This window comes from Apodemus sylvaticus, chromosome 6 (genome assembly GCF_947179515.1).
Source record: "Apodemus sylvaticus chromosome 6, mApoSyl1.1, whole genome shotgun sequence".
NCBI classification, from domain to species: Eukaryota; Metazoa; Chordata; class Mammalia; order Rodentia; family Muridae; genus Apodemus; species Apodemus sylvaticus.
In genome coordinates this window covers 124,513,796-124,645,152 of record NC_067477.1, presented here as the reverse complement: position 1 = coordinate 124,645,152, position 131,357 = coordinate 124,513,796, and the positions used below count along the sequence as shown (strand labels likewise).

Here is a 131,357-nt window from a genome sequence, read left to right as displayed (position 1 = left end):
CAGTATCTAGCCAGGAGTGAACTTACTGGCTTAAATAATAACTCTAACTTTTTCAAAACCCGCCAAACTCTTCTAATATTTTTGTACACATGAGTGTGTGCACTTGACCCCTTCAGCTCATCTACTTATGTACATCCTTGTTTTTACCCTGGCTATTTTTTGCTGTTCTTGGTACCTCCCTGGCTTTTCAGGATAAGACACATCATGCCTTCTTTCCCACCCTCCTCCTCTCTCTGTTAGTATACACTTATCCATTTGGTAACATACTTCTAAGCTACCACTAACCAGCTCTTTGCTGTCATTGGAGCTATACAAGAAAATCTTGTTAAAGAATTATAGATGCCGTCCAGGTAGCGGTAGTGCACACCTTTAATCCCAGCATTTAGGAGGCAGAGGCGGGTGGATCTCTGGGTTCTAGGCCAGCCTGGGCTACTTGGGAAAAAAAGGGTATGGGGGTGGGAAGATGGTCAGTAAAGGGCCTTCCACCCACACAAGTGTGGGAACAGGGTAGCATAGAGTGTAGTATTTAGTTTGATAAGCAGATTTTACATGCATTGAAATGATAGTGTATACCTATATCAAGTACAATGTAGTATAGAGGTTTAATTATGACAGATTTTCACTGTCAAGAGCTGCTGGGCTTCAGAGATAGCTCAGATGATAAAGTACTTGTCTATAATATTGAGAACGTGAATTCAGATCCAATTAAAAAGTCAGGCATGACAGTGTACACCTGTGATCCCAGCCTAGGGAGTAGAGGCAGGATGACACATGTATTTGCACCCGCACACTGGTGTACACACATGAGCACTTATACCACATGCAGAGTTGTTTTAAATTTAAAAAGCTGACATTTTTGTTGTGTGTACTAGCCTCTCTAGATCCGTCCAAATAATAATAAAGAATGATGAGTATAATTAGCCCACATTTCAAAAACATGCTTAATTACAACTTTCCTACTCTCCACATTTTCTTCATTCTTAATTAGGATTCTTAGGTCTGAAACACCAAATCTTTAGGGTTCAGATTCCATCCTAGAGAACCTGACCTAAGGTTGAACTTGAGCTAACTTAACAAACTGGCATCCAGCACTAGTCTCCAGGTTACTCCCCTACAAATCTACACCTCCAGATTACAAGCCTGCCCCTGGCACGTCACTTCCTGACAACTACCAGTCAGGAGGAAGGCAGGAATTAAGTTTATGGTTTGTGTTCCAGCACCAGCCACGTATGTTAAAGGCCGTAGTGGCCCGCAGTCAGACGTGTGCCAGGCTGGATACCCTCTCCTTGCCTCTAAATGCTTGCCTAAAACTGGGCTTGGGGCCCCCTCCCGTTCTCCTGCATCAGAGATGGTAGTGTGGCCAAGCTCCAGATTAAATAAAGAGACTCTCATGTGATAACCTCGGAATTGGCTCCTTGGTGGTCTTTTGGGGGTTCATGAATGTTTCCTGGCACAACAGGTGGATGTCAGAAATGGTTGGAGACCAGCTATAAATTAATTTCTTGTTCAATACTTTCCACCAAGTGAACTATTTTTAAAACCCTACTTAATCATTACCTACTGTCATAACTTATCTGGTTCCCTCATATCTAAAAATATTTTAAAATTATTATTTATGGACTTATGGTATAAAAAGAATTTCATATCAGCCATAATTTAGAGAAACTATCCTGAGCTGGTGATAAAGAGTGTGATGCTTGTGTGTACAAGTGATCAATACCTCTCATAACACCCATACCTGTGTGCACAGTTTTCCTTCATATATATATATATATATATATATATATATATATATATATGCATGTATACATAATATAAAAGTATCTTTTATTCACCTGATGTAATTGTTGTCTCAGAGGTTTACAGCCTCTGCTAATTTAAGCCTAGTCCTGGAAGCTTCTAGCTTCTGTACAATCTTATCTAGACCTAGAATATTTTCAGCCTCTGAGACTTAAACTGCCAAATAAATTCACCGTTTCTAGCTTTTTCTGAATGGTGGCTGGTCGGTCCTCTCAGCTGTCCTGGCTAGAAACTCCTCTCCAAGCTGACTGAGTCAAACTGGCTTCTTTCAGCTTTGACTGAATTGCCCTGCTCATTCTCTGACTTATTCTGTCTTCACCTGTGTTTAGCTTGTTCTCTCCCTGCAACCTGTCTGCACAATTGTTCTGATGACACTGTACTGCTTTCTCTTAAGTACCCGCTCTCCTTTCCTAGGTGCTTTCTTCTACAGATTAACTTCACCTTCTTTGTTTGGAATTAAAGGTGTTTGTTAAGGGTGTATCTGTATTCTAGCCAGAGGCCTTTAAGGTGTATGCTAAGGGCTGAGCCACACCACTACTAGAAATAGGTTTTTCCAGTAAACAGCACAGAGTGTGTGTGTGTGGGGGGGGGGGGGTGTCACAGTGTGATCAAATATTCTGCAACAACATAATACAGATACATACATAATTATGCATATTTATGGAGAGCCATAAATCGGTTGAACACATTCAAGCTCTCAACCACTAATCTCTCTAGTTTAACATCTACCACTTCATGTTTTCTCTCCTGTTTCCTTTTCTTTTTTTAACTTAAAAGAGGGAGCTTACTAGATGGCCCAGAGGTTAAGAGCACTGGCTGCTCTTCCAGAGGTCCTGAGTTCAATTCCCAGCAATGATGGGAATTCTCCAAACTACATGGTAGCACACAACCATCCATAATGGGATCTGATTCCCTCTTCTGTTGTTCGTGAAGTCATAGCATTCATACATAAAATATATTCAAAAAGCCTCCTTTCTAATTCATTTCTAATTACACAGGGAAATGCTTCTCTTATCTCATTTGCAAAACCAAAAAATGGCTTTATTTTTGTCTAGCGAGTGTAAAGTAATGTCAGTAAAAAAGAAAGTTGAGTTTTTGTCTTATTGTAAAATAATCAATTATAATGAACTTTGCATTCATTAACATTTTGGGAAAAATTCTTCTAACCCACTACCCAGAAAAAAACTATGTTGATATTTGAATGTAATTCCCCCATATTATAATAACTATATGGCAGCTGTTTTAGCTTGTTTTCCTCTATTTTATAAGCATTCTCCTGTGACATTAGTAAGATGGGAAAGATTTAGTGATTCATTTTTTTTCTTTAACTCTGGGATTCGCACATACTAGGCAAGCTGTCTGCCACAGAGCTATAACTCCAGCAGTTTCCCTTTGCACACGCATGTTGTGCGGGTGTCTGTTTACACATGTGAGTACATGTGATACATGCCTGTGGAGACCCCAGCTTGCTGTGGAGTGTCCTCACTTACTCTACACCCGATGCAGAGTCTCTGAAGCTGGAGCTTGCTTTAAAGGCCGAATCTTGCTAGTCTGGCTAGCTCCAGAGACTCCTGTCTGATCTGGAACTGGATTACAGCAGCCACCAGGCCCAGCTGGCTTCTTAATGTAGCTTCTGGGAATTTGAACTTCCTTCCCATTGCACACACCTTACCTGCTGAGCCCTGCCCTCAGCTCCCCAGGGATTGGTGCCTCGTTATACTTAATGTACCATTACTTGCAGCTATTATTCTATAAATAGGCACTTCATTTCCAGTTTTTAAACCTTAAGGAATAGTGTTACCTTTGACTTTGTAGAATCCTTGGGGTAAATTTCCCAGGATTTTTTTTTTTTAAATCAACCTATATTTTGCTACAGATTGCTGAATTTTAGAGTACGCAAAGGGTTTTGTTCAGTTGCTTTTTCTGCATGTTTGTTTGTTTGTTTTTATTTATTTGTTTTAATTTTATGCATTTGGGTGTTTTCCTACTTGTGTATCTAAGTACCACAAGCATGCCTGATACCCGTGGAGGCCAGAAGAAGACATCCGGAGCCCCTAGAACTGGAGTTACAGACAGTTGTGAGCCACCACGTGGGTGCTGGGAATAGAACCTGGGTCCTCGGGAAGAAAACCGGGTGCTCTTAATGGCTGAGCCATCTTTTTAGCCCTATTGTTTGTTTGTTTTTAACCTTGCTAGTTTTATTAAAGTTAAAAAGAGGAAGCCAGGTGGTGGTGGTGGTGGTACTCATTTTTAATCCCAACACTAAGGAGACAGACGCTAGAGGATCTCTGACTTTCCAGCGGTACATAGATAAATTGACTTGAAAAACAAACAAACAAAAAGTTAAAATGAACACTCTCTTGGGCAGGCAAACTGTGAATGGAGGAGAGAAAGAGAAAACTAAACAAACAAAAAAATTAAAAAGAAAAATAAAGCGATTCATGGCCGAGATGAGTGATGGTGGTGTGCCCCCTGCATCCGGCTGCAGTCCTGGGACTTCTTTTATGTTTTAAATCTTTAAATCTTTAAATCTGGCTACATTCTTATACAAACATTGCGGCATTAATTTGGTCAATGTCTTCTACTAAGAACTATATTTAAATTACCTTTCCCCCCCATGAGGTGAGTTGTTCTGAATACAAATGAAGTTTGAACACTCTCTGCGCTTGGTCATGTTTCTTGTTATAAGGTCATGTAAAAATATGAGCAGGTTCAAACTGCTTAGGTCCTCCTGTGCTTGGTGCTTCATGTCATGCTGCTGAGGGGTAGATCATGGCAGAACTTCCCATTACAGAGACCATCAGCAAGTAAGTAACACACAGTGAGCAGTGTGTCTATGAGAGCTTCAGTGTGTAAGGGATGATCTCGCACATGCAGGGTAGGTTCAATCCTCCTCTGCCTCTTCTTCTCCCTTCCCCTCCCTTCCCTTTCCTCCCTCCTCTTCCTCCCTCCCCTCCCCCATCCCCCTCATCCATCTTTGTCCTTGTCTTTTCTTTTTCTGTTTTTGGTTTTGGTTTTGGTTTTTTGGATTTGGTTTTTTCAAGACAGGGTTTCTCTGTGTAGCCCTGGCTGTCCTGGAACTCACTCTGTAGACCAGGCTGGCTTTGAACTTAGAAATCCGCCTGCCTCTGCCTCCTGCCCAGCTTTTTCTTTCTTTTTCTTTTTTCTTTTTCTTTTTCTTTTCTTTTTTTTTTTTTGTTTTTTTGCTGTTAAACCCTGTTTCTTTTTTCCCCCTCTCTCTCTTGTATATTTATACAAAGTAATGTACAAAAGAAAACTGTGCTATATTTGCATTATTTTGAGGACTGACTTACTGTCTGAGGACCACCAGGTAAGGGAAGACTCAGTATTTTCTGCTGAGAGTAGCTGTATCTGCTGGAAAAGAGTGCATCTCAGTTGTACAGCTGGCAGGATCAGCCAGCTTACAAAAATGTTCTTATATACATGCACACACACACACACACACACACACACACACACACACACACATATACATTGAGAAGTTTCATTCATTGGCAGTTTGTCTTTTTTTTTTTAAAAAAAAAGAGAAGATGTATGGGCAGAGGCTGGAGTTGAAGAAGGAAAGGGAAATTATGGTGAGGGGCTAGAGAGATGACTCCATGTTCATTCACTTTTGCAGAAGCTCTTGGTTTGCTTCCTAGCACCCACATGATGGCTCACAATCATCTGTAACTCCAGTTCTGAGGGGGTCTAATACTTTCTTCTGGCCTCTACTGACACACATATGGTACATGCAGGCAAAACATTCACACAAAAGATAAAAATAAACTTAAAAATACATAATCAAGACCTAATTTGTTTGCTTTGGTAAATTCTGAAGTTGATCACCACTGATATTCTAAGAAAAGTCTTGCTACAGCTTCAGAACTGAGTAATCCTTTTAGGCTGTCTATGTTTGATGCTTAGGTTGATTTAGGTAATCTTACTATAGCCTTGAAGTATTTACTTACATACTTATCAGCCATCACAAAATCAAAATTAATTATAATTTAATGATAAAATTTTTAAATGGAGATGAAATTTTATCCTTATAAGAGATCTTTTTCCGGCCAGGCAGTGGTGGCACACGCCTTTAATCCCAGAGCTTGGGAGGCAGACAGGTGGATCTTGGTGAGTTTGAGGCTAGTTTGGTCTACAGAGCAAATCCAGGATAGTCAGGTCTATACAGAGAAACCCTTTGTATAGCAACAATAACAGCAACAGGAGAGTTCTTATCATGAAGTATTAAAAAGTGACCAGTAAAATTAAATAATGTGTTTGCTTTGTCTTCCAAGATTCAAAATGAACGAAATTGTAACAGGGTTTTAGATTATCTGAAAAAGTTACAAATGAAATTTTAAAGTTAAACTTATTAAATAAAATATGCATGTGAGTGCAGGTGTTAAATCCCCCTGGACCTGGAGTTACAGGTGGTTGTGAGATTCCTGCCATGCCTGCTGGGACTTGAACTGGAGTCCACTGGAAGACTAGGAAGTGTTCTTCATTGCTAAGCTCCAGCCCCGAATGATCATTTTAAAGCTAAAATAAGTCAACCTCCGAGCTTCGAATTTCTCCCCAAATAATGGTAACTGCAGTAATAACTAAGGCTAAGTCCCTATTCTATCACAGACTAAAGATGCAGATTTAATTGTTGGACTCCAGGGGAGTTTTCATATGATAGGATTCCTTCATTCTCAATGGGCACGATATGTTTCCACAATGCAGCCATTACCAGACATCTCTGGCACTGCACTTAGGAGTCTGAGGGAAGCTGGATGCGGGGTGGGGGTGGGGGCTGCCTGATGGAGGACAGGCAGGAAGGAAAGGGGTCAGAGATGAGACAGGACAAACATGAATAAACAGTGGGTTATTGCAAATTCCTGTCCCCAAAGCACATTTTGTCCCTTTGGAGGCTTCTTTCTACCCAAGTGATTTCCTTTTTCTGCTCAAAACTCTGAAAGAGCTATCAAGTTGATTTGAAGCCTTTCTCTGAAACTCAAATAACCAGTTATTTTGCACAGCTCAGGTAAAAGAGCCACTCAATTTATTTATTTATGTATTTATTTATTTATTTATTTATTTATTTTTCAAGACAAGGTTTCTCTGTGTAGCCCTGGCTGTCCTGGAACTCACTCTGTAGACAAGGCTGGCCTCGAACTCAGAAATTCACCTGCCTCTGCCTCCCAGAGTGCTGGGGTTACAGGCGTGCGCCACCACCGCCCAGTTTAGCCACTCATTTTTTAATGAAAAAATATCACATGAGTTGTCGTTTTATAGGAATGTAATCCTAGTCCTACAAAGCAGACAGGGCTAAGTGGGGTGTGGCACAGGCTGTCATCTAAGTACCTGTTGGCAGAGCCCCTTCTCACATTAAGCTGCTCACACTGACCGAGAAGCCACCACCACAAAGGTTGGTTGCTCTGTGTGCTCAGAAAAGAAACTATTTTCCCTGTCACTTGGGCTTTATGGTATAACGAAAATATTGGAACATCAACAACACCATGAGTTTTTTTCTGAGACTTAGAGGTTAGCTTAAGTATTAGTCTTGTTGTTTTTAGGATTATTTTAACTTTTACTGAAGTCCTGTTGTGGGAATGAAGAAGGCAAAATGGAAATTAATTATGGTATTTACCATAGTCCTGTGTGTGTGTGTATAAAAATTTCAGTTTTGAGAACTATATTATAAAAAGTGTTATGATTACTTAATATATATCATATGGTAGGTACTATGGTAAACATTTAAATTCATTTTCCTATATGATCTCATAGTTATTTTGTAAGACAAGCATTATACTTTAATAAAACCTGAGAGAACTGGTCCAGAGAGAAGGCTGAGTGGGTAGAGGCACTAGTTGATATCCTGAGTTCCATCCCCAGGGACCCACACCTGAAGAGAGAGAACTTATTCCATAAGTTATTCCATAGCTTATTCCATAAGCTATGATCACACATGAGCAGCACACACACACACACACACACACACACACACACACACACACGAGTTTTAGAATCTAAATCATATAGCAGGAAAATATGGGATACAGGGGCCTTTTAAAGCAAAAGAACCTTAAAAATGGACTGATTTTTGCTAAACTACCAGCATATTACCACATGTGGATCTTTAAAAGTAAGTTTAATAATCCCATTTTACTATAACTTAATATTTTGACTTATTGAATGTTATTTCCATGATATGAACCTTTAATACTATTTTGATTGTGAAGATGTACTCAAAAGCAAATTATTTGATAGTAATTTTTGATTGAATATATTCATTTACATTTCAAATGTTATACCTTCCTGTTCCCCCTCTCCAAAAATCCCCAACCCATCCTCCCACCCTCTGCCTCCAAGAATATGCTCCTCCACCCAGCCCACTCCTATGACGCCCACTCGATTTCCCCACACTGGGGCCTCTATTGAGCCTTCACAGGACCAAGGACCTCTTTTCCCACTGACAAGGCATTCCTCTGCCAATCTTTTGGCTGGAACCATGTGTACCCCTTGGTTGATGGCTTGGTCCCTGGGAGCCCTGGGGCATTTGGTTGGCTGACATTGTCATTCTTCCCATGGGGCTGTAAACCACCCCCACCCAGCTCCTCCAGTCCTCTCTCCAACTCCTCCATTGTGAATCCCGCACTCAGTCCAAGTTGGCTGAGTATTCGCCTCTGTATCTATAAGGCTCTGGCAGGGCCCTTCCAGAGATAACCGTAACAGTCTCCTTTTGGTATGCACTTCTCGTCATCCATAATAGTGTCGGGGCTTGGTGACTGTTTATAGGATGAATCCCCAGGTAGGACAGTCTCTGGGTGGCCTTTCCTTCAGTCTGCCCCACACTTTGTCTCCATAGTTGTTCCTGTGAGTATTTTGTTCCCTTTCTCAGAGAAACCAAAGCACCCCCACTTTGATCTTCCTTCTTCTTGAGCTTCCTGTGGTCTGTGAATTGTAACTTGTTTGAGCTTTTGGGCTAACATCCACTTATCAGGGAGTGCATACCCTGTGTGTTCTTTTGTGATAGGGTTACTTCACTCAGGATGACACTTTCTAGTTCTATCCATTTGCCTAAGATTTTCATGAATTCATTGTTTTTTATAGCTGAATAGTACTCCATTGTGTATATATACCACAATTTCTGTATCTATTCCTCTATTGAAGGGCATCTGGGTTCTTTCCAGCTTCCGGCTATTATAAATAAGGCAGCTATAAAGCTATGAACATAGTAGAGTATGTGTCCTTATTGCATGTTGGAGTATCTTTTGGGTATAAGCCCAGTAGTGAGTGGTATAGCTGGGTCTTCAGGTAGTACTATGTCTAATTTTCTGAGGAACCACCAAACTGATTTCCAGAGCAGTTTTACTAGCTTGCAATCCCACCAGCAATGGAGAAGTGTTCCTCTTTCTCCACATCCTCTTCAGCATCTGCTGTCCCCTGGGTTTTTCATCTTAGCCATTCTGACTGGCTAAGATGATATTTTGATTGTAAAGATGTACTCAAAAGCAAAGAAATTATTTGATAGTAAAATTTGAATATGAATGAAAATAAATCTCTAGTATGTATCCATAGTAGTCCAGCATGTTTGTACTTTTGCGAAGTATGTGAGTGTAGTGTGTGTATGTGTGTGTGTGTGCATGTGTGAAATCCACAAGTAGTCCGTGATTATTCCCCAGCTTTATTTTAGTTTTGTTTGTTTGCTTGCTTTTAAATAGCCTCAGGAGTCTCTCACTGAACCTAGAGTGTGCCTGTCTGGCCAGACTGGCTAGTCGCTTCTCTCGCCTGTCTCTACATCCTTTCAGCTCCCATTACCAAATCACAGACCACTCCCTGCTTCTGGCTTTTATGTGCCTGCTGTGGATCCAAACTCAGTTCCTCATGTTTAGAGGGCAAGCACCTTAGTGACTGAACCATCTACCCTGCCTTATTAGCTATACACTTAATTATATTTTATAATCTTTTGTGAATCAATTTAAAGTCGATGTTTTGTCTGATATGTCTTCTGTTAGAGGAAAAAACAGATTTTTTTAACATCGAAGCTTATAAAATTACTTAAATCCCTCAGATGAAAATATTCCATTCTTAGCCAGGTGGTGGCACACACTTCTTCAATACTAGCACTTGGGAGACAGAGGCAGGTGGATCTCTAAGTTGAAGGCCAACCTGGGCTACAAAGCAAGTTCCAGGACAGCCAGGGCTACACAGAGAAACCCCATCTCAAAAAATCCAAGAAACAAAAACTAAGAAAATGATAGGAAAAAAAAAAAAGAAAGGAAAAAATTCTACTCATGTTTTCTTGGTTCTGAGTAGTCATCCTGTTTTTAATTGATTAATTAAAATTAAATCAGATGGATAGAGAAATATAATCTATCTATGTATGTATCTAAATATCTTATCTATCTATCTATCTATCTATCTATCTATCTATCTATCTATCATTTGGAAAACTCTGGCCTAGTAGTGGCACACGCCTTTAATCCCACCCAGCACTTGGGAGGCAGAGGCAGGCAGATTTTTGAGTTCTAGGCCAGCCTGGTCTACAGAGTACAGCATGGCTATACAGAGAAATCCTGTCAGGAAAAACCAAACTAAAAAAAAAAAAAAAAAAAAAAAAAAAGAAAGAAAGAAAAAAGAAAGAAAGAAAGAAAAGAAAAGAAAGCAAGTCCTGGCTGTCCTAGCACTCACTCACTCTGTAAACCAGACTGGTCTCTAATTCAGAAATCTTCCCTCTGCCTCTCTCTGCCTCTCTCTGCCTCTGAGGTGTGCGACCATGTCTAGCTTCATTTTTTTAAGGTTACTGAGCTAACAGGCAGGTGATCTGGGTGCTAGTTTTGGCAGTCACTCTTCATTCAAGGTCTCATTGAGGACAGTCTCAGTTTCTTGAACTGTGAATGAATCAGGCTGGATCTCAAAGGACATTTAGAGCCAAACTAATTTATGACACAAGGAATTTGGCCAGGCCTGGATCAACTTTTTATGATAATAAAGAATGAATTCACAAAGCAGAAACATTCAGTAGCTGAGCGAAGAGGGCTTTGCCATAGTTATTTGCAACCAGAGCAGATACAATGTGTTTCCTGTCCTTTTCACAAGTTGCCATGGGAAGACCCGGGAGCAAAGAGGACTGGGACAGGATGCCCTTCCCTTGCAAGTCACTCACCAGCTTATGTCTTGACTTTTTTTAAATGTCCATCAGATCAAAACAAAATTACATTTTTTTGATGGCGTGACAGCTAAATACTTAATTTTGTTTTCATAAATGTTAATTCAGGTAACTTCCTTTCTCCGGTTGGTGTAGTGTAAATTTATAGTGATAATAGTTATCAGGGAGCTCAGAGAGAGAAAATACTGGCAAGTCACTTAGAAGGAAAGGATTTTGGAGTGCCTTTGGTGTAAAGATCAATTGTCCAAGAAATCTGGAAAGGGGCACGTGGGAAGGGAAGGTTTCTGGGTTCAGGAGTGCAGTAGAGCAGAAAGGGACATTCTTCCTTTAGCCCTTAGGGCTCTGTGACTCTATGTATGTCAATCTTCTTTTGATGACAAGAACGGTGACATCTATCTTTATATTCCTGGAATGTAATATTAGTGACAGTAAAATACTTGTTCAAGCGAACTGAGTGAAAACTGCCGCAAAGATGGGAAAAAATGAGATTGAACAGGCAAGAGTTATTACTGGAGATCTAAAATGTTTGCAGAATTTACCGGCAGGATTACTACAGAGAAAGGGACTTTTATATCAATATTTTAGACGAAGTGTTAAACTACAGATTAGAAGCCCTCATGGCAAATGTCAGAGTTTAGCATAAAGAGAGAGGACCAGAGTGACTCCTCCTAAGGGAAAACTGGTCTGTTAACAAGTGCTAAGTCTCTCTGAGGATGAAAGGTAGCCTGGATGGCAACCTGTGGTTCATGGGTGTCTAGGCTTTGATGAACCCCCGAATGGCGACAAGCCAGTAGATGACCGGATGGCTTGCTCAGAGCCTATCTTTTTTTTCCCCGAGACAGGATTTCTCTGTGTAGCCCTGGCTGTCCTGGAACTCATTCTGTAGACCAGGCTGGCCTCAAACTCAAGAAAGCCGCCTGCCTCTGCCTCCCAAGTGCTGGGATTAAAGGCGTGCACCACCACTGCCCGGCCTGAGCCTATTTCTTACCAAAACGACCAGGAAGCCTTAAACTAAGTGGAGCTGGGGCTGGTACTCCGCAAGATAACTTCCGCGTGAGTATGCAATAGGGAGCGCCGCTCGCGAACTTCCGCATGAAGGGAGCCTGAGGCGGCATGACCCGAGAGAGGCAGCAACTGGCGGAGAAGCCCAAGAGGAAACTCGCGCAGCCCTCAGGGGAGGGCGTGGCGAGGGAAAGGCGTGGCTTCGGTCCCGCCTCTCGGAGGCGCAGGCCTACAGGCGAGCTGGGTTTGCCACGCCCTGGGACTACATTTCCCGGCAAGCCCCGCGGGCCGCAGTTGACCCACTTCCCGGCCCGTCATGGGCTCGCCCGGCCCCCGCGCCCGGGCGGCTGCTCCCTGCTGACTGGGGTGTGGGCGGGGAGCGGCGGAGGGAGGAGGCAGAGCCGGCCGCTGCAGTTTGCCGCCGCTGCTCGGCGCCTAGGCAGAGCTCCCCGGGGTTCGTGCGGCCGCCATGGACGAGCAGGCGGGGCCCGGCGTCTTCTTCAACAACCACCCGGGAGCTGGCGGTGCTAAGGGGCTCGGGCCTCTGGCGGAGGCTGCAGCGGCCGGAGACGGGGCGGCTGCGGCGGGGGCGGCCCGAGCTCAGTACAGCCTCCCAGGGATCTTGCACTTCCTGCAGCACGAATGGGCCCGCTTCGAGGTGGAGAGAGCCCAGTGGGAGGTGGAGCGGGCGGAGCTGCAGGTAAAGACCCTCCCGGCCTGGCGGTCTTCATCCCGCCTCTTCTCTCTCTTCTGCCCCGCCCCGGACCCTTCGCCCCCTCCCCCAGCCCTCTAGCGTCCCCTCCCCCTTGCCTCGCGCCCATCACTTCCAGAATCTCATCCCCTTTCCTCCAGTCACCTTTGACTTTTGCTGACCCCACTTCCTTGAGCCTGTTTTCCCACTCCTTCTGATCCATTTACCCTCCTGGCGCCTTTTAGTCGGCTATTTTCCACTCTCAACACCCGTGCTTATTCCCACTGTTTGCCATGCCACATCTTGGGTTGTTTGTCCATTTCGGTTTACTGATTGGGTTGACAGTAGTTTTGAGAGACTAAGAGCAAATTATCCTGGCTCAACCTGACGCACCCTAGGTCTAGAGACATTGCCCGCAAAAGGTTTTGGCAGTTGACTACCGCTCACTCTGCAAGGAAGGTGACCAAGTTGTTGTATCAGTGAGGCCTTGGCTTTCAGTGAGAAACTGACTTAGGGCTAGAGTGTTACTAGCAGTATCAGCTCCAGTTTTATGTCTGAAGATGTTTCCCTTTCTGCCCTTTCACCCCATCCCACATTGTCATTTGATTTAGATTCATAGGTTTCAGTGAAGGACCTGACTGGTGGGAGTCAGAAAATGGGCAGAGGCAGGACACCTTCTCACAGAATCTAAAACTTCCTAAGAGTTGATTTTTTTATGTTCAGTGCTTAAAAGGAACTAAAGGGGCTTCAGTACTATGCCACCCCCTTGCATAACCTGCGAGATAAAGCATGCCTATCTGAGAGGATCAGTTGTGGGCCAGAGAGGCATGAAAGGTTGATACTTCACTGGTCATTCTGAGTTGGTAAGTAGGTTTACTGTGACTGTTTATACAACTTCCAACACATACACTAATTTCCAGAGGAGCTCAAAGAGTTGTGAATTGTGCCTCTCTGTTTTATGGGCTAAGCCTGTATGCTTATGAAATTTGAGTACAGTTTTAGTTTGTTTGTGAAGCACTTAAGTGTGTTCCTTTTTTGGTTCTTTTGGGGGGGGGGCGCACAAAAAATAAGAGAAACATGAAGAGTCTCCTTTGCAGAAGCATACTGCTTTGGTGAGATTCATGAGGCCACAGAAGAGGCAAATGGGCAAGGATACAGTATATACGTCTACCATAAAGCTGTGCCTACGTCCCGCTCTGCGACCTTGAGGAAATTCTGTGACCTCTCTGGGCGCCAGTTTCATCCTTTCCTTATTCAGCACATGCTCAGGGCTATTTGAATGCCTGCCTGTGTATCCAGACTCCAACTGGCTGCTGCTCCCTCGTGGAGCTTCTGTTCTGATCAGAAGGCGAACAGTCAGGGATATAGCCGTGTGAAATAGCCTATAGTTGTCTCTCTGAGGAAAGATGAGAATCCAGGAGTGTAGTAAACCTTTGGGAGGTGGGTACGGGCAGTTGAATGAAGTAGGGTAGTGGCCTATGTGGTTCTTCATGTAGCTGTCTCTGCAGTTACAGGGTTTGTGTTCCTTGTTAACTTTTCCATACAGTATAAGTCTGTTTGGTATTTGTAAGTCTTTTTGTGATGACTGATCTTGTACCCAGCCAAGTGACTTGAAAGTACACACAAAGTCTGATGCTTAGACATTCACCTTTCTTTACTTCAGCGCATTCCGTAAATCAGCTGACTGAGTTCAGATCTAAGGAACTATTGAATAAGAGCTAACCCTCATGCACGGTTGCTGGGAATGATTTCTGTTCGTTTCCATTTAAATTTTAGCATATTTTATAGTTTATGGAATGTAAAACAAATGACACTAATCTGGTAAAAACAAGCAATAAAACAAGTTTGCCTTCCTATGTGTAGGCGTATGGGGATTTACAGACTAGCCTGTGTTTATTCATTCTATTCTCTGAGGCTTAAGTTTTACAATTTATGTGTAAACTTAATTAGTTTTTAATTTTTATACACACATCCAAATTAACTTCAGGTAAGTTTCACATTGTTGTTTATGTTAAGGACGCAACTTATTTTTTTTTAACAGCATCTTTTGATTTATCTTCCAGAGAAAGTTAAAAAAATCATAGAATATTTTATAAATATAATAAATATCATTATTGCAGGGTTTACAGTAATGTATGGTTTCTTTATCATTAACAGAATTAAAATTTTTAAAAATCATGTACTTTAGATGAACATTAAATTTGATTCTTCCTTTCTGTGCCATTGGGCTTTTCCTAGGGGGGAAAAAACAGTATAAAGTAAAAGAGTTAAATGAGTTGTGATGACACATGCCTGTGTCCTTTTAATTTTTAAATCTCTTCTGAAGCCATTAACACCAAAGTCAACAGAAGTGCCTTTAAGGTTCAGTCTCATTTGTCCCTGCAGGAACCTGTCAATCCTGCTCTTTCAAGTTGTCAGGGCTGGGTTGTGAAAGGCAGCCCAAGTTCTCATCGTCTGGGCAGCTGTGTCATTTCCTCCCTCCTTTAGATAATGGGAATGAGAAAGGAGTCACAGCGTATCAAAACATTTTTTTTAATTTCTTTTTTCCTCTTTTCCCATGTTAGTTAATAGATCATTCCCGGGCCCCCCCCTCCCCTCCCAACAACCATGAGAATTGGTGATTCATGAGGGAATAGAGAATATCAAGGTATTACTGAGTTTTGTGTTTGAGAAAGGATTTGAAAGAATACTAATAATATTTGAGAGTTTTTTTTCCATGTGTGAGACCCCATGGTGCTGGAGACCCCAAAGAAACTTGTGTCCTAATCAGTATGGCGGTAGGTGGGAGACTCAGACTCACTTGAGAGATTGACTGTCTTAGAACAGCATAAGAAGATTCAGCAGCAAATGTGGAGAGTTATGAAGTAATCAGAACTTGAGGCTTAGTCATTTGAAAGTTACTTACAGAAAAGCAAACATGTAAATAAAATAAAGTAGCCCTCGGTTTTGATGATGATGTGGTGTGTGGAAGTGGAAGAGGCTTTGGTTCTGTCTACCTGGGAGTGGTAGGATTATTTAGATCTATTAGTAGAGGACGTGTGCTATGCAGGCTCTGGCTGGAGTGTTTATGAATCTAGATTTTGGCACTAATGATTTGTATCTCATTTAGCAAATATTTTTCAAGTATATTCTTCATGCCAGTTCCTGTTTTAGGCATGGAGAAGGTATAAGATCTTATCTTGTGAAATTTAAATGATAGGGTCAGATAAACAGTAATGGATACCTGCTACATTTCAAAGTATTGCATGTTCTGGTAAAGTAAAGGGATGGGAAGGAAGTCATCGCAGATGGAGAGTTATTGAGTGGAAACCTTCCAGGGCTGTACCTGAGGTCCAGAAAGAGTTAAAACAGCCAGGAGAGGGGAGGATGCTTGGAATATCACCAGGACAACAATGAGGCAAGTGTGGAGGTGGAGTGGAAGAAATGATGCCAGAGGAAGATACTGGATCCTGCTTCCTGTAAAGACTGAATTTTGGCTGTCTGGTGGCACAGGCCTTTAATTTCTGCTACTTGGCAGACATAGGGAGAGAGACATCACAAGTTCAAGGCTGGTCTGGGTTACAGAGGGAATTCAAGGATACCATGGAATATTAGTGGGGCTAGCTTCAAATACAAAGTGAAAAGAGAACTGAGACCACAGGTTTACCCAGAGTGTGCATGGCTTCTAGGTTCAACCCCCAGTACCAAGAAAACAACCACCACTGGGCTTCACTCAGTGGATTGGGCAACCATTGGAATGTATTGATAAAAGGCGCATCTTTAAAATGAACCCTTGGCAGGAATTGAGAATATGCCCCAGGAGGTAGGTAGAAGAAGCAGGGAGAATGTTTAGGAGTCTGTTTTAAGTAATTGAGGCCTGAGTTGAGAATGAGAGATGGTGGTGATGTTTTTTTGCATATGTGTTTTGTTGATGTATCATCAAAATATACCAGGTTCTGAACACAGGAAGATAACTGAGGAGCCAGTGTGCCCTGGGTAGGTTGTGAGATGTGAGGAAAGGGGGCAGAAAACAGTTGAGCATATTGCACCTGAACACCTGTGAAGGATGGGTGAGATCTACTGAGCATGTAAGGAAAAAAATTTAAGAACTTTAAAAGTGATTACCTTTTGTTAATTATGGTAATTATTTCCCATATCACAAAATGCAACAATGGCATAGAACTACTAATCAATCTATACTCTAAACTTACTATTATATTTCCTGTCTATAAAACATATTTTCCAAAAATATGACCTTTCAGAGCCTTAAATTACCTTGTGAGAATTGAGATTATTTTCAAGTCTAGTAGGTGGCTGGTGTGTAAATCAAGTGCTGAATGAATAGCAGCAAATACAGGATGTCACTTGTTCTCCTGTTTATTGCCTCTGAGAAAATGCTAATCCTCAGTCATAAACTCATCTTAGAGCAGACCACAATGGCGCCTTTCTGAGACCATGCAGAGAGGGACATGCAGGGTCAGTGCAGGCACCAAAGCCTTTGGACAGGAGTGATGGTAGCAGCAGCTAAACTTCAGTGAATACAATCACTTACCTTTGCATCACATCTTCGATAACAAATTGTGGCCATTTGTAACCATTTTATAAAACGAACTGATTTATCTTTTTCTTTAAACTACTTTAAATTTGGAACAAATGAACCTTCATTAGATCGTTTTGTGAATAGGTTTTTGAATTCTATTCATATTCTTGATAATTTCATAATCTTTAATTATATTTTTGGAAAGGTTACAGGGTTTTTTTACTCTTTTAAAAACATATTCTTTTGTCATTTGAGTTCATTGTTTCTTCACCTCAATGGCAATCTTAGAATAATCTGTTCCTTGGGCCTCATCTGGACCAGTTGACTCAGAATCATAGAAATTATGCTCTAGAATTAGCAGTTTTTGAGCATTTTTTAGAATTTTTTTGTGTTTCTAATATGTAACAAAAATTGAAGGTAAATGCTTAGTTTTTTTCTATTCTGTCTCTGTCTCTCTGTCTCTCTCTCTCTGTCTCTCTCTCTCTCTCTCTCTCTCTCTCTCTCTCTCACACACACACACACACACACACACACTGTATATAAAGTTTGGCAGTTTTCAACCTGTGTTGGCATTTAGTATATGGATGGCTTTTTATAGAATGTGAGATATAATTTCTGTTAATTTCCATTGTTCTTTTTGATGATAGCTAGCATTTTATTTTTGGCAGTAGTCTATTATCATTTGAATCACCTCCTACTGACTGAAATATATAATGACAGAGTAATCTTTGAGGTGGAATGAACTTTGGAAGTAACTCCAAACTTTTTAAGTAACAAGAGAGGTTAAATGACCAAGAATGAAGTAGGTTTTGTATAAGCCCTGTCACTTCTGTCTCCAGATATTTTGACAGGCTTTTCTTTTTTTTTAAGTCTTTTCAGATTCTTTCCCTCCTCTGCCCCCTCTCCCTCCTCCTCTTTTGTCCTCTTCCTGTAGATTCAGCCTGGGGCTTGTCATATGCTGAGCACACCCTCTCCCACTAAGCTGAACTCAGCTGCAGTGTCTCTGTTAAGAATTCTTAAAACCTTCTGAAGTAATCAGTCATACTGATACTGTTTTTCTTTTTATCTAAAAACATTTTAGAGACTTTAATGTTTTTTTGTTGCTTCTGCCTTGTTGGATACATTTACATTTTCCCTCTGCCTTTCATATTTTGTCTTTCATTAATTTTTGGGAGTATGGGTCTCTGTGCACTTTGTATTTTGATATGCTCTGCATCTCATTGTCTTACAGAGTATCTGACTGTAATGTCTTTAGAGAGACCCCTGGCTGCGCTTTCTCACCCTCTTGAGTTTCCGAGTGTTTGTGCACTCTCCTCCTTCCTTCTCCTCACTTATTGTCTTTATATTTCTCCAGTTTTATTCTGGCTGATGTATTCTAATTTTTTTCTTTCAGTCCATCATTTCACTCTTCAGCGCATTTCAGTCTGTTGTGGTTATACAGCGAGTTTTCGCTTGGGTCATTTGATTCCTTTTATAGACTGGGTCTTGTTTGTTCTTTGATGGTGTCTTGTTCTTTGCATATATTTCCAGGATGTCCTTTTTAACCCCACGTGTGTCTCTGTTAGCTTGGTGTCTCCACAAGTCTTTGGTTTGAGTGGACTGTTCCTGTTGCTCCGTGCTCACAGTGACTTGTTCCTTATCTCAGTGTATGCTCACTGTCCTGGGAAAAGTATGAGATTATTCCCAGTTTTCAAAGGTTCTGTACTTTTTTATAGACCACTTGTAATTGGAGGCATTATTAGTCCAGCACTATTTTTAACAAAAGTCATTGCTTGAGGCATTCGGACCACTCGTCTGATGAGAACTGGGTTACAAATATATTTAAGAACAGATACACTCACTGTCTTTGCCTGGTGATTATAAACCTGTTAGTGTCCTATCTAAGTGTGAAGTATGTCACCGTAAGACATCCAGTCTGCATGGGCTGGGTTTTTGTTTTTTGCCATTTGGTTTCTGTCAGCCTATTCAAGCTGACACACAGATCTGTTTTTCTGGGACTGTATAAGAACACTCTTGTTTCCTGACCTCACTGGGTTCTGACAGTCTCTCTAATTTGGACCAGATAATTTTTTGCTATCCTGTCAATTTTGTGTTGTTTTAAAGAAAGTTGCAATATTTTGTCCAGAATTTTTAGCCATAGAAAAAGTTGCTGAATTCTCTGGTTTTAGTTTCACAATCTAAGAAGAATGTCTCAATATGTATCTTGGGAAAAAAAGTCATACTCAGAGCACTCCCTTGTATCAAGAGATATGTCTGTTTAATCCTAAGCTTTCTTGTTCTGTTGTCTTGGCTTTTCTTTCTATAGGATCTTGCTCTGTAGTCCGGTCTGCTTCAGAGTGCCGCCTCCATCTCCTGAGCACTGGCCTGTGCAGTATCACCTGCATTTCTCTATTCTCTTGACTTTGAATTCTAGAAGCAGGGAAGATCCAGTTTTCCTCCAAAGTAGTTGTCCTTTAGGCAGATTTTAAAACAAGAAACTCTTTGCTTTGGGGTCTTTGAGAAGTGTCTCAGAGAGCAAATAATCTGGATAGATAGATTTCCCTTTGCTACTTGATAGAGCTATGCTGTTTGATTTATGAAATCTGCTAATGGTGTTCAAGTTTCAGTTTTAGGCCATTGGGATCCTTGCCCTTGGGATCCTTGGAGATTCTTACCTGGGTTGCCTCTCCAAATGATGACCCAGCCTTTAACCGTCATAACTTGGCAGTGCAAGATGTGGGCCTTAGAGCCAGACAGCCCCTCTCACTTAAGACCTTCAGGTTTTATAGGCTTCTCTTTTATTTATAAACTGTTGGTGATGATACACGGATCAAGCTGGGTAGTTAAAAGGTTTAAGAAGTAGGAAGTATGTACTAGTGAGATGGCTTCCCTGTAAAGTATGCTTCCAAGCCTGCCAACCCGAATACGATTGCTGGAACCACATGGTGTAAAGGGAGAACCAACTGCTAGCTTCTAACTTGGACACTGAAGTATGCATCTATGCATTTTCTCCATGATAAAAATGAAGTATATAATATTGATGGTGTATATGGATGGTCTCATCAGTTAGCTCTACTTGGGTGAGATATTTCTGGACAGAATGCATTAGTTTATATTGTCTATTTAGCATGTTTTAGAAGCCAACATAAACTGTTGTCATCATCATTTAAACAATGATTCGGTTGTCATAGTAGCTGCTGTGCTGTCTTTGCCCTGTATGGTTTGAGAACTACAAATGAGGTATTGATGCTGATGAATAGGCTAGAGGAAGCAGGGGTAGGTGGCGCTAAGCTTGTATGCACTGGCCATAGAGGAAGACTGGGCAGATGAGGAAGAAGATGGAAAAGGGATAGAGAAATATGGAGTCCTGGCAGGCAGGAGGAAAACTACTCAGCTTTGTAAGTCTTAGAGGATGTTAGGATACTATTCTGCATGTTTTATTTAAGCATTTATAATTGTAGAGTTCTAGAGCATCTTTTCCAACCCTGCATTTCTACTTATTTTCTGTCCCATTCTTTTGTCCTTTAAGGAAATTTAGAATATTGGTATAGACTTAGTTTGAACTGAGTCTTAGTCCTGAATCCAGGGCCTGTTTGCTTTACCAAAGACTCTTATTTTATTGATTTCTCTGTGTAGTTGCTTCTGGTTTCAATGAACCTGATAAATCATAAGATTTATGATTATACATGTTTTGAATAGCTATTAAAATATAAATTCTCATCACTTGAAAAAGTTTTTTTCCTTCAAGTTGAAGAGTTAATGATATGCAGAATAACTTACATTGTTAGGGTCTCAAAATAAGTCTTTAAACAATTTGTATTCCCCAGAAGTATTTATATTATCTAGAGCTCACTCCACCCCATGTGGCTCAGGCTGATCTTGAAAACTCTCTGTAGTGCAGAATGACCTTTAACTTCTGATCCTCCTGTGTGCTGGGATAACAGGCATGAACTCTCATACCTGGTTATATATGCAGTGTTGGAGATGAAACTAACACTGTTGTGTGTATGTGTGTGTAGAGAATGTTGAAATCAAACTTTCGTTTTCTTTAAAAATTTTCAAATTTGGAGCCTTTGGATTTTTTCTAAGTTTAGTTAGATACATTAATTAGATTACATAACTATATGTCATTTTGTATAGTTTGAATATATCGATCTGACATTGAATTTTGTATAATGTTTTGCTTATTAGGGGTTTTTTTTTGCTAATTTTATGTGTGCTGTATGAGGACAGAATGATAAATATGTCAGCTGTGTATTTGCTGTTATGCAGAAAGTTAAGGTTTAACTTTCATTACATAACATTATCCAAACAAGATGATAGACAGAAGAAAATAGTGATGTGCTTAGAAGGACTTTTGTTGCATAGTAAACTGAAGGCCTTATGGAAAGGAGCACTTTGTTTGGAAGTGAAGTGGGAAGGAGAGCTAGGGCCTAGGTAGGAGGAGGAAGGTGACGCCTGGGAAGTGCTGAGGAGGTTTGATGGAGTAGGTATTGTGGGTGTGGCAACTTTGTTCTTGGCATAAATACACCGGAGAGATCCTTTCCAAGGAAGGGCCCCAGGGAATGTCTCACCACCGATCATGATCACACAGGCTCCATTAGCACTCATCTATCTGTATGTGATAGAAATTGGACCCAGTACAGTGTATCTTGCTTTGGAGCAGCAGACCTGACGTCAGATTCCACAAGGTGATACCAGTCTCACTGGTGGAAAAGTACAGCACTGGGTGAATTGTTTTCATTTTTTTATTTGTTTTGCTTATGCTTCCTAAATGAGAAGGTTGTACAGTGAGCAAAGGAACTTAAATTATAGGCACAACCCAAACCTGCTGCTAAGGAATGTGGATTCCTATAAGGCTAAGAGGAGGGAACAAGGAGGAGCCTGGAGATCTGGGTCAGCACAGTTAATGAACTTGAAAGAATAGGGTTAGTCAGGAGGGCATCCTCCTCTCAGTAAGTGCGCTGCTTTGCTTGCTGTCTTCACCACCCTCCATAAGCAGTAAAGGGTTATTTATTGAGTACCATGTATCAGATAAATTGCTCAGTATTTTACACTAACAATTTATTTTAATATTATAAAACTCTATGTAAAAGATATTAATCGTTCCCCAATAAACAGGTAAAAAAAAATTGAGAAAGGGTAAATGTTATTATGCCATGAGAAAAAGGTTAATGATGGTTCTGGGCATAGGAAGTAGGAGGAAATATTTTGATAATTTTCATTTTCTTTCATACTTCTTGGTTAGTGTATAGAAATGTTTTGCCTTCTAAATTCTGATCATCATCAAGATTCAGTTACATTCTCTGGAAAACCTGTTTGGCTTCTACACACAAAGAGTATTGTGCACTTTGAGAATGCATATACACCAGAAGCATTTAATATGGCCCAGACTGGTGGATAATTATGTTGCTAGAAAAGATGTCCAACACAATATCCTTAGAATTTTAAGTTCAAATATATTTGCATAGTTACTTGTCAATATAAGGCCAGGCCTACTCATCCTTCACTTCTAAAGAATACCAGCTGAAGGGGCTGGAGAGGCAGCTCCGTGCTTAAGAGCACTGGCTACTCTGCTAGAGGACATGGTGCTTACATGGTGGCTTACAACCATCTGTAACTCTAGTTACAGGAAATCTGGCCTCTAAGGGCACTGCATGCATGTGGTGCGTAGACATATTGCAGGCAAAAAAAACATACATAAAAATAGTAAATAAATAAAATGTTAAAAAAAATACCAATTACAGTTCTGTGTTGCCATTCCTGAATAAGCCACGGATTATACTGTTTATGATTTTTGGTTTTGGTTTTTCTTCAGTAAAGCACACTGAATGAAAATATCTCGGGATTTTTGTGGCCCTTTCCCTGGTGTTAACACAGTTGTTTCTCCCACATCTGTTATGATAACATTATTTTCAGTGGTTCTTCCTTTCCTGCCTTCCCAGAATCCTCTTATCCTTCTATCCACCCCTGCCTTCTTCCTTCTTCCTTCTTCCTGTCCCTTCCCCTTCCTAAATCATCCCGTTAAGCTCAGTTAAATCATAACACATAAACGTTTTTGACAGGAAAACCAGTTGACTTTTGTTGTTGTTGTTTTGTTTTTTTGAGACAGGGTTTCACTGTAGCCCTTGCTGTTCTGGAACTTGTTCTTGTTGACAGGGCTGGCCTTGAACTCAAGAGATCTGCCTGCTTCTGTCTCTAGAGTGCAGGGATTAAAGGTGTGCACCACCAGGCCCAGTCCGGTTGATAAGTGTACTGTAGAAATCAAAGTGTATGGAAGAACTGTAAGAATGGCTATTTCTGTGACTACTTAACATGCTCTAGGCTTTGGACAGTGTTTTACCAAACAAGAAAAAACTGTCGTTAATCTATAAAGTTGGTTAGCAGAGATTTGTGGAGGAATACCTATCATACTGTCTTAGCTTATACTCTGTTTAGTTGTTCCTTCACTAGACTTTGAGTTACAGAGGTTTTTATTTTTGAAGGTCTGGAAGAATGACTGGCACGTAATAGTTGCTCAACAAATTCTCTTCCTTCTCTCTTCTCCATCTTTCTTTTTTCTTTTTCTTAATCCTTTTCTTCTTTGTTTTGCTTTGAGACAGTGTTTCTCTGTAGCCCTGGCCATCTGAGAACCCACTCTGTAGACCAGGAAGACCTTGAACTCAGAAACCCATTTGCCTTTGCCCCCCAAGTGCAGATTAAAGGTGTGAGCCACCTCTACCTGACTCTAATAAGTTATTCTTAATTGGATGAATTGCATATTAGGTTACAGTAGGATTGAATATGGATCAACACAAACATTTTTATTCTGGATCCCATCAAAATTTTATTCTTAAAAGCAGGTCATGTGTCTCAGACATCTGTGATAGTTATGTTTTCCGTGATTGCAGTAAAATATACAGCATACACACTGTTATTAGGCAAATATTTTGTCTGTTCCTTTTGCTCCTGAGTAGTTCTACCTTGTGATTTTTATCAGAAGAACCGTTTGAAGCAGGCCTGCGTGCCTTCTTGTCGTGTGGAGCACGGGACCCTGCCCTGCCAGAGCAGGCTGACAGGGCTCATTCCACGATGCCTCTGACTTCATCATTGCTGCTGGATGCTGCTGCCGTGAATGGCTTCAAAAGGGTGATTTTGTTTGTCGTAGTTGTGAATAAGGATTGTTCCCCACAACTCCCTCTTATACATTGAACTCTGACTACCAGGAGACGCCTTTGGCCTCATGTCCTAAGACATCTTTATGATCTACAGAGTCCTGTAGCATGTTTCTCTTCTCTTTTGTTAAAAGGCCACACCCTCAAATTTTCCATGCTTATTCTTTCTAAATAGTTAGCTGCATATTTTGTTTCTCAGTGGTCTGATTTTAAATAAAAGTATCTAAGGCTAGTGAGGACTTTCTGGCTCTTATGACTGAGGATGTTAATAGAGGAGGGTTCATTTGTGTAAAGCTATCCTGGGCTGTGTAGTAAGATCAACTCAGCTCCCACACACTCTAGAAAACAAACATGTAGGAATCTTTACTTGATGTATACTTTTCTAATTTTGTTTCTATATTACTTACTAATAGATTGCAGTATTTAATCTTTTTTTTTTTTGTACTCTGAGCCTTTAGGTAAATACTAGAAATTTGTCAATTGTCCTAAAGTGGAATGAATCTAAGTCTGAGCCTGCTTTTTTCATTAGAAATGTGCATGCCACGCAAGTCAGTGAGACTAAATAAAGCACACAGGACTAAGGAAAAACCCAGGTTGCTGAAGCCTCACAGGGAATGAGCCACCGGGCCAGGCTTTTGTGTGTACCGTGTAGTCTAGTTACAGGGGATGCTGAGACACGAGGCTCTCTTGACTCCAGGATAACATGGTGAGACGCCTCATTCCAAAAGAGAAAAATGTGGCACTGTAGAATTTTTAAAGTTCAAAAAGTACGTTTTGTACTTTTTCTTCCTGGCCTCTTAGGTTATGCTATTTTAACTTTCCCCCATTTAAAAACCAGCCAACCCTTAACAAGGATGGAGACCCCTCTCAGCTCTGCTGTTGGTGTCAGCGTTCTGCTTGTTTGTCTAAAATTCTCCCAACAGACCACATTTACTGCCTTCAGGTATCTTCTGGTGTTCTCTTGTACCATTTCTCTCACTTCCTTTGTTCTCTTTCCCAGGCTACTGTTTCTCAGTCCTGTGCTTCTGTTTATATTTCTCTCTATGAAGCTGAACTGCTCATTGTGCACCCCCCACACTGGTTTAAGAGCTGCTACTGTAGCTGATTCCTTCTCTCAGAATATCTACACCATTGCATCTCTAGCTTCACAGATGCTTTTTTTCAGTTGAAACCTGACATGTGCAGCTTTTGCAAATGTCAGGGATGACCTGTTACTTGAAATTTGATCTTCTCTTCTGAAATCATTTTTCCAAAGCTGGCTGACTCTCATTTTCTTACCCAGCCCCTTAGTCTTGGTTCAGTTCATTCAATCTTTGGCTTTCTTCTACTCTCTCAGTCATGCCTTGGCATGTGAATACTTTGCAGGTCTTTTTGTTTGGTTGGTTTTGTTTTGCTTCTTTGCACTTTATGTTGCATTTGCATTTTGTTTATTTACAAAATCACTTATCATGACAGCCCATCTATTATATGCAGGGCTATCTTACAGGCACTGTGAATGACATGTGGTTACTGTATCTCCAGTAATTTTCACTGTGATAAAGAAATAATACAAATAATGTTAACAATCAAACAAATTCATCTGTGAATATGATGTACTTTTAGGGAAAAATTTTTCACCATTGACTTTGTATTAAGTACATTTCTGGGTAAGACTTCATTTCCAAGGTATCTATTACATTATATTCCAACATACATTTAGTGGTAATTGATCAACATAAAGCATTAAAAATATAGTAGCAATTTATAAAACTGTTTACTTATTCATGTGCATGGTATATGTTCGTTGTACGTTGTGGTAGTTAGATTTTTTTTTAGTCATTTTTTTTGGATATTTTGTTTACATTTCAAATGTTATTCCCTTTCCTGATTTCCTCCTCAAAAACCCCCTATCCCATCCCTCTTCTCCTGCCTCTATGAGGATGTGCCCCACATACCCACTCCTGCCTCCCCACCCTCCTCGAATTCCTCTACTCTGGGGCATCAGGACCAAGGGCCTCTTATCTTCTGCTACATATATGGCTGGAGCCATGGGTCTCTCCATGTGTACTCCTTGGTTGGCAGTTTAGACCCTGGGAGCTCTGGTTGGTTGATATTGTTGTTCTTTCTATGGCATTGCAAACCCCTTCAGCTCTTTCATTCCTAGCACTCCTGTCCTTAGCAATTCATGTCCTGTGGTTGAAGCAAGGGACTTCCTAAGTTTTTGTTTTTAGCTTTTCCTCTGGTGGATATGTTCTATGCTCTCCTGCCTCTTAAGCAGCAAAATACTAGTTAAAAATTGATTGATTTAAATATTCTTTATTATTTTTTGTCTAATATTTATTTCAAATCTCTCCATAATAAGTCTGTTAACATTTCCAACTTATTAGACTACTATTTTTAAGCTGGAGTACTGTGACCTTTCTTTTATATATAAGCCATGTCTACTTTAAGTACTTTGTCATTAGCGCTTAGAATGCTACCTTACCCTCTTTAATTGCTTCTTCTAACTCTGTTCAATTGATAGAGGTATCAGTATCAATTGATATTGAGCATCTGTTAATGCACGCAGGACGTAAGACTTGGAGTGTGGCAGGAAGAGCAGGGACCATTCTCGGCTCCTTAGGCTTTAGCAAGGTTTTCTTCTACCTCAAAAAATTACCTCCAGCACTTATCATAGTATATGTAATGATGACGTTACTATGCAGTGCATGTGTATATTGAATAGCACAATAGTCCATAAATACATACAGTTTAAAAAGTGGGAGTTAGCCAGGTGTAATGGTGCGCACCTGTCTTTAATCTCAGCACAGGCAGGCAGAGGCAGGCAGGTCTTTTCAAGTCTGTGTTCAGCCTGGGCTACAGAGTGAATTCTAGGTCAGCCAGGACTACAGAGTAAGAGCCTATTTTTAAAAAGCAGGGGTTGGGGGTGAGGGCAGAGATTACATAATAATATAAAAATAGTGGTATTAAAACAAAAGGGAGAGATTAGAACGATAGCTCTGCTCCTGACTAAAATACATTCTCAGTGGAGAATGCAATCATGGTTTTGGAGGATGAAGAAATTGTTAGGCATAAGGTTGTTTTTGTCATCTTTGATGCAATAAAAATTAAAACATTAGTCAAACTAATGTTTTATAAGTTCAATTGTGTTCCACCAATCGTGTAAAGGATAGGAGCAGAATACAAAGAAATAGAAATCATAAAAAAATTGACTCATTGTCCTGGAGTCAGTTCTTATCGAGCTGTCTTCCTCCTGCTGTCTTTCATAACAACATGGAGCTAAACTCCTTACTGTTTCTTTCCAGAGGAGAGAACTGGAGTTGCTCAGGGAAGTTGAACACTCTGTTTAGGCTGCATGGAAACCAGAATCAGAATCCCAGACTCCTCCAGGATTGTTTTGTTTCTCCAACAAGCACTGAACTTGGATCTGACAGTTCCAAAGTGATATTCAACACCAATTTTTGTAGGAAAAAAAATGACTTCTGTCCTTTCATAAATTGGTTTCATATATTCACTTGCTACTTGCCAGTATTATAAATAAAATGCTGTGTCTACTGCTAAGCAATGATATTATATGAAGAAGTTATAGAGGAATGTGGACAAACCATATATGATATGAATAATTAAATTGATCCATATTTGATGAGGTTTCAGTGATTTTTATTATTTTATCTTCCATGTTTCCGATTTTGGAGAATTATGCTTTAATAATCACACTTACAAAAAATTATGTACTCATTTTAAAACTTACAGGGGTTTCATTATTCCAGTGACCAGAATCTTTGTAGCTTCTGTCTAGATACTTTTGGTAGAACCTGTGAAATCGATGAGCAGATGTGTTGGTGAACTTGGGCTGCAGGCAAGAGAGCAAAGGCTTGAGCTGATCTTAGCAAGCTCAGCGGACAACTGGAGGGCGGCTTCTCCAGTGCACAGCTCTCCAGTGACCCCAACCATGTCTCGGAGAACATTCTGTCGGTGGCTTGTCATCTTTACCCTCTCCTCACAGAATCCCACCTTTGTATTCTCATTATTGCTTTGAAAGATTGATTGTGGGCTTGTGGGGTGGCTTAGTTGACAAAGTACTTTCTGGGCAAACATGAGGATATGGATTAGATAAAACTACAGAAAAGCTGGGTGTGTTGGTTCGACTTGTAATCTCGGTGCTGGGGAAGCAGAGACAAGGCTTGCTAGGCAGCTGGTCTAGCTGGGCCAGCCAGCTCCAGCTCCAGTGAGAGACCCTGCCTGAGAAAACACAGTGGAGAGGGATTGAGGAAGAGACCAAGCACAAACCTCTGAGCTCGTGCGCGTGAAAATCAAGTTGTAAAATGAGCCGGTTACAACATTGGCTTCAAGATCCAGGGCCACCTTGCTTGAATTTGAGTTTTCCAAGTTTTTATAAAGCTTTTATATATTGACTTGCTTTTAGAACATATTTAGAATAGGGAAGCTCTAACAAAATACCAAGTACTTTATGCTGAATTTTTTTTTTTCTTTTTTTGTCATTGCTGTTATTTTTGGAGGGTGACCTTCTGTTTCCTCTGTAGGAAAAAACATAATGTTGGGTTTCATGGAGTTTATATATCCTGCCACTTTGCTTAATCTGTGTATGATTATCAAAATTTTCCTGTTTCCTTGGGTATGGTACATAAATAATTATTCAATATATAAGATATTTTCCCACTTTTTCTCTTGAATAATGCACATGTATAATTGTATAAATGTTTTTCTTCCTATATTAATGAAAGTGATAACAGCTGTCTGGATCAAATATTTTCCCCAAGTGTAATTCTGAGATGTTTTAAAGTAGGTGGTCCAGTCCATATTTAAAAGGCATAATCTTGATTGCTAGAATTCTGAATGTTGGAATATGGAAAGATCAAAATTTCTAAAATTTTAAAAACTCTAAAAATGACAATCCCGAGGTTAAGGTTCTTAACGTTGTAATTCTGGAAGTTGAAATCATGAAAACCACAATTCCTAAAGGAAATGAAGAGGTTAGGTAAGAAAGAGAGCTGGGAATGTAGCTCAGAGGTGGAAAGCTTGTCTCACGACCCTATGTTTGATCGAACACTGTTTAAAAAGAACTGTAACTATGCCTCCGTAGGTAAAGTGCGGCCACCCAGCCTGAGGACCTGAGTTCCCTGGAGCCCACTTGGGGAAGGACCGAACTGGTTCTCGCAGGTTGTCTTCTGACCTCCACAAGCACACCCACACATACCCACGTTTAAAGAAAATGAACAGGGGAAGAAATCTTCCTAGTTGGGGAGGGATTAATACTTTCATGTTGTACGCTTGGATACTTGCTTGGTCAGGTGTGATAAATGTAGATATGCAGGGATTCATCGTATGTTGATTCTGGTTGAGTGTGGTAGAGTTGGATTGTTTATGGCTTTGATTTCCACAGTTTCTACATTGACTTATATTCCTACCTGTAGGAGTCTGAGTGTTTCTCCCGTTTCTCCCCAGCACAGTTTTGTTTTCTTGATGATGGTTATTCAGATGGGGGTGGGATGGGACCTCAGTAGTCTTGGTTTCCGGATCCCTAAGGGTGGTGAACATATTTTTATTGTTTGTTGGTCATTTGTGCTTCTTTAAAGAAGTGTTTGTCTGATTCATTAATTATTAATCAGATTTTTATTCCTTTTGGTATTTGAGTTTCTTGAGCTCTCTGTCCTACATATGAATCATCTGTCAGACCCCAGCTGGCACAGATTTTCACTCTTGTTTCCTTTGTTTCGCAGCATTTTAATTCCATGCAGCCCATTTGTCCGTTCTTGTTACTCTTCTCTTCATTGTTTTCAGTATCTCCTCTGCCTGTGTGTTGTTCTCTTGTGATTGCCCAGCTGCCTCGGAACTTCAGGATTTACGTAGATCCTTTAATCCATTCTGGATTGATTTTTGCACAGGAGGAGAGGAATCTAGTTCCACTCATTTACATTTGTTTTTGCCGCATGATTTGTTCAGTGAACAGGTTTGATTTTGAACATGGCTTGTTGAATGCAAATCACCTGCCTTCACCCCTCTCTTTCCGGGCCGTTGGAGTACGATTGTTTTCCTTTATTCTTTCACAATATGGTCGCCATTGGCTGTGATAAAGACTCATGTTCATGCTTTGTTTTGTATGCAGTTATGTAGCTGAAGGTAGGGCCCTTGTAGGTATTTCTTTTAATCAAAAGACTTCGCTTGTCCATTGTGATATGGCAGGTGACTGAAAGCACCAGAGTGTGTGGAACCACTCACTCACTCACTCACTCACGCACTCACGCACTCACGCACTCACGCACTCACTCACTCACGCACTCACGCACGCACTCACTCACTCACTCACTCACTCACTCACGGGGCTGGTAGTCTGTTTCTGTGTGAATACAGCTAATCTGCTCTTAACTCCTATGCCTTCCTGCCATTTGTCCACCTTTTATTTACAAAAAATGTATTGCTGAATTTATTAAGTCAAGTAACGTGAAATATTCTGATATATTTTATGTATTTCTCAAACTCCCATATAAAAAGATAAACATTTTTAAAATAATTTAAACTTTTTCAATAATCATATTTTTGGTCTGATCATCTTGCCTTTAATCCCAGTACTCAGGAGGCAGAGGCAGGAAAATCTGTGTGAGTTTGAGGCTAGCCTTTTCTACACAGTTAGTTCCAGGCCAGCCATGGCTACATAGTGAGACCTTGTCTCAAAAAAAAAAAATTATAATTTTGAAATTTGGACCATTTAGGAATTCTTAACATTTGGAATTATGGCATCTAGATTGTATTTTTTTTCAAGATTACAGCCAGATTTGGGGACATGAATAGATGAGTTACACTGAGATGTTCTAGACCCATGGGTGTACATTGTGTAGATTAGCTTAATAATAGTATGTGAGTTTGGGCTATTAGCTCTGTTTTACTAATAAAAGTGGGAGTTTATCAAACTTAAATAATTTGCTACAACTAAGTAGCAGGACTAGATTTCAGAGGATGTGATGGTGTGGTTGAATATTTAGCATCTATCTGGGCAGCCTTGTATCAGTATAAGGATTAAGAAGATCATAAGGCAGTACTTGGGAAAGTCACTGAAAAAGTTGGAAGTGAATTCTGTGTTAATGGTTTACTTAGGAAAATACAATGTTTTCAGATGTTTGTTGTAAGAGCAAACACAGTTCCACTCCAGCAGCACCCTATGAATCAGCATAGGGCTAAAAGAAAGCCCAGCAGATAGAGGTACTTGACTCTGGGCCAGATGAGACCCAGCTTCTCCATATTGTCTTTAACGTCCACAGGGTAAACAGAGGCACACACATGCTTATATGCATGCACACATATAGATGAAAAAATGTAATAAAAATTTAAAGAGTCAGCAGAGATTGATAGTCTAATTAAAATGCTAAAACAGGAATAGCGGAGGCAGGTAATTTGGCACATGCCTGTAACTCTAGCACTTGGGAGGTAGAGTCAAGGGGATCAGTAATTTCAAGCTCATCCCAGCCTACACAGTAAGTTTGAGGGCAGTTAGGGTTTTGGGAGACTTTGAAATTTTACAACTGGAGAAAACAGACTGGGGGCTGATTATTATCTATGAAAATACATGCAAATGGAAAACATCAGATATAAGGTTCAGGCTTGGTCCATTTGGCTATACCTGAATATTTTTCAGAAAGTTTCTTATAGTCTGCTTTTCTCAATTACTGCTCTTTAATGGTATATATCCTTAATCTTCTAACATTTATTATTGTAATATGTTCCTTTGAGTGATAACCTTGTTTTTCTTCCTTTAGAAAAGTAAAATTCTTTTTAAAAACTTACCTTTTTAAAGATTTCCTTGTGTTACTTTTAATTGTGTGTAGGTGTGAGTGTCTGCATGCAGGATTGTGCTGAGGGCGCGGGAGCCAGCAATGCCACAGCATCTGATGCCCTGAAGTAACACATGAGTGTGAGCCATGTGATGCGGGACTCAGAACTGAACTCCAGTCCTCTGGAAGAACAGCGAGTGCTCTTAACCACTGAGCCAGCCTCAGCACTTAGACCATTAATCTTTTAAAAGAAATTCAGGTTCACAACTTACTTTATAGGCTTGTTAAAATACCTCCTGTATTCTCTTCATTTGTATGCAGACCTGTTTACCGAGCCCTTTTCTTTCAGTCCCCACCCCTTCCTCCCCTCTCCCTCTCCCTCTCCCTCTTCCCTCTTTCCCTCCCTCTCCCTTTCCTGTGTCACTGGGTTTCCTTGTTGACACATTTGCTGGCAATAAAATTATATTTAAAAGTGCATCTTTCTTTGCTCTTGCTGACTGACTAATCTGCTTATCTGTTTCTTTTCTCTACTATCTCTTCAGGATGTGTACTTAACTAACTTTCAGATAAATACTGGAATTTTTATTTAGCAAATAGAAATCCACCTACCACCTTCTTTCCTTCTACTTTTGTTTTTAAGCAGATCTTGCTCTCTCTCAAGCATGGATCAACCTTGTACTGTTGTGTCAGCCAGCTGGCCTTGAACGCATGGTAATTCTCCTGCCTCAGCTTCCACATGCTGGAATTACAAGCATACACCACCATTCCTGGCTCTCTCTTTTCTTAACTGACTTTTTTCTCTCTCCAGTTTGTTCTGAATCTTGCTGTATTGATGAGAGTATTTTGGTATATTGACCTGGAAAAATTCTCCTATTGTAAATTGTGTTCTAAACCTACTTAAGAACATAGATGATTTTTGATGGAGAATTTTTAAGCGTTGCCTAAAAATTTGCTTTAAAAAAAAAGGTATTATGTTTCATAAAGTACTAGCTATATATTTATGTGCAGAAAATGGTTTTGTTTTCAAGTAGGAAATAGTGTATTTTGTGTTTCAAAGGCGATAGTGTGAGCTGGGTCATCTCCGAGTGGAACACTGGAATACTTTGAAAATAAAAAGGGATTATGGAGCTGAGAGACAGCATGCAAAGGTGAAGGCAGAGACATGGGGAGTCTCTGAAGACAGACACTTCAGCCTAGTCTACAAATAGAAAGGGAGCTGTCACAAAGGCTTTGTTAGTAAGCAAACTTCTTAAAACTTACAAGTTCTTGAGCAATGGGGGTGACTGTTCCTCTTTCTCCACATCCTTGCCAGCATCTGCTGTCACCTGAGTTTTTGATCTTAGCCATTCTGATTGGTGTAAAATGGAATCTCAGCTGGTTTTTGATTTGCATTTCCCTGATGACTTAGGACTTTGAACATTTCTTTAAATATTTCTCCACCATTCAAGATTCCTTTGTTGTGAATTCTCTGCAGGTATGTATAAAACTGGCCCAGAAATATTTCTGTGAGGAAAATTTTCATAGGCTCATTAGTTTCTCAAAAGGAAAAGCTCATTGTAGAATAAATACCATATTAAAAATTCACCTTTGAGTAGAATATCAATTGTATGTGTCTCCAAAGGTAAATGGGCATTCTGTTATATTTTATTTGTATTTGCTTTTATAATCAGTATCTGTTTCTGATTCTCTGTGCATGAATTATGTGCTACTTTTATATATTTATGTATAAAATATATATATGCCTATACATTTTATGGAAGATTTGCTTCTTCTATGACCAAGTTACCAGGCTCGCCCTGACCTCATGTCTCTCCTTCATTCACTGATAGAGAGGATTGCAGGCAGTTCTGTTTCATTGCGCAGTGCTAGCAATTGTGTTGGACATCAAGTAGGGCTCAGTTAATACTGCTAAATGAGTAGCAAAGACCCTAGCCCCGTTAGAAGTGTGTTGTGAATAGAATTTTTTTTTTTTTTGAGACAGGCCCTTGGCATGTGGGCCAGAAGTGTTTTGAACTCCATTACTATGCAGCCCAGGCTGGCCTCTAGTTCAGGCTCCCCTGCCTCAGCCTCCTGAGTGATGGGATTAGAGGCATGTGCCACCATGCCATCAGTAACATTTTAGTTTTTCTTTTCTATGTTCTCCTTTACAACAGTTTGAACTGGTGGCCAGTACATATTTCTAAACATAAGATAGAACATGTGGCTAGGGTTGATCTCTTTATCAGGAGACTGCTATTATTTCAGTCATAAGCAAGAAATTTGGAAGAGATTTAAAAAGCTAGTCTTTGTGGGTCTGTTTGCAAATTTTTCAAGAGAAAAGAGCTGGGCTGTGAAACAGATCCAGCCCTTGCTCCACAGTGCCCTGTTTATTTGGTTTCTAACTATGTCACTGTAAGTCAGACCTGCTCCAAATTCAGCCTCAGGTCTACACTAGCATGGCCTTGCAGTACATGGTAGAAGTGCAGATCCCAGGCCCACTCTAGAGCCCATCGGTCAGAAACAGCTGTCTTTAACAAATGTTCCAGACAGCAGTAGGTTGTGACTGCCTTTAAGGATGGGCTGACAGCCATGTTGTGCTCAAGAGAACTGCCTAGTGACCTACATCAGAGAGCATAGGTAGACCCAGACCTCTCCAGAGAGCAGGAGTAGTTATAAGAAGGTCTTCTGTTGACCATACCCAGATTGAGACCAAATTCATTATCTTCTTAACATAAAAAAAATAATAATAATAAAAAATAAAAAAAACCATAGTGCCGACTTTAAGTTCTTCTCCTGTTGTTTGCATTTAGATTAAAAGTTGAGAACCTCCAATTAGCCATGCTTTTTAATGTCTTGCTTTAGAATTTTATGAAAATGAATTGCCTTTATGTTTCACAACAACTGACCAAAAAAAAAAAAAAAAAAAAACAGAAAAACAAACAAACAAAACCCCAAAACAGAAAGTGTTTTTCAAGACAGGGTTTCTCTGTGCAGCCCTAGCTGTTCTGGAACTCACTTTATAGACTAGGCTGACCCCAAACTTAGAGATCTTTCCACCCCTCCTACATGCTGAGATCAAAGGCGTGCAACACCATGGTGGCTTCAGTTTTGAATTCTAACCCTTTAAGGTTTAGAATGCTGAACAGTTTATAATAATCTTAAAGTATGGGGTACATTTTATATGTTTTAATTGTTTATTAATACTACACATATAAATGGTTAGGGATAGAAGATTTGTATCCCATGTTTCATTTTACCTGAAATACTTGGCCCAGGTGTGTTTAATAATTAATAGATATTTCAGTTTTGGAAGATTTACATAGAACTTACTGGCTGAACATCCCTAATCTGAAAGTCTGAAATCCAAGATGTGTTCTGATGCTCACAAAATTTCAGGCATAGGACCATTTTTGAATTCAGATTTTCATATACAGATGATGTTCAGCCTATATACATTCTTTTTAACTAATTAAAATTGAAAATACGGGCAGTGGTGGCGCACACCTTTAATCCCAGCACTCAGGAGGCAGAGGCAGGCGGATTTCTGAGTTCGAGGCCAGTCTGGTCTATAGAATGAGTTCCAGACAGCCAGGGCTATACAGAGAAACCCTGCCTCAAAAAAGCAAAAAGCATAAAAATTAAAAAATTGAAAATAATTTATAAATAAGGTTGGTCCAGGGATATCTAGCTCAGTATATAGTACAAAATGTGAGTAGAACACTCGCCTCGCCCCCTGAGGCCTTTGGTGGACCCATAACCCACAGAAACAGACTTGACTAACTTCTGGTTTGCCTTGTAGACTGCGATCTAATATTCATCCAGTATAGTTTTTATCTTTTTTTGTTTACCTCCTTCTATAGATGAGAAAAGTTCTACTTAGATATAGTATGTTAAAACAGAAGCCTTAATACAGCATGGAATTTTACCTTTCAGAACTACCATTATCATGTACATGGACAGAAAATTATTATATGCTGAATTTTGAGTTTTTAACCATTTGTAATTATTTTTTGTTTGTTTGTTTGTTTGTTTTCTGTATAGCCCTGGCTGTCCTAGAACTCACTCTGTAGACCAGGCTGGCCTTGAACTCAGAAATCCTCCTGCCTCTGCCTCCCAGAGTGCTGGGATTACAGGCGTGCGCCCACCACCGCCCAACTGGACAGTATTTTTTGTCTGTAGATGAAAAGGCAATTTCTGCCCAGTGGCTATCTTGTCACAATGTTCAGCCTCACCTGGAGGAATAGATGCTCAGTTTCTTCTTTGAATTCAAGAATGGGGTATTGTCAGGAGCAGATGTCTCTCAACAACAAATGATTAAATAACATGAAATGTTACATTCTGTGGATTTCTGATGTTTTTGGAAACTATCTATGCAAAGTAATTTGGACTGCTGTCCTTTAACTACTCTCAGATATTTCTAATTAAAATATCTTGAAAACAGTCTTACAGTTAACAGGCTTACTCGCAAGGCCCTTAATCATCTAAAATCAATTTGTAATGGCAGTTAGAGAAGAACGGGGTCTAAGCTTTGTATGCTTAAATTTTTGTATCAATAGAAAAAATTCATACCAACGAAAACCTTAAATCTGTATTAAAAATAAATTCTGTACCAATGTAAAAAATTAGAACTTCAACTTAGTAACAGTTATTAAGATTTTTACCAAATGAGATTATGATGGCTACACAATCAATTCTAGCTGTTTCCTCCCTGTTCAATTTTGAACATATCTAAATTCCCTAGAAAGACAGGCTAGAAAAATCACCTTCAGACCTCCAAACCCAGGGAACCGGGATGACAATGACTCTTCATAACTTCTTCCTGCTGAATATGGACGTTCAGATATCTTTGAAGGGAGTGGGGAAGGGTAGGGAAAATGGCAGAGTTGGTTAAGCCTTAAAAAGACCACAACAACAATTATTACCAGTTTCTGATAGCTAAATTCTGACTGGATCGGCTGAAAATTCATGACATCACGAGTTGGAGCAAGTCAGTTCAGCATGTCTGATGATGAATCTCACCAAAGCTGTACAAATATACAAATCTCAAAACAAAAATTTAAGTACCATCTAGATATCTATATGTATTGTTTTAGTCTGTGTAGGGTGTGCAGACTAGTTAGGATGAAATTCTGCTCTTTGTTTGAGCATGTGGAAGAGTCTTTATGAGCTAATTCAATACTAACCATGCCTTCATTCATGCCTTGTGAGGGATGGAACAGAGAATCTTTACCTTTTTTGTTTTATCTTGAATCTAGTTCTTCAAGGCGTCTGCCTCTGTCATATCTGATCCATATAACTCTGGAAGGTGTCCAAAGTTTAATCACCTTTTCTAAAATCACAAACACAAAGACTTTCTCCCAAGTTAGTATGTCCTTTAGCCAGTAACTAGGAAAACTTTTAGCTTGACCTCTCTTCCAGAGGAATAATAAAATAACTACAAAACTCATAATCATACCCATCTTGATAATTTAACAATTTAAAACAAGTTAAGAAAATTAAATACTATTTTGAGCCTATCTTAGGCTTTTTCTAGTCTGTCAAGCCAGGAATTTTAACCCCAAATTCCTATGGAGCCCATTTTAGAAAGAATATGAGTGTCCTTTAAGATTTTATTAGAGAATTTTATCTTTATATCATCTTTAAAACAATTAAATCAAACTTCTATTAATACCTGCTTAAAGGAAGCAGGCAGCTTTTACCTTTGCTCTCTGTCTGGAGCCATTATATTTTTCCTTGCACTAGTTCTGAATCGCTGGCAGAATTCTTCCTGTGACTGGCAAAATCGGTACCTTATTCTATCTTTAAAAACAATTAAATCAAACTTCTATTGTTACCTGCTTATAGGAAGTTGGCAGTTTTTATTTACATTGTTTCTATTTACAGCAGAGAAACTTAGAGCCTGAACTGGGTCTAACCCTGTGTTTCTTTGTTTAGATTCCTCTCTGCTCACTAAGAATTAATTCTCCCAATCTCAGGCCAAAAATCTTAAATTCCTAGAGGATTCTTGCACCACATTGGGCGCCATCTATAGCGTGTATTAATAAAAACATAGTCCATGCTAGGCACCAGCAACGAACATCGGTCTCCCCACCCTCATGGGAAGCCCCAAAGTCTTCCCTTGGTTCCTGTGGTTAGCTGCTGCTGATCAGCTCTGCTCTTCCACAAGACAACCGCCCCTTGTGGCTAGCCTGCAGAAACTAGCCTCTTGCTCTAATTTCCTTTGCTCTGTAAAACGACAACTCCAGCGGCTTATAATTTACCCGCTAGATTTATAACAGTAAATTTTCAACCCCCAAAATGCCCACATAAAGAACCCAAAACTCGCCGGGTGGTCGGTGGTGCACACCTGTAATCCCAGCACTTGGGAGGCAGAGGCAGGCGGATTTCTGAGTTCGAGGCCAGCCTGGTCTACAGAGTGAGTTCCAGTACAGCCGGAGCTACAGAGAAACCTGTCTCGAAAAACATAAATAAATTAAATAAATAAATAAATAAATACATAAAAATACATAAAAAATAAAAATAAAAAATAAATAAAAAAAGAACCCCAAACTCAATTGATATAGATAGAAGCTACACTCGTAGATTGGACGAATGTGCCCTGCATTATGGCTCCTAGGACCTCGTGGTTCTTGCTCCTCAGCCTCAGGTTCCATCTTGTCTCTCCAGTCTCTGCCTAGCCTCTCCCATCTCTAAAACTTCCAGCCCAGCCCCTCATCCGAGGCTCTTGGCTTACCTGATTACATCACCTGACCTCACCTGTGTACAGGCCCCTTTTGAGGGGGCAGAAAAAAACAGACAGCAATCCACAACAGAGATGTGTTCGTTTTCTCTTTCCCTCCCCTCAGTTCATTTGTGAGGGTGCTGCTCCCTGAAATGTACACTACTTAATGTCGTGGTACACCTTTTTATTTCTCTCTTAAAAATGAATTTTGATTATAACATCCAAAACCAGTCTACAAATAGGTGGCTTGGGAGCTAGATTTGGTAGATGAGTGTGTTTGGCTATAATAACTTTTAATTAAGATACTTTAAAAGCATTTCAGCATGCTTAGGGGACAACCTTTAAGAGGTATAGAGGGAACTTAAGGGTAATTTAAACTCTTGGTCTTCTGTCTCAATCATCTTATACCTGGAGAAACATTTATAGTTATTACATACTTGAATTGTTCTTGAGGCAAACTAGTAACTTTACCTTTTTTCTTTAAGAAAAGTCACATGTCTGCAGTCCACTCCTCCCCTTTCCTCTGGTATGTAATTCTCTGCCAGTGTATTTACAGCGCTCTGTACTGAAAGCCACTGAGTATTCCTTGATGGATGTTTTCTCTCCCCCACTTGCCCCTTCCTTTCTCTTCTAGCCTTTCCTCCTTCTGTGTCCCACTTGGCTCCTTTTCAGTTAAATAATCCAGCTCAGACAAGTTCAGTGTGAGACGCTGGCAATCCTTGCCTGTATTTTATATTTAAAAAAATAAATTTAAATTTTATATTTCAGAAGAAAACTAGTTGTGTTTTAGGCGTGTGCCTTTCATAAAAGGAAGTGGTCCCACAAGTAGCAGCATATGTTTTAAGACTCCTTTTCAGAGGAAGCTGACAAGATCGGCATTACTCTCACAGGGCCATCTCTATCCTCGGAGGTCTGTCACCTATTTCTCTGGGTCTACTGATACTTTTTAACCTGATGGAAAAATACCTTGTACATATAGTCTTGTCTGCTTTTTAATTTGCCATTTTACAAAGTGCAAATGTACTTGAAAGATACCACTCTAAAATGTCTGATTTAAAGAATATGTGCATTTGCAGAATAATAGATGCCACCCATTAGAGGGTGTCTTAGTCAGGGTTTCTATTCCTGCACAAACATCATGACCAAGAAGCAAGTTGGGGAGCAAAGCGTTTATTGAGCTTACACTTCCACATTGCAGTTCATTACTAAAGGAAGTCAGGACTGGAACTCAAACAGGTCAGGAAGCAGGAGCTGATGCAGAGGCCATGGAGGGATGTTTCTTACTGGCTTGTTTCCCCTGGCTTGCACAACCTGCTCTCTTATAGAACCCAAGAGCACCAGCCCAAAGGTGGTACCACCCACAAGGAGCCCTCCCCACTTGATTACTAATTGAGAAAATGCCCCACAGCTGGATCTCATGGAGGCACTTCCCCAACTGAAGCTCCTTTCTCTGTGATAACTCCAGCCTGTGTCAAGTTGACACACAAAACCAGCCCGTACAGAGGTGAAGCTGATTCATACCCCTACATTATAGAAATAAATGCCCATTTTCTGCCATTTATTATTACTGTTGTTATTACTGTTGTTATTGTTAGGACCTTGTTATTTTCCTAGGCTGATCTTGAATTTGTATAATCTAGGCGGATATAATCTGGTGGATTAGGGACTAAGTCACATTAAAGAGAAAAGAGCAATGGGATTTTATATTAATTAACTGATTGATATGTAGTTACTTGAGATAGTATCTTGTTATTTAGTTCAGGCTAGTCTCCAACTTTGAATCCTCCTTCCTTAGCCTCCTTCCTTTGAGCAGGGATGACAGGCATGTGCCACCGTGCCTAGCTGTCATTATGTGGTGGTTTGAATATACTTGGCCCATGGGAAATGTACTATTAGGAGGTGTGGCCTTGTTAAAGGAAGTGTATCGCTGTGGGTGGGCTTTGAGGGCCCATGCTTAAGCTCTGTCCTGTGTGGAAGGGACCCTCCTCCTGGCTGCCTTTGGATCAAGATATAGAACTCTTGGCTCCTTCTCTAGTACTATGTCTGACTGCACACTGCCATGCTTCCCATCCTGATGGTAGTAGAATGAATCTTTGAAACTGCAAGCCAGCTCCAATTAAAAGTCGTCCTTTATAAGAGTTACCATGGTCATGGTGTCTCTTCACAGCAGTGAAACCCTAAAACACGGTACGGTACTTTTACATTTTTCTTTTATACACACACACACACACACACACACTATCTATCTTCAGACATACCAGAAGATGGCATCAGATCCCATTACAAATGGTTGTGAGCCATCATGTGGTTGCTGGGAATTGAACTCAGGACCTCTGGAAGAGCAGCCAGTGCACTTAACCACTGAGCCATCTCACCAGTGCTGCCATTTTTCATATAAGTTTGTTTTGAACATCGGCTTAGTATATTTGAGTTTTTTAGATTTCCTTCTGTCTACATGTTCTCTGGCTTTTCTGTTCAGTTCTTGGTGCTGTTTTCCTGATTTGTAGGTATTCTGTGTGTGTCTGAAGGAAAAAAAAAAAAAAAAAACTCTTGTGATTTGTTCTGTCCATAGTTTTGTTTTGATGTTTTTCAGGAAGTATATTTTTCAAACTAGTTCTTCAGCAGCTTTTAAATTACCATTTAACAAAAATTAGGGGACATTCATTAGTCTTTTCTGGCCTCAGGGTGTACCTTAGGAACACTAGCCAGTGTTATCTACTGGCCTCCACACTCGTGTACAAGTGCTCACCAGCACATGTACACACACATAGATATAAATGAGAAAGAAGCAGTGTAGTACCCTTTGACTCTAAGGACTGCGCCTCGCATGTGCTCTGCCATTGAGCTGTGTACCTTTAGACCACTTCTCAGTTTTAAATAATCTGTATTTGGGTTTGTATTAGGTTGTCTTGTATAGGTGTGACTTTTGAAGTGACTATAGAACTATAATGTGTTTTAAATATTTAGATATTTGGGGAAGGAGGGTGGCTCAGCAGTTAAAAGCACTTACTAGTTTTTGCAGAGGACATGGGTTTGATTCCCAGCACTCACACAGTGACTCAGTTATCTGTATTGTATTTACAGGGGATCTAGTGTCCTCTCAAACAGTCACAAAAATTTAAAACATTTTGGAGCTTTTAAGTAATTTTGCTTGCTTACTTTTTATTTCTATTGTGAACTTTAGAATTCCCATGTGTGGCACTTTAAATTTTTCATTAAATTTGCTAGTGGTTTGCAAAATATTAATTTAGGAAGAAATAAAGTCTTGTAGTACTGAGTTTATTTAAGAACATGAAAGAGCTGGGCGGTGGTGGCGCATGCCTTTAATTCCAGCACTTGGGAGGCAGAGGCTGGCGGATTTCTGAGTTCGAGGCCAGCCTGGTCTACAGAGTTCCAGGACAGCCAGGGCTATACCGAGAAACCCTGTCTCAACAACAAAAACAAACAAAACAAAACAAAACAAAAAAAAGAAAATGAAAATTTTTTTATAAGTTCATATAATTTTTTGTGCTTCCCGTTAAGAGAGTATTTATAATTAAGAAAAAAAAACAACACAAATGTTTTTAATATCTGTTTTCTTGGAGTTTTATAGTATTCAGCCATTATGTGCAAATGATTTGCAAATATTTTCTCTTTCTGTTTTTACATTTTTCTCAGTATCTCTAAGCACATTGTTCAATGATACTGTTGAAATGGGTGTTTTTGTTTTGCTCCTTAGTTCCAGTACTCTTAGATTTCTCTGTATATGTTGTCGGCTTTTGGATTGAGATGGAATCTTTTATTTTCAAGGTTTTTATTTTGTATCAAATTTTCTTTAAAAAGCCAACAAGAAAAATCTTAAGCTGAAAGAAAAGTTGAGAGGACCATACAAAGAAGTTGTTTTTCCTGAACTCTAAGGGCTGGTTGCCAGCTAACCTGATGGTCCGTTGACTCCAACTGAATACCTCGGTGTTTGCTTCATACAGTGTTATCCTGTGTGACACTCAGTATCAACATCAGAAAGCTAACACTGAACTTTCCAGGCTCCATTCTTATTTTATCATCTGTCTCACTAATGTCTCTACATAATCCATAACAGTTCACAGTCATGCCTTGTATTTGGTTTCTGGTCTCTTTAGTGCTTCCACCTGAAACAGTTTTTCTGTGGCTTTATGAATGAACACTTTTGAAGATTACAAGAAAATTGATGTGAAAGGACTCTCAGGTCGAGTTTTCTCAATGTCTCCTTCATCCTTTATAAAAATGTCTCATAACTTAGTTGTAAAAGTAACTTTTATTCACCTGGTGTAATTGTCATCTTGGAGGCTTACTGCAGAATAAGTTCACCCTTTCTAGTTCTTTCTGAACTTTGGCTGGCAGGTTCAACTCAGCTGTTCTGTCATCAATTCCTCTCCAAGCTGACTGCTTCAATCTGGGCTCTCTGGACTTCTCACTGAATATCTCAGCTTGGCCTCAAACTAACTCTGGCAGTCTGTTGTAATCTTCTGGCTCCTCATTCTTTGGCTGCAACTGCAGACAGAATGGAGCTGATTCTGCACTGCACTGCACTCACTACACTGACTGCACACCGACTCTCTCCCTCTGCTGTTCTCGTCAGAGTTGGGTATATCCTATCTCTGACTCATTCTGTCAAGTGTTTCTCTAATTTGTCACTTTGTCCCTCAACTAGATGTCACTTTCAAACAGGACTGCTTCCTTCTACAAACTAATTTTACCTTAAAGTTGTCTACTAAGGGTGTGTCTGTATTACGGCCAGAGGGATTAAAGGTGTGTGGTGTGTCTACATTCCAGCCAGATTGCTTAGACCTAGGTCTTTGGATGTGATCCTTTGCCAGAGCAGCCATGTTGATGGATTAAAATTCCTTTATGTCTCCCCTTTTGGTTTAAGCTAATTATTGTACCAGTTTAATTATCACAACAGAAACAATCACTAATCCCATCCATGTAACAGTCCAAATGTCCTTAGGAATATCTGCTAAGGAGATGATCCTTGTCCTATTAAGTGTGGTCCTGATCATCTGTCCTTCAACAAGTCCATTTCAGCATCACAATTTTCAGTCTGCCAGTCTGGTGAATGGCCTGTCCTTCTGCTAGTTTATGGAGCTGCCCCATGGAGGGGGAGGGAGAGGGGAGGAGGGACACCAGCGTTCTACATCTTCTGAGTTGCTGTCTGTCTGCATCTCTTCCCTGAGTCGTGCCTTCCATCTCTTACTGGGATCCAATCTTTATCAATTTTAATGGAACCCACCACCTGTGGAAATGTTGACAAAACCTTCTCCAGTTTAACATATTCCCTGACCTCCATTCTGACGTTAGAACATCTTTACTCGAGTTGATGTAATTTAGCAGTTTTTGCCTACAACCCAGGGCCTTTCAGCAGCTCTCGTTCTTGCCTCAGCCACATTAGCAATTTAAAGTTAACAAGCACTATTCCATCTATTTCTGAACTGATAGAACAGAGAAACAAGTTGTAGGAGACATGCAGGTTGCCAGTGGGTTGGAGACTCGCTGCAGTATAGACCATGTTATAGGTTAAACTGTAGAATCATCCAGGATCAGTGACATGTCAGAAATCCAGAGATAGCCAAAGAATATAGAGAATGAACTTTGTTTTTTGTTTTTGTTTTGGGTTTGGTTTTGGTTTTTTGGATTTGGTTTTTTCGAGACAGGGTTTCTCTGTGTAGCCCTGACTGTCCTGGAACTCACTCTGTAGACCAGGCTGGCCTTGAACTCAGAAATCCACCTGCCTCTGCCTCCCAGAGTGCTGGGATTACAGGCGTGCGCCACCACCACCCAGGGAGGATGAACTTTGTAGTTTATGGTATTATTACCTAGTTTGGTTACACTGAATTGGTTCGTTGTTTTTAACACCAATTTTTTAAAGTGTACATATTTCTCTGTTAGCACAATTGGTTTCTTCGTGAGATGGGTTGGGCTGACACTTTCTTGCAGTGAACTTTCATTTTTATTGCTTGAAGTGCATGTACCATTATTCTACTTGTGTCATTTTAGAATAGTATGTTCTATAGAGATACACATACATATGCATATATATTCATTTAAAGCATTTTGAGGTCCTTGAGAAGTGAACAGATTATATGGATGTTCAGTGCCTTTTCCCCTGTTTATGTAAATGTGAAGGTCTCTTTCTATATACAGTTGAATTGTCAGCCTAATTATTTCAGTAAGGAAAATATCTTTTTAATTAAAATAAAAAATTTAAGAGACTTTTGAAATGAAAATAAACACATCATATTACCTATTTATAATTTAAGGTTCTGAGAAGAGTGGCAAATTGGATTTTATTTTCATTATGATACTAAATAAATAGAATTGAGTCTTATTTAAATTAAATAGAACTAAGTTTATTTCTTTAAAAAAAACATATGTTTACATTAAACCATAGTTGGACAATCCTCAGAGTTCTTCAGGTATGTTTAAAATCATTCTTTTTTTTTTTTATGGAAAGCAGTGTACATATGCAAATAATGTTGCGGTCTATCTCTGTGGATTGGCATGGCAGAAATGGGTGAGAGAAGTGTGGGCAAACAGTAAATAGGTGGCTATCTTAGACATATCTTGTATAGAGCTCTTTCCTTCCTGTATAGCGATTTCACATTGCTTGGATGAGCTAACATTCTAACGCTCGCAGTTCTTTCAGTACAGATGTTATTTCAGCCTTCAGTCACCTAGCTCCTGAGAAGCTGCTCTCTCCGGCCCTTCTCCACTGATGCTCATGTTGCTCGTCATTTGTCTTATGATGGAATGCACGATCAGTATGCTGAGGATGTGGTATCTGATGTCCCTTCCATTTCCTCTCACATACTACATTTCCTTAAAGGAAATGAGAAGAGAGAGCTATTTATTGTTTGTAAGGTATCTAGGATTAAGTCATGGACTCTCTTGTAAACTTTAGATATGTCATGAAACTTAAAATTTCATAGATACATGCAGTGTGCATCTTGGTCATGTCCATCTCTCACACCTTCCCTTCAGCTTCCGGTCCCTCTGCTTCCCCAACATGTCTACTGCCTTCCTCTCGACTTCATGTCTTTTTAAAAAATACTTTACAGAGGCCAGTAGTGCTGCCATAGGCCCACATCTGTCCATCCACTGAAACTCAGGGGACCTGCCAGTGCCCTCTGCACTCCCCAAGAAGGGCAGCATAGTCCTCCTCACCAGCCATCAGTCGCTTTGCCTTTTCCTGAAGGAGAGCAGGAAGCCCTCCTCCCTTCCGTGCTGAGTGTTCAACTCTCTTAATCTTGATTATGAAACTCTTAACTTGGAAGAATTTACTTTTCCATCTTCATTCTTTACAAAAAATGAAAGTTCTTCAGAGGTATAAAATACCTAATACGTTGCACACACTGCTTGTCCTCTCTGTACCCTGTTTGTGTTTCCTGGGTCCTTAGTGAGGATGGGCACCACTGTCAGGCCCTCGTCTGAAGTGGACCTCGCAAGTCTCCTGTGCATGGTTTTCAAATCAAGACTCCCCCGGTAGTTGTATTGTGGCAGATTTGGAGAGCAGTTGTACTGATGGTCTGCTGTACTGATGGTCTGCTACGCCAAAGCTCCTTCAAAATGCCGTTGTTCTGAACTGAATCGTCCTTTCTCTCCTCCTCAGGCTCAGATCGCTTTCCTTCAGGGGGAGAGGAAAGGTCAAGAAAATTTGAAGAAAGACCTTGTGAGGAGGATCAAAATGCTGGAATATGCTCTGAAGCAGGAAAGGTAAGTCACTAAAATCCCATGTCCCGCCATGGTTACTCTTACGTCTGTAAACTAAAATCATATTGTAATACCATGTGCTCTTGGACCCAGAGCATGGAATGGACGTCCTTATATGACTGCAGTTCAGTAAGGTGGGTGACATGGTGTAGAACATCTTACACACTTTCTTCACACTCTGCTCCTCCTCGGCTTAGACTGCATCTATTCCTCTCTTCCCACCTTCCATGTTTTATTATTTATTTACTTAGGTTTGTGTGTTTTGAGGCTGGGTTTCATACAGCCTAGGCTAACCTCAGGCTGGGTTTTATACAGCCTAGGCTAACCCCAGGCTGGGTTTCATATAGCCTAGGCTAACCCCAAACTCCCTCCTCCCTCCTAACCTCAGCTCCAGCTCTGCAGTCACCTGCCTCTTAATTCTCAGGGACTAGGCTTATGGGTGACCCAGCTTGTCTGTTTTTTGTTTGTTTCTTTTATTTTGGTTTTCTTCCTTTAAATATAGTTTTTGTTTGTTAGTTTATTTTTCTTTTCATGGTTTTGAGGATTGAACCCAGGGTCATGTGCGTGCTGTGCAAGTACTTTACCATTGAGCTGTATGCCTAGTACTCAACCGTTTATAGAGTGATACTCTATTATTTTAATTTGTAAAGAAGATTCTATAGTTTCTCCCTTTTTTATAATGCAATAGTTTATTTAAAAATTGCCCTGATAGTGTCTTTTCATATACTGGGTTAGGTTTTTTTGGTTTGTTTTTGTTTTTAATTTTTGTTTTCCTTTGTGAGATATCTTTACCTCTCAGGGGGAAAGTCTTCCTATTTTGGTAGTGTTACATTTGGGTCATAAGTAAAGGAAAATAGGTCGCATGTGAGGGTTTTGAAAATTATCCTGTGGATTAAGTTTCTTCAATGGTTAGTTTTTGGATTTTTTTTTTTTTTGTCAGTCTGAAGTAGTTCATTATTTTCAGTACATGAGCATGTATGTGATAACCTGATATTAGAATGCTCTGTTTTAGTAAATTTTTGCCTTATTTTTGATAGTCACTTGCTTTTCTTCCATTTTTGAAGTTGGCAAATGGACTGTTTGTAAAACCACCATTAAAATAACATAACAAAATAATTTTAAATGTTGAGGAATTGATACACAAGAGATTTCTCTCGCTGATGAAAAAAATAAATGGATTTTCCCATGCCTTAAGAAGTTGAGTGAAAGCAACATTAGGGAGACGGAAAGAAAAAAAGCTTAAAAATAGGTAATGTGCAAGTGTCTTAAGACCCCAGACTGTCTTCACTTCACTGGCTTTCCTAGAAGTGGGGAGATATGGACAGTGACAGAAGTCCTGTTGTGAGTAGCTACCGTGTATGCCTTATACTACTCTCTGTAGTGTACTACCAAGACTAACTTGGTGAGGGAAGGTTTTATTTCATGTTAGAACTCCCAAGTCACAACCCACCACTGAAGTACATCAGGGAAGGATGTCATGGTAGGAACTGAAGTAGAGGAGGAATTCATGGAGAAATTCTGCTTACTGGCTTGTTCCATTTGCTTGATTTTTCTTCTTTATCTTTTAAACAATATTATTTTTATGTTTATGGTTATTTTTCATGCATGAGTGTTTGTGTATCACATGTGTGCCAAGTGTCTGTAGAGGCCAGGAGAGGATTTTGGGTTCCCTGGGATTGGAGTTACAGACAGTTGTGAATTTCCATGTGGTGCTAGGAACTGCACCCTGGGCCTCTGGGAGAGCAGCGGGCATTCTTAACTGAGCCATCTTTCTAGCATCCTCACTTGTTTTCCTAGTCAACTCAGGACCATCTGCCCAGAAGCAGCAGTGTGCACAGTGGGCTGAGCCTCCAGCACTTACCTTCCAACAAGAAAATGTCCACAGACAGGCCCATAGCCCAGTCTGATGGAGGCAATACCTTAGTTGTGGATTCTTCTTCCCTAATAACTGGAGTTGTGTCAAGTTAACAAAGCCAATCAGCACAGTGTCCAGACCTAGAGGCTTAAAACTAAGTAATTGCTATAGAATTACGGGTCAGATCTCTCCAGAGTGAATCAAAAGCCTGCCCTCTTTACCATTTACCCTAATACCATAACACCGTTTTGTTACCTAAAAGGCAGTAGAACTGAAACATACCAAAACTGAAGTAAACAGAAATGTGTGTGTGTCCGTGTGTGCATATAAACTACAAAGTACACTGAGGTGCGGTGGTAGAATGCATACATGGTATATAGGGAGGCCGAAAGGAAGGAAGCAGCTGTCTTCCTCTGCAGGTGGCTCACGCAGCATTGTGTGGATAAGATCCCTCACCAGCCAGGCACACGTGGAAAGCAGAGAGAACACCTTACAACCAAGCAGTGTGTGTGTGTGTGTGTGTGTGTGTGTGTGTGTGTGTGCAGTACACTGCACATTAATTGTTATTTGATGACCAGAAATGGAGTCATGTACAAGAGTCAGACCATGGCGTCTGTTTAAGGAGATCAGCTTTTATCTTAAATATGGTAGGAAACATGGAAAACTTTTCAAAAATTTATATCAAAGATCTTGAACTAATTGGAGAGTTGCAAGAATTTTTTATACTCTTTGCCCAGATTTACCAATGTACACATGTATCTTTGCCTAATTATGCCGTCTATGAGCCTGGTTTTTCCCCTAAATTATTTGTTTAACTGCCTCTAACTAGTTTAATGTATGATTTCTTTTTTGTTTTTTATTTCATCTAACCAGTACTATCCAAATTATATACTAACTATATCTATTCTTATATACATTTAATATCATTATCATATTTATATATTATATATTATATATATCATAACTATATCCATGTATATACTAACTTATTCAAGCAATTATTATTGTATGTATTAATGAAGCTTGACACTGGTGCAATTCTGTTGTTCAGGTGACCTGATGGTGATCTTCATAGTGGGTCATCCCCACTTCCAGTAGATCTTACTGCTTGGGAAAGGTTTTAAGCTTGAAATATATTTTAGAAATATCTCCCTGAACAGTAATGGAAAGATATCCTTATCAGGACAGGAAAATTATAATAAATGAGAAATGAGAATTGTAGCACTTGCTGGGATACAGCAGTATCTGCCATAAAACATTTAAGTACAGCTGGGCGGTGGTGGCGCACGCCTGTGATCCCAGCACTTGGGAGGCAGAAGCAGGCGGATTTCTGAGTTCGAGGCCAGCCTGGTCTACAGAGTGAGTTCCAGGACAGCCAAAGCTATACAGAGAAACCCCGTCTCGAAAAAAACCAAATCAAAAAAAAAATTTTTTTTTAAGTACAAAGAATCTAAAATTTGGAGGTATAAAAATGTGAAGATGGTATGCTGAGAGAAAGAAAGCAAAGTTAAGGACTCCCAGGTTTCTGTCTTGAGAAGGAGGCATGAAACAAGGCAAAAGTGCAGCGGTGGGTTGTGCTGCTGAGGAGAGCATCAGGAGCCTGGGAAACAGGTGCTTAGGAAGGGGATAAGGAGGAACAGCCAAAACAGGTGTGGCTTAAGGAGGCTGTGCTTGGAACAAGGGAGGAGGAGGTAGTCTCTAAGCAAGCTGCTGCTGAACATGGTCATTGAGGGTCACCGTTGGCGCCTGCTGATGTCCTTGATGCTCCTGACCTGGCTACCCAGAGGTGTTAAGAATAGGAGCAGGTCACAGGAAGAAGCAGCAGAGGGGTGGGAGATCAGGGACAGTGACCTTGCTATCTCCAGATGGTTACAGAGCAGATGAGATAAAAGACTAGCTATGTTTAGGAGGATTTTCTTTTCTACTCTGCCCTCTTTCTTTTTCTTTAACAGAGAGATTTAAAACTAATTTAGGTTCTTTGAGTGTTCCTGAGGACGATTGGGAGTTTTTCTGCTCCAGTGGTACCTCCCCAACCCCCTTTGGTTCAATTTGGTTATGCTTTGGATAGAGTCTTTATGTGTAGCTGAGGCTGGCCTAGAGCTCACATTCATTTGCTGTAGAATCAGTGTGTTCTCTGGATGCTAGGATTGCAGGCATACCTAGCCATGCACAGTTGCAATGAAACTTTTAAAGAAGGTTCATTATTATCATTATCATCGTCAGTAGTAGCAGTTTTTTATGTGTATGTGTGTTTTACCTCTATGTATATGTGTGCAACATCTGTGACCCAGTATCTACAGATGCCAGAAGAGGGTGTTGGATCCCCTGGAAAGTTGTGAGTGCATGTGTGTGCTGAGAACTGAACCTAGACCCTCTAGAAAAGTAGCTAGTGCTCTTTACTGCTGAGCCATTTCTCCAGTCCTGCAGTGACACTTCTTGAGGTTATTAACAGATACAAAGCATATTCTTTGTAGCATGGAGCATTTGATTTCTTTTCAGTGCAGTTATTTCTTAGTACTTTAATGTTAGGTATTACAAATATGTTTTTGAATTCTCAATTACTCCAGTGTCTTCTATATTGGAATTAATTTTCTAATCCCAGGAATGTAAAAAAAAAAAAAAAAAAAAACGATTGAGGAAATTTGAAACAGAAACATGGAGAGATATGCCTTGGCCTATTTTAACTTTTTAAATTTTATTTGTTACCTAAGTTTATTGCAGTAAAGCCACAAGCAAGATTAAGGCAATCTGTCAAAGCTTTGCCCGTCCATCATGCATCCCAGTCCAGGTTTACAGGTAGGATGGCCATTTTGAGCTCAGAGCATCACTTCCGGCTTTACACTTGCACTGCCAGTTATATTTGTATAGCCATGGTCCATCTTAAAGGCACGTCTAGACATTATGCCACTTCACCGCTAAACAACTAAGTAATGATAGTGGGGGTTTTCTAAGCTCCCCTCTCTGAAGAGCCAAAATAAAAAAAAAATCCTGGCTATTTAGATGGACTACTCAGCTAGCAATGAATTTACCAAATTATTCCTTAAAGCACAATAAAGTTTACAGACTAAGCAGGCTACACAATCCTTTTAACAATACAGTGTTTGATTTCACATTTTTTTTCCAGCAATTTTCACTCTAAGAAAGCTCAGCTCTACATAAAATCAACTCTTCTCATATTCCCCGTCTTTCTCTGCCCACAGTCACTTTTATCTTTACTGTAAGAGTCCAAATATGTTCTTGCTTCTTTATTTCCAAGTTCTAATTCATCTTCTAGGTAATAGAATTAATGTTCAAAACACAAAGGAATGGCCATGTTGTAGCCCTGCTTTAAAAGACCTGGCTAAATTCAAAGCAAACCCTATGTAAGTAGTCACTTTTTCCCCCTGGTATCTCTATTGAACTTTATTCCTAGTAATTCTTATGCCTGTTAAACCTAGTGTTGCATTTTAGCCCACTGGGTGTTTCTGTTGTAGGAGCTAGAACTTGTCCTAAACACAGCAGTTATTTGTGACAATCCAGACCGAATGCCTGTACATCTTACTGACTGAGCTTTGGTTAAAATCTCATGCTGCCTTCTTTTCTAGTTGTGTTTGACGCTGTGCTCCACAGTTAGGCAGTCCTTTGCCCAAATTCCTCAGGGACATGCTTACAGGGCTCACGTCAGTGTGCTGTACTTTATGTTGTGTCTTAGGCATCCTCTTGTTTTTAGCCTTACTTTACTTCACTATAACCTGAAAGTTATTTTTAGCAGTCAGCATACCACTTTGCATATGATAAAAATTCAGTAGTTTGTTGAAATTACTCATTGGGGGTGGGGGGAAATGGCTCAGTGGGCAAAATGCTTGCCGTGCAAGCTTAAGGGCCTGAGTTCAGATCCCCAGTCCTCACGTACAGAACCAGGCACAGAAGCATTCACCTGTAGCCCCAGCAAGGGGCAGAGATATGCACTTGGAAGTTCCTGACCCACTAGTGTAGCTGAGAGCGCAAGCTCATGGTTCAGTGAAGAAAGCCCTGTCTCAAAAAATAATGTACAAAACGATAGTGGGAGACCCGTGCTCTGGCCTCTACACACACATCATTCTTCTTAGCATGTGCTTGGACATGATTTTTTAATCCCAAAATACTGCTTGTGAGGTAGGTTTTTAAATAGAGCTATAATAAACGCTCTGTAGTCTTTTAAATAATGTATTTAATGTGCACTGGTGTAAGGATGTTAGCTTCCCTAGAACTAGGGTTACAGACAGTTGTGAGCTGCCATGTGGGTTCTGGAAATTGAACCGTGGTTCTTTGGAAAAGCAGCAAGTGCTCCTAACCACTGAAGCCACCTCCCTAGTCTCTCTCTAGTCTTTTATGGTTATTAAACATGTTCGATGTTATTTTATCAAGTAAAGGCCAGTTGAGAATGGAAGTCTAGGTAGATATGAAATATGAGATCTGTTTATCTTGTAGTTTAAGTGAGACAGAAAAAGAATAATGAACAAGATTGTTAACACAGTGACTTGAAGTATTAAAATGATGGGAAGCTGCGAGTTCTTGAGAAACATTTTAGCTTTTTTTTTTCCCAGAGAATGTTCCTAAGATTGAGGAGGGTTATTTTAGAAAAAAAAAAAATTTTTTTTTTTTTTAGAAAATTTAGTAAGGAAACACAGATTTCAGGAGCCAGAGCTTGTCCTAAACACAACAGTTACTTATATATTTTATTTTCATCTAAATTTTTGTGAAATAGTAGTAGATAATGTGACTGTTTTGCCACATATATTGCATATGATATTTTCCGATTATTTAAAAAATTAATATTGCAGGTTTTTTGTAAGACCACTAGAATGCAGTATAATGCATTATGTTGTATGGGAAGTGCTTTCTATGTGTTTACATATATAATTAAGGCTTAGAGACTTTTGTTGCTACTTTTTTTTTTATTCGATATAATTTATTTACATTTCAAATGATTTCCCCTTTTCTAGCCCCCCACTCCCCGAAAGTCCCTTAAGCCCCCTTCTCTTTCCCTGTCCTCCCACCCACCCCTTCCCACTTCTCCGTTCTGGTTTTGCCAAATACTGCTTCACTGAGTCTTTCCAGAACCAGGGGCCACTCCTCCTTTCTTCTTGTACCTCATTTGAAGTGTGGATTATGTTTTGGGTATTCCAGTTTTCTAGGTTAATATACACTTATTAGTGAGTGCATACCATGATTCACCTTTTGAGTCTGGGTTACCTCACTTAGTATGATGTTCTCTAGCTCCATCCATTTGCCTAAGAATTTCATGAATTCATTGTTTCTAATGGCTGAATTCTAATGGCTCCATTGTGTAGATATACCACATTTTTTGCATCCACTCTTCTGTTGAGGGATACCTAGGTTCTTTCCAGCATCTGGCAATTATAAATGGGGCTGCTATGAACATAGTAGAGCATGTATCCTTATTACATGGTGGGGAATCCTCTGGGTATATGCCCAGGAGTGGTATAGCAGGATCTTCTGGAAGTGAGGTGCCCAGTTTTCGGAGGAACCACCAGACTGATTTCCAGAGTGGTTGTACCAATTTGCAACCCCACCAGCAGTGGAGGAGTGTTCCTCTTTCTCCACACCCTCTCCAACACCTGCTGTCTCCTGAATTTTTAATCTTAGCCATTCTGACTGGTGTAAGGTGAAATCTCAGGGTTGTTTTGATTTGCATTTCCCTACTGACTAATGAAGTTGAGCATTTTTTAAGATGCTTCTCCACCACCCGAAGTTCTTCAGGTGAGAATTCCTTGTTTAGCTCTGTACCCCATTTTTTAATAGGGTTGTTCGGTTTTCTGGAGTCTAACTTCTTGAGTTCTTTATATATATTGGATATTAGCCCTCTATCTGATGTAGGGTTGGTGAAGATCTTTTCCCAATTTGTTGGTTGCCGATTTGTCCTCTTGATGGTGTCCTTTGCCTTACAGAAACTTTGTAATTTTATGAGGTCCCATTTGTCAATTCTTGCTCTTAGAGCATACGCTATTGGTGTTCTGTTCAGAAATTTTCTCCCTGTACTGATGTCCTCGAGGGTCTTCCCCAGTTTCTTTTCTATTAGCTTCAGAGTGTCTGGCTTTATGTGGAGTTCCTTGATCCATTTGAATTTGAGCTTAGTACAAGGAGACAAGGATGGATCAATTCGCATTCTTCTGCATGCTGACCTCCAGTTGAACCAGCACCATTTGTTGAAAAGGCTATCTTTTTTCCATTGGATGTTTTCAGCCTCTTTGTCGAGGATCAAGTGGCCATAGGTGTGTGGGTTCATTTCTGGATCTTCAATCCTGTTCCATTGATCCTCCTGCCTGTCACTGTACCAATACCATGCAGTTTTTAACACTATTGCTCTGTAGTATTGCTTGAGGTCAGGGATACTGATTCCCCCAGACTTTCTTTTGTTGGTCAGAATAGTTTTAGCTATCCTGGGTTTTTTGTTGTTCCAGATGAATTTGATAATTGCTCTTTCTAACTCTGTGAAGAATTGAGTTGGGATTTTGATGGGTATTGCATTGAATCTGTATATTGCTTTTGGCAAAATGGCCATTTTAACTATATTGATTCTACCGATCCATGAGCATGGGAGGTTTTCCCATTTTTTTTGATTTTTTTTATTCGATATAATTTATTTACATTTCAAATGATTTCCCCTTTTCTAGCCCCCCCACTCCCCGAAAGTCCCGTAAGCCCCCTTCTCTTCCCCTGTCCTCCCACCCACCCCTTCCCACTTCCCACTTCCCCGTTCTGGTTTTGCCGAATACTGGAATACTGTTTCACTGAGTCTTTCCAGAACCAGGGGCCACTCCTCCTTTCTTCTTGTACCTCATTTGATGTGTGGATTATGTTTTGGGTATTCCAGTTTTCTAGGTTAATATACACTTATTAGTGAGTGCATACCATGATTCCCCTTTTGAGTCAGGGTTACCTCATTTAGTATGATGTTCTCTAGCTCCATCCATTTGCCTAAGAATTTCATGAATTCATTGTTTCTAATGGCTGAATAGTACTCCATTGTGTAGATATACCACATTTTTTGCATCCACTCTTCTGTTGAGGGATACCTAAGTTCTTTCCAGCATCTGGCAATTATAAATAGGGCTGCTATTAACATAGTAGAGCATGTATCCTTATTACATGGTAGGGAATCCTCTGGGTATATGCCCAGGAGTGGTATAGCAGGATCTTCTGGAAGTGAGGTGCCCAGTTTTCGGAGGAACCACCAGACTGATTTCCAGAGTGGTTGTACCAATTTGCAACCCCACCAGCAGTGGAGGAGTGTTCCTCTTTCTCCACACCCTCTCCAACACCTGCTGTCTCCTGAATTTTTAATCTTAGCCATTCTGACTGGTGTAAGATGAAATCTCAGGGTTGTTTTGATTTGCATTTCCCTAATGATTAATGAAGTTGAGCATTTTTTAAGATGCTTCTCCGCTATCCGAAGTTCTTCAGGTGAGAATTCCTTGTTTAACTCTGTACCCCATTTTTTAATAGGGTTGTTCGGTTTTCTGGAGTCTAACTTCTTGAGTTCTTTATATATATTGGATATTAGCCCTCTATCTGATGTAGGGTTGGTGAAGATCTTTTCCCAATTTGTTGGTTGCCGATTTGTCCTCTTGATGGTGTCCTTTGCCTTACAGAAACTTTGTAATTTTATGAGGTCCCATTTGTCAATTCTTGCTCTTAGAGCATACGCTATTGGTGTTCTGTTCAGAAATTTTCTCCCTGTACCGATGTCCTCAAGGGTCTTCCCCAGTTTCTTTTCTATTAGCTTCAGAGTGTCTGGCTTTATGTGGAGTTCCTTGATCCATTTGAATTTGAGCTTAGTACAAGGAGACAAGGATGGATCAATTCGCATTCTTCTGCATGCTGACCTCCAGTTGAACCAGCACCATTTGTTGAAAAGGCTATCTTTTTTCCATTGGATGTTTTCAGCCTCTTTGTCGAGGATCAAGTGGCCATAGGTGTGTGGGTTCATTTCTGGATCTTCAATCCTGTTCCATTGCTCCTCCTGCCTGTCACTGTACCAATACCATGCAGTTTTTAACACTATTGCTCTGTAGTATTGCGTGAGGTCAGGGATACTGATTCCCCCAGATTTTCTTTTGTTGCTGAGAATAGTTTTAGCTATCCTGGGTTTTTTGTTGTTCCAGTTGAATTTGATAATTGCTCTTTCTAACTCTGTGAAGAATTGAGTTGGGATTTTGATGGGTATTGCATTGAATCTGTATATTGCTTTTGGCAAAATGGCCATTTTAACTATATTGATTCTACCGACCCATGAGCATGGGAGGTTTTCCCATTTTTTGAGGTCTTCTTCCATTTCCTTCTTCAGAGTCTTGAAGTTCTTGTCATACAGATCTTTCACATGTTTGGTAAGAGTCACCCCAAGATACTTTATACTGTTTGTGGCTATTGTGAAGGGGGTCATTTCCCTAATTTCTTTCTCAACCTGCTTATCCTTTGAGTATAGGAAGGCCACTGACTTGCTTGAGTTGATTTTATAACCTGCCACTTTGTTGAAGTTATTTATCAGCTGTAGGAGCTCTCTAGTGGAGTTTTTTGGGTCACTTAGGTAGACTATCATGTCGTCTGCAAATAATGATAGTTTGACTTCTTCCTTTCCGATTTGTATCCCTTTGATCTCTTTATGTTGTCGAATTGCCCGAGCTAGAACCTCAAGTACAATATTGAAAAGATAAGGAGAAAGGGGGCAGCCTTGTCTGGTCCCTGATTTCAGTGGGATTGCTTCAAGTTTCTCTCCATTTAGTTTGATGCTGGCTACCAGTTTGCTGTATATTGCTTTTACTATGTTTAGGTATGGGCCTTGAATTCCTGTTCTCTCCAAGGCTTTACGCATGAAAGGATGCTGAATTTTGTCAAATTCTTTTTCAGCATCCAATGAAATGACCATGTGGTTTTGTTCTTTGAGTTTGTTTATGTAGTGGATTGCATTTATGGATTTCCGTATATTGAACCAACCCGGCATTCCCGGGATAAAGCCTACTTGATCATGTTGGATGATCGTTTTGATGTGTTCTTGGATTCGGTTGGCAAGAATTTTATTGAGTATTTTTGCATCGATGTTCATAAGGGAAATTGCTCTGAAGTTCTCTTTCTTTGTTGGATCTTTGTGTGGCTTTGGTATCAGCGTAATTGTGGCTTCATAGAAGGAATTGGGTATTGTTCCTTCTGTTTCTATTTTGTGGAATAGTTTGAAGAGTATTGGTGTTAACTCTTCTTTGAAGGTCTGATAGAATTCTGCACTGAAACCATCTGGTCCTGTGCTTTTTTTGGTTGGAAGACTTTCTATGACTCCTTCTATTTCTTTAGGCATTATGGGACTGTTTAGATGGTCTAGTTGGTCCTGATTTAATTTTGGTATTTGGTATCTGTCAAGGAAATTGTCCATTTCCTCCAGATTCTCCAGTTGTGTTGAGTACAGTCTCTTGTAGTAGGATCTGATGATTTTTTGGATTTCCTCAGTTTCCGTTGTTATATCTCCCTTTTCATTTCTAAGTTTGTTAATTTGGATACTTTCTCTGTGCCCTTTGGTCAGTCTGGCTAAGGGTTTATCTATCTTGTTGATTTTCTCAAAGAACCAGCTCCTGGTTTTGTTGATTTTTTTGTATGGTTCTCTTTGTTTCTACTTGATTGATTTCGGCCCTGAGTTTGATGATTTCCTGCCTTCTACTCCTCCTGGGTGAAATAGCTTCTTTTTGTTCCAGGGCTTTCAGGTGTGTCATTAAGCTGGTAATGTATGCTCTCTCCATTTTCTTTTTGGAGGCACTCAGGGCTATGAGTTTTCCTCTTAGCACTGCTTTCATTGTGTCCCATAGATTTGGGTATGTTGTGTCTTCATTTTCATTGTGTTCTAAAAAGTCTGTAATTTCTTTCTTTATTTCTTCCTTGACCAAGGTATCATTGAGTAGAATATTGTTCAGTTTCCACGTGTATGTGGGTTTTCTGTTGTTTTTGTTGCTATTGAAGACCACTTTTACTCCATAGTGATCTGATAGGAGGCATGGGATTAGTTCGATCTTCTTATATTTGTTGAGGTCTGTCTTGTGACCAATTATATGGTCGATTTTGGAGAAGGTGCCATGAGGTGCTGAGAAAAAGGTATATTCTTTTGTTTTAGGATAGAATGTTCTATATATATCTGTTAAATCTAATTGGTCCAAAGCTTCAATTAGTTTCATTGTGTCCCTGTTTAGTTTCTGTTTTCCTGATCGGTCCATTGAGGAAAGTGCAGTGTTGAAGTCACCCACAATTATTGTGTTAGGTGCAATGTGTGCTTTGAGTTTTAATAAAGTTTCTTTTACGAAAGAGGGTGCCCTTGCATTTGGAGCATAGATGTTCAGGATTGAGAGTTCTTCTTGTTGTATTTTTCCTTTGACCAGCAAGAAGTGTCCCTCAGAGTCTCTTTTGATGACTTTGGGTTGAAAGTCAATTTTATCTGATATTAAAATGGCTACTCCAGCTTGTTTCCTGAGACCATTTGATTGTAAAATTGTCTTCCAGCCTTTTACTCTAAGGTAGTGTTTGTCTTTGACCCTGAGGTGTGTTTCCTGTAAGCAGCAAAATGTAGGGTCCTGTTTAAGTATCCAGTCAGTTAGTCTGTGTCTTTTTATTGGGGCATTAAGTCCATTGATGTTAAGAGATATTAAGGAGTAGTGATTGTTACTTCCTATCATTTTTGACGTTATTTTTTAAATTTGATTGCTTAACTTCTTTTCGGTTTGATGAAAGGTTACTATCTTGCTTTTCCAGGGTGAAGTTTCCCTCCTTGTATTGTTGTTTTCCTCCTATTATCCTTTGTAGGGCTTGGTTTGTGGATAGATATTGGGTAAACTTGGTTTTGTCATGAAATATCTTTGTTTCTCCATCTACGGTGATTGAGAGTTTTGCTGGATATAGTAGTTTTGGTTGGCATTTGTGTTCTCTTAGAGTCTGCATGAGATCTGCAGACCTTCTAGCCTTCATAGTCTCAGGTGAAATGTCTGCTGTGATTTTGATAGGTCTTCCTTTATATGTTACTTGGCCTTTTTCTCTTATTGCCTTTAATATTCTTTCTTTGTTTAGAACATTTGGTGTTTTGATTATTATGTGATGGGAGGTATTTCTGTTCTGGTCCAGTCTGTTTGGAGTTCTGTAGGCTTCTTGTATATACATGGGCATCTCTCTCTTTAGGTTAGGGAAGTTTTCTTCCATAATTTTATTGAAGATATTTGCTGGCCCTTTAAGTTGTAAATCTTCACTCTCATCTATGCCTATAATCCTTAGGTTTGGTCTTCTCATTGTGTCCTGGATTTCCTGGATATTTTGGGTTACAAGCTTTTTGCATTTTGCATTTTCTTTAACTGTTGAGTCCATGGTTTCTATGGAATCTTCAGCATCTGAGATTCTTTCTATCTCTTGTATTCTGTTGTTGATATTTGCATCTCTCTCCCCTGATTTCTTCCCAAGGCTTTCTATCTCCAAAGTTGTCTCCCTTTGAGTTTTCTTAGTTGTTTCTACTTCTGATTTTAGATCCTGGATGGTTTTGCTTAGCTCCTTCACTTGCTTGTTTGTGCTTTCCTGTAGTTCTTTAAGAGTTTTTTGCGTTTCCTCTTTCATGACCTCAGCCTGTTGACCAAAGTTCTCCTGTATTTCTTTAAGTGTTTTTTGCGTTTCCTCCTTGTTGGCTTTTGTATTCTCCTGGATTTCTTTCAATGATTTTTGTGTTTCCCTTGCAAGGACTTCTAATTTTTGATCCATTTTCTCCTGAATTTCTTTAAGTATGTCCTTCATGTGTTCCTGTACCAGCATCATGACCAGTGATTTTAAATCCAAATCTTGTTTTACTGGTGTGATGGGGTATCCAGGACTTGTTGGTAGAGGAGAATTGGGTTCAGATGTTGCCATATTGCGTTGATTTCTGTTAGTGATGTTCCTGCGTTTGCCTTTTGCCATCTAGATCTCACTGGTGTTAGTTGGTCCTGTCAATGCCAGACTTACCAGTGCAAGCTGCCCCTTCCCAGTTGGCCTCTGGTGCACAGTCTACCTTCTGCACTGCTTGTAGACAGGGTCCTGCTGCCCAGGCTGTTCAGATCCTGAAGCAGGCACCCTAAGGCTCCCGCTGGGGCCCGCTGGATTCACTGGAGCACACTGACTTCTCCCTGCTGGCCGCCCGGAAGCCCCTCTAGCCTCTTGCAGGACCTGGAGATGTTTTGCTGCCGCCCAGGCTGATCTGGATCCGGAAGCGGAGAGAGTTGAGCTGAGGGCTCCCGCCTGAGGCCTTGCTCCAGATTGTGTCTGTGGACCAGATGGAGCCTGTGTGCACCCCCAGGGAGCGCGGACGGTGTATGCTGCCGGGACCTCCCCTGTGTTCTGATCACTCTGCTGGGCAGCCGATTCCCCAACTGGGCTGGCGCACACAAGGTTAGCCTGGCCGCCCAGGCCAGGCAAAAGCCTGGGGGGCCATGGTCCGAGCAAAGTTCCCCTAGGGCTATGACTGTTAATTGGGTCTGCCAGGTGACCAGGATGGAGGGTGTGTGCGTGCTCGCACTCCCTGAAAGCGCCGGGAGAGTCTGCTGTGCTAACAACCTCCTGGGCGGGTTGACACACAGATGGCCCACCAAGCCGCCCAGTTCTTGGGGTCAGTCCTGGGCCTTTTTGGGCCTAGACCCCCGCTTTGTTAGCCTCAGGCTATGCCTGTTATGGCTCTGCTCGCCAGAGCTCTCTGTCGTCCTGTAGGCAAAATGGCGGCGTGCGCACAGGTCCAGGCAAAACACCTCCTGGCTGGGTTGGCACCCCGATGGCCCCCCGAATAGCCCAGGGCCTGGGTGCAGGCCAACGCCCGTCGGGCTCAGACCCCCACAGTGTTGGCCTCGGATTATGTTTGTGTACCTCAGTCTGTCCGATGTCTCTGGAGTCCGAAACCAAGATGGAGGTGAGCCTCTCCTGACTGGTGGGAGGCCGAGTTCTGAAGTGGCTTCTGTGCAGCGAAAGGCGCCGCCAAACCGCAGCTGCTTGCAGCCCGGCTGGTCAGCGAAGGTCAGTGGTCGTGTGCGCAGGGCCTAACTGGACCCTGTGTCGCCTTGGTTCCACTGCTGATGGCCCTTCAGCTGGACCAGCCACTGCTGCACTGCTGCCGCCGTCGCCCGCTGCTACTTTTTTTTATTTATTTATTGAATATCATCTTCATTTACATTGCCAATGGTAAAACCTTTCCCGATTCCCCCCTCCCCAAAGCCCCCACCCCCTTCCTCCCATCCCCTACCTCCACATATATGCCCCTCCACCCTACCCACTCCCACCCTCCCTCCCTTGATTTCCCTTTGTTGGGGCATCTATTGAGCCTTCACCTGACCAAGGACCTCTCCTCCCACTGATGCCCAAGAAGGCATTCCTCTGCCACATTTTTGGCTGGAACCATGTGTACCCCTTGGTTAATGGTTCATTCCCTGGGTGTCTATAATCTGTAAATTGTCTTAAGACCCCCCCTATAAAAAAAATCGAGTGAATTAAATAAAAAAAACTGACTTTTCTCTGTGACTACAAAATGATTATTGAAAAAGAATGAAGAATTTTGGTAGTTTGTATATTGGAATGAATAATTTTCTTTTTCTAATTTTAAATTATATAGAATGGTATGGCATGGACTCTATCCATTCTTTTAATTAATTAATTTAATTTTTTACACTCTATATTTTATTCCCTTCCCATCCCTGTCTACCCTCTGACTCTTCTACATCCCATACCTCCTCCCCACCCCCTGTCTCCACGTGGCTGTCTCCACCCCTACCCCACCTGACCTCTAAACTCCCTGGGGCCTCTAGACTCTTGAGGGTTAGGTGCATCATCTCTGAATGAACCCAGACCTGGCATTCCTCTACTGTATGTGTGCTAGGGGACTCATATCAGCTGGTATATGCTGCCTGTTTGGTGGTCCAGTGTTTGAGAGATCTCGGAGGTCCCGATTAATTGAGACTGCTGGTCCTCCTACAGGATTGGCCTTCTCTTGAGGTTCTTTCAGCCTTCCCTAATCCAACAACAGCAGTCAGACGCTTCTGTCCATTGGTTAGGCACAAGCATCTGCATCGACTCCTTCAGCTGCTTGATGGGTCTTCCGGAGTGCTGTCATACTGTGTCTCTGTACTTTTTGTGAGTGCTCCATAGCCTCAGTAATAGTGTCAGGCCCTGGGAACGCCCCTTGAGCTGGAGTCCACTTTGAACCTATTGCTGAGCCTTCTTGTTCTCAGGCCCTCTCCATTCCCCCCCCTGCAGTTCTTTCAGACAGGAACACTTATGGCTCAGAGTTGTGACTGTGGGATGACCCGCTCTCCCTCATTTGATGCCCTGTCTTCCTGCTGGAGGTGGGCTCTATAAGTTCCTTCTCCCTACTGTCATGCATTTCATCTAAGTCTCTCACCTCCCAGGTCTCTGGTGCATTCTGGAGGGTTTCCCCCACCTCCTCCCTCCTGAGGTGGCCTGTTTCCATTCTTTCTGCTGGCCCTCAAGGCTTCAGTCCTTTTCCCTCACCAGTTCCACATTAGGTTCCCTCTCCCTCCACTCCCTCCCGGGTTCCTCCCTCCCCACTTAACCATTTTTTAAAAATTAACTTATTTTTGTTTTGTATATGTTTTGCCTGTATGTATGTATGTATGTATGTATGTATGTATGTATGTATATGTACCATGTGTGTGCCTGGTGCCTGAGGAGGGATTTGGATTTCTGCTTGGAATTGTACCTCAGGAAGAGAAGCCAGGGTTCTTAACTGCTGAGTCACTAGAACACACACACCCTATCCCCCAGCCCCAATAATTTTTTTATAAGGAAGAAAAGCTTTCAGTTTGTTTATGATTCTTTTCCTTCATTGCTTACATTTGGTTCTGAAAATTGTTGGTTTAACTTATATATTTTTATTGTCTATCTTAGCTCATTGAATATTTACTTTAAAAAACCCTTCATTTTGTAGAGAAAAAGAGCTAAGGTATACAAGTGTATTTGATGTGGTTATTCTTAGTTAATCTTAATTTTTTTTTTATCATTTGCCTAGTTCTGAGATAGTTAAATTAGATGGCTAGTCCAGTTTGCTGAAAATAGTAATACTTTGGTAACTTTAAAGAGAAATTAGACAGACCTCCTAGTCATGGGATGTTTTTCTAACTAAAGACAAAGTATATGTTGACTAAGGGAAATATTTAATCATTAGTGCTAAGATACCACATGTTGCATAGATGATTTTGTCTGGGCTTTTTCATTTATTTATTTTGCTTTGATAGTACACTATAAGAATATTTGAATTGTAATTACCAAATAAGACACATAACATTATAGGTAATGTTTCTTTTTAGGATAAGTTCAAATATTGAGAAAGGTTAATGTAGCAAAGTAAATTGTTAGACCTCTTTTATTCATTGATGGTAAACTTCAGCTTATAGTCATCAAGATAATTTGAATATAACAGAAATTAGAGTTTATAGGTACAAAAGGAAGATTTATGATTATTAGTGTTCCCCTTTAATTTCACTGTAATTACAGTTGGTGATTCAACAACAAAAAAGGCAAGTATTTGGCACCATAGGAATTTCGGGGCCTACACCTTTAAAAGTCTAGGCATGCTCAACCAGGACTGCTGCACACTTCTCCTTAAAGGTCATTTGCATGTGTTTTAACATGGCTTGTATTTTCTCATTTCTTTGTTAGAGCCAAATACCACAAGTTGAAATATGGGACAGAACTGAATCAGGGAGACATGAAGCCTCCAAGCTATGATTCTGGTAAGTTAGCTGTAAAGGAAGTTTTAAGTAATAAAAAGTTAATGTCTAGTATTTTGTAGAAACATTGAAACTGTAAGTTGAGACCATTTTATACCACCTTTCTTTATCTGTACCATTTTTTTAGTTCATAATCTTCTTTGTGTGTTCTACAGTTAGTAGAAGGTTCAGATATGGTCGGGTAGTATTGACTAGACTCTGCCTGTGTTCTACAGTCAGTCTTTAAATTTTTCTGAAATTCTTTGATATCTGTTGTAATCTCTCTGTTGACCTCTAGTGTTATTAATTTGGATTTTCTATGTCTTTTATTAATTCAGGCCAGATTTTGTTAATCCTACTTATCTTTTAAAACATTAACTCATTTCATCCATTCTTTGCATTTTTTCCATTTCATTTATTTGTGCCCCAATTTAGATACTTTCTTTTTACCTATTGCTTTCGGGTTTGTTTTTGTTTTGTTTTTTTTTCCTTGTTTTTTTTTTTTTCAAACTATTGAAGTACATTTTAAAATTATTTATCTGAGATTATATGTTTTTTCTTACTTTTTCATTTTTAAATTGTGTGCACTTGTGTTTAGATGCTCATGTGTACATGAGAGAGGCTTCTGTGGCGCCCAGCAGAGGGTATTCATTGAGCCCCTGGAGCTGGAGTTACAGGTGATTGTAAGCCATGATAAGATGCTGAGACCTGAACTCAGACTCCTGTGCAAGAACAGTTCAGTCTTCACTGCCGAGCCAACTCCAGCCCCTCTTTCTGCTGCCTTGTTTATGTTTGTAGGTACTTAGAGCTATAAGTTCCCCTTTCAGGTTTGCTTTTGTTTATTCCAGAGGTTTTAAGATGTTGTGCTTTCATTTCAGTTAATTCCAAGAATGTTTTTCTTTGTTTCTTGATTCCTTCAGTGGCCTATTCATCATTCACTAACTGTCTTGTCCTGTGTTGTTTTGTGCAGTTTTGTGTAGTCAGTCTCAGTATGTAGCCAGTGCTGGCCTGGAACTATCTCTGTAGACCAGGCAGGTCTCATGCACACGAGATCTAACTGCCTCTGGGACACAAGGCCTCTGCCAGCATACCAAGCTCAACACTTACTGAGCTTTTAATCTCTGTTACATAGTGTGCTTTTTCTATACTTTGCTTTGTTGTTAATATCAAGCGTTATTCCATTGTGGTCAGATAGAATACATGTAGAAGTTTGTCAAGATTTGCTTTCTGTCCACATACATGTCTGTTTTAGAGAAACTAATATGGTTTGTTGAGAATAATGCATATTCTATAGTGTTTGGGTGGAATATTCTATAGATATCTATTAAGTCCATTTAGTACTTAATGGCATTCAGCTTTGATATTTCTCTTCATTTTTGTTGTGGCCTGGATGGCCTGTCTGTCTGTAAAACTGGACACTTAAAGTCACCTACTTTATTGTGGTTTATCTGTAGACATTCTTTCCACCCATTCCCTCTAAGAGGGAATGTCTATCCTTGAGAGGGAGGTGTATTTCTGGTAGGCAACAGGAAGATAGATCCTGTTTTCTGATATAGTTTGTTCTAATACAGTTGTATCCTTTGAGGACTTGAGGCGATTACCATGTAGATGCATTATTGGAAGATGGGTATTAGTTGCTGTCAATTTTGTTGATTTTTGTGGTGTGTGGCAGTCTTACTTTGCATACCTGTCAACCTGCCATCATTAGCCTTGGATGTGCTTATTCTTCTGTTCATTCTGGAGTATTCCTTGTTTTCTCTGCAAGGCTGGTTGGTAATCACATGGTTCCCACAGAGAAGTAAGTTTTATTTTCATGGACCTGCTCTTTATATGTAACTTGGGCCATACTTCTCTCATCTTTAAATACCACCTCTGTCTTAGTTAGGATTTCACTGCTGAAGAGACACCGTGACCATACCAACTCTTACAAAGGAAAACACCCAATTGGGGTTGGCTTACAGTTTCAGAGGTTTAGTCCATGATCATTACGGCAGAAAGCCTGGCAGTATGCGGCAGACATGATGCTGCAGAATGGAGCTTAGAGTTCTACCTCTTAATCCAAAGGCAGCAGGAGACTGTGTGTCACCCTGGTGTAGCTTGAGCATATAAAATCTCAAAGCCTGTCCCACAGTGACATACTTTCTCTAACGAGGCCACACCTACTCCAGCAAGGCCACACCTCCTAATAGTGCCCTACTTATGCTGTAGGAGCCATATCTATTGAAAGTACCACACTCCTCCCCACCCCCATGCTTAGTTACTTAGTGTTTTAGCTGTAACTTGGTGTCCAGTATTCTTGTGTATTCTCCTTTTTTTTAACCATCGTCTTTGATTGGGAGAGTCTGAGAGGGCCGAGCCAGGTGAGCTAGTCTCTTACTAGGCAGTGCAAGCAGCCGCAAGGGCCTGAAGACAGATGGTGGTCCGAGTGGCTTGGGAGTCCTAAGGGAGGGCAGGATGTGGTAGTGTGCCCAGCACTGGGTGGGCCCTTGCAGGCAGAGCTCTCCATTTGGCTTTACAACCTGGAGCTCACAGATTCAGCTAGACAGCCAGCTAGTCAGTCTCAGTCACTCTCCAGTCTCCCGACCTTCCTAGTGGTGCGATTAAAGATACAGACTGGCCTTTTTCTTTTCTTTTTTTTAATTTTTAGTTTTTGAAATGTGAGTGATAGTATTTACTCAAAGCTTCATGTTTACATAGCAGTTATTTTACAGATTGACCTATGTCCCTGTAATGCCAGAAAAAAAAAATTATAAAAATAAAACAAAACAGGTACTTTTTCAGAAAACTATCATAGTTATATATTGTCTGCTTCAAAACTTATGTTTAATCACAGTATTTACATTCTGTATGTAGATATAAAATCTATAGTTATTTTAATCCCCTACCCCATAAGTTTTACAGAGCTCTTTAGGAGTTCAAAGGTCTAGTTGCTGTGCATAAATAAACTTTATCAGGGGGCTAGAGGTTTGGCTTAGCTATTAATTTCATTGTTTTTGACACAAGGTCTCATGTAGTCTTGGTTCCTTGTCAACTTTTGATCCTTCTGTCTCTACTTCCCAAGTGTAGATTACAACTTTGTGCCACTATGCCTTGTCTCATGCAGAACACATGCCAGGCAAGCAGTCTCCCAACCGTCCTGTCCCCAGCTGAGACTATTTCTTTACATACGTCTGTCGGATTGTTTGGAGTTTCTGGTTTTTGTTTGTTTTGTTTTAACTACCATTTCTAGGTTTTATAATAATTCTATGTGGTTCTCACCCTGTAACTTGATTTGATAATTCTTTGTTTTAGAGGAAAATTCTCAGGCTAGTGAAAATGAAAGAAAAACTGTTATTAGTTCTGATGTTCTAAAGGGAATCCGGTGGAGATACTTAATCATACAGAGTTCTGTTATCAAAATTGTTTAAAAGCATTCATATTGTCCTAAAACGTACCTTTTAAAAGTTGAATTTTCCTATTCTTAACCTTATAAATATTTATTGGGCATTGTTTATGAACTGGGTTGTCCAAACATGTAAAAATTAGTCAATTTCATTGTGATTTGATATTCTCCAGATGAAGGTAATGAAACAGAGGTGCAGCCACAGCAAAATAGTCAGTTAATGTGGAAACAAGGCCGGCAGCTACTTAGACAGTAAGTACCAAGATTAAATGTTCTTACTTGTTGAAAGTAAGAGCAGTTTTTTATGCTTCTCTTTTGTATTTTTAACTCATATTGTACTGGCTGGTTTTGCGTGTCAGCTTGACACAAACTGGAGTTATCACAGAGAAAGGAGCTTTAGGTGAGGAAATGTCTCCATGAGATCCAGCTGTGGGCATTTTCTCAATTAGTGATCAAGAGGGGAGGGCCCCTTGTGGGTGGTGCCATCCCTGGGCTGGTAGTCCTGGGTTCTATAAGAAAGCAAGCTGAGCAAGCCAAGGGAAGCAAGCCGGTAAGAAACATTCCTCCACGGCTTCTCCATCAGTTCCTGCTTCGCTTCCTGACCTGCTTGAGCTCCAGTCATGACCTCCTTTGGTGATGAATAGTAATGTGGAAGTGTAAGCTCAATATCTATACCTGTCTTTTGTCTAGACCAGTGGTTCTCAACCTTCCTAATGCTGTGACCCTTTTAATACAGTTCCTCAGGTTGTAGTAACTCCCAATCGAAAAATTATTTTTGTTGCTACTTCATAATTGTAATTTTGTTACTGGTTTGAATCGTAATATAAATTATCTGATATGTAGGATTTTTAATATGTGACCCCTATGAAAGGGTTGTTAAGTCCCCAAAGAGATCTCTACCCATAGGTTGAAAATCACTGATCTAGACAAAGTTAGAAAAGATTTAAACCATTAGGTGGATTTTCATTTCTGTACTCACTTCAGTCTTAAATACAACATGTATTTATCTTTTCAAATTTACTTTTGGTAATCTAAGTTGAACCTAGGTTCTTTTTTTTTTTAATTGGCTATTTTCATTATTTACATTTCAAACATTATCCCCTTTCCCGGTTTCCTAGCCTCCTGGAACCCCCCTACCCCATCCTCCCTCTCCCTGCCTCTTATGAGGGTGGTCCTTCACCCACCCTCTTCCACCTCCCACCCTTGATTCCCCTACATTGGGGCATCTATCCTGCCTTCATAGGATCAAGACCTCTCCTCCCATTGATGCATGACAAGGCCACCCTCGGCTATATATGCAGCCGGAGCCATGTGTACCCCTTGGTTGATGGCTTAGTCCCTGGAAGCTCTAGGGATGGGGGTTTGGTTGGTTGATATTGTTTGAACCTAGGTTCTTAAGTATGCCAGAAAAGTGCCCTGCTTCTTGTACCAACAGGGCACTTGTTTTCTTGTACCACATGTACTTCATGTTTGCTTGTTTACTTCTTTTTCTTTTTTGATATATTTTTTTATTTTATTTTTATTTTCTACATTCTTTGTTTATATTCCAAATGATTTCCCCTTTCCTGTTCCCCCCTCCCCATAAGCCCTTTTCCGTCCACCCATTCCTGATCAACCCCCTCCCACTTCTCTGTCCTGGTAATCCCCTACACAGCTGCATCAAGCCTTTCCAGGACCTGGAGCCTCTCCTTCCTTCTTCCTGGGAATCATTTGATATGTTAATTGTGTCTTGGGTATTCAGTGCTTCTGGGCTAAAATCCACTTATCAGTGACTACATTTCATGTGTGTTCTTTTGTGATTGGGTTACCTCACTTAGGATGATATTTTCCAGTTCCAACTATTTGCCCAAGAATTTCATGAATTCATTGTTTTTAATTGCTGAGTAGTATTCCATTGTATAAATATACCACATTTTCTGTATCCATTCCTCCATTGAGGGACATCTGGGTTCTTTCCAGCTTCTGGCTATTATAAATAAGGCTGCTATGAACATAGTGGAGCATGTGTCCTTATTGCATGCTGGGGAATCCTCTGGGTATATGCCCAGGAGTGGTATAATAGGGTCCTCTGGAAGTTTCATGCCCAGTTTTATGAGGAACCGCCAGACTGATTTCCAGAGTGGTTATACCATCTTGCAATCCCACCAGCAGTGGAGGAGTGTTCCTCTTTCTCCACATCCTCGTCAACACCTGCTGTTTCCTGAATTTTTAATCTTAGCCATTCTGACTGGTATGCCTAAACATAATAAAAGCAATATACAGCAAACTGGTAGCCAACATCAAACCAAATGGAGAGAAACTTGAAGCAATCATATTAAAATCAGGGACTAGACAAGGCTGCCTCCTCTCTCCATATCTTTTCAATATAGTACTTGAAGTTCTAGCTAGAGCAATTAGACAACATAAGGAGGTCAGAGGGATACAAATTGGAAAGGAAGAAGTCAAACTATCACTATTCGCAGATGATATGATAGTATACTTAAGTGACACAAAACTCCACCAAAGAACTTCTAAAGCTGATAAACAACTTCAGCAAAGTGGCCAGATATAAAATCAACTCAAGCAAGTCAGTAGCCTTCTTATTTCTTTGTTGATGTGGTCTCACTGAATTAACTAGGCTAGCCTTGAGTTTGTACTGTCCCTCCCTGAGCCTCCCCAATAGCTCTGGTACAGGTAAGCACTACCAGTCTTAGCCATTTTCAATTTTTAAATGGCTAAGTGCTCTTAAACAGCTGTGGGAGGCTAAGCAGTTAAGAGCACTTTCTGCCCTTGTAGAGGACCTGGGTTCAGTTCCCAGCACCCACATGCTGGCTTACAATCACCTATAACTCTAAATCAGGTGATCTGGCATCTGCTGCTGGCCACTGCAGGTGCTAGGCACACACATGGTGCACAGATATACATGCCGACAAAGCATTCATACACTAAAAATAGAAATAAGTTTTAAATGCTGATTAGCTTTTTGTTTTTGTTAATGAGAAGTGATTTCATAGTAAATTAAGGCATTTTCAAAACTTTAAAAGTCATTACATACCTTTTGAAAAAGGTGACATTTTATCAGTAAGCTATGCATCAGCTATTTACTAAGAGATACTCTGCATGACTGACAGAGCAGTTTAAAACAGATATGTGATTTAGTTTTGTTGTCAAAGCAAGGTACATATCAAATATTAATTATTAAAAGTAGAAAAAACAAGCTAGAGATATGGCTTAGGAAAATCAAGCATTGGCTGGTTTTTGCAGAGGACCTGGGTTTGGTTTCTAGGACCCTTATGGTGACTCAGAACCACTCATAACTACAGTCTCAGGGGATCCAGTGCCCTCAACTGACCTCTGTGGACACCAGGCACGCATGTGGTGCACATGCACCATGCATGCAAAACATTCATACCCATAAAATACATAAGCCTATCATTTTAAGTATTAGGACAGCTTATGCGTCATTATAGTAGTCTTCAGAAATGTCTGGTTAAATTCAAGGAAGTGGGAATTTATAATTTCAGATTTTTAAAATGAAGACTTTCCTGTGACTACTGAGTGGGTTTGAACAGTGAACATCTCAGTTTGATAAGACATCCTATCCTGTCCTGTCTGATTACCTGTCTTTGTGAGGTGTCTTTCAGCTCTATTAACTCTACAAATGAAATCCTGAAGTGAGCTGGCCTTAAACTATTGTCTTGTCCACCTGTGCTTTCCTCGTTTCTTCATTAAACCTACTATATAAACAAACACATGTTATCCTTATATCGTGTTGTCACTGTCATTTCCTTTGTTCTGGTCCTACCACTACCACGCTTGGCCTGTTAAAACAAATCATTATCAGCATTTAACACTGGAGTTCTTAGGTGTAGAGTGCTTTCTATATGTCGTGGGTGATATTAGGTCTCCTTGATGAGAATAAAAAGTTTAAGAGAAAATTGCATGTCAAGTAAGTGGCACAATTGGGCTTGAGCCATGGATGTAACTGTATGCTCTGTGCTCTTTTTCTGTGCCTCTGACTCTATTGAATTACACAAATTCACATGAGTTTATATACCTTAAATCCTACAATTTAATTATTTATTTTTGTTTTTGAATTTCTCAAGTCAGAAACATCTCTTTTTAAAGTGACTCTTATGAAAAAAATATTCTCTTTTTCTGTGTTGTGGAAAGAAAAATTTACACTAGAAACATTCTTTGCAGATTTTAGTAATGACACTTCACGTAAGAAATGTTAAAACAACTGGAGCCATTATTCTAACATAGCAATAGTAGAGTTTGTGAGGAGAGTGTTCCATTCTTCCTAAAGCAAAAAGTGTGCTCTGAAATTAATGGAAGAACTGTTTCTTAGGATAAATGAATAGTGTTATTGTACAGTTCTTTGGTTTTCCTCCGTGACTGTAGAGGCTGGTACTGCAAGAGACAGCTCCATCTGCAGCTGGAATAGTATTAACAAGTCTTACTGACATGGTACTGGTCTGTTAAACCTTATATAGTCAGTGAGCTTGAAGAAATACTTTTATTTACATTTTAAATTTTACAATGCTAATTCCTATGTGACTGAATTGTAAGGATCCTCTTTGTGCAGGTATCTCCAGGAGGTCGGCTACACTGATACTATTCTAGATGTGAAGTCCAAGCGTGTGAGGGCATTGTTGGGCTTTTCAAGTGATGTCACTGACAGGGAGGATGACAAAAACCAGGACTCGGTGATAAATGGCACAGAGGCTGAAGTTAAAGAGACAGCAATGATTGGGTAAGTAGTTTGTCTGGAAATTGTTTTAGCTATAACTTCAGTTCTTACTGAATATTTTTGGTATAGAGGATATTAAGCTCTTAAATAATGACTTGGTAATGATTAATTTTAGTTAATTAAATGTTATAATTAAAAAAGTTTTACTTAGAAGGTCTTAAGATTATTTTAATTAAAGAATATAATTTTTATTTAGGGTATTTTTATTTGCTTTAAATTTACAGATTTAAGATAGATTTTAATATCTTGAAGCATTGTCAACCCCTGTTAGAATCTCATAAAAGATGTTACTGAAATTAAATACAAATCTTTAAGAATGATATATTATTGATGAACCAGAGATCAAAAGTAAATCTTTCCTTAATCATATCTTTTATATCATAATGTTGTTCCTTATCTTTCCTTTGCTATAAAATATCTATTTTAAATATATGTGTATATATACACACATACCTATTGAATTAATGGACTATGTGTGACAATTCAGAAGTTATTTGAACTACTGGAGTCTTGTTTCAGACCACATACTATTGACATACATAATTTTACTCAAGTAAACATAACAATAAACATACTTCAATATAGAGATTATTCTTTATTTTAAAAATTGTTATAAACCTTTTTTTGAATAAAAAAACCAAAGAATCTGTGAATGTCTAAGTCTGATGTTAACTTTTTTAAACTCCTGTTTAGGCTAAAAGAATGGTTTCAATTGAACTCTGTAAATTTCTTTAAGAAAACATAGTTCCAGTTATTTGAAATATAAAACTTCAGAATTAGATAGTTTCAAAATAAACAATTTTATAAACAAATGCCCTTGGGCCTTTTAAAAACGTAATATAATACATTTATCTTTAGTGTGCATGCTATGAATAGCTGTATTTTCACCATGTAGGTTACGGCATTACATTGTTATATAGTGGGGAAGGGTCACATGAGAGGTCCAAGGAGGATTGTAGAGAAGACACGACAGCAAAACGAGGCAGAGCTACTTAAAATAATATTTTTAGAGGAGCTCGTTAAGGTCAGCATGAAGGTCAGTCTGCAGAATTTGTCTGTCTAAGATGGAGGCTTAAGCACTCACTGTTGTCCTTTTTCAGTTACTGCAGAGAACTGTAGTGGATGGGAAGCAGCGTAGGTCATGGGATAGATAGTTCAGAGGTCATATACTATCATGTTGTAATCCAAGCATAAGGGGCTGAACCTAGCAGCAACAGTTCTTTTTTTTTTTTTTTTTTTTTTTTTTTTTTTTTTTATTGGTGATGTTTTAAAAGTTTACCTGAGTATCATTGTATATATTTTAAAACCAGAAAATCCGAGTTAACAGATTCTGCCTCCGTGCTGGACAATTTCAAATTCCTTGAAAATGCAGCTGCAGATTTCAGTGATGAAGACGAGGATGAGGACATTGATGGAAGAGAGAAGAGTATCGTTGATACTTCCACCGTGAGTTGGAGAACTCATTTCAGTGTTTTTACGTGTCATAATGCATGTGTTAGAAGACTGTGTCCTTAACATCTTGAATCCTTACATTCCTTTCATAAACTTTGGGCAAGTAGAAAATTTTTATTACTGATTTTAGTCTCAGTATTATTTTTAGTATAGCATTCTCTCGTCAGTATGCTTAGATGCTGTCAATTCAGTAGAGAAGGCAGCTCTCCATGGAACTGCAGAGTGTGCTGAATGCTGCGTGTTCTAACCGTGTCCTGGCGTTGTCTGTGACGACAGACATAGAACTGGCATACACAGGATGGTGCCTGATGGTGGCTGGCAGCAGCTCTGAGACGGTTTTCTCTCTCCCGGGAGGGCTGCCATACGTGTTCTGCAGTTTCAGACCTCTCCCACACTCTGTCCTGTGATTCAGCCTTTAAGAGTACCGACTTCCCCATGCATTTCCTACAACAGCAAGTGTCTCTAGGTTAATGTTTCTTCTTCCTCTGGTCTTTTCCCCTCCTTTCCTCTTTCCTTTGTTTTTCTCTTTTTTTTTTCTCCTCTTTGAAGGAAGAGATGAAGACGTGCTTTACTTTTGTTCAGCAAAGTGTGTGCCTTTTGTCTTTTCTTTAAGAATAGGAAGAAGGAAAGTTACAATGTGAAGCAGAAGGATCCAGTGGCAGACACCACAGTGAAGGTGTGCGTCTGCAGCATGGTCTTTTTTTTTTTCCTCAGGGATGGGGATTGAGACAAAGTCTCCCCATGTAGCTCTGTCTATCCTGGAACTTCAGAGATCTGCCTGCCTCTGCTTCCTGAGTGCTGCTGGGATCCGGGTTGCCTGGCTTTAGTTCCTTTTCTTAACATGTCTGGCATAATTTTATTAGTTTGTAAGATGAAGATTATAATAAGTACCTCATTTAATTCCCAGAAGACTATGATAAATAGGAGACTGTATATAAAAATAATGTTTAGCTATAATTAATGTGCTTTCTTAGGATTGCTTCTGTTTTTCATGCTTTCTACTTTCTGGGCTTAGTCCCAAGACTCTTCTTTCTGCCACATTATTGTTTGTATATGCACTGGTCCTTTACACTGTGGATCTTAGCCCTATCAGAGATACTTTGGAATATCAAAACTATCAAGTTTTTAATAGTAGTCACCCAAATTTTTCTTAGCAACACAAGCTATAATAGTGTGTGCCCACCTAAATGTCTGATCCTTCGCTTTGTCTTAACCATCCAGAGTTGTGTAGTTCTGTATGGACTTTTGTGTGGCTGTTGCTTTGAGATACCATTTTCCTAACAGGATACTTTATTCATAACCCAGTGGCAAATAACTCTCATAAAGTTCTTTGTTGGTAATTGTATCAGTTTAAATATTTTAAAAATCTATAAATTGATTACTAAAAACAAGTTAAATGATCAGATTGGAAAATTTTAGCAATCTAACCATTTGGTTCCTCAGTTTTTAACCACTTAATTTCTTTTTATGTAATTAAATTGATAGTATTGACAGTTTTCCAGCTGATAGCACAGATCACAGGACATCCCTGGGACCAGAGTCACCCATTACCCACACTTAAATACTGGGGTCTGAAAACCTTCTCCCTCATCTTTACCATATGCTGGGTATTGAACCGAGGTCCTGTATTTAATAGGCAAATAAAACACCCCAGCCCGAGAAGAAAAATGTATTTAAATGACTGGGTATTTTTCTTAACAGTTTCATTAGCTTTTATATCGTATTATGCTAATTTCCACACACAGCTGTAGTCTGATAGATGCATGTCAAAGGGATTTTTTTTTTTTACAATTTTAAGTGTATAGAATGGTAAGCATGACTTGTAAGATGTATTACAATCTACACAGAGAAAATGGTTGAAATTTGTCCTGTTAATGCTCATAGAGCAAATAGGTTTTTAAAAACAGCGTCTTAAGGCTAGGGTTGGTGGTGTATATCTTTAATTCCAGCACTTGGGAGACGGAGACACGAGGCTATCGGTGGGATTGAGGCCATCCTGGTTTATACAGTGAGCTCTAGGACAGCCAAGACTTCTCAGAAAGACTTTGTCTCAGAAGAAAAAAAAAGGTTTATTATTATTTTAATAAAATAGTTAATAGGTCTAAACTGAGAGAATATGGCTACTGTTGGTTACATTTAGTCTGTTATATGCATGGTTTCTCCACAGCCACACCCTGTCTTTTCTTTCTCCTGACCTCAAAGTTCACTTGTTCTTTGTGGTGTTGTCAAGAGCAGTGGTTCTCAACCTGTGGGTCATGACCCTTTGGGAGTAGAATGACCTTTCACAGAGGTCACACACACTACCTTCATATCAAATATTTACATTACGAGTTTTAACTGTAGCAAAACTACAGCTATGAAGTAGCAATGAAATATTCTTATGGTTTGGGGTCAGCATAGCATGAGGAACTGTATCACAAGATCAGGAGGTTGCCATCCACTGTGCTCTGGAACATTCCTATCTCCTGTCGGTCCTCTTCCCTTGCTATTGCCACTATCAGAGTGTCCTCATTACCTTGGAGTAGTGAGGATCTGAAATTATAAATGCATAAAATATATCCTATTCTGTGTAAAAGATAAGTTCTGCAGAAGCATTTGCTTTATTCAAGAACTTAGGAGGGAAAAAAATGGAATTAAGAACTGTTAGATGTGGTTTTAGTAACATAAAGAATCCTAAGCCCTTTTGAACTATCTTATTTTTTTTTTTTTTGTAATTTTTCATTGTGTTTTTCTAACCTGCTTGAAACTCCCTAGCCTATTTCTCATATTTCTTTTAAAACTCCTTTTAAATGTTTTTTTGTTTGTTTGTTTTTTGATTTGTTTTTTGGGGGTTTTTTTTTTGTTTGTTTTTGTTTGTTTGGTTGGTTGGTTTTGGTTTCTTTCGAGACAGGGATTCTCTGTATAGCCCTGGCTGTCCTGGAACTCACCCTGTAGACCAGGCTGGCCTTGAACTCAGAAATCTTCCTGCCTCTGCCTCCCAGAGTGCTGGGATTACAGGCATGCACCACCGCCGCCCGGCTCCTTTTAAATGTTTTTAGTTGAAATAGACTGTGTGCCTTTCCCCTTCTCTGTCCTCCCTCCATCCCTTCTGTGATGCCCACCCTTAAAACCTCTCCTGTCCTCTTTGCACTCTTCAGTTGATGGCTTCCTTTTACAAATTATTATTGTTACATGCATGTATGTTTGTATGTGTGTATACATATAACAAATACAGATAAACACAACTTATTGAATCTGTTTTTGTTGTGTGCATGGTTTCAGGGCTGACCACTTGTTTTCTGTGATGATCTCCATTTGCTGACCTTTTCTCCTTAATTTCTTAAGTAGAAAGTCTCCTGTATGGGGAAGGGAAGTATTACTATTACAATTTTACCCCTCCCTGCTTACTGAGCATATCTTTCCTTGGCGACCACAGGTCTTTGTACTTTGAAGCCTAAGCATTAGACTGCACAGGGTTTCTGATGTGTTTCTGCAAAATGCTTGCTAGTGTAGACACTTGCTAGGTATGACTGTGGTATGGACCCAATGGCTGTCTCATTTTTTTATGGCTACCTAGATGTGTTTGCCCTCGGAGTTGCTTTTGTTACTTAATACCATGTTTAGTAATAACTAAAGCCCAAAATTCTCCAAGACATTTAATTTGACATTACAGGTACTGTTTCTGGCTTTTCCCTACCCCTTTTATCTGGCAGTGAGGACAAAGACTTTCCATCTTGGTGGCTAGTAGTGGCCCCTCTGACATCAGCTGGATGGAACTATGAGGATAGGGTAGCCTGAGGATGTTTTGCTTGTTTGTGCACATGTGTGCCTAGTGTCTGACCTAGAGGCCAGAAGAGACCATTAGATCCCCCACATCTGGAGGTATAGACAGTTGTGAGCTGTGATGTGGGGGCTACGGAATGAACTCAGGTCCTCTGAAAGAACAGCCCGAGCTCTTCACCACTGAGCCATCTTTCTGGCCCTGGTGCCAATCCTCAGAGACATTGTTTTATACCTGAGTGTTGTCGCTTAGTCACTAGAACAAGTTATCAGGAAATGGCTTGTGAGTAATTAGAGAAATGAAACGATATCCTATGAGCTCTCTGCTCAGAACCTGCCGTGGTTGTCTTAGGGTTCGCTAGATGGTATCTAAGAAGTACTGCAAGAATAACAGTGTTTCTTGTTTTAGGGTAATACTCTCGGTAAACAGGATTTTTTTTAAAGATTTATTTATTTCATTTATATGAGTACACTGTGTCTGTCTTCATCCACACCAGAAGAGGGTATCAGATCCCTTTACAGATGGTTGTGAGCCACCATGTAGTTGCTGGGAATTGAACTCAGTGCCTCTGGAAGAGCAAGTAGCCAGGGCTCTTAACCACTGAGCTATCTCTCCAGCCCCAGTAAACAGAATTTTAGTGTCATTAAATAACACAATTTTTCCTGTTTAGTTTTTATATGCATAATGAAGACAGACAGAGCATAGGCATGTTTGGCTCAGCATTCACTGTCTAGTTTACCTTTTAAAACTACTGGATTTGTGGTTCCAGAGGTATCTTTAAATATATAAAAGTAGGTCAAAAACAATTCTTGTATTAAGCCTGAGTTATCTCCCTCTACAATATCAATATTTTAGGGAGGGAAAGTGAATCTATACCAGCTACTGACCTGGACACATAGTGCATGTCTCTCATCCCAGCATTCTGGAGTTAGGAACAACTCAGCGTCAAGACTAGCAAGGGCTTCATAGTAAGACGAGAAGTAAAATGAAGCTCTTAGAGAGATTGAGGAAAATGGAAGTGATATAGGAGCCCATTTCTGCATTTGTCATGGCTGGCTCTGTGAGGGTGCAACATAGTTCCATGGAAGTCTCATGGCTTTGCTCTGGAAACTGCACTGTTACAGAATGTGTTCTGCTTAAATTAGATCAAAGTCTGCAGACTGTACACACTGCATCTAAGGAAAGATTTAATTGTTCTCATAACAAGAGTGTAACCTGTCTATAATTTAAGTACAAATCGTATCCATCTATACATAGATTTCTTTAGTTTAAGTAATCTGCCATACTTTTGAACAAAGTTTAAATTACTGCTTTAAGGTGTACACTGCTGAGTTAGGGGTTGTAGGTCTGTAGTACAGCCAGCGTGTACATTCCAAAAACCGGTTTCTTCGAGTACTCAATTGCAAAGGATCCAGTCTCTTTATTTAAATTAAATGCATAATATTGGTTTTTATTTTAGTTTGATATTTTCCCTCCCCCCTCCCCCATTAGATTGTTAGGAAAAAAGCATTGCCTGATACCAGTGAAGACCGAGACACAAAAGAAGCTCTGAAGGAGTTTGACTTTCTTGTCACATCAGAGGAAGGAGACAACGAGTCTAGAAGTGCAGGCGATGGAACGGACTGGGGTAAGGGAGCACGTTGGGTCCAGTCAGAGGTCTGGATGAGGATGGGAAGTAATGGTTCACCAGGAGGCGTGTCTGGGAACACTCGGTTCTGAGTGCTGTCCGTCAGTGAGGCTTATCCTCTCTCTCTTCCGTCTGGGTCGCTGAGCACTTGTAAGGAAGCAGTGTAGCTCTTGCCTCCTCCGTTAATGTGTAGGAATGCAGTATGAAACAAAATTGAGTTAAACACGGGCAGTTGTAGTTCCTGCTTAGACGAGCAGAACCTGCTGACTTAGATTTGGGGAAAGCTTGAGCATGAGGTATAGTGGAAGACCTGGGTTAAGTACTGTGCTCTTTTGACAGTTGTAGTTCTTGTGCTCCCTAGGATCTGACATAGTGTGCAGGCACAGTCCCGGGTCATGCAATTTGCTTTAAATAGCTATAGACAGCTACAACTGTTAACAAGCATTGTAAGCAACATTTGAGGGGAACTTCTGTGACATTATTTTTGAACTTAAAGAGTTGTGGCTGGGTGGTGGTGGCACACGCCTTTAATCCTAGCACTCTAGGAGGCAGAGGCAGGCGGATTTCTGAGTTCGAGGCCAGCCTGGTCTACAGAGTGAGTTCCAGGACAGCCAGAGCTACACAGAGAAACCCTGTCTCGAAAAAAACAAATCCAAAAAAACCAAAAGAAAAGAAAAGAATTGTGATAAATCCTTCAGAGGAGATCTGTTGGGTATGTGCATATGTATGTAAAAGAAACAGAAAAGAAGGGACTAGCATTTGCTCAATTATTGAGAGAGCGTAATGCTGTTGGTTACTATAATGCTACCTTTAAGGGCACCGCTGTAAAGCTTCCTCTTCGTGTTCTTAAAAGATGAGCCAATGCGTTCATGTTTGAAATACTCAGTATTTTGTTCATAAAGATCAATGACACAAATGTTATTTTATAAATTTATACAAATATTGCTATAAATGACAGATATTATTTTATAGAATTGTTGACTGCTGTTGTGATGTAGCTGTACCACATTATGAAACTTTCTCTGGCTTTTGCTCAGGCAGCTATGTGAAGGATTGACATAGATTCAAGAGCTCTACAACATGGGGCTACTTATATCCAGCAAAATCATTTTGGCTACAGACGTTAGAAATACTAATTTAAGTCCTACTTAGAGATACATTTATTCTCTGAAGAAAAGAAATGAAAGAATTCTAAAGTTACAAAAGGAAAAACCAAGGTGCTTTTTCCTTCTTGATTTACACTACTAACGTTTGTCTTTCTTTACACTTAACTGATCATTACAGTGACTGGAAGTGCTCTTTAGATGAGCTCAGCAAACAAGTTGCCTCATACTTTTTAAATACAAACCTTATAGGGTTTTTAAAAACTTTTTTACATCGAAACTCTGTACAATGAACATCTTATGATCACTTCATAGAATAAACATGTTTATCTTACACTTTGTGTATCCCAGTAGCACTGGTCTGCAAGAGGCAGGTGATCTGACTGACTCTTTCTATTCAGGGTAAACTCCCACCCCTTGACCTACTCCAAACCTACTATAATGATAGAAGTATTTGTGGATGCTCAGTGACTTTTACTGTGACTGTGAAACAAGTCACTAGTCACTACTTTTTATTTGTATTGAGACCTCCCGTGAAAGAAGGGCACCATAGTGCATCGGAACCCTCTGTCTTTACAGCCTCTGGACTCAGGGAAGAGTGGTTTCTAACACTGGCCAGCAGGGCTCTGCCCAGCTGTAAATACTAATATCCTAATATGGTAATAATTTGTTAGATTTTTTCCTTTATTTCATTAAATCACACATTTTCCACGTATATAGTTACCTTTAAGGCCTTACATTCAGGGACACGGTCTGGGTAGTTACCTTTAAGACCTTACCTTCAGGGACATGGTCTGGGGCTGTTGCAGTTGCCCGTCCCCGCCTTTTTTTTTTAAAGCAAAATCTAGAACATTTCAGACAACTACAATAAGAGACACAACAGATCTCTAAAGAGTGTTTTGTTTTTTCTGTTTTTTTTCAAGATACCAAAATTTGAAAACCAAGTAGAAAGTGCTATAGGTCTCTCTTCTGCCTTTTTCTGACTGAGCTTATTTCCCAAGTTATTTAGACATTTTAGACAACAATTTCTCAAGTTGGGCTAGTATTGCACTATGCCATAGTGATCTCTCTTGCTGAGAGATTCCATGTCGCTGAGATCATAAGAATGTCTTTCATTGCTAGTCTTGCTACAGGCAGTTACTGACTTGTCTGCAAAGACAGCTAGATCTGCCTGCCTCGTATAACTTTGTTCTCTCCAACCAAAGAGCTGCAGCCCAGCCTCCCTTGATATACACCAGCATATGTACATTTGAGTTCAGTGTGCCACAAGATAGATGGTGATTGTGTGCGAGATCTGTTAATGAATGTGAGTACATAGAAGCTCTCAGTTGATAGGAGATCTGTTTGCCAGGAGCTTGGCCTTGAATTTTACCTCTATTTTTGTCTTTAGATTTATTTTATTTTATTTTACCAGTATGAGTGTCTTGCCTGCATGTGTGTCTGTGTACCATGTGCATACCTGGTGCCTGAGGAGGAGAGAGGAGTGTGTCAGGCCCCAGGGACTGGAGCTGTGCACTGTTATGATGTACCCATGGGGCACTTACAGTTAAACTCAGGTCCTCCGCAAGAGCAGTAAGTGTTCTTAACCCCTCTGAGCCATCACTCCAGCCCCTGGTCTTCTTTTATTTATTTTTCTTTTAAAAGCATTTTATAATTGCCAGGCATGATGGTGTACAACTTTAATCCTAGAACTTGGGAGTCAGAGCAGGTGGATTTCTGTGAGTTTGAGGCCAGACCACTATATATATATATATATATATAGTGAATTCTAAGACAGCTAAGACTATATAGTAAGACCTTGTTTCAAAAATAAGCTTTTTAAAAATTTATAATTAAAATTCAAAATTCAAAACACAGAACTTTAAGTTCAGAGAACTAGATCATAATTCTTGTGAGAGATTGGCTGACAGTTGGCTGGTCAGTTGTACTTAGGTCAAGAGCCTGTTGAGCTTGGGGCAGGAGAATTGATACTGTCTGTGACCTACCATTGCTGCTGCTGTACGAGTGCCTTGAGACTGTAATTACTAGTCTTTCAGGCTACCAGGAGGGCTTAGCAGGTAAAGGTGCTTGCCGCCAACCTGACAATGTGAGTCTGATTTTTGGAACCTACGTAGTAAGAGAAGAGAACCTACTCCAGCAAGTTGTCATCTGACCACATGTGTGCTCTGACTCTGCATGCTCTCTCTCTCTCTCTCTCTCTCTCTCTCTCTCTCTCTCTCTCCCTCTCTCCCTCTCTGATTAAAAAAGTTTAAAAAGATTTAGTAAAAATTAATATTTTCTAAAATTACTTAGTCCTTCTGGAAGAATGTACTCTTCCTACCACTGATAGATGTTATATCATACACTTTTTGAAGTTGGAGTAAACTTAACTTGCTTTGAAAATAGATTTCTGTTCTGATTATTTTCAGGTAATTCCAATGTAAATTCAACGAATAGATTGATTAAGTACTCTCCATAGCCTGGGTCTTTAGGTGGCAATCCTGTTCTGTTGCACTCAGTGGGGACCTCGCAGTGCTCATAAAATGAGTACCATGTGCCCAGAGCATACACCTCCTTTTTTTTTTCTTTTTTTGATAATTATCTTTTTTTTAAAGATCTTTTAAAAAATATAAAATATAATAATGTAAAACAGAAACACATCTGAATTGGACAAGACAAACAGAAGGAAAAGAACCCAAGCGGAGGCAGATAATCACAAGCCTACTCTTGTGCACATTCTGAAATCTCATACAAACACTAAACTGGAAGCCATAGTATAATACAGACTGGGAGGACGTGGTGCAGACCCACACAGACCCTGTGCTTGCTGCCTGGGTCTCTTGAGTTCATGCGAGCTCTGGTCATGTTGACTTAGACGACTTTGTTTCTTGGTGTCCTCCATCTCCTCTGGCATTAAACTCATTCTGCCTCCTCTTGTGGGTTCTTTGAGCCCCAAGGGGAGGGACTTGATGGAGGCATCACTTTTAGAGCTGAGCATCCCAAGGTCTCTCACTCTCTGTAAGTTGTCTGGCTGTAGTCTTTGTTTTGTTCCCATCTGCTGCAGAAGGAAACTTCTGTAATGGGAACAAAACAAGGCACTTACTGATCTGCCTGGCTGGAGTGGCCTGTCTTAAAACTCAGAAAGACCATTTAAGATGATTTTGTATCTGTTAATAATAATAATCTTCCATCACTGTGTGTGTGTGTGTGTGTGTGTGTGTGTGTGTGTGTGTATACAGTATAAAATACATTTGTCAATGATGTATTGTGCTTGGAGTTAATGAAATATCTGGGTTTATTTTTTTCTGTCCTTTCAATGGAAATGCTTTGTTAATTAGGAAATTGAATTGATCTTTGTTAGATGTTAAATTTGTATGTCCTATATTTGAGTATAAGAATGGCTTGCTTTGGTGAGCAATATGTAGAAAATCATTGTGTCTTTCAGACATTGCCTTAGTGTTTGATATTTTACTGAAGAAAGACTGTTTGTCTCACTCTGTTTAGAAAAGGAAGATCAGTGTCTCACGCCTGAAGCCTGGAATGTGGACCAGGGAGTGATCTCCAAACTGAAGGAGCAGTACAAAAAGGAGAGGAAGGGGAAGAAGGGAGTGAAGAGTAAGTGGGGACGCTGTGTCTGTAGACGCAGCCTCTGCATCTCTTCACCCCACATCTGCTCTCAGCGCTTTCCTAAGACTACTTACTCTTTTCCTCTCTGCTCCTGACCTCTTTCCTTCTCACCGTCACTCAGGGGTTGAAATTAAGAGACAGCTGTTTGACCATGAACTTAAAAATCACATACGAATATGGAATTTTAACAAACATGTAAAGATTTGGGAGAATGTTGCCCGCACATTTGAACAGTGATGAGTTGGCTTTCGGAGAGCTATGTGCTCACTCAAAAGGATGTTTATTTCTGGTGGCAATTTATGAATCTTATTTAATTCAGTTTGCTAGCAGTCCACCTAAGTGATTGCTTATACTTTCAGATCTTGAGACAAAGAAGTTAATTTCTACCCCTGAAAAGTCTTGTGTGTTCACAACATGCAGTTCATTTGCTCTCGTCTGTATATGCTATACAGGGCACACAGTCAAACATATAATTTAAAAGAGTATTTTCTAATGTAAATATTTGGCCAGTTTAATTTATAACAGTATTACCAATTACCTTTTCCCCCATTTCAGTAAAATGTTTGCCACATCAGAAACAGAAGCCAAAATGAAATTTTAGCCCTGTGGATCATATAACTCATTATGCAAATGAAAAGTTTGTCAGTAGATCTAGTATGTATGTAAGGAAATGCAAATCCTATCAAAACCTTGATGAAAATAATATTAAACATCTTCTTAGGGACTGGGTGTGTAGCTCAGGTGGTATTTTTCCTAGCATGCATGCAAAAGCCCTGGGCTCACCCCCAGGGCTGCATAGCGGGAATGCTGTGGCTCTTGTCTGTAATCCTGCACTCTGGAGGGCAAGGCTGGAGGACCAGAAGGTCAGGGTTATAGATAGCTATATGAGGAATTAAAGACTGTCCCAGGATATGCGAGACCTTGTCTCAAGGAAAACAAAAGCCATCTTTTTGGGAGAATAAGATTAAACCACCTTCTGTGCTTCTACTCACTGACCTGGTAAATAATGAGTTTTCCTTATGGCAATGATATGGGAATTTTGTCCTTTGAGATGTGAAACTACTACTTACAAATAGCTGAAGACTGGAAGGATATGCTATATTCCCTCCTTGCTTTTTAATTATGGTAAAACATCAAGTGCAGTCATTCCTGCAGAACTTGTGTTATAATCTAGTAGTTATTTTTAAGACATTTTAATATTAAAATCATAGAATTTATAAATTTTGAGCTCCATAAAGTCCATCTCCAATAGTGATGATAGCACAGGCTTAAGAATCTCTGAGAGATGAGATCGTTTACTGTTACCTCAGAGTAGATCAAATCAGAGTGAGAAAGGTAACATTAAAAACAAGGCTGTTTCAGTCTTTTATTCACATAAGTTAAACTTAAGAAATCTATTGAGACATGAGTTGCTATGGCTTTTTAGAACAAAGTCTGAGCCAGTTAAACTAAAGTGTTGAGGGAAATGTGTGTATTGTACATTAGAATTTATATTTCTTTGGGTTATTACATTATAATGAATATCTTGGAATGTAAAGCTCTTTTCATTGAAAAGGTAGCCAAGACTTCTGTGGCTCATCTACTCGTACATTGTAGTTGGAATTCAGCCCTTACGATCTAAAACTGCACCATTTGACTGGAACACTATTGCTATCAATAGAAGCAATTGGAGTCCCTGCCCTGAGCATTGAGATGCATATTTAAACATATAGCACATGGGCTTTTAAAGTGAATCAACATCTGTCTCTGGGTAGATCGTGAGCACCTTGCAATGAGGATAGGAGTGTAGTCTGAGGTCAGCACAGCTTGGCTATCATGCTCACTTGTTCCTGTGGAAAGCAGTAGTGTGAGGACAAGTGTAGATCTGCGATGGGGGAAAAATGAATTAAAGCTTTGAATTGGTGCACAAAACACTAGCTTATAAGCAACCAAAGCACACTTTTTAATTGAGCTGTTACCCATTGTAAACTTTTTGATGTTTTTAATTGGTCTAGTGTAAATATATCCAGTCAAATTGTGTATTCTAGTCATACTATCTTAAATTTTTCTAGGTATTAGTTAAAATTGCTTAGAAATAGTTGTATTCTTTGCTGGTATAGGAAATACCATAACGGACTATGGGTAAGATTTTCCCATTCTTAATTAAACTTGTAACAGGAAAAACTACCGAAGATCTGTTTCAGCCTCTATCCTATATAAAACAGTCAAAACAGGGATGTGGGAGAATGAAGAATCAAAGCCCAGGTAAGTAGTCACCAGGGCATGAGACTTCCCTCTGGGTTCCGTAGCTTCAGGACGTAGGCAATGAATATAACTTAATTTAAACAAGCAGGGGTGTTACTGTTCAACTGAGTTCACCTTTGGTTCATGATCTGTGATTGTCTTCATTTAGAACTCTAGTCATTGGCTTCATTGTAGATAAGTATGCTTTTTAATGATATATATTGGACATGACATTCTTTCTCATGTAGTGATTCCATTAACTTAATTTACAAAATATATATTTAAATGTAATTCTTTTCCAGCAATAATAAACTCTTACAATTTGAAAACTTCAAAAATACTCCTTATTGATCAATCTAGTAGGATAATTTAAAGGTGAATGTTGGTAGGTGTGAAAAGGTTTATTGTGCAGTTTTTATGAAATGAGTGATTCTGTTCTCTCTTTCCTCCTCTGCCCTCCCCCCTTTTTTGGCTAGGGCCCAATAGGTCAAAGCTACAAGATATGCTTGCTAATTTGAGAGACGTTGATGAACTTCCCTCCTTGCAGCCATCTGTTGGTTCGCCTTCCAGACCCAGCAGCTCCCGACTTCCCGAGCAGGAGATCAGTAGGGCAGATGAAGGTGAGCACTCGGACCTAGGGCTTACCTGAGCTGCCTCAGGGAACACACCATCTGCACACATCCATTCTCCTAAGGCGGTAGGGGTTCTGACTTTAGCATCGGTCTGTGATTTGGAATGAAGGACATGAATTTAGGAACTAACTCTTAGTTTCAGGTATTGAATATTCCCTAGCTCCACTGGCAACTCAGTGTTAACAGGCCTACTCCATGCCAGCATTGAGAAAATTGAGTCAGAAAGTTGGTACTAAGTGTTCACTTTGAAAGTCAGCATAAATACATTTTTAAAAATGCAGCAACACTGGACATGATGACACATGCTTTAATCCCCAGAGCTCTGAGGCGGAGGAAACTCAGTTCTCTATGAGTTTGAGGCTAGCCTGCTCTACATAGCAAGTTCCAGACCAGCCAAGGGCTGCATAGTGAGACCCTGTCTCAAAGTAACAATAACAAAATGGAGAAAGCCACCTATTGTCATACTTTCTGTTTCCCATGTTTTCTTGGTCTCTTTCAAATGTCCTTATCTGTTGGCATATACTTTTTAAAAACGTAGTTACAGCCATCACATAGAATAGTTCTGTTTTGTTTTATGTTTAGTATAAAATCATATTGATGATTTTCAAGCTCAGCCTTAATGCTACATATTATACTTTATTTTAGATTAGAAATAAAATTCGTCCTTTAAAATATTTTGATTGTTTCTAGTGCAGTTTTGTGGTATACAAATGCAAAAAGTTTAGGGTTGAAAATGTATGTCACTTGGTGATATGATATTTGTCTCAAGCAGAACTCAGTTCATCCCCAGCACTGAGGTAAAGGACTGAGTGGAGAAGAAACTGGACACTCGGAGAGAGGTGGAGGTGTGGAGGAAAGGAAAGGAAGGAAGGACTTTACATTTAATTACCCGTTACTAAAGATTCTTCACCCAGCACTCAGGAAAAGCTTCCATAGTCTCAGTGTAGTATTGGAGTCCCTGTTTTCTAAAAGCTAATTATCAGCAATGTGTAGTTACCCAAGGTACTGTAACCTATTTCTTCACTTCTGAGGACTCAGAGAACAAGATGCCCACCCACATAGAGATGTGAGATCCCTGTTGCTTTCTCTTCTGACTGCTGCCTAGACCTTCCTGGAGCATTGGCTACTACTAACCCATGCTGTGCTCAGTTCCAGAAGTCTTAAGTCTTACTGTTTTCAGGACAAGGCCATTTTTACTTCACATATAAAAATATTAGAAATGAAAAATAGAACAAGCAAAAGACACCTGCTGATTCCCTAGTCTCCTAGGTGCACATGAGTTGTTATTTGACATTTTGGCCTGAAAAGTCCATTTGGACAGTTGTCATGCTGTAGACAGCTAGGGTTGTCTGACCCCGTCAAAGGATACGCAGTGCCCTAGGGAAAGCTTTTTTTTATGGGGCTTCTCTCCTGTATGTGTGGCTTGACAGTGGCTTAATTTGTATTCTTTTATCCTGATAGTGATTTTCTTTTTTCTGACAGATTTTGAGTTTTTGTCACTGTTTATCCATGGATGGCCTGAGTTCATTATGTCCACCAGGTTGGCCTCAAGGTTCATCTCCCTGGGTTAAAGTTGTGCATACCCAGATCCCACTGTTGTTTTTAAAGCAAATACCCATTATTTAATGTGCTCAACGAGTACCCATTAGTTAACGTAACTGCAGCCCTGCACAGAGCTTCCAGGTCTACTGTGCACCCAACTCAGTTAACTTGCTACTGCTGCTGTGAAGATAATGTCTCTTCAGCAAAGCCTTCGAACTGTTAAATTTGGCTTAAGTGTTTCTAATCATTGGAGTATCTTCCTCTGGAAAGGCGAGCCCTGCTGCCTTATTGGAGTAGTTTTCTTTCATAAGATCTTAATTTAGTGTTTCAGGGGTACTTGGTGAAAGGTGGAACTGCTGTATTCAGAGGTACCAAGTAAGAATATTCAAGTTGATTACACAGTGAAGCTCCTTCTTGAAACACAGCTGACAGCTATTAGAGTTTTCAAATAGACTTTAAAACATCTTTAAAGGAAATAAAACATGGGGACAGGTCATTGAATCATCACAAATCAGAGGTAGCCACTGAATGTTGATGCGTCACCCTCAGATCAAGCAGCAGAGCATCACTAAAGCAGCAGTACTCTCCACGCTTCATGTGGTGTCCTCTGTGGCCCTTGAACCACTGCAGCCTTCCAGGTTTTAGAACTGATTGGTTTTATTTTGCATGAGATCAACAACGTTGAACATACAGCAAGAACTACTTGTTGACATACTTAGTAATTGGTAGACATTATTTGAGTGATTATCATGAAATATCAAATAGAAAGAAAACTTATTTTTAGACTTATTATTTTCTGTATAATGATAAAGGAAAGAACAGTAGATTATACTAGATCTGTTTCTCTTTTACTTTTCTAATTAGATGATGTTGTTAGCAGGGTAATATATGAAAAAGCAGTCTTTAAGAATTTTTTTTTTTTTGCTCAGGAATTTCACTGCTTACAAAATTTCTTAACAGTAATAGAGGTGTAATCTATCAGGCCTATAATTCCAGCACTTAGGAGGCCGAGGCAAGAGAATTGCCTTTATTCTAGGCCAGCCTAGGTTCAAAGAAACAAACAACAGACAAACAAACCCAAAAATAGATCAAGTAAAAATATACACGTTCACTTAGCAGAAGTGTAATACCGGCAAGTAAGACTAGTTGTGAATTGTTCATGTGTGTAACCTCGACTTTGTCTTCCTCTCAGTGGAAGCACTGACGTTTCCTCCGTCTTCTGGAAAGTCGTTTATCATGGGAGCAGATGAAGCCCTTGAAAGTGAGCTGGGGCTTGGAGAATTAGCAGGCCTGACAGTGGCCAATGAAGCAGACTCACTAGCTTATGATGTAAGTAGCAACTTTGTTTTTTACACCATTAATCTGTTTGAAAATTTAGTATAGAAGATGGCAGAGGTAAAATTTTTCACAAGTATGGATCTTGGTTTAGTTTTATTTTCAAACTTTACAAAGATGGATATAAAAATAAGCCAACAGTTTCTAAATAACGTGGCAATTAAAGTTAGAGACTGCCTTTATCTGTGGTCACTCTAGAGTGTGCATTAGTTTTAGGTAGGAGAAGGAAGTGTGAGCTGTGGTGTTGCTTAGGCACCTGTGATGAGTCGTGAGAAGCCGATGTCCAGTGTGTGCTCCCTGCACTGCCCGGCCTCTCCTCATTGCTGCATGCTGGCTTCTTGTCTTCTCTCCCTCAGAACAGGGGCCTCCAAATTACCCAGTTCATAATGGCTGAGGCAGCACGGCCCACTGCGCTCTTCTGTCTTCCCGCCTAAATCACGAAGACTTGACCCAGTGGCTAATGGAACGTGGCTTTCTTTCTAACACAAACACACTTTTTCCTTCTCAGGAAAAATTGGTATTGTGTATTTATGCTATTTCCAAAGGTAGTTCTTTGTTTTATTAAACATGCCAGTAATCTAGTGTAATATTTTTAAAAGTACAAAATGAACTCTGACGTTTTTAGTGGTTCTTTGTCTCATGTTTCTTTGTCAGATTTTTTTTTTTAACCTCATTCTTTGGGTATATTATGGTTTCCAGTTTTGTGGGATTTCTGTGTGTGATCATATATGTCTCATGTCCCTACGTGTTTCTTGTACTTTTCTTCGGTTCTTTTTCCGTTTTTTGTTTTTTGTTTTTTTGTCCTATTTCACTCGTTTTTGGTTTATGTTATTCTTTAGATGTCCATTTTCTCATGAGAAAGAGAAAGAGGAGGAAAATATTGGGGTTCAGATAGGAGGAGAAAGTGGGGAGGCCCTGGAGGAATTGATAAAGGGAAACTGTAGTCAGAACATATTATGGAAAAAACTTTTCAATAAAAGAAAATATGATTTAAAAGCACCAACTTCTAATCCCCCTGCACCCAGAGACGGCGTGCGGTCCTGACTGCAGGTCTTACATAGCTGCAGTCGCCATTGCCTGCGTTCTCACGTGAAGACTTAACTTGGGCTCTTTAGTGTTTTACCACAACAGTGCCCTACATACTGTCTTCACATGGTACCTTGTGTCCACACTGAGCATGCGTGGACAGAGGAAGTGCAGCAGGTGCAGCTCAGTGATAGCCCTGGGCTCTCAGTCTTCCTCCTCAGCTCCGGGGGCTGGAGATGCAGGTGTGTGACGCCACGCTCAGCCATTCTAACATTTTCTATGTCTGCTTTATAAATCTTGTTTCCATCTTGGTAAAGAAAGTATTAAGTTCACAAACTTGGATCATAGTTTAAATTAATAAACTGTCTTAGGTTGGGGCTGCATTGCTGAGATGAAATACTACAACCAAAAGCAACTGGGGTAGAAAAGAGTTTATTCCACTTACAGTTGCACATCACAGTCCATGGTCAGTGGAAGTCAATACAGGAGTGAGAGCGGAGGCCGTGGAAGAACACTGGCTGGCTCACCTGCCTTCTTAGAGCACACAGCACCACCAGCCTAGAATTGCATTGCCCACGGTGAGCTGGACTCTCACGTGTCAGTCATCCATCAAGAAAACGCCTCACACTGGTCCACAGGCCAAGCTGCTGGGGACATTTCCTCTACTGAGGCTCCCTCTTCCAAAATGACTCCAGCAGTTGACACAATAGCCAGGACACAGGTGTAAAGAGAAAAAATGCAGTTTTCCCTACCCCAGTTACACTTTCTGTCTTACAGTTTGAATTGAGTTCTACTAATTATTCAGTCTGTCACTGTGACCTAATAATTTGAAATAAGTACATGTTAGGAAAGGAAGGTTTACTTGAGTTTCAGTTTGGTTACTTGAGTTTCATGTTTGGTTGAAACTGTGGTAAGGCTGTGTCAGAAGAAGCTACTTGCTTTATGGTGTTAGGGGAGCAGAGAAAGAAGGTGGCTTGGTGTGCTATCTCCTACCGTCTAGTCTAGTCTCCGTCAGCTAAAGCCTCTTCCCTCTGGGTAGGCCATGGGCAGCTGACCAAGCCTTTAACACCTGGGCCTTAGAGGACATTCAGGATCCAAACTAGCAGTAGTAGAGAACTATTTGGAAATTCTATTTACTAACATGTTTTTTGTTTTTGTTTTTATTTAGATTGAATTATGTTAACTGTCCTTTGTTTCATATTGCTTCTGTGAAAACTGCTGCCATATGTTGCTAATTTTGCTACTTTAAAAGTTTATTATTTTGAGAACTGTACCATGTAATTTTGGGTTTTTTTTTTGGGGGGGGGGGGGAGGGGGTTCAAGACATGGTTTCTCCATGTAGCCCTGGCTGTCCTGGAACTCACTCTGTAGACCAGGCTATCCTCGAGCTCAGAAATCCACCTGCCTCTGCCTCGAAAGTGCTGGGGTTAAAGGCGTGCGCCATCACTGCCTGGCACCCTGTAATATTTTAATAGCAAATCAGTGATCTCAGCCTGACTTTTTGTTTTTTTAATAGATAGCGAATAACAAAGATGCCTTGAGGAAGACATGGAACCCTAAGTTCACATTAAGGAGTCACTTTGATGGCATCCGAGCCCTTGCCTTCCACCCCATTGAGCCTGTGTTAATAACAGCATCAGAGGACCATACGCTGAAACTGTGGAATCTGCAGAAAACAGCCCCAGCCAAAAAGTGAGAGTGCTCTACTCATCTACTCACGCTTTTCTTTTAAGATCTTAGATTACTTATCAACAGGAAAAGATTTATTTTAAAAATAATTGTTATATTTCACAAATATCTCTTCTCGTTCTTTATTCTTTACCATTTATAGGTAAATGCTTCAGACAGTCTAATGTTAGGTCTGACTGACATTTAGGAAGAGTTTTTACTTGGTGGTGCCCTTGTATTTGTAACTGCTGACACAGTCCTTATGCAGAAGCCCTTTATGTGGCCTTCTTACTTGTGGGGCCTCTTGTCTATAATGAAGTTAATGTAAAGAGGCATAAGTAGGAACACAGAATTATCAAACCTTGGACTTCAGCCTGGCCTATCATTTTCGGTTTGGATTTACAAAAGGAAGACGGGCTGACGAGTTTTCCACACTAAACAGTTTGTCTGACCCGAAGGACACTGCTGTGAGTGTTTAGGTGGTCCTTCTCGGCTTGGTGCTATCTGGTGACAACAGGCACAATTTCCTTTGAAGTGTTTCATTAACCCCCAGTTAGACCATATCTACTTGACTAGGGCCTTCTGGAGCTCACCCTCCATCAGTCCATCCTTCACCTAGAGCCAGCCAGCGTCCACCAGCAGGGATCCTTTTGCTGTGATAGGCACAAGAGTGCAGTGCACTGTGGCACAGGACATCACAGAAGTTATACTACATGTAGAAGAAATCCGCTTCCCACTTTAAAAGACCCCCATAGCATTGGTGCTGTGAGTCATACCGGACCATACTGGTGTAGCCTGAGTCAGCAGAGGGAGGGCTCATTCCCTCTATGTGCTGTGTCTGCGCCTCTCTGCCTCTCACTCACAGCATGCTAGTTCTGGCTGCAGCCCAGTCACATGAAGCTAAATGTGAGTGTCTCATAGGTAAAGAACAAAACAAATTAGCAAAATATCTGCACATGCAAATAACAGTAACCTGGTTACTTTGAAGCTTCTGTGTGACATGAGGAGAGATAAGTATACCTACAAATCTCTCTAACTTGGTGTAGGAAATAGTGAGTTCTTGCCTTTAACCAGAGTCTGTGATGAGTCCAGTTCTTAGTAATGAGTGTACTTTGGATCATTGACTTGGGCAGTGGCTACAGAATCAAATATAGATGTATGTATTAACCTTCATGAAAACACAGGGAAGGTAAAAGTACCATTTGACATGTGTGTAGTTCTGGCCTTGACTAATTTTTATATTTCGATTCTCATTTTTCAATGTTGAATAGTTGATACTATCTCGACTTTCTGCTTTACTTTAAATATAGGATAATCTGAAGTTCTGAAATAATAAAATCCTTCCTGAGTTAGTTAATTAATGATATAACTGGAAATCACATTCTGAAATTACCTTACAGCCCATGTTCTTTCTTGGGAGTGACACTATCCCACTGCTGGATGAATTGTAACAATGTAATAAGAAGGCTGTGTTCAAGGTGTCTTACTAAGGTAGTAATTTGTTGATGCCACTAAGGTGTAATTGGCATTAGGCGAGCCTCTGTATTCTGAGGCTGAGGATCTTTCTACCATAGAGTCTGTTTCTGACCATGGTGTTATGACATAGTTGTCATGCCATTCACTACTGAAATGTGGAGACTTAGACTTGTCTTCTTTCTCCGATTTAGGAGTACTTCTCTAGATGTGGAGCCTATCTATACATTCAGGGCTCACAAGTAAGTATGTGATGGTTTGGTTTGGTTTGATTTTGGTTTGTTTTTTATCTTAAGTCAACGTCTTTATGACACGGTTTTAATTGAAATATCATACATTCTTTCACTTATGTAATTTAATATTTTTTTTGTTAGTGTTGGACTTTTTCATAAATGTCAAAGAACCTGGCAGATAAGATAAATACCAGTAGGGATGGATCATGGTTTATGCACATTATAAACTGAAATCAAGGCGTTTAGGTCTGTCAGAAATGCTCTCATTGGGACTGAAAAGATGCTTCAGCAGTTAGGGGTGCTTGCTGGTTCTCAGAACACTGGAGTCTGGTTCCCAGCACCTAGTGTGAGGGGGTTCACAGCAGTTCCTGGTGATCTGACAGCAATCTTAGGCATCTGGGCAGCCATGCACAGATAGCATAAACACGGACACAACTACAAAGCAAGGTAGTTTTTAAAAGGAGTTCTCATATTTTTTTTTCTTCCCTTAACATAGCCTACATAACAATTGTTCAGGGTCTGGGGATGTAGTTGAAAGGAGAAGGCTTGCTCAGTGGGCACGAGGCCTACGTAACCTCCTTAGGAGCACATGCCCACACACATGCCACTTAGGTTTTTAATAGTTTTTCTATAGTAATAGAAAAACATATTTTCTTGCTTCTCCTTGCATATAGGAGCATGTCCTCACTTGATGTGTCATACAAATTGATATCTTTTTATGTAAAGGGTAGGAAAGTATTTTCTCAAGTTTAGCAGGCCATATGCTATCTGTTGAACTTCTTTGGTTCTCTTTTGGCTTTTGGTTTGGTTTGGTTTGGTTTGGTTTGGTTTGGTTTTTGCTAGGGATTGAATTAAGGGCCTTAATTTTTGTGACATTCTTAGGTTTATTATGTGTGCGATCATAATAAAAAACATTCTTAGCTTAAGGATTGTACTAGGCCTACTAGGTGACTTTAGCCTCAAGGCCATAATTTACTAACTTCTGGTGAAGCAAAGAAAGAAAAATGAATAGTATTCCAATAGTGTTTTTATTCATTGTTACAAGCTGTAGAGTAGAAAGGCATTTGAATAATTAAACATTCCAAGTGTTTGTAAGCTCTATTGTAGAATTACCATTTTTGATAGCAGTTGCATTACCATGCATGGGTTTGTTTGGTGTCACAGAGGTCCAGTGCTGTGTGTGGTAATGAGTAGCAATGGTGAGCAGTGCTACAGCGGCGGTACTGATGGACTCATCCAGAGCTGGAGCACCACCAATCCCAATGTCGACCCCTATGATTCTTATGGTACGTGCTTGGCTCTCCAGAGTTCCAAAACGATGTTTCTCTGTTAAGGGTAAAATTATGTATTTTAAAGATTAGTAAAGAGACGGATGTCTTTATTTCATTCAGAAGGACTCCTGTAAATGCAGGAATCGGGTGTGGAATGCGAAAAGTAAGTTCATCTCTGCAGTCTTACTGGACTGAAAGACTGGTTTTGTTGATGTTTGCTTTCTTCATGTTAGACATCTGCCTAGTACTTGAAACACTATAACTCATATGTAATCATATTTCATTATTGTTTTCGACAAGCAGCACTGAAGGTAAATGAATACTGGCATTATTCTCTTGGTCAGTTGTTAGAGGAAAATAGAAGAAGCTAATTAGTTTTAAAGTCCATGCCTTCAAAAATATTTACTATAAAGGGTCTCCAAGGTTAAGGAATGACCTTTTGGCTAGGTTTGAAAGTGTAGGCCTGAAATCCCTGAACTTGACAGGGAGAGGCAGGAGAAGTGCTATGAGTATAGATTAGCCTAGTTTATTTAATGAGTTCTAGGCCAGGCTGAGTTCTAGCTGTTCCACCCTCAACACATACCTGTGTGGACATGGGGAGGCATGGATTTGCATGGGCCCTTTGGTTTTAAGAGCAGTGTTACCATGCCATGAATCCATGCTATTTTCTCTCCAGATATAACCATAAATTCTCTTGCAAAACTCTTGAGAAATTGGCTGGTTTAGTTTTTTTTAAAGATTTATTTATTGAATTTATGTATCTGAATATACTATTACTCTCTACAGACACACCAGAAACGGGCATTGGATCCCACTGATGGTTGTGAGCCACCATGTAGTTGCTGGGAATTGAACTCAGGACCTCTGGAAGAGCAGTACTCTTAACCGCTGAGCCATCTCTCCAGCCTGGCTGCTTTAGTTTTAATACAGATTTTTAACAAGTCATCTTTGTCATTAAAAGTATTTTAATTGTACTACCAGTTTTATTACCAAAGAGAAGTAAACATAAAATCAGCAAACAAAATTCCCTCCTTACATTTATTTAAGAGGCATTACAGTAGAGCTTTCTTTACAAGCAAAATTATGCTTCTTAATTCTAATTTAGAATTGTCAAACTGAACATGACACTTCTGGAGGACCCTGCTATACCTCTCCTGGGCATATACCCAGAGGATTCCCTGGCATGCAATAAGGACACATGCTCCACTATGTTCATAGCAGCCTTATTTATAATTGCCAGAAGCTGGAAAGAACCCAGATATCCCTGAATGGAGGAATGGATACAGAAAATGTGGTATATATACACAATGGAGTACTATTCAGCAATTAAAAACAATGAATTCATGAATTTTTTAGGCAAATGGTTGGAACTGGAAAATATCATCCTAAGCGAGGTAGCATAATCACAAAAGAATATACATGGAATGCAATCACTGATAAGTAGATATTAATTAGCCCTGAAACTCTGAATACTGAAGATACAATTAGCATATCAAAGGATTCCCATGAAGAAGGAAGAAGAGGGCCCTAATCCTGGAAAGGCTTGATCCAGCATTGTAGGGGAGTACCAGGACAGAGAAAAGGGAGGGGGAAAGATAGGAGAATGGAGGGAGAGAAGAGGACTTATGGGACATATGGGGAGGGGGGAACTGGGAAAGGGGAAAGCTTTTGGAATGTAAACAAAGAATATAGAAAATAAAAATATAAAAAAAAGAATTGTCAAACTGTATTTGTATACTTTCAGAATTGCAATTATGACATCTCAGAAGATAAAAGTAGGAAGATTGTATTATGCAGTTTTATGTTTTACATTGAACATAAATGTCTTTACAGTTTTTCTTCCTGGTTTTATGCTTTCTTGATTTTAACACAGATCCTTCAGTTCTAAGAGGCCCTCTGCTGGGCCACACGGACGCAGTGTGGGGGCTGGCCTACAGTGCGGCACACCAGCGCTTGTTGTCCTGTTCAGCAGACGGCACTCTGCGCTTATGGAATACAACGGAGGTTGCTCCAGCACTGAGTGTGTTTAATGATAACCAAGGTACGCTCCTTCAAAATGAAAATCTCCAGATCTGAACATCCTACTCTAAAAAAGCAAACAAAGAAATGATTCTGTGAACTCTTGATTGTATAAATTTCTAAGGTTTGTTTGTTTGATTTTTAAGGAGCAACTGTATTTTTATTTGAAATTTCAATGAATATATATTTCCTAAGAACATACCATTTGATGAGAAAATAGGGTTTGAATTTTTAAAACTGAGATATAACTTATTTTCAGTGAAAATACTGAAAGGATTTGTTCTGATGCATCTGGTGAACAGCGTCCTTTAGCTGACAGAGCTCTGGAACTGGACCTTTTGGTAGATTGTTCCAGTATGGGTCTTTTAGTCTTAGTGCTGGGTTTCATGCCACCTCATTTGGTTCACTACTGGTTGCTGCTGTCTACTATTGTCTAGTTCTGGATCTTCTGCTACAGATTTTGTTTTGAAATACTACCTTGCTTTAGTAAGGTGTTGAACCAAATGAAACAGATTACTTCATTTTTCTGTTTATTCTATTGTTGGCTATCTTGTGGCAGTGCCTTATTGCATATCCCTGGTTTACCTTGAATTTATTTTGTAGTCTAGACTGACCTCAGGTTCATAATCCTTGGCCCTCAACTTCCCAAGTGCTTGGATTTAAGGCATATATTACCACACTGACTTTATCACTCTGTTTTTGGTATGAATGAGTTCCAGGTTGAGTCCTTGAGAATACATTTTTTACATTTGTGTGGTGATTTGCATGCTAGACAAATATTTTAGTATTATATTACACTCCTAGCCACAGAATGAATACCTTTATTCTTCAGCAAAGGAGATGTATATATATATATATCTCGAGCTGTTAGGACTTGCCTTTAGACTTTGAATACTTAACTGTATGCTAGGCAAGTATGGTACTCCTGAGCTGCGCCTTGTTGTTCTTTTTCTTTTTTTCAAGATGGGTTTTTAAAATACAGATGTCCTACTGTGTGCCTTGCCTGCCTGAAGTGGAAATGGAAGCTATGTTTTTATTTCTTTATAAGTAAGTTTTCATTCTATGAGTGTGGTAGCACAATAATGTGTAGAAAACATTTTACAGGTAAGGATAATAACTAGAGTAAGGCTACAAGTTAGAAAGAAACACTCTTTACTGAAAGGCTATAAAATAACTTTTGTTTTAATGTTAAGCTTTATTTACTGAAGTTGGCCATACTTTGGTTTGTTTTGCTACATTTTGAGCATTCTGTCAAGTAGACTTTAAGCGGTCATTCTCTTTGATTATTTCTGAAACTTAGAACTGGGAATCCCTGCTTCTGTGGATCTGGTGAGCAGTGACCCGAGCCATATGGTAGCGTCGTTCAGCAAGGGATATACAAGCATCTTCAACATGGAAACACAGCAGCGGATTCTCACATTAGAATCCAATGTCGATTCAAGTATGTACACCAGTTTTCAAAAGTCTCTGTATTAGTTTTTAAAGTTAATTTAAAGTATGCCTGCCATAGTCACTATAAAGAATGCTTGAGTTATAAAGTATTGTAGCGGCCAAGCCTAAGAACACATTTACTTTAAAACAGTTGCTGTTGTTTTTTAACTTCAGTACAATCTAAACAACCACACAACAGAAAAACCTCACATGAAGAACTTGCTCCATATGGCCAGTGACATTTTCTGTTGTATATGGAAATTACAGATAGGGTATTAGTAATTAATCTCTTTGAAAATTCTTAAAAAGTACACAATTGTCAGTATGCTACTTAAAAATTCAAAATCTGATGAATTTTTTCTATGATGTTGCAAAGAAGGAACAAGGAGCGATGGTATCTATATTTTGATCACAACAATATGAAGAGAGCCCCGTGTGTAGAAGGAACTGAGGTTTAACTTTCAAGATTACTTGTGTTCAAACGATGACAGAGCTTTTTTGGTCGGTGTATTTTGTTTTGAGACAGGGTCCCACTGTGAATGGCTGGCTTCCCGGAACTCTCTCTGTAGATGAGCCGGGCTGCTCTTGAACTCACAGAAATCCTCCTGCCTGGGCGCTACCATTCGCAGCTATTAGAACTTTATTAAGTAGCAAACCTGGAGACTTGATGTCATCAGTGTCTCTAGACCAAGTGTAAGAAGGTAGCTGGCCACATAATTGGAGGGTGATTGACTGCAGCCAGACTGAAGTTGAATTATTTATTTTTTTCTGCCTTTGTACAAAAGAAAAATTACTTTGACTAATATGTATTGATTTTCAATTTTTCCTTTTTAGCAACCAGTTCTTCCTGCCAAATAAACAGAGTTATCAGTCATCCCACCCTCCCAATCAGCATCACCGCTCATGAAGACAGGCACATCAAATTCTACGATAACAATACAGGTAAGAACTTACTGAGACTGAGTCGTCGTGCTGAAGCAAAACTCACAGCAACAAGAACTAAAGCAGCAGTAAGCACCTACTAAAAGTAAGCTAATTGTGGGTGTCTGATGGTAGCTTCATAGTCACGGAGTAGTCACTGAAACACTCTGCAGGCCGTTTCTGTTCAATTCATTCATATCTCTTAAGACTATATAATACAGTATAGGATGGCTTTTAGTTTGTTTAATAGTAAGCAGAGAACATATTCTAAAGCCATAGACCGAAGCACTAATAGGAGTGGTCTGTAACAGTCCACAAGTAGTGAGCGTTAACAGAAACATGTGGAGGCAGAGGCTGCAGATTGGTTTTACTTTAAATTGTTCAGTTATCAAACAGCTGTGTTCTGTTGTTTACTACTAAATAGCTTGACTTAGTGTTGTATGTGAAAGCCTGTAGTCATTTGTTCTGTGTGTTTTTCCATACTCTGGTCTTTTCTGTGTTATACTAAAATTTGAGTTGTAACTGAGCTGGGGCATGGGGCCTTCCCCGTGTTCTGTGGCCATGTGGAAGCGCACAAAGAGCTGCAGTCGGGAGGACGTGAGTGCACAGCCATGTTTCTGAAGGGGGAAGAATCTCGTGTGCGCGGCCACATTTCTTAGGCTGTCTGCCTTTTTAATATAGTCACTGTGGTTGTGTTTAGTGGCTAGCAATTTAATCTTCATATTCTTTTCTGTGTTATTTTGCCAAAACTCTGGCCATGTTTTCTCTCTTCTTTTGTCCCTTTGAATTTGAACTTTCTGTCCTCAGACACTCATGTAGTTTGTAACTAAAGGGTGCACAAGAAGATTAGTAATTTCTAACTCATAATTAGTGAGCATGTAAAACTCACTGAATTTGTTGTGGCTTAAAAGATAGTCTCATCTGAAATTTAACCTGTTTTCATTTCTTGTTATTATCATGACCAATGGCAAGAAAGGGAGATGTGCTGTTTGAACTGTGGAAAAGGTTCATGTAAGAAGTCCGCAGACAGGGATGAGTGGGGAGATCAGGGTAGCGTGGCAGTCAGCATATGACTAAATTGAAAGATGTCATCATCAAAGAGTGACAATCTCTCTTTCCAAAGGCAAGCTGATCCACTCAATGGTGGCCCACCTGGAAGCTGTTACAAGTTTGGCAGTTGATCCAAATGGCCTGTACTTGATGTCTGGCAGTAAGTGCATGGGCTGTGGATTATGTGTTTGTCCTTGCCATCTTCCTGTTGAGATAAGTGTTCCTTTCACCCTCCTTTCTTTTGCAATAGGTCATGACTGTTCAATACGCTTGTGGAATTTAGAAAGTAAGACGTGTATCCAGGAGTTCACAGCTCATCGGAAAAAATTTGAAGAATCAATCCACGATGTAGCATTCCACCCTTCCAAATGCTATATAGCCAGTGCTGGAGCCGACGCCCTGGCCAAGGTCTTCGTATGATGTGGCACATCAGCTTCACTTCATAGCTCTTTATCAGAGTCAACTGCACAACAGAGATATGGAAGACCAGGGCAAGAACCAGCTCGCCTGCCCTTTTGTTCTGCTGAGGGAGCACAGAGAACTCTGTTAAAAGTATAGTTTTGCAATTCGCATACTGTTTTCTAAAATTAAGGTTTGTTCGGGTTGCTGCAAGCTCAGCCGAACCTGTGAGCCTGAAATTTTGAGATTTCCCCCCAAAGAGGCACTTTTATTTCTGAAGTTGTTCTCATTCGCTAGGCAGGCCTGAGCGGAACAGGTTTAGCTTCTCCCTTTTGAGTAACAGGGCATGCTGTCATGGGTAATTAGAGTTGAATGCCGAGGATGGGGAGAGTGGAAACCTAACAGTACTTCACCCTAAGCTGTCTGCTAACCATGCTAGGCAGCCAGCTGTATCTCCTCCACTACGCCAGTCAGTGTTCACGTGAGTTCCTCCCTCAGCTGCCCCTCAGCCGTTCTCATAAAGCACATGGCAAAGCATTTCACCTGTCAGGAGGAAAAGATGCAATAATATGTTAAGTATATTACTATTCAGAAATGCTAAATAAATTAATTTGCAAGCAGATTTCTATATCGTATTACAATTTTGAAAGTAGATGTGGAGCCATTCTAAAGTTTAGCTGTGAAGCACATACAGTCAAGAATGGTTAATAGAGTCTGCTTTTACTAAAGGTTTTTAACTCATCCAGGTTTGAGATCCTGTTTATTTTTAAGGGCAAACAGGGCATATTTCTATAATTTGTCTAAAAATTCACCTCATTAATGTGGCATTTATAGTACTAGAGTGATCATTTCATATTGATAAACTTACTTCCTGGCAACTCTGAAAAAGGAGAAAACTATTTGTTAACATCCATTTCCCAACACCCATATAACTGGTTCAAGTGATTCTTGCTGTTTCTTCCCTGCCTTTCACAGTCATGTTGTCCTGATGCTTACCATGAACAGTTTATAATTAGTATGTCATGTGGTCCAAAGCATGTGGTCACCTCAGGCAACTGCTTTTGCAGCCGTGCCTAATAAAGCACTGCACCCCAGAAGGTCCTCTACTAGTGTCTCGAGAAAACTCTGTACAGAGATCTAGATGGAGACATTAGTGCCTGCGATGTCTCCCTTCTTCCCATTATTTAATTGGAACACACATTTTAATGAGCAGTTGATCAATACTGTATGTAGAGAAAACCATGTCCTAAAGTGCTAGCTCTCGCACTTATCTACGTGGTCAGCTTTTGGGGTCTCAGAAGCCTGCTGGTGTACCTAGGGCAGTCTTCACACCCTTCACACCCTCTCTGCTTCTGTCCTAAATGACAGAGATCAGTACAAATATTAAATTCAAATCAGTCTCCACCTTTTTACCAAATGTGTACATCATAGGCTCTCTGTCTTAAAAATATTATACCCATAGATATTATGACCTATTAAATAATTCTATTGCTATAGCTGTAGCTTTTCTGGTGATCTGTTCTTTGAAGTAGTATTCTCATGGTGATGTGGCTAATAATTGACTTCTTAAAAATTTCTGCTCATCTGTCTTTAGAATTCTCCAGTGCAGGCAAACTTTTATTACAACATTAAAACTCATGTTGAATTTCCCTGATTATTATATAGACAGACATGCACATTTAACACAACTAGAGTTTATCTTTGTGCTTTGGTTAACAAGCGGGCTTAAGAGATTGATTGGCATATGCAAGTAAATTGAGTTACACATAACTACCAAGTAAATGCCCACATTTTCCTGTGGAGTTTTATGTTGTATAAAATGAACAGAAGGATGTGTTAACTTAAGGTTTGTAGAATCTTAGATTCCAGTCAGAAGTGGCATGTTCCTGGTGCCTGAGCACAGATACTGCTTCAGTTGCTTCCCAGTGTGTGTCTCCTCCTGTCACCGACACTCCAGAACCCAGGAGAGTCTGCCCTGTTCATGCTGTGCCTCGTGACTGAAGTGCTCCTGTTAATGGGTGGGAACAATCCTAAGATAGGCAAAATGTAATACAAATGACAGAACTGTTGAAAGGCTTTTAGGAAGTGTGCACAATGTGCCATTGAAGACTGCACATAAAAAGAGATTTCTTCTAAGCTAGCCCTGCTTGCTGTCATCCTCAAAATGAGCCAAAGCTGTCTTCCAGCTGGATGGTAGCAAGCGTATGTGTTTGACTTTCCCCATCCTATTGAGAATGGACAAGATGAACAGTTTTGAGATTCAAAACGCTTGAAATACTTCCATGATTATTTACTAGATTGTGAATGTTCTGAGTGAGCTGTTCTGGAATAATCTGAAACTCAGCGGTAGGCCAGGTCCCTGCCTTATTTCAGTCTCTCCGGGAGCTCACAGTCCTCCAAATGCAGCTGTCCCTCGGAGCCCATTCGTTACTCAAACCGTAGACAAACAAGTGATGCAATGACCTTCAGTATTTTTCTATTGAACAAAGTTATCAATTTTTGCCATTAAACAGATAATTAGTTATGCAAAGTATTTAGCTTTTGTAATCATTTAGTTGTAACTAAAAGGGGGAAATTGAACTGTATCACTGATAATGAACTTTGTGAAAAATTATTTATCTGACTTCCATTCCTTCAGTATTCTTGCTATAAATTTCTTTTGGAGATAATGATTCTTTATTTGAAAAATGTCTAAAATGTATGTATATTTTATAAATATATATTATATATATTATAGGGATATATATAATATATAGACTATATCTATCTATCTATCTAAACCATGGGTGCATTTTACTGTTTTGTCTTCACTTTGGGAAGTAGTACACTCATAAGTTGATGAGTCTGACGAATGTTGTGCTGTTGGCTTTTACAGTATAATATATAGTTCCAAGTGTTTAAATACTGTATATACTATATTCACTATAGGCTAGCATGCTTGTTTTGAAGACTGTCATTCTAGTTTATTAAAATCTGAATGTAAGAAAACCTGGCTATTCAAATGTGAATTGAAAAAATTCCATTCTCAGAACTGAACTATTTCCATTGAACATTTCAAGCTTTTTGACAAAATGTCATCGAGAAGGCAATAGCTAGAAAGTGAGAGGTGCCTTTAAAAAAAAACCTACAAATGCAGCCTTACAGTGAGGGTGAAGATTGAGTCTATGTCGGGTGGGAGGGGGAAGAAGAGAGTGAGAGAGATAATGTGCATGCGTGCGTGTGCGTGTGTATGAAGATCCTGATTTGTGATTGTCAGAGTTGTATAATGTACCTGTTCACCTTCCAGGACTTGAGGGGGCATTTCCGCATAGGCGTGCGTGCTCCTCAGAGCACTGTATATGCTTTCCAAGAGTTTTGAATGTGAACTCCTAGAAAATTCAGTAAAGAATAAATAGCTGTTTTTTTTTTTTTTTTAATTAAAATCAGTTTCAGGTAACAAATTATTGGCTCCCAAGAAATACGGGATTCTTGTGATGTTGTAATTTTGTGCTTCACGTGCTTTCCTATTCACAAGGGTGTGGCATAAAGTCCTTAGATGATGAGGATTGAACCAGGAAACGTGCTTTTCGATGAAACACTTGAACTAACTGAACTCCACCTAACAGTAGTCTTGCAGAATTGAAATGGCCTCTCTCATATCTACCTCACTGTCATTGCCGCCATTCTAAGTAGAACAGCCCTGCCTGGCATTCAAGATGATGGTGGATGCAACTTAAACATCTGTTGGTGCTCTCCTCAGGCTTGGTCATTTCCGCTTACGTCACAAGCAGCCTGTAACACGTAGGGTTAGTTTTAGGTTTTTTGTTTTGTTTTTTGTTTTTTTGCTTGTTTATGTATTTGCTTTGTTTTCCTAAGGATGGCTTTAAATACCATCAGTGTTCCTTTTTGGAGGGAGTTGGTCCCCAGTTGTTATATCTATGTGATATTTTTAACCAAGAATCAAATTGTTACTGAATTTACCTGAAACTCCAGGCATAGTGGCACACTCTTACATAATCCTACTACTTGAGAGATGAAGGCAAGAGAATCACAAGTTCAAGGTCACCCTCAGCTGTATAGGGAGTTCAAGGCCAGCCTGGGCTACATACATGAGCCCTTGTCTCAGTACAACAAACAACAAAACGTTTGCCTGGAAAGAAGAGTAGAATTTCATTTGGCTCCCTATATTCTTTGAAAGTATTTTAATATTCGCTTTACTGACTTAGAAAATGCCTCTGTAAGGATGTTACTACTTTGTTTATATTGCAATACTTAGAATGTTTGACACTGGGATACTGTTGGCATAAAAGTAGTATCTGATGGAGCATGTGTGTGTGTATGTAAGAGAGAGAGAGAGAGTGTGTGCGAGCGCAAAATGTATTATTTCTTAAAGTCCATTTCAGTGGAAGGTCAGAAAATGGGAATATCTCTGTTTAGCAGGTAAACAGTTTGAATCAGTTTTGCATTTGCCTCTGAAAGCTTTGTAATTGTCCATATCAGGCATGCAGTTAGGTCTCCTTGTCCATGGAAGAGACTCCACATTGACCAAGTATTTAACAGAGCCTTTACATCAGTTTCATTGTTTCGTGTTTAATTTTGAAAAGGTTAGGTTAGACCAAAGGAGATCCTTCGATCCCACTCTTCATTCTAACAGTGTTTCTGAAGTGGTGCTGAGGATTTTTTTTCTGGATTTTTCTGGATCTTGGCTAGTCAAGCTTTAGATTTCATTTACTTGGGACCACATGCTCATCATCCCTCTGGTGCAAATTAGGAAGTTCATGTTAATTTAGATTAACTTTAATGTCTGCCTGGGTTTTTACCAGGCTGTGAACCAGTGAGTGCCTTGTTAGTATGGAATGATTTTACCTGTTGTGCGTCAGGTCTCTCTGAGAGGGTCTCAGAGGCTGCGCTCTGAGTTGACTGGCAAGCTGCCGAGATTTCACAATGCAGCATTCAGAAGTCCTTGGTCTGCCATGTCCGCTCTCCCTGCTTTCTCTTCATTGTTTGGCTGGTGTTGGCCCCTTGTGAGAAAACAAACAGAGCCCCCTCCACCCTTTTTTTTTATTCCCACTTAAGGAGTGTTCCCCATTCCCACCCCAGCTATACGATCCAATGCCTGTTTTAGGAAGAACCACTTCTTTGTAATACGAAAATCTACCACTTACTTTATGTCTTCTCAATATCAGTTTACTGGAGTGGGTCTCAGGGTATCATCAGTGCAGATTCCTAAATAACCCTTTTCTCTTCAATCCAAACCCCAGCTGATGAGCCCTGGGCCAGATTGTTTGATATTCAGGTATATTAAACTTTAGTTATAATATCAATTAATGTAAATCCAAATTCGTATTTGTGTGGTGCAAGAAGTTTCTTTTGTAAATTCAGGGTATGGATAAGCTAATAATGATAACTGGTTTTGGTGGCTCTAAGTGTATTATTTGTTTTTAAATAAAGTGTACAAATATAGTTAATATGTGCTCCTAGGTGTGTCGTGAATTGGACTGTGTGACCTTTGGAATCTAGCCATAACTTTGCAGTGAAATCGGTTAAAATACATGACTATGTGAGGATTTTGTTAGAGGACTCATAGAAGGATGCAGAGAAACTGGAGAGTACTTGGCAAAATGGGTGCATGTGCAGAGTAACAGCGTTCTCAGGTCCACACTGTGAGAAGGGTGGGAAAGCTATCGCTGAACACCTCAGACCTGCGGGGCCAGGGAAATTCACGTAGCCCATGAGGTTAGTGCACTACTACTTCCAGGGACGCGTGACATGTATCTTACCTAGGAGTTCATATTTTAAAGTATAGAGGTAATTGTTTTAAATTGTAGACACATGTAAATTTAATGTTCTCCCCCCTTTGTTGGGCTACTACCAACCAAGAGTCATTTATATCCTCTGACCCACAAGTCCATATTCCATTTCCTGTCCAGGACTCAAATGTCTTTGTTACAATCTGAATTCACATTGCAATATAGAATCTAAAACACTAGCACCATTGAGTCTATTTGTTATATATTGGCATGGTAATGAGGAATATATCTCTGGTGTGTACATATCTATTCAGTACTGTCAGAAATTCCAATTTGTTGTTTTAAATAGGAACATGGTTTGCTGGAATCATTTTGGAATAATCTACCTTGGAAGGTCAAGGGTAATGGGGGAATTGCTGACCAACCTGGAGTCAGTCTAGGGTCAGAGTAACAGTAGGACCTGTACTGGGTTTCCTAAAATCACTGAGGTTTTGAGAGATCCCAGCCCTGTCCTGACCTAAAGTATTCTCAGAGACACCTGGGAGTCTGGTGTTCCCTTTAATGCCAATGCTGTAACCATGAAGCATGCCTTTCTGCTTGTAAACACCTCAGTGTCCATGTGCTAGGACACTCAGCTTGGTAAAGCAACACTGCACAAGGCTCTGAAAATTTTGAATCCTTATTTTCTTGGGACAGTTTTTTTTGGGGGGCGGGGAGTATTTTTCATATGTGTTCTCAGTGCTAGGCTTTAAACTCAAACCATTGTTACATGTGTACTAGTCCAGCTCTGTCGCTGAGCTCTATCTTTAAGACTTCAGAACTGTAACTCCACTAAAAGGAGGACAATGTAGAAGCCCACAAGGTCCTAAGGCTTCCAGTGCCCTCCATTGATTCTAGATTAATTAATGGTCATGGTAGCTGTAGATGGGCCTGAATAAAGATCTGCTGATGTTAGTGAGAACAGCGTGCAGTATCCTCATAGGAAAGGCCTGTTTCTTTCCTGTTTCAGATAGTTCTTTTCCTCAGTCGACTTTAGTCATTCAGCTTCCATAGAGTGGTCCAGATGCTCACTCCAGCTTCTCTTAGCCCAGTGATGGGACGAGCTCACAGCAAGATGTCTGCTCCACGGTGCTCAGAGTGCTCTCCATGTGCCATAGTGTTTATGTTCCAGGTTCCCAATCTCAAATCAAATACTTAAGAAAATTGGCAGCTAGATATTTACATAGCAGCAGCATCAAATGAAGGATTCTGTTAGCCCCACCACCCCCAAGTGAGAAAGTTCCCAGAGAGCAGACTTGTGTGCCACTGGTGACTTAGAGGAAGGCAGTTTGTACCTTTGCAGGCAGTGTGTGGACTCCTAACACTGCCATCTTCCTCCTTCCTGTCTGAGTGTGACCAGGCGAGTCACTTTTCTCATAAACTTGACGGAGTGCTAATGCAACTTCAACAGCAGCTTGTTTGCAGAGTAACTTGGATGATAACAGGAAGAAAAGAACTGCCTCACTAAGAAAAACTGCCAGGCCTATGACCTGGGCATTGTGCCTTCTAATACTTCTTAAAGGGCTGAAAGATGATGTCTTCATCTCAAAAAAATCAAAGGCTCTGATTTTGTCTTAATATTGGTTCTGTTTAGGTTTGTTTGTTTGTTTGTTTTTAAATTACACCAAGTGTTCTAAAACCTTCTGGCTAGTTAAATACCAGCCGTGTGGGTACTGGGAATCAAACCCAGGTCCCATGGAAGAGCAGCTAGTCCTCTTAACACCGAGTCGTCCTCCAAGTGTGGTCTCTTCCAGTTACACTTGTGCATATTTATGAAGTACAATGTGGTGTTAACAACTCAGGGTAATTACACACCTGTCACCTTAAATTTAATTCTATATGGTGAATACTTCCCAAGTCCTCTTTGAGATACATTGTTGTTAATTCACCCTGCCATTCTTTAGAAACACCAGAGTTTCTCACCACTGTCAGTGTCTCATAACAACTATGAGGTCTTCGATTGAGGTACTTACATGGGGACATTTCTTTTTTGCATCCATAGGTGTGATAGTACAGTGTGTGTATTTATACCTCCCAGGTCTTCTGACATGGCCTTCAGCCTTTCATGCAGTTGCAGATGGCAGGATTTCATGCCTTTTTAGTGACTGGATACCATCCCATTGTGTTGGCAAGGACGTAGAGAAAAAAAAGACGTGAATGGAATTCAGTACTATTAGTGGGATTACTGTACAGCCCTTGTGCATTAATTAAAACAAAAAGCAAAACCAAGTTCCAGCAATCCTACTGGGTAAACAGCTAAAGGAAATGAAATCTGTGCTGAAGAGGCAGCCATGTTCCAGTGGTGAGCATGTTAAACAGCCATGAGCTCTTTTATTTCTGTACACTGCTTAGGAATACATACCTGATTACAGGTATTTAGTTTTATATTTTAATTTGATTATGGTCCCAAGCAGTGTTGAGCTTTCAGTATGTAGTTTATAAACACTTTTGTCTCTGCTGATGAGCACATTGCATTTTTATTTTGTGTATCTTAGAATTTACTTCGAAAGTACAAAAGTTGACAAAAAAAAATTGGTGGTAAAGTTTATGCATCGTCTGTAGAAAGCATTCAGAACTTTCTGCAGCACTGTAAGTACCCATCGTGACAGTATTTAGTACAATGTTTTGGTTCTCTTCTGACCTCGGCTTACATTTTGTATGTTATAAGCTGCTCATTTATCACCTAACAAGATAAAACCAAGCATTTGCTTCTGTCTCTAAGCTCCCAAGAGCATGGGACACACTTGTTTTTCCTGTATTTGCACTTTGCTTAGTGATGCATTATCATCTAGAAAGGATTCAGATATTTGTTAACTGGATAAGTACAGAACCTATTTCAAAATTCCAAATCTGTATCAATCATCAAAACTCTTTAGGGCTAGAGAGAAAGTTCAGAAGAGCACTTACCACTCCCGCAGAGGACAATAGTGTAATTCTCAGCACCCATGTCACCCACTCAGAATCACCTGTCCAGCTCAAGGACAGTCTGATGCCTCTGGCCACATAAAGGCCCACACACATAATTTCAAAACAAAGGGTGGGAGATAGGGTAGCTGGGAAAACAGCTAATCCTGTAAGGTGCTTACCTTGGAAGCCTGGGGACCTGAATTCCATCCCCAGACCCACATATTAAATGTTAGGATGCAGTTCTCAGAGGCAGAGACAGGTTGATGGGGGTAGGGAAGCTTGCTGGCAACCATTCTATAAAACTTGGCAAGCTCTAGCCCAGTGAGAAACCCTGTTCCGAGATAGCTGTTAAGGAGCAGCAGCTGGGGTTGGCCTCCACTGTATGGGCATACCCTGCCAGTCATGTGACAATGTTCAAATGTATTTAAGTATGAGGGTATGACCCTAAGATTCAGGTCTGTGCCCTGACTTGGGAAGAATTTGGATCTTAACTCCCAAGTAGCCACAGACTACTCAAGGCAGCTCCCTCTCTATACCTTCTTTCTCATCTTGTCCATCTTGGGCTAAACCATGCCTATGGGAGAGGAGTTGTCTGTAACCCTGTTGAGGACATCCCTTCATTCCATATGCCCCTGTAGTTGAGTGCCTGCCGTGTGCCATTCTGGGAGTCTGACAGTGAGCAGGCAAAGTCTGACACACCATACATCCTTCCAGAGGCTCAAATGATGAGTAAAATAAGTGGAATATGGGGCTGGAGAGATGGCTCAGAGGTTGAGAGCACTGACTGTTCTTCCAGAGGTCCTGATTTCAAATCCCAGCAACCACATGGTGGCTCATAACCATCTGTAATGAGATCTGGCGCCCTCTTCTGGCATTCAGGCATATATCCAGGCAGAACCCCATACATAAAGAACAGGAATTCAAGGCCCATACCTAAACATCATTAAATCAATATACAGCAAACCAGTAGCCAGCATCAAACTAAATGGAGAGAAACTTGAAGCAATCCCACTAAAATCAGGGACTAGACAGGGCTGCCCCCTTTCTCCTTATCTTTTCAATATTGTACTTGAGGTATTAGCTCGAGCAATTAGACAACATAAAGAGGTCAAAGGGATACAAATTGGAAAGGAAGAAGTCAAACTATCATTATTTGCAGATGACATGATAGTCTACCTAAGTGACCCAAAAAACTCCACTAGAGAACTCCTACAGCCAATAAACAACTTCAGCAAAGTAGCAGGTTATAAAATCAACTCAAGCAAATCAGTAGCCTTCCTATACTCAAAGGATAAGCAGGCTGAGAAAGAAATTAGGGAAATGACCCCCTTCACAATTACCACAAACAGTATAAAGTACCTTGGGGTGACTCTTACCAAACATGTGAAAGATCTGTATGACAAGAACTTCAAGACTCAGAAGAAGGAAATGGAAGAAGACCTCAAAAAATGGGAAAACCTCCTATGCTCATGGATCGGTAGAATCAATATAGTTAAAATGGCCATTTTGCCAAAAGCAATATACAGATTCAATGCAATACCCATCAAAATCCCAACTCAATTTTTCACAGAGTTAGAAAGAGCAATTCTCAAATTCATCTGGAATAACAAAAAACCCAGGATAGCTAGAACTATTCTCAGCAACAAAAGAAATTCTGGGGGAATCAGTATCCCTGACCTCAAGCAATACTACAGAGCAATAGTGTTAAAAACTACATGGTATTGGTACAGTGACCAGCAGGCAGATCAATGGAACAGGATTGAAGATCCAGAAATGAACCCACACACCTATGGCCACTTGATCCTCGACAAAGGGGCTGAAAACATCCAATGGATAAATAAATCTTTAAAAAAAAATACATGGGCTATTACAGGTAAGTGCTGGGGGAAAGGAAGTCACACTTAATATATCTCTGACGTGACACAGATAGTCCACAACACTATCAACACAAACTACTAAATGGATATTCATTTAAAGATGTCCTCTTCCTCTATGCTCCCTCACCACTGCCTTCCTGATAGGGCTCTAGCAGTTCATCCAAATGTGTGTGCATCGGCGCATGCACTGACTTGGCCTCTGTTTCTCTGCACTTTCCCTTTTCTAATTTCTTGTAGTAATGAGCAGTTTAAATGATAAGAACAGATACTACTCTTGATCTTAGCCAAAAGGCCGAGAAGTGATATAATGAGCATTTTAAAGTCTGTACATACATGGATCACTTCTAAATTTCTTTTTGTTGTTGTTTGCTTATTTAATTTCTTTGCTTTTTAAAGAAGGCAGGTTCTCAATGGTAGCAGTGACTGTCCTGGAACTCACTGTGTAGACCCCCAGGCTAACCTCGAATTCACAGAGCACCCTCCTGCCTCTGTTGCCCAAATGCTGTGATTAAAGATGTGAGGACATCTTTAAATGAATATCCATTTAGTAGTTTGTGTTAATTAGGTGTGTTCTACTATGCCCAACTCTAACTCTCTTAACATGCATGTGCAGCTTTTTATAAGTAAAATTAAAAGATCTTTTGGTAAGTCAGTGTGCTTTGAGTAAATGAAATCAAGCATTTTATGCATCTCACCTTTTTTTGTTCAATAACGGGTGGGAATCCTTTTACACCCCACAGGTTTTCATTCTTTTAATGACTGTCTTATTCTATGGTGTCAACATACTATCATTTATTAACCCTCTTCCTATATTGGTGGATAATCGCCTTGTTATATTTACTGCTATAATAAACATTCCTGTATGTATATTTGTGATTTTGATGACTTTATTTCTATGAAGAGGTTCTCTGGAGTGCATTGATGTACAGGAGGATGTGTGTACTTAATGTTTTTTTCTATTCATGATGACAGATTGTGCTCAAAAGCGATTGGAATAGCTTATATTTCCATCAGCAAGTGTGTAGAAACTCTTTATACCCACTGGCAAGAGATGCTATAGCAAGAAGGGAGGGGTGGAGGGACAGAGGGAAGGTGAGAGAGAGAAACAGAGACAGCAACAGTAGCAGTAGTAGTTTTTTGTTGTTGTTTTGTTTTTTGGGTTTTTGGTTTTTTTGGTTTTTTTTGTTGTTGTTGTTTTTGTTTTTTGTTTTTTTTTGTTTGTTTGTTTGTTAATTTCCAGGTAACTGACTTCTGCATCTCTGGACAGCATTTCTTTTTTAATTGCCTCATGGATAGTGATTTGCACAATTACCTCAAATTTAATAGCTTAAACATCTATTGTTTCATAGTACAGTATGTTATAATTCCAATCTGACTCCAGTGGATTCTCAGCTCAGGGCCTGAGGACTGGAGAAGCTTCTTCAGAACCATTCACCTGAGTCTTACAGAGCTGTGGGAGGGTCCACCTCTACTCCCTGGTCACCGGTGCCCGTGCTTGCTGTCCTTGTGTGGTTTTCTCTGTGTCAGCTCCCCATCCTCTGACATCACTCTGGTCTGCTCTCCTCTAAAGGCATCTGTGATTGTTGGGTACACTCAGAAGTCTCTGGCAAGGTCAGCTGATGTATCTCAGCTTCACCCCTGCCCCTGAGGCATCATGGGAGCAGCTGCAGGGCAGAGTTCCATGCCTCAGATTCCCACTACAGCCAGAGTTCATAGCTACAGTTTTGCAACTATTTTTCCTTTTGTATTTCTAGCCAAGTTTCTGTTCCGATGGCCTACTTATTTAGCCGATTTATAAATACTACTTTTAAATATTTTCTAATGTTTCCCATGTTGGAAATACATTTCTCTCATCCCCTTGCCTCTTGATCACATGCAAGGGCCCTTTTCTTAGGAAACTTGGCCATTTGGATTTCACTTTAAGCTCTGTTGCACTTGCAAAGTCGTATCTCATATTTTGATTTTTTTTCAGTAATCTAATCTATGAACAAAAAATGTTGGCCTTGTTTCTAACATCTCTTTAAATTTTTAAGTTCTCCTTTCATATTATGTAAATATCTTTTTGTGTGTTTTTCTCCCTGTCTGTAATATTTCTATTGATATTTATACCCTTTTGCCATTCAAAACTTTATACTAGGGTATGAATATATATGTGTATACATATATGTGTTTTCTTTTTTTTCACAAACACAAATGTTTTTATTATGGAATCACACAAACAATAGTTTTGGATATTGCAGCTGCTACATATTCATACACAAAGAGAAATCATATGGAAGCAAAGTTTGGATTACATGAATCAGGGCTACCAGTGGTTTCAAAAATTTGTTGTTTTCAGAATGTTATTTTTTCTTTTTTTAATATTTTTATTTTCTATATTCTTTGTTTACATTCCAAATGATTTCCCCTTTCCCAGATCCCCCCTCCCTATATGTCCCATAAACCTTCTCTCCATCCATTCTCCAATCACCTCCCTCCTTTTTCTCTGTCCTTATATTCCCCTCCAATGCTAGATCAATCCTTTCCAAGATCAGGACCCTCTCCATACTTCTTCATGGGAGTCATTTGTTATGCGATTTGTGCCTTGGGTATTCAGAGCTTCTGGGATAATTAATATCCACTTATCAGAGATTGCATTTCATGTGTATTCTTTTGTGATTGGGTTACCTCACTTAGGATGATATTTTCCAGATCAAACAATTTGCCTAAAAATTTTGTGAATTCATTGTTTCTAATTGCTGAGTATATTCCATTGTGTAAATATACCACATTTTCTGTATACATTCCTCCTTTGAGGGACATCTGGGTTCTTTCCAGCTTCTGGCAATTATAAATAAGGCTGCTATGAACATAATGGAGCATGTGTCTTTATTGCATGCTGGGAAATCCTTTGGGTATATGCCCAGGAGAGGTATAGCAGGGTCCTCCGGAAGTGTCATGTCCAGTTTTCTGAGGAACTGTCAGACTGATTTTCAAAGTGTTTGTACCATCTTACAGCCCCACCAGCAGTGGAGGAGTGTCTCTTTCTCCACATCCTGGCCAACACCTGCTCTCTCCTGAGTTTTTGACCTTAGCCATTCTGACTGGTGTAAGGTGAAATCTCAGGGTTGTTTTGATTTGCATTTCCCTAATGACTAATGAAGTTGAGCACTTCTTAAGGTGCCTCTCGGCCATCTGAATTTCTTCAGGTGAAAATTCTTTGTCTAGATCTGTACCCCATTGTTTAATAGGGTTATTTGTTTCCCTGGGGTCTAACTTCTTGAGTTCTTTGTATTTATTGGATATTAGCCCTCTATCAGATGTAGGGTTGGTGAATATCCTTTCCCAAGTTGATGGTTGCCATTTTGTCCTTTTAACAGTGTCCTTTGCCTTACAGAAACTTTGTAATTTTATGAGGTCCCATTTGTCAATTCTTGATCTTAGAGCATAAGCTATTGGTGATCTGTTTAGGAACTTTTCCCCTGTGCCCATGTCCTCAAGGGTCTTCCCCAGTTTCTTTTCTATTAGTTTCAGTGTGTCTGGTTTTACATGGAGGTTCTTGATCCACTTGGAGTGAAGTTTAGTACAGGGAGATAAGAATGGATCAATTTGCATTCTTCTGCATGCTGACCTCCAATTGAACCAGCACCATTTGTTGAAAAGGCTATCTTTTTTTTCCACTGGATGTTTTCCAACTCCTTTGCGAAGATCAAGAGACCATTGGTGTGTGGATTCATTTCTGGATCTTCAATTCTATTCCATTGGTCCACTTGCCTGTCACTGTGCCAATACCATGCAGTTTTTAACACTATTGCTCTGTAGTATTGTTTGAAGTCAGGGATACTGATTCCCCCAGAATTTCTTTTGTTGTTGAGAATAGTTTTAGCTATCCTGGGTTTTTTGTTATTCCAGATGAATTTGAGAATTGCTTTTTCTAACTCTGTGAAGAACTGAGTTGGGATTTTGATGGGGATTGCATTGAATCTGTAGATCGCCTTTGGCAAGATGGTCATTTTAACTATATTAATCCTGCCAATCCACAAGCATGGCAGATTTTTCCATATTCTGAGGTCTTCTACGATTTCCTTCTTCAGAGACCTGAAGTTCTTGTCGAATAGATCTTTCACTTGTTTTGTTAGAGTCACACCAAGATAACTTTATATTGTTTGTGGCTATTGTGAAGGGTGTCATTTCCCTAACTTCTTTCTCAGCCTGCTTATTCTTTGAGTATAGGAAGGCAACTGATTTGCATGAGTTGATTATATAACCTGCCACTTTGCTGAAGTTGTTTATCAGCTGTAGGAGTTCTCTGGTGGAGGTTTTCGATTCACTTAAGTAGACTATCATGTCATCTGCAAATAGTGATAATTTGACTTCTTCCTTTCCAATTTGTATCCCCTTGACCTCCTTATGTTGTCTAATTGCTCTAGCTAGAACTTCAAGTACTATATTGAAAAGATATGGAGAGAGAGGATAGCCTTGTCTAGTCCCTGATTTTAGTGGGATTGCTTCAAGTTTCTCTCCGTTTAGTTTGATGTTGGCTACCGGTTTGCTGTATGTTGTTTTAATGGTGTTTAGGTATGGGCCTTGAATTCCTGTTCTTTCCAAGACTAAGCATGAAAGGATGCTGAATTTTGTCAAATGCCTTTTCAGCATCTAATGAAATGATCATGTGGTTTTTTCTTTGAGTTTGTTTATGTAGTGGATAGCATTGATGGATTTCCTTATATTGAGCCATCCCTGCATCCCTGGGATAAAGCCTACTTGATCATGGTGGATGATCGTTTTGATGTGTTCTTGGATTCGGTTGGCAAGAATTTATTGTTTTTTTGCATCGATTGTTCATAAGGGAAATTGGTCTGAAGTTCTCTTTCTTTGTTGGATCTTTGTGTGGTTTTGGTATCAGTGTAATTGTGGCTTCATAGAACGAGTTAGGTAGAGTTCCTTCTGTTTCTATTTTGTGGAATAGTTTGAAGAGTATTGGGGTTAGGTCTTCTATGAAGGTCTGATAGAATTCTGCACTGAAGCCATCTGGTCCCGTGATTTTTTTTGGTTGGGAGACTTTCTATGACCCTTTTTATTTCTTCAGGTGTTATGGGACTGTTTAGATGATTTATTTGCTCCTGATTTAGTTTTTGTGTTGGATATCTGTCTAGGAAACTGTCCATTTCATCCAGATTCTCCAGTTGTGTTGAGTATAGGCTTTTGTAGTAGGATCTAATGATGTTTTGAATTTCCTCAGTTTCTGTTGTTATATCTCCCTTTTCATTTCTAAGTTTGTTAATCTGTATACTGTCTCTGTGCCCTTTGGTTAGTCTGGCTAAGGGTTTATCTATCTTGTTGATTTTCTCAAAGAACCAGCTCCTGGTTTTGTTGATTCTTTGTATGGTTCTCTTTGTTTCTACTTGATTGATTTCGGCCCTGAGTTTGATGATTTCCTGCCTTCTACTCCTCCTGGGTGAAATAGCTTCTTTTTGTTCCAGGGCTTTCAGGTGTGTCATTAAGCTGTTAGTGTATTCTGTCTCCATTTTCTTTTTGGAGGCACTCAGAACTATGAATTTTCCTCTTAGCACTACTTTCATTGTGTCCCATAGATTTGGATATGTTGTGTCTTCATTAAGTTCTAAAAAGTCTTTAATTTCTTTCTTTATTTCTTCCTTGACCAAGGTATCATTGAGTAGAATATTGTTCAGTTTCCACGTGTATGTGGGTTTTCTGTTGTTTTGTTGCTAATGAAGACCACTTTTACTCCATAGTGATCTGATGGGGGCATGGGATTAGTTCGATCTTCTTATATTTGTTGAGGTCTGTCTTGTGACCAATTATATGGTCGATTTTGGAGAAGGTACCATGAGGTACTGAGAAAAAGGTATATTCTATTTCTTTAGGATAAAATCTTCTATATATATATATCTGTTAAATCTAATTGGTCCAAAGCTTCAATTATTTTCACTATGTCCCTGTTCAGTTTCTGTTTTCCTGATTGGTCCATTGAGGAAAGTGCAGTGTTGAAGTCACCCACAATTTTTGTGTTAGGTGCAATGTGTGCTTTGAGCTTTAGTAAAGTTTCTTTTATGAATGAGGGTGCCCTTGCATTCGGAGCATAGATGTTCAGGATTGAGAGTTATTCTTGTTGTATTTTTCCTTTGACCAGCAAGAAGTGTCCCTCAGAGTCTCTTTTGATGACTTTGAGTTGAAACTCAATTTTATCTGATATTAGAATGGCTACTCCAGCTTGTTTCCTGAGACCATTTGCTTGTAAAATTGTCTTCCAGCTTTTTACTCTAAGGTAGTGTTTGTCTTTGACACTGAGCTGTGTTTCATGTATGCAGCAAAATGTAGGGTCCTCTTTACATATCCAGTCGGTTAGTCTATGTCTTTTTATTGGGGCATTGTGCCCATTGATGTTAAGAGATATTAAGGAATAGTGATTATTACTTCCTGTCATTTTTTATATTATTTTTTAAATTTGATTGGTTATCTTCTTTTGGGTTTGATGAAAGAAGGTTACTATCTTGCTTTTTCCAGGGTGAAGTTTCCCTCCTTGTATTAGTGTTTTCCTCCTATTATCCTTTTTAGGGCTGGATTTGTGGATAGATATTGGGTAAACTTGGTTTTGTCATGGAATATATTAGTTTCTCCATCTATGGTGATTGAAAGTTTTGCTGGGTAGAGTAGTTTTGGCTGGCATTTGTGTTCTCTTAGAGTCTGCATGAGATCTGCCCAGGATCTTCTAGCTTTCATAGTCTCAGGTGAGAAGTCTGGTGTGATTCTGATAGGTCTTCCTTTATATGTTACTTGGCCTTTTTCTCTTACTGCCTTTAATATACTTTCTTTGTTTAGTACATTTGGGATTTTGATTATTATGTGATGGGAGGTATTTCTGTTCTGGTCCAGTCTGTTTGGAGTTCTGTAGGCTTCTTGTATATTCATGGGCATCTCTCTCTTTAGGTTAGGGAAGTTTTCTTCCATAATTTTATTGAAGATATTTGCTGGCCCTTTAAGTTGTAAATCTTCGCTCTCATCTATGCCTATAATCCTTAAGTTTGGTCTTCTCATTGTGTCTTGGATTTCCTGGATATTTTGGGTTACAAGCTTTTTGCATTTTGCATTTTCTTTAACTGTTGAGTCCATGGTTTCTATGGTATCTTCAGCATCTGAGATTCTTTCTTCTATCTCTTGTATTCTGTTGTTGATATTTGCAGCTCTGTCCCCTGATTTCTTCCCAAGGCTTTCTATCTCCAAAGTTGTCTCCCTTTGAGTTTTCTTAGTTGTTTCTACTTCTGATTTTAGATCCTGGATGGTTTTGCTTAGCTCCTTCACTTGCTTGTTTGTGCTTTCCTGTAATTCTTTAAGAGATTTTTGTGTTTCCTCTTTCATGACCTCAGCCTGTTGACCAAAGTTCTACTGTAGTTCTTTAAGTGATTTTTGTGTTTCCTCCTTATTGGCTTTTGTATTCTCCTGAATTTCTTTCAATGATTTTTGTGTTTCCCTTGTAAGGGCTTCTAACTTTTGATCCATTTTCTCCTGAATTTCTTTAAGTATGTCCTTTATGTGTTCCTGTACCAACATCATGACCAGTGATTTTAATCCAAATCTTGTTTTTCTGGTGTGATGGGGTATCCAGGACATGCTGTTAAAGGAGAATTGGGTTCAGATGCTGCCATATTGCCTTGATTTCTGTTAGTGACATTCCTGCGTTTGCCTTTTGCCATCTAGTTCTCACTGGTGTTAGTTGGTCTTGTTGTCAATGCTGGACTCACCAGTGCAAACTGCCTCTTCCCAGCTGGCCTCTGGTGCACAGCTGACCTCCTGCACTGCCTGGAGACAGGGTGCTGTGGCCCAGGCTGTTCAGATCCAGAAGCAGACACCTGAAGGCTCCTGCCTGTGGCCTGCTGGACTCACCAGAGCACACTGACTCCTCCCAGCAGGCCTCCCGGGTGCCCCTCTGGCCTCTTGCAGGGCCTGGAGATGTGGTGTTGTAGCCCAAGCTGTTCTGGATCCCGAAGTGGAGATCTCAAGACTCCCGCCAGAGGCCTCAGGACTGGAACCTAAGCTCTGTGGTGCTGACCCACCAGAGCAAGCTGTGTCCTCCCAGTCTGCCTCTGGGTGCACACCAGGCCTCTTGCACTTCCTGGAGACCAAGTGCTGTGGCCCAGGCTGTTCAGATCCCAAAGCAGACACCTGAAAGCTCCCGCCCGGGGCCTGCTGGACCATGTGTTTTCAAAACAAGATCCCATAGTGTAGCCTTGGCTGTCCTGGAATTTGCTCTATGTATCAGGCTGGCCTTGAACTCTCTTGTCTCTGCGTCTCAAGTGCTGAGATTAAAAGTATGCACCAACCCAGCCCTGCAGGATATGAGTATATTACTTTATGAAATGTATACATTATTTTAAAAGTCTATTAAAAAATCAAAACTTATTCAATCCTTTATTTCTGTGCACGTGTCTCAACTTTTCTGTGGAGGTCAGGGTATCACTGTTAGGGACCCATTCTCTTCTTCCACCCTGTGGGCTCTAGGGATTGTGCTTGGCAGCAAGCCCCTTTAACCACTGAGCCATCTTGCTGGCCCCACCCTTCTAAGAAGTTTGTATATGTAAGTCCATCATCTCCTGTCCCATCCACAGAATGACCTCTATTTTGGGGAGTTGGGTTGAAACTTTTTTATCTACATTTAATAATATAAGTATTTAATTTTTCTACTGTAAGTTACATGTGTGTTGTAGGAGAGGTGATATGCTTAGGGCCAGAACTATCTACCTTCAGCTAGAATTACAGGCAGTTGTGAGGTTCCCAGTGGGTGATGGGAACCAAATTCTAGTGACCCCAAAAATGGTCATATTGAGCCATCTTTCTAGCTTCCTACTAAATTGTGAACTTCATTTAAGAATGAAAGTTTTAAAAAAAAATAAAAAATAAAATAAAAAAAAAGAATGAAAGTTTTTTTCCTATTTCTGGATCCAGTACCCCCTTATTATTAAATAAGGTTTTCTCAATGAATTAAAATGCTAGCATGGTGAAGTTTTTATATTTAATGGCATTTCTCAGTGTTTTTATTATTTTTACTTTTATTTCTCTAGCAAATGGATCTAATTACAGTAGCTTTATATTTATTTACAGTGGTTCATAGTATAGGACAGCATAGTTTACCCCACATTTTACACCCTTGTTCTTTTCAGTATGTTTTTGCATATTCTTAGGACTTTGAAATTTGTAATTTACTCTAATTTTATCTGATTAGTGGTTGAAAGTATTTTTGAAATTTTGATATGGGATACCATTTTTTTCAGCTAAGAAAAACATTTTGCTTTCTTATTAATAACTTTAATAAGATTTGAGTTTTTTTTTTAAAAAATGACTACTATACTTTTATTAGTCATTATGATGAATGAATTTCCCTATTTCTGTTTTTAAGGTTTTATAACAACAAACAATTGTTTCTACATAAATATTTGTTGTTTAGAATAAACATACATATTAAATTTCATTAATTCTAGTAGTTTTTTTTTTCTAGAGTACCTTGGGGGGGTTTAGACATGATACTTGATAAGATCGGTCTGCTATTGTCTGATGTTTGACAGGTTTCCTTTACTGAAATTGTACTTGACTGTGACTCCCATCAGGTGTTAAGTATTGGTGATGGGAGGCCCATCTGCTGCTGACTCTGGCGGCGACGACTTCAGTGCAATGCAGGGGACGTCCCTGCTGCTGTCAGCCAGTCAGTCGTCTGGACAGTATTCATGAAGGTTGCTCCACTTTTATTCAGAATAGCTACTGGATCATATCAAATGCCCTCACAGCGTCTTCTGATATGATCATGAATCACTTCCCTGCAAAAGTTGCAGTGATGGGACTGAAGTGGTGGCTCAGACGTCAAGAGCTCACACTGCTCTTACAAAAGATCCAAGTTTGGTTCACAGCACCCACATGTGGCTGCACACAATTGCCTGTAACCCCAGCTCCAGGAAATCTGCTACCTCGTGAGTCACCTTAGTGTCACTATGTGCAATACCCATTCTACAGGTCCTGATTCTATTCTGAGATGCCCCTTCCTTTCTTCCCCCTTCCCTGCCCAATGTAATAGACGTACCAGAGGCTTTAAACACTCAGAAAACAATTTGGCATAATCAACTAAAGCTTCCATATTCACACATGGGATCTAGAAATTCTGCTTCTGGTGTACACCCCATAGAAAGCATACATACATTTACTAGGAGAGATGCTCTGGAATGGCAACAGTCGTGAGCTCAAGCCAAAGGCTGCTCATGTGCTCATCTGTAGAATGGACAATAACACCTCTGTGTGTTCATGAAATACTCAGCAAGAAGGAATGCTCTATTTGTATGAACAGTGGTGCATCTCACAATCTACATCAAACGGGAGCGGGGACATGCTTCTGCTTCTAAAAGGACTAAAGTGCAGGAGGAGCTGTGCTGCCTGCTGTGGTGTGAATCCTGAGGTGTGCTCTGGCAGCTTCAGCCCCTGGGGAGTAGATGGCTGAGATGAGACCATGGCTCCTCCCACCCTGGAAGAATCTGGGGCTGATGAGAAATGTCTTGTCCTCCCCTGGGTGCTGGGACCAGTCTGCTTCTAGAACCAAAGAAACTCAAACATTCTTCAGTGAGGAAAGAACCCCGGAGCTTCTGGCTCCTTCCAGGGAAGTTCTTTTTCATTAATGAGTTGGAAATGCTTTGACTCTAATGGACTTTGGAATATGTTTCATATTTTCTACTCTTCAAAGCTAACTAAGTAAGGGCCCTCTTAGGCTCATTTCAGTCTGATAATCAGATGTATAAATTAACACAGAGAGCATTTTTGTTCCATAACTTAGCTTACTTATTAAAGAAAAGGGAACTTCAGACATTTTTCTCAAGATATTGCTAAATGATTTTTATTGTATTTAATGCACTTGGTCTGAGAACTGTCCACCTATGAATTCTTGGTGTCTGTGTCTCTGTCTTCTGCCTAGTGTCTGACCACACTGCAGCCTAGAGGTGTCTATGACTCAGTTCTGTTTCTGAGGGACATGTGATTCTCAAACTGTATTTTGTTCAATTCAATGTTGCTGAGTTTGTTGGTTTTTTTCCCCCCACAGTACTTAAATAATTCCTGAGATGGATTTGGGTTTGAATCTGATATTTAACAAATGTGTGTTCCTGGGATAAGCTACATGACCTTTCTAAGTCTATTTTCTATTACTGCTGGGAGCATCAGCATGGGAATTAATTGGGATAATATGTGTGAGAGCAGCTGACAGGTTCCCAGGCATCTGAAAACTGTGCAGGAGGGGCTGACCCCTCACCTGAAGCCCAGGACAGTTATTAATGGGCTGGCCCCGGGTGAGAAACTTCACTGAGGAGTCTCAACCAGCAGACAGAAAGCTACACTTACAAAGACTCCTTAGTTCAGAAACACCCAGAACCTGGCTGCGTCCAGGTGATTTATTTAGACACCTCCCTGGAAAATAAATCAAACCAAAGGCAAACTAACTTTTTCCATTCCTCGTATTTTCCAGAAAATGAAGAGGGTTTATGGACAGTGCCTCATTCAGGGAAATGAAGCTAAGAAGCTGTCTTTAATCCCCGAGCGCACTTCTTTAATCCACTACATGTTCATAAAAACATAGACATGGGTAAACACGGACTGTGAGAGCTTCACATCTTCTCGACATGATCTGTGTCTCAGAACCTCTGACGCTTTGATCTCCTAAGGTGAAATTTTGCTATAGTTCATCCCAGACCAAGGTATGTGTGAGAGGGCACCCCTAACAGGAGGACATGAGTGCTCTCGGCAGGTTGCAGGTCAAGGAGAGTCTCTAGCTGCCCATGACCACTCACCAGTAGGTCTCCTGCTGTTGATATGGGAGAAACACCATAGGATTGGAAGCCTTCAGAAACATCCTGGAGACCATGTGGCCACCAGCACTTCCTAGAGCAACTGAAACAACAGTGGCTGTCGTGTGGCCAAGCTCACTGTCACTGGCTGGCTTGCCACGCTGCTGCAGGCTTGGTAGGTTAAGATACCGTGCACCCAAGGGCCCTCGGATAGCTCCTTCCTTTCTTTTTTTATTTTTATTTTTTTTTATTAGATATATTCTTTATTTACATTCCAAACGTTCTCCTGGCTCTCCAACACCACCTTGAAAATCCCCTAACCTATCCCTCCTTCCCCTGCTCACCAACCCACCCACTTCTGCTTCCCTGTCCTGGCATTCCCCTATACTTAGCCTTCTCGGAACCAAGGGCCTCTCCTCCCTTTGATGTCCAACAAGGCCATCGTCTGCTGCATATGCATCTGGAGCCATGGGTCCCTCCATGTGTACTCTTTGGTTCATGCTTTAGTCCCTGGGAGCTCTGGGGGTACTGGATGGGTAACTCCTTTAGCTCATTGGGTTCTTTCTCTAGCTCCTTCACTGGGGACCCTGTGCTCAGTTCAATGGTTGGCTAAGAGTGTCCCTCTCTGTATTTGTCATGCACTGGCAGAGCCTCCCATGTGACAGCTATATCAGGCTCCTGTCAGCAAGCGCTTGTTGGCAGCCACAATAGTGTCTGGGTTTTGTAACTGTATATGGGATGGATCCCAGGGGCGGGGAGGAGCAGTCTCTAGATGGTTTTTCCCTGAGTCTCTGCTCCATACTTTGCCTCTGTATTTCTTCCTGTGGGTATTTTGTTCCCCCTTCCAAGAAGGAACAAAGTATTCATACTTTGTTCTTCCTTCTTCTTGAGCTTCATGTGGTCTGTGAGTTGTGTCTTGGGTATTCCAAACTTCTAGGCTAATATCCACTTATCAGTGAGTACATACCATGTGTGTTCTTTTGTGACCGGGCTACTGCACTCAGGATGATATTTTCTAGCTCCATCCATTTGTCCATGATGGAATACTACTCAGCTATTAAATGAATTTCATGAACTCATTGTTTTTAATAGCTGAGTAGTATTCCATTGTGCAAATGTACCATATTTTCTGTATCCATTCCTCTGTTGAGGGACATCTGGGCTCTTTTCAGCTTCTAGCTATTATAAATAAGGCTGCTATGAAAATAGTGGATCATGTGTCCAAAGGACACTGTCAACAGGAAAAAACGGCAGCCAACAAATTGGGAGAAGATTTTTACCAACCCTACATCCGACAGAGGGCTAATATCTAATATATACAAAGAACTTGAGGAGTTAAATTCCAGAGAACCAAATAATCCTATTAAAAATAGGGTACAGAGCTAAACAAAGAATTTTCAACGGGAATATCGAATGGCTGAGAAGCACCTAAAGAAATGTTTAACATCATTGGTCATCAGAAAAAATGCAAATCAAAACAACTCTGAGATTTCACCTCATACCAGTCAGAATGGCTAAGCTCAAAAACTCAGGAGACAGCAGGTGCTGGAGAGGTTGTGGAGAAAGAGGGACACTCCTCCACTGCTGGTGGGATTGCAAGCTGGTACAATCACTCTGGAAATCAGTCTCGCGGTTTCTCAGAGAACTGGGCATAGTACTCCCAGAGGACCCTGCTGTACCTCTCCTGGGCATATACTGAGAGGATTCCCCAGCGTGTATTAAGTTTCTTCCTTTCATAGTAAGCACGGCAGCTCCAGGTCCCACAGGACAACACTTACACCAAAGGAGCCAGGTGAAGGCATAGGCGTGGTGAATCTATCTGTAACCCACAGTCAGCTGCTGAAACAGGGTATGGGAGAAGTCTCAGGTGTCATGGAAACCAGGGAGATTGAAGGCAAGGTGCTTGGTGGCATCTTTATGAGGTAGAAGGGACTGTGGGACTCCTCACAGACTGCATCCCCTGCTGTGCTCCTCAGATCTCTGCAGGCCCTCAAGGCTAGGGTCAGGAGAAGCTGCTCTGTGGCCTATGTGCAGTTTCCAGGCTTCTGAGGCAGAACCATTTACCCTCCTGCTCTATGGAGGGATCTGGGAATGGGAAAGGCCCCTGACTGTCTTAGGCTGAAGGAAACTAGCCAAAGACCCTGTTAAGAGTTAATGTCAATTTAAAAGATATTCCTCAGAGCTACCTGTTTCTAACACAACGCCTTGTTCTTGCAAATATCCAGAGTTCCTTGAAATTCAAAGACATTTATTCATTAATGAGATATGTCTTCTTTAAAGTTATGAGAGGCCACCCTCTCTGAGTGAGGACTCCCGATTTTCCCGACCACTCCTCAACCACTCAGGGTGCACACATTCACTGGCAGTCATTCTGGGAACAACTTTAAAAGAAACTATCTGAAGAGACACATGGAGTAAATATGTGTGTGTGGGGGGGGTACTGGGGAGATGTGGAGAGGGAAAGAGTCAGAGAGTGGGGGTATGGTGACTGCTGGGGAAGGAAAGGGGATAACTGTAGTGGGCAGGGCAGGCCCTGTAATCAGCCTGCAGTCAGGAGATGTGGGCTCGTGGAAGTTTTCTTTCCTACCTGTGTGAGCTCAGGCAACTCCCTCTGTGTCTCACTGCCCTCCTTGGAAAGCAAGACGTACTCATTGGAGATATAATGAGCTATGGAAGTATATTTGTCCCATGGTAGACTCCCAGCTGTGGTGAATGTTACCGTCTAGGTAAAATATTAAGGCCTAGATGCAATGTTAAGGCCTAGGTAACTGTCACCTTCTAGCCTGTCATTTTGTGCTGTTACTAATACTATAAGGAAACTTTCTCATACATTGTTTCTGTCGTTATTAGGGAACTTTCTCATGCCCAAGTTGTTTATATATTCTGTTATGTTCTGAGCTTTTGGAAACCAATCACTATAGAAGTCAGTAGAACTGCTTTGTAGAATTTGTCACAGTAAGTTTGGACCTGAACCAACCACCCAGCAGCACTTCCTGCAGCCATTTATAAGCTTTTATGGTATTTGCTTTTATAAACTGACCCTGGGATGGACCCTAACATAAGAGAGACACTTGCCCCAATTTAAGAAACTATTTTAAGTTAGACTTCCATTTTGAGTAGGGGTCGAGAAGAGTTTAAGTTTCCAAGATTTCCCTGAGAACTGGCATCCTTGTTGGCAAGTTCAGACATGAATGTTACACAAGACAAGTCCCCTGCCACAGCTGAGTGACCCAACCAATGGGAGCAAGATAAGTGTACAACAAAGACATGTTCCTAAGGAAGTCCTCTATCTGTAAAACCTGATTGAAGGAATAACTTGGCACAGATGCTTTAAAAGTCCTATAAGATCTTGACTTAACATCGTTAGCTCCTTAGTCTGACCCGTAGCCTTGATTGATTAGTTTGGGGTGTGGCATTCAATAAGCCGTCCCTATTTGACTGAGATAGGTGTCTGAGTGTCTTGTGTGGCCATTCCTGGACCCCAACAGTTGATAGACTTGCAAGGTGCAGCTCTTCTAGAAAAGGCTTGGAAGAAAGATGGTTTTGAAAAGTGATTCTTCAGCGGCAGGGGTGTTGTATAGGTCCAGTGACAGGATGAGGACAAAGCCACTTGTTTGTCCCACAGCTTTGTAAGTGATGCCAATGACTAGATGCCACGTCACCAAAATGTCCCTATGCCTCTCCAGCCTGTGGATGTGAAGTAACCACTCAGTTGTGTTGGCTTGCAACTAGTACACTGCAGAATCCAGGCATGCTCCAGATCTGCTTGTGAACAACACGGTTGCCCCGCCATGGCAGTCTTGGCTGCTGCCTACGTGGGCAGCTTCCCCGGAAACTGAAGCTGTACCACCAGTATTTTGCTGGAAGCACTCCTTGCTGACTTCTGAGGTCTCCAGGACAGGTAGCTTTTCCAAGGCAGGAAGGTGCTTCACTCCAAAAACATGAATAAGAATGTGAATGTTCCCTTGGGCCACAGGGCTGGGAAGCCACCCTCGAGAATTCCAGGTTGCAGCTGCTCTCCATGGTCAAGGGTGTATTTTTTTGTGTGTGTGTGTGTTTTTGTTTTTTAAGGAGAAAACAAATCACCCTACCACTCTGCCCTTTAGAAAACTGCTTATTTATTTTGCCCTGTTGTTACCACAGCCGTTTGAAACCTTTTGGCTTCTTCCCTCTTTGGTTTAAGAATGTGGCACAACTCTCCTATTGAGGTGGGAAAGGAACTCCCTTTCATCAGCTCCAAAGGGAACAAAGACAATGGAGAGAAATCAATAGGGTGATGTCAGGATACAGGTTTACAGAAGCCCGAGGATGTCAGCGGGACAACAATTAAATTGATCTCAGGTCTTGTGACAGCATCTGTGTGGTTTCTACGGCTTTGGCTCTTATGGGTATATGTGCTCAGGGCAGTCGTGTAAAAGCTCTTTGTAGGGAGCCCAGATTCCAATTTGCCATTAACCTGAATACACTCCACTCACTTCAAGCAAGTGTGAGGCTGGAGGGGTCACAGAAAGGAGCTATTCAGCAGGGATGTATTTGCTAACAGAGTCTTGGCTGTGAAGCCAAGTACAGTGTTTGCTTGCTTGGGCAGCTTCTGCTGACAGGGCCTGTTTATGTTAGGGAGGACAGGGAGAAAGCTCAGCTCAGTAATTTTCAGTCAGAACACAGATGGACAGACAGACAGACAGACAGGAATAAAGGAAAGAAGGAAGGAAAATTTTACCTTGAAATTGTGATCTTTTGACCTTATTTGTTTTGTGTGCTGGTGGCTTAGTGGGGCCCTCTTAGAGAAAGAAATGGGTCCTAGAGACATGATGTCTGCCTCCATGGTCATATGAAGAGCTGGGCAGTAGTCAATAATATGCAACAAGCAGGAGTTTGTCATCATGGGGACTGAGGGGAGTGACGTGCAGTTATAGAGAGACAGACATTGGTTTTCTTGATTAACACTCAAGGCAGAACAAGACCCAGCCTGCTTCCAGATGAACACACCAGCATTCACCCCTATGCGTCATGGACTCCTAAAGCTTATTAATTAAGCTTGGCCTGCCGGTACATGCCTGTAGTCTGAACGCTTGGAAGGTTGAGGCAGGAGAATCATACATTTTTAAGCCAACCTGGACTACATAATGAGACCATCTCAAAGTGAATAAAATAGGCTTATTAAATTACAGTGGTCACTGAGTATGTCTGCTTTGCTTTTACTTAATTCCAACACTGAAGAGACAGAGGCAGACAGATCTCTGTGAGTTCAAGGCTAGTGTGGTGTCCACAGGAGTTCTAGATCAGGCAGACATGCATTGTGAGATCCTGTCCTCAAGTATATACATGCAAAGTTATGGTTATATAAAATGAGCAGCAGCTGGGTGGTCCTGTTGGAGCCCTGAATCTCAGGGTTGCTCCCTCAGCAGTCGGAAGCCTCCCTGTAGTCCGACTCTCAGCAGATCTGCGAGTATTTCCAGATGTTGTGGAGAGAGGTAGGACAAGAAATTGACCTGTCTCCTGTCTTACTCCTGTCTCTCATACTGTTTCTGACACTCTGCTCTGTCTCTGGCTTTGGAGATGATGAGTCGCTCCAGTTTTGGCCTCTCCTACCTCTCACTTGAGCTACTGTGAACTGAGTTTCTGTTCTGTGCAACAAAGAGACCCCCCCCCCCCAGATCCCGGTCTCTCACATCATGGTCCCACTTTTCTCTCCAGCCTCACTCAACACCCTTGCCTCACAGTTCACACGATGCCTCACGGCTCACGCTGTGCCTTACGGTTCACACTGTGACACACGGCTCATGCTGTGCCACATGGCTCACACTGTTGTCTCACAGCTCACACTGTTGTCTCACAGCTCACACTGTTGTCTCACAGCTCACACTGTGTCTTCTCTTTGCCCCTGTCTCCTCCTTTCCTGGACACCTTCTCCATTTTTCCTTCACCTGAATGAAATGGGGATCTTTCCATAAAGCCCAGCCCAGAACTTTTCTCCATCTTTGCCAGCCTCCTGCCACATTCGCGAAGACGTCTGTGTGACTGAGCGTCTCTCACATGACCCTGTAAGCTCCCGGGACAAGGACTAGGTCTCATTCCTCCTTTTTACCCTAATGCTGACCCTATTGCCTAGCATGCAATGGACGCTTAGTAATGTCTATTAAATGAACCTTAAATCTGAACACACAAAAAAGGATTTTCATCCTCAGAGGAATGAAAAGGAAAGGAAAGGAGCAGTGCAGCCCTGAGGTAGAGCCCCAAAAAGGACTTTGGTCCTAGAAATACAGTGAGTGTGCCATGCAGTGAGGGACCTGAGAAGGACGTGAAGACAATGGGGGAGAGCAATAGGGTAGAATTAGACTCTCATCCATCCTGTTTCTTCTAGAAATATCTGCCTCTTATTCTACATGTGTCATTGGGTGGGGTACCATCATCAGATGTCTCTATCAGGTGACAAATGCAAATATTTAACTTCCTGGATTCTGTGACCATGGTATTGTGTATGTCTGCTGATGAGAAAGGACTGCGGGAGTCTGTGGAGAATAGACAGGTCGGGAGAGAGCCTCTGTCTCTCTGAGCAGGAGAGGAAGCTCTGAAGGGGAGCCGGCATTTAGACTGTCTCTTGAAGGATGTGTGAGAATTTTATCAACCCCGCACACTCAGAGTCTTCATGGGAGTTGGGGCAACAGATTAGTGTTGTCCACCTGAAGTGAGAGCAGAGAGGCTGGTCAGAGAACCAGGGAGGGCGGTGGAGAAAGCGGTGTCATTATCAGACACTTCTTACTCTTCTCAGAGTCCATGTAATAGTCTGGAGAGTGTACTTGATGGCATTCTAGGTACATTTTGAGTTTCCAAGCTTATTGGAGAGTGTCCAATGCAGCCACTTCAGTCATCTTATGCCACTGTCATTAGAAGCACGGTGGGCTAAAGTCTTAGTTACTAGATGTTCTTTGTTTCCTAATTTCAGAGGTTTCAGCCAATAGTCAGTCATCTTTCCTGTCTCTGGGCTATGGTGAGACTGAGCATCATGACACAAGAATATGGTGGAGGAAAGCATCATGGAGCCTGGGAAACAAAGAGACAGAGAGAGGCCAGGAACAAGATGTCCTTCCATCCTCTCAAGGCAAACCCCATAACCTCCAGTTAGGCCCCACTTCCCAACAATGACATCAGATTATAAACCCATCATCAGATTAGCCTACTGATCAGTTCAGAGCCCTCGTGATCCAATCATCTCTCTTTGATTGGAGCCATGAGCTGGGGACCAAGCCTCTCACACAGGAGTCTGTGGTGGGAACTATTCATACCCAAAACATATTATTATGTACCGAGTCCATGGCTTTGGACATCAACATGACTTAGAGCAGTGGTTCTCAACCTGTGGGTTGAGAACCCTTTGGTGGACACATATCAGATATCCTACATATCAGGTATTTACATTATGATTCATAACAGTAGCAAAATTACAGTTATGAAGTAGCAATGAAATAATTTTCTGGTTGAGGGTCACCACAACATGAGGAACCATGGTAAATGGTCACAGTATTTGGAAGGTTGAGAGCCACTGTCTTAAAGGAATAGTCTGTGAATTCCAAATAAGGAGACACCCCCAGAAAATAGTAGGGGCAGGTTCATGTGTGCCACCTTGACACAATGCTTAGTTTATGATAGTCACTATCGGGCAAAACTACAATTTTATTTCTCATGAGACTGTTTGTAATGTCTAGTCATGCATTCAAGGCATAACACCATGATAGTAATTATAGATTTTTAATTCATTTATCTGTGCTTAGCACTGGACTACAAATTCCCCAAAGACACTGCCTGAATAAATGTCTTTTTCCAAAGCAATTTAACTCATCCTTTCAAGAATATTTTCTACTTACCCATGGAATCTAGCGGGAGACCTTCTTGGGACTTTGACTGGAAAATAACATTATTTGAAAACTCGTTTTAAACTGAAAAATAATTCCTCAGACACAGGAAGATTGCCTTTTCTGTAAACTCACATTGGTCTCTGAGATAGCAGCTGGGGAAGAAGGGCTT

The 131,357-nt window shown here is 40.3% G+C and overlaps 1 protein-coding gene and 1 pseudogene across 2 annotated transcripts; one reads left to right on the top strand and one right to left on the bottom strand.

Annotated features, from left to right (window-relative positions):
- Positions 1-12,288: 12,288 nt before the first annotated feature.
- Strn (striatin) lies at positions 12,289-106,414 on the top strand. 2 transcript variants are annotated; one of them, XM_052186390.1, is made up of 19 exons: positions 12,289-12,656; positions 46,390-46,493; positions 64,033-64,106; positions 67,638-67,716; positions 72,032-72,199; positions 73,507-73,642; positions 78,900-79,035; positions 83,622-83,732; positions 85,902-85,988; positions 86,444-86,587; positions 89,334-89,470; positions 92,019-92,194; positions 93,838-93,885; positions 95,041-95,162; positions 97,021-97,188; positions 98,467-98,607; positions 99,432-99,539; positions 100,642-100,728; positions 100,819-106,414. In XM_052186390.1, the coding sequence occupies exons 1-19, from the start codon at positions 12,426-12,428 to the stop codon at positions 100,986-100,988; spliced, it is 2,427 nt and encodes an 808-aa protein (XP_052042350.1). In that variant the 5' UTR covers positions 12,289-12,425; the 3' UTR covers positions 100,989-106,414. The 2 variants fall into 2 exon arrangements, with proteins under 2 accessions (XP_052042350.1, XP_052042351.1); XM_052186391.1 differs by lacking the exon at positions 85,902-85,988 and having other exon boundaries at positions 12,291-12,656.
- A 5,313-nt stretch (positions 106,415-111,727) lies between these two features.
- On the bottom strand, positions 111,728-111,823 carry LOC127688232 (uncharacterized; annotated as a pseudogene).
- Between the last annotated feature and the right edge of the window lie 19,534 nt (positions 111,824-131,357).

Coding starts and splice junctions, on each gene's coding strand:
- Strn (XM_052186390.1), top strand. CDS start 12,426: ATGGACGAGCAGGCGGGGCCCGGCGTCTTCTTCAACAACCACCCGGGA. Junction 64,107..67,637: donor GCCTCCAAGCTATGATTCTG/GTAAGTTAGCTG, acceptor GATATTCTCCAG/ATGAAGGTAATGAAACAGAG. Junction 100,729..100,818: donor CCTGTACTTGATGTCTGGCA/GTAAGTGCATGG, acceptor CTTTTGCAATAG/GTCATGACTGTTCAATACGC.